General features: G+C 45.2%; 2 protein-coding genes and 1 non-coding gene across 7 annotated transcripts; 2 read left to right on the top strand and 1 right to left on the bottom strand.

Moving 5' to 3' along the window:
• The first annotated feature begins 8,491 nt into the window (after positions 1–8,491).
• Positions 8,492–30,375, top strand: Mdm2 (transformed mouse 3T3 cell double minute 2). 4 transcript variants are annotated; one of them, NM_010786.4, is made up of 12 exons: positions 8,492–8,698; positions 9,222–9,304; positions 9,466–9,550; positions 14,021–14,095; positions 16,915–17,048; positions 17,636–17,685; positions 22,811–22,869; positions 23,201–23,297; positions 24,182–24,345; positions 26,513–26,668; positions 28,028–28,105; positions 28,465–30,375. In NM_010786.4, the coding sequence occupies exons 3-12, from the start codon at positions 9,470–9,472 to the stop codon at positions 29,038–29,040; spliced, it is 1,470 nt and encodes a 489-aa protein (NP_034916.1). In that variant the 5' UTR covers positions 8,492–8,698; positions 9,222–9,304; positions 9,466–9,469; the 3' UTR covers positions 29,041–30,375. The 4 variants fall into 4 exon arrangements, with proteins under 4 accessions (NP_034916.1, NP_001275515.1, XP_030100798.1 ...); XM_030244938.1 differs by having other exon boundaries at positions 8,536–8,698; positions 9,466–9,596; positions 28,465–30,358; NM_001288586.2 differs by lacking the exon at positions 9,466–9,550.
• Positions 30,376–31,897: 1,522 nt separating this feature from the next.
• Cpm (carboxypeptidase M) lies at positions 31,898–89,750 on the bottom strand. Of its 2 annotated transcripts, NM_027468.1 has the most exons (9): positions 89,723–89,750; positions 89,367–89,529; positions 59,385–59,482; positions 51,129–51,301; positions 48,899–49,083; positions 47,484–47,654; positions 43,158–43,310; positions 39,139–39,287; positions 31,898–35,972 (listed from the first exon to the last, which is right to left on the bottom strand). In NM_027468.1, the coding sequence occupies exons 2-9, from the start codon at positions 89,524–89,526 to the stop codon at positions 35,730–35,732; spliced, it is 1,332 nt and encodes a 443-aa protein (NP_081744.1). In that variant the 5' UTR covers positions 89,527–89,529; positions 89,723–89,750; the 3' UTR covers positions 31,898–35,729. The 2 variants fall into 2 exon arrangements, with proteins under 2 accessions (NP_081744.1, XP_006514153.1); XM_006514090.3 differs by lacking the exons at positions 59,385–59,482; positions 89,367–89,529; positions 89,723–89,750 and adding an exon at positions 55,864–56,007.
• Gm25709 lies at positions 56,862–56,968 on the top strand. Its single transcript, XR_003949138.1, has one exon. It is a non-coding gene; the product is annotated as a U6 spliceosomal RNA (small nuclear RNA).
• Positions 89,751–101,355: the final 11,605 nt, after the last annotated feature.

Here is a 101,355-nt window from a genome sequence, read left to right as displayed (position 1 = left end):
CTGTCACCCACTCATTACTGTCTGTGTCCCCGTCCCACCTATGACAAAATGGTGAGAACATGTCAGAATGGTGACATCTCTTTCCTGGAGACAGGCTCCCCCTCCAACTGCACGAGAATTCAGCATGAAACTTTTGGGGAAATTCCAGTTTCAATTGCTGCTAGCCTAAGGGAGGGACACCAGAGTGTCTGGATTGTAGTCATACCCACCATGACACACACACACACACACAAACACACAAACACACACACAAACACACACAAACAAACACACACAAACACACACACAAACACACACACACAAACACGCACACACAAACACGCACATGCACACACACATGCACAAACACACACAAACACACACACACACACACGCACAAACACGCACATGCACACACACATGCACAAACACACACAAACACACACACACACACCAATAAACAACATTTGGAGGGAACCAGAATGGAACCCAGACAGCAAAAGTATTGGCCACAGCCTGGCCAGTCGCCCAGTTAGCTGGTTCCAGAGTCTCTGCAGCCTGGCCAGTCGCCCAGTTAGCTGGTTCCAGAGTCTCTGCAGCCTGGCCAGTCGCCCGGTTAGCTGGTTCCAGAGTCCCTGAGACTGGCAAGGGAAACGCCGAGATAGACATCACGGAATTCTCTTCTGGTTTGGTCCATGAGGCCCCAGGCAGGTGCCCAGAGTAAAACCATGAACTCGTGCAGATTTGGCTTAGTATTTGACACTGCTCTGTAGCTTAGTAAATTCTCTTAAACAGGAGAGGACTGAGAGAAAGAAACACATGACATGTGTAACCAGGAACGCTGCTCATAGGGAGTTAAACTCACTCTCAGATTTATCTGCGAGGTTGGCAGGTTGGCGAGGCTCTGCTGGTTTTAATCATCACAGAGAGCAGTTAGAAATCCAGGGAGGAGAAGGGACGCCGGTTTAGAAAGGAAGAAAGACTTGGCATCTGAAGGTCAGAACATTTAGATCTGGGTGACATAGCAGGTGGCAAAACGTGAATTAGCCCTTTCGGAGAGAAAACAATTCTATGTGGCTTTCTCAGCCTGTAATTGTAACTGCTTTCATTCCCTCCTCTGGCAATAATGGAAGCGGCAGTTGCTAAGTATTTGAAGGAAACATGGGACAGAACAGCTATATAGGCAAGTGAACAGGTTTGAGCAGAGCCGGGTGCAAGAGCCTCACTCTCTAATTAAATTAACCCTTGCTTCAGATATTAAAAATATCTATAATAAAAGTGTCTGTGTGCCATAATGCCCAGCTCGAGCCTGGAATTCTTTTCTGTGGTAAACCCACAAATCAGAGTTTTGTCTGAGTGGAGGTCTGGAGAGAAAAAAGGAACTCTTCACATTCCTGGGATGTGCGGGGGAGGGGGGGGAATGGACTGTGCCTGCGTCCTTCTAGGCTGACAGGGTGACTCAGCAAGTCCAGGCAGTGACCTCTGCCTCCCCGAGGGACTAACACCCTCAGGAGGAAACATGTACAAACATGTCCAAGCAGGGTTCTCTAGGGTAAAAAACAGAAGTTTTGTTATGGTCAGTGACTAGGCTGGCATGGCTGGTCTGTTGTTGTACAGCCTAACTACAGTTATGGTGCTCCATGTTAAAAGAATACACATTAAAAGAATGGGACAGGAGGTTCTCTGAAGGGCTGGAGAGACCACTCAGTGGTTAGGAGCACTGACTGCTCTTCCAGAGGTCCTGAGTTCAAGTCCCAACAACCACATGGTGGCTCACAACCATCTGTAATGGGATCGGATGCCCTCTCTGGCGTGTCTGATGAGAGCAACAGTGTGCTCATGTACATAAAATAAATAAATACATCTTCTTCTTTCTTTCTTTCTTTTTTTTTAATGGAGGTTCTCTGAGGAGGCTCCTCTGATCTTCCCCCCAGGCTTTTTCTCTCTCTCCCTTTCTCTCTCTCTCTCTCTCTCTCTCTCTCTCTCTCTCTCTCTCCCCCTCCCTCCCTCTCTCTTTCGTGTTTAGATCTCCAAAATACTGTATTGCTTCTGTCTCATGGGTTCCCTTCCTTCTGCTAGAGACGCAGTCGTGACCTTGAGGTCCTTCTGGTAAAACCTCGTTGAGAAGAAAGACGTGCCACGTGCCAGCTTCCAGGCCAGCGAACCGCTGCTTTATACCCCTTGATATTTAACACCATCAAATCCAACTTGGCACAAATTGAGTTTATTAAGTTTACTTATAGAACTTGGGTGAGGGATTACTTGTAGGAGAATGAGTGCCCCTCCCTTCTAAAACAAAAACAAAAACAAAAACACCACAGCATCCTTACTGTACAGCCCTTGTGGATGGTGCCATCCCTGGGCTGGTTGGTGTTCTGGGTTCTATAAGAAAGCAGCCTGATCAAGCCATGGGGAGCGAGCCAGTAAGCAGCGCCCCTCCATGGCCTCTGCATCAGCTCCTGCCTCCAGGTTCCTGCCCTGCTTGAGCTCCTGACTTCTAATGATGAACTCTGGCAGTGTGAGCCAAGTAAACCCTTTCCTCCCCAACTTGCTTTATGGTCATGGTGCTTCATCACGGCAATAGAATCCTTAACTAAGACATATACTGTATATTCTAGCCCCTCCCTAAATCGCGTGCTGCTGAGGAGAGAGAACGACGGGGTAATGGCTAGAACCCCACATGAGGATCTTAAGATCCTCCCATCCTCTACTAAGGAGTACATATAGATCTGCTGGCATCATTATAGACCTTGCGAACTTCTGTATTGTTCTGTTCAATTAGTTGCCATGGCTACCAGGCCACAGCAACCTATTCCAAGATGGTGACTGGGTGAACAAGTTATTCATGGAGAAGAAAAATGCCACAAGAAAACACTCTGCCTCCCGAGTGGCTTAGACTACAAGCGGATACAGCCAAGACCAGAAGAAAAATCACGATTTTCACTGGCTAACCACCTTCTTTTCCAGGGCCTGCTTGACCTGGGGGAGACTCCAGCAGCTTTTCTGCCATCAGGAAGGAGGATGCTGCCCACACTCACCGGGCTTCGGCTGCTTTCCCATGAGATGTGATTAATCTTAGATTTATGGGGCATATAAGGATTATAGACATTGTTTCTTCAAAGATGCCTTCTGTCCTTCCTGTTCCTCCCTGTGGAGGGTTGAGTGAGAATGGCCCCATAGGCTCATCTGTTGGAGTGCTTGGTCTCCAGTTACAGCAGTGGGGCTCAACCTTCCTAATGCTGTGATGCTTTAATACAGTTCCTCAAATGGTGATCCCCAACCATAAAATTACTTTTGCTGCTACTTTATGTACTTATTTGATTTATTTATTTATTTTATGTACATGAGTACACTGTAGCTGTCTTCAGACACACCAGAAGAGGGCATCAGATCTCATTACAGATGGTTGTGAGCCACCATGTGGTTGCTGGGAACTGAACTCAGGGCCTTTGGAGAGCAGTCAGTGCTCTTAACCACCCAACCGTCTCTACAGCCCTTTGCTACTACTTTGTAACTATGATTTTGCTACTGTTGTTAGGGTCCAAGAATTACTGAAGGAAGACCTCAGACTCAAATAGTATGCAAAGGCAAAGAGCATTTATTCTGCAGAAATTACCCAGCATGCAGGGGTCAACCATGCATCAAAAAGGCGACCCCAGACAAAGGCACACAGGCTTTTTAAAATAGGGAACTAGCTGGGCAGTGGTGGTGCACGCCTTTAATCCCAGCACTCGGGAGGCAGAGGCAGGTGGATTTCTGAGTTTGAGGCCAGCCTGGTCTACAAAGTGAGTTCCAGGACAGCCAGGGCTATACAGAGAAACCCTGTCTCAAAAAACAAAAACAAAACAAAAAAATAATAATAGGGGAATTTTAGCAAAGGTTAGGTAATCTAAAACTTCATTGGCGAGTGCCAGGAAGTCACATGGGTTGGTTTCTGATTGGCTGCTATGTTAGTTTCACTCTATTTGGTGGGGCCTCCAGGAAATTCCAGGACCTGACTCAGCTCTGGCCTTACCCTCACTTTGTCAAAGCCCCCAATGATTGACAGCCTGCTGTCAGTGGCTCCCTCTGAGAAGCCCTATCTTTCATCCCTGGGAAACAGAGACTTTTTTTTTTTAATTAATCTTTTTATTCATTTACATTTTAAATGATATCCCCCTTCCCAGTTACCCCTCCACAATCTCTCAATCCAATCCCCCTTCTTCCTCCTCTCCTTTGCCTCTATGGGGGTGCTCCGCCACCCACTTACCCACTCCTGCCTCACGTGGCTCTAGCATCCCCCATGCCGGGCATCAAGCCTCCCTCCCCTCCCACTGATGTCAGATAAGTGAGTTCCATCCTCTGCTTTTTATGTGTCTAGAGTTCTGGCTCCTTTCTGTATGCTCTTTGGCTGGTGGTTTAGTCTCTGGGAGTTCTGGGTGGTCCAGTTAGTTAATATTGTTCTTCTTATGGGGTTGCAATCTCCTTCAGCTCCTTCAGTCCTTCCCCTAGCTCATCCACTGGGGTCTCCGGGCTCAGTCCGATGGTTGGCTGTGAGTATCTGCATCTGTATTTGGTCAAGTGTTGGTAGAACCTCTCAGAGAACAGCCATGCCAGACTCCTGTCAGGAAGCACTTCTTGGCATTGGCAATAGTAGTTGGGGAGATTTTTTTATTTTTAAGGTTTTATTCCTCATTATGACATGTAAATATCTCTGTTTTCTGATGGTCTTAGGCAACCCCTGTGAAAGGGTCATTTGACCCCAAAGGGTCAACCCACAGGTTGAGATAAGAATGTAAGCTCTCAGCTACTACTGCAGTGCATGCCTGCTTGCCTTTTGCCCTGTCCCCCCATCCCCCATCCTGCTCATGCCCCCATCTCATGAAACTGCACACAAGCCCCAGTCAAATGCTCTCTTCCTTGGTTGCCTTGGTCATGGCGTCTCTCCTCAGCAATAGAAAGGTAACTAAGACATGGCTTTAAGAGTTTCTATGGTAATGATATCAGATGAGTTTGCATTGTTCTAGGGAGAATCTCAGGACAAGAACTGGGCCTCGGGACCCTAGGTGTGGTTCAGCGTTAACACACACACACACACACACACACACACACAAATTGTAAAGACACCCAAGTGTTTTCATCTCTTAGCAGGGATGTGGCATTAAGAACAACATTATTTGCCAGGAGTGGTGGCACTCAGAGGCAAGCATCACAGGCTGGAGAGATGGCTCAGCAATTAAGAGCACTGGCTGCTCTTCCAGAGGTCCTGAGTTCAATTCCCAGCAACCATATGGTGGCTCACAACCATCTGTAATGAGATCTGATGCCCTCTTCTGGTGTGTCTGAAGACAGCTACAGTGTACTCATATAAATAAAATAAATAAATCTTAAAAAAAAAAAAGCATTACAAAATGTAAGACTCAAAGGGCTCAGGAATTGAACTGATCTAATATCCTGAACTAGGGGGTGCAGGGGAGTTGGGTTGGGGCTTCTAGAAGCAGGTGGCTGATAGGTGTGGGTGAGGGGACAATTAAAAGGTTGTCTTGCAAAGACTCTGGAATGTTAGCGTTGCCCTCAGAAGAGCGGTGATGGCCTACGGCAGTCTCAGTCTGAGCAAGGATCTTCAGCCTCCAGAGATGTGAAATGGCCTCACGTAGACTGTCTCAGGCAGACACGAGCCAGCAAATACTGCCACTGCCTGCTGTCTGCCGCGTAGTAGTGTAGATATTAGTACATATATTACAAGGGGGATGATATTCAGGGTGACACCTGTGTCTGCCCTCCCTCTAAGACGCCATCTCCAAATATGACATGGAGTCTGTTTTGGGGAGACATCCTTTGGTGTACCTTTGTATACACGGTAAACTTCGAGTACTAAATCTTTGAGAGACTGAAGATTGAAACCAGGAACTTACAGGGTAAGCACACTAATCATAACCATAGGTGTTACCAGCAAGCCTTTGTGAGGATGAAATCCCCCATCCCCACCCCAATGTTTTGTTTTGAAGTGTATTTTGATATATAGTCCAGGCTGGTCTGTGTTTTACTTAGCCTTGGTCTCTTCTTCTCACCTCAGTCTCTCATTGCGCTGTTACAGGCATGTGACATCACACCCAGTTTGTGGCTTTCACTCATCCAGTGTTAAGTATAGAGTCCGACAATCAGAAATCTAGCTGTATTTGGTTTGATAAAGGCATGATTTAAAAGCCACACGGAAGTCGGGTGGTGGTGCCGCACGCCTTTAATCCCAGCATTTGGGAGGCAGAGGCAGGCAGATTTCTGAGTTCGACCAGCTTGGAAAAAAAAAAAAAAGCCACACGGAGTTCCTGAGGCTAATAATGTAATAATGCTGGGGAGTTATTTTCATCAGGATCTCGTTATCTTGGCTGGCCTCAATCTCACTGTAGCTAAGGATGACTTTGAACTTGTTTTTTTTTTTTTTTTTTTTTTTTTTGGTTTTTTCGAGACAGGGTTTCTCTGTATAGCCCTGGCTGTCCTGGAACTCACTCTGTAGACCAGGCTGGCCTCGAACTCAGAAATCCACCTGCCTCTGCCTCCCGAGTGCTGGGATTAAAGGCGTGCGGCATCACGCCCGGTTTTGAACTTCTGACCCTCCTGTCTTCACCTCCAAAGTGCTGGGATTACACAAGTGCAGCATCATTCCCACAGGTGCTGGGGAGGGAACCCAGGGCTTTAAGCTAAGAGTGCATGCCTGCTTGCCTTTTGCCCTGTCCTCCCATCCCCCCATCCTGCTCATGCCCCAATCCCATGAAACTGCACACAAGCCCAATTGGGCTACTTCATCTCCCAAGGCTTGGGTTCTGTGAGACAGGTTCTCTGTGTGCAGCCCTGGCTGATCTGCAGCTCACTGTGTGGACTCGTGGACACACTATCTTGAACTCACTTGTCTCTTCGTCTCTACTGCAGGGGTCAAAGGTCTATGCCACCATGCCTGGCTGAAGGTTATTAAATTTAAAATGAATATTCACTCCATTCCTAAGGGGAGAAAGGTTTCTGAAAAGTCCTTAATCACGAACTGTTGGGGAAATGAAGGCTGTCAGTAAGAAGTGGCAAGCCCCAAAGAACGAAATTACCTTTCTCCTTTAGGTAGGTTATCAATGTTACTCAAATTAGCTTTAAATTGCTCAACTCAAGCTATCCTCCTGCCTCAGCTTCCTGATTATCTTTGACTGTGCAAATGTGCCACCACCCCTGGTTTTAAGTCCTTTAAGATCTGGGGCTTTTGCTTTGGGGACCGAGGACTGAACAATGCAGGACCTTCTCGGTGCCACACACCCTCCGTTCTTAGATGTACCTTAAAAGGTGGACCCAGACGGCTGTTGCTCTGTACCTGGGATTACACGCACACCATTATATCTGGCCTTATCAATGCTTTTCTTTGACCTGCGTCCACACTGCCTAAAGCAGCGTCCAGGCCAAACTCCTATACCTTATAATGCTATCTTGGGCCCTCAAGATGACTAACAATTAGAAAGTTTGTAAACACTGGAGTGTATGTGTTGAAAAGGCCAGGCTGATTTCATGACAAGTTTCAAACTGGCAGTTAAGGGGACTAGGCCTAAATCTCTGTTTCCAAGAACTGGGCAATTCCGGGCAAGTCCGGGCCTCAGAAGCTGCCCCGCCTGAGGCAAGGACAATGGGTCAGCAGCAGTTTCCAGACTTTCTCAGCCAAAAGTTTCCAGCCCTCTCACCCCGGGAATGGAATGTCCCTAAAGATGGACCCAATAGATTAACATAGAGGTCACCTATCCCAGAATTCGCTAATATGCTTTATGTCAGGTCTGCAAACTCACTTGGGTGTCTCTATCTTAGTAATGGGGAGAGGAGACACCAGAATGCTGACTTCTGCAGATTAAAACATTCTTTGCGTTTACATACTATGAGCCCAAGGTGTCATGGACCCTAACAGTCTTTGAATTTTTTTTTTTAATTTTAACTTTAATTATGTGTATGTCTGTGCACACAGGTGCGGTTGCTCATGGAGACCAGAAGAGTGTGTTGAGTACCCTGCAATGACAGAATTTGTGTGGCGTGAGTGACTGAAAACCTAAAAAGGAGCTGTATGCACTCTTGACCATGGAGCTATTCATTTTTTATTCATTATTATTTATTCACTTTCCACCCCGCTCTCCGTTCCCTTCTGGGACACCCCCTTCTCACAATTTCCTCCCCGTCCCACTCCACCCTCTCTCACCTTGCCTATTTTTAAAGTCTTAAAAAAAAATCACTCATTTGTATACAACTTCAGCTGCTGGCGGGATGGATTTAAAAATACTACCCAGCTGTTAGTCTTGCTTTTCTTTTGGTAGCAGCAGCAGTCGGATAGGAACTTGCCTAGCGACCATTGCGGTTTCGAGCGGTAAACACAACCGCGCGGCCCCTCCCCACCTCCTGCGCGCTCCGGCACCGGGCGGCCGCTAAGCCCCGCCCCCCGCCTCCTATTGGTCCAGGAGGCGGCGTCGGGCGTGCGCGCGCGCACGCCCCGATGCCCGGATGGCCCGTGGCTTCCGGCGTTCTCTCCGCGGACGGTAGGGGGCGCTCGTCACAGAACTCTGCTTTGTTAACGGGGCCTCCGGGGCCAGCGTAGCCTAGGAGCGGCCGGTGAGGAGCCGCCGCCTTCTCGTCGCTCGAGCTCTGGAGCGACCATGGTCGCTCAGGCCCCGGCCGCGGGGCCTCCGCGCTCCCCGTGAAGGGTCGGAAGATGCGCGGGAAGTAGCAGGTACCCGCTCCGTGGGCGGCGGAGAGTCCCGATCATTCCCTCTTTTCCGCGCCCTCCGGGGCCTACTCGTAACCCGGGCCGGCTCGTGGGGTCGCGGGGCACGAGGCTGGGCGACCGTTTGCCCGCGCTGGGCCCTGATGTCATTCTGCGGCCGGGGGTGTGCGTGTGGGTGGGAGTGGGGGGTGGGGTGGGAGATGGCGCGGTTAGCACGGCGCATGCGCGGGAGGGGACGGAGGGAGGGGGAGGAGGGAAGAGCGGGGGTCTCCCAGCAGGCCCCGCGCGCGGGGGGCCCGCTCCGGGGTCGCGCTGGGCTCGTTGCTGGGGTCCAGGAGGTGACAGGTGCCTGGTCCCGGACTCGCCGGGATGCGGCTTCCGGGACGGGTGGGACTGGGCTGGGCCGAGTTGACTCAGCTCTTCCTGTGGGGCTGGTCAAGTTGGGACACGTCCGGCGTCGGCTGTCGGAGGAGCTAAGTCCTGACATGTCTCCAGCTGGGGTTATTTAAACGCTGCCCCGTTTCCGCAGCCGTCTGCTGGGCGAGCGGGAGACCGACCGGACACCCCTGGGGGACCCTCTCGGATCACCGCGCTTCTCCTGCGGGCCTCCAGGTAAGGGACAGCTCGCCGACGTCGTTTTGCATTTGAGAGCTATTGCCGAAAGACGTTTTCTGTCTCCTTCGTAAATGCATGTATCTATTTGTCCCTTTTCGTAGATGTTTTATAATTTCAAGTTTTTATCGTGTGTGTTGTTGTTTTTTTTCTACTTGTAGGCCAATGTGCAATACCAACATGTCTGTGTCTACCGAGGGTGCTGCAAGCACCTCACAGATTCCAGCTTCGGAACAAGAGACTCTGGTTGGTATTTCTGCCTCGAGTGTGTAAATATAGCTTGTTTTACCAGGTAATCGAGGAAACAAAATTGAAACCTGGATTATCGCACAGTCGTTTTAAGTATTTACCTACAAACTCTTAACTTTCTCGATTGCAATTGCATTAGAGAGTGGTCACTGCGACCTATATTTCCACAGCCCTTCCCCTGACGCAGGCTTTAGAAGTGCACAGTGTGTGGGTGCTGCTGGTTGTGACATGATGTTCTATCACTGTTCTAAATGGTAAACCGAAAGTCATAGAAGCATCCGTGCTTTTTGTGAGGATTTTAGTTATGAGAGGAATGCATAAAATATATAAAGTTCCAGTCTTTGCTCTGTATCTCTTTAAGTTTTCTACTTTATATTAGCATATAAAGGTGTTCTACAGCTTGTCAGTAAGTTACAAAATTACTTTTAATAGCTGCATAGGATTTGATAATGCGATTGAACCTCAGCCTTTAGAATGTGTGTGTATGCAAGTACTGTACTACTGAGCTGAGCGACAGTCTCAGGCTCACGACTACTGGGGGATGTAAAAGTTGCCCATGTGTTTGAGTAAAGTAAGGGTGAGGAAGATAGGGAACTAGAATCCTACGTCCTGGTAACCACATTTGATTGCAGACTGCTCACTCTGCTCAGCAGAGGTCATGGCCGTCTTCGATCCTGCCAGCACGAATATTGCCAGCCCTCGTTTTCCCTTTCTGATGTAATTTCATACATATTTGTGGAGAATACATGTATGCAAGTTAAGTCAGTTCCTACGGTTACTGCTCTGTGGAGTAAAATGTATTGTTTCAGTGGGCATGTCCCAGATCTCCAGTTAAACAGCCTGTTTGTTCTGGGTTTGCCAATGTCTCTCTCTATTTACTCTCGCTCTTCCTTTCCTCCCCCATTTTTTTTTTTTGCATATTTTAGTAGCTTGCATAATTTTCAAGTATAGTTAACCTAAGAAATTTTTTTTTACAAGGACTATAATCTGATGTCTGCCCCATTGAAGGTATCAAATTTGTTTATTTTGATAATTTTTGAATTTTCTTGTAATGCTTTGGAGGAATTCTTCCATTTCAAGATTATGCACATATTTAAAGTATTTTCATATAGCATTTTAAAAACCTTTTCCGGGTAGATCTTTATTCAGAACTCTCTTTGTTAAGTGTGAGATTACAGTGTTGTGTTTTTATAGTAGTTTTTAAAATTAACTTTATCTTGTAAGCTTTGATAAGAAACTGGCTTTCCATTGTAGAGTTTTGATTTGAGTTAATTTAATATGCAAAAATGTAGAACTTCTTGCTTTGGCAGTACGTATGTTAAAATTGATACACTAAGGAGAAGGCTAGCATGACTTCTATATGAGTTACATAAGAAAATTAAGCATTAGTAAGTCTTTTTCAGCTGGGCGTGGTGGCGCATGCCTTTAATCCCAGCACTTGGGAGGCAGAGGCAGGCAGATCTCTGAGTTCGAGGCCAGCCTGGTCTACAAAGTGAGTTCCAGGACAGCCAAGGCTACACAGAGAAACCCTGTCTAGAAAAAACAAAGAAACAAAAAGTCTTTTTCAAATCTTGTAAGAGTGAATTACTTAATCTGAAAATAAGGTCTTAATACCCTTTTTTAAAAAACTGATTTCTATAGGCTGGAGAGATGGCTCAGAGGTTAAGAGCACTGACTGCTCTTCCAGAGGTTCTGAGTTCAACTCCCAGCAACTACATGGTGGCTCACAACTGTCTGATGCCCTCCCTCTTCTGGTGTGCAGGTGTACACGCAGACAGAGCACTCATACACAGAATACATAAATAACAGAGTCTTTAAAACTTTTTTCTTTATTTTTGAAATTATACCATTTCTCCTTTCCTTTTCCTTCTTCCAAAGCCTCCAGTATACCCCTTCTCTCTTTCATGACTTTTTTCATTAATTGTTACATGCCCAGTACATGCTACGTTCCCAGATACAGCCTGCTCAGTCTGAATAATGCCATTTGTGTATGTATGTTTTCAGGGCTGACCTTTTGGTATTGGATAACCAGTTTGTGTGCTCTTCTGGAATAAATAACTGAAAAGTGCATTTTAAAATTGTGCTAAAAGTAGTCTTTAAAAAAAGAAAAAGAAAAGAGTGGTGCTGGAGAGAGGGCTCAGCAGTTAAGTGCATTTGCTGTTGTTACAGAGGACCCAGGTTGGATCCCCAGAATGGATAAGGTGGCTCAGCCCTCTTGTAACTCTAGTTGCAGAGGATCTGATGGCCTCTTTTGGCCTCCAAGGACACTGTTTGCACACGGTGCACTTAAATACATCAGGTGAAATACCAGTATACATAAAATAATAATAAAAGTCTTCAAATTACCAAAAAAATCCACAGAAGTGGTGGTCTGTGTGGTTATCTCAAACTAAAACAGCTGAGTTTGCAGATACAGAGAGCATAGTCATGTTACATGCCTTCCTTCCCAGTTTCTAAACACTCTCTCAGCTTAGTCAGCTCAGTGTACTTACTGTCCTTGAAGCACTTAATAGTATTTTAAAAATAAACTAAATGCCTTTAAAGGTAGTGGTTAGTCCTATTTGTCCTCAGTACTCTGCCATGAGGCCACATTCTAGCCATGTAGACAGAGGCCTGGCACAGTGAGATCTGCAGCCATTGCAACAATAGAGCCATACAAAATAACTGTCCTGACAGAGACAGCCGGCCAAGCAGCCAGGAGGGAGCACGACTGCTCTTCAGAGGACCTGGCTTCCACTCTCAGTACCCACATGGTGGCTCCTAGCCATCTGGAACTCCAATTCCAGGGGTCCAGCACTGTTGTGGTATCCCTGGGGACCAGGGACACAAGTGGTGCATGGAAGTACATGCAGGCAAAACATGCATATGCATGGAACAGACAGAAAGCCAGCAGGCTCTCCGTGCTGGGCATCCACTAGCTATAGAACACGAGTGAACAGGAGCCTTGATCATCAAAGCTGACGTGCAGGAGTGTCTTTAGAGTATCTGTGGCCGATGGTAACATACTTTGATATCAGACTGACGTGGCTAGAGCAAGCTCAGGGACATTTATCATGGTGTTCCTTGGTATCCGTTGTCAGGCTGCCAGGCTGGGCTCACTAGCTGCTTTGTGGGTGACACCTTGTTAGGTAGGTGACAGTTGTCCAGTTTTTATCTTTTTAAGGATTCATTTCTTATTTTATATATAGGAATGTTTTGCCTGCATGTGTATATGTGTACCATGTGGATGTCTGGTGGCTATAGAAACCAGAAGAGGGTGTCGGATCCCTTGGAACCAGAGTTAGATAGTTTTGATCTATCATATAGGTTCTGAGAACTAAATTCAGGGTCTCTATAAGAGCAACAAGTGGTCTTAACCTCTAAGCCTCAGCCCCATCAACTATTGTCTCACTACTGGGAAAGCTGGATTAGAGTCAAATTGTAGCTGGCTACTTGTTTTTATAAATAAAGCTTAATGTTATATATTTACTCTTATAGTTTATGTAGTACTTTTGCTTTTAAGTTGGCTAGACATAGAAAAAACACTTTCTGGCTCTTCTGATATTACTGGCATGCTCTTTAAAGATCATTTGTCATTAGTGAGTGTGTGTGTGTGTGTGTGTGTGTGTGTGTGTGTGTGTGTGAGAGAGAGAGAGAGAGAGAGAGAGAGAGAGAGAATATCTAGCCTTTGCATGTATTTTAAGTGATAAATAAATGATGCATAAACCACATATAAAGAAAACAATGAGTTGTAGCTGAGGGCTGTGATTGTACTCTTTGAATTGTTCATTACCTTGTGACTTTGGTTTCTTTAGCAGTCAGGAATGTGGTATATGATAGATTGGTGATAGGTTTTGCCCTAAGATATAGTCTATTCTCCTACATTCTATAAGCTCCCTTTCAGTAGACTGACGGATTTGTACAGTATAGTAAGAGACTGGATCTCAGCTAGGTTGTGTGGTGGCAAGCAGATGATGGAGCTGTAGGAAGGAGTCAGTGCTCACTCACACACTCCCCTGTGTGTGTGTGTGTGTGTGTGTGTGTATTTGTAGCTCCTGCCTGCAGAGACTACAGTGGATGTTGGATTGCCTAGGATGTTGGTAGCTGCCTTTTGGTGGCCCTAGGAATCTAGAATTGGGTCCCCTGCAAAGCAGCAAGTGCTTTTAATCTCTCAGCCATCTCTCCAGCATCTTGATACCGTTTTGATCAGAACAAATTGAGTTTGATTATTTGACATGACACCAGGATTTGATGACTTCATGATAATTTCATAGTAGCTTTTCCCAAAGCATTTTCTGTCCTAACGCTTAGTGGTGTGCACTTGTACTTAGTGTAAAACCCAACTTTCTGAAGTGCAGCTCGGTAACAAATTGTTATAAGCACGGCGTTTGCTGCCTGTATTGGGCTTCTTTCTGGCCATACATAAAGGGCTTGTGCTGTAGAGTATGTTCATGGTGTAACATCAGCTCTTTTTCTTTTCTTTTACAGGTTAGACCAAAACCATTGCTTTTGAAGTTGTTAAAGTCCGTTGGAGCGCAAAACGACACTTACACTATGAAAGAGGTGAGCAGAACTGAGGGGTGGAGAGCCGATGGCTTCATGGTTACATACAGGCATCTGTGGTGGTTTTTCAAGTTTGAGTGAGATTGGCCATACAGATTTTGTAATGAGCAAGGACATTAAGTTTTGTGATCATTTGAACTGTAATTTGAAGCTAAAAATTCTAATTTACATGAATTTCTTCCTCCTTTCCTTTCTTTGAGACAAGGTCTTTTTTTTAAAAAGATGTATTTATTTATTATATGTGAGTACACTGTACCTGTCTTCAGACACTCCAGAAGAGGGCATCAGATCTCATTACAGATGGTTGCGAGCTACCATGTGGTTGCTGGGATTTGAACCCAAGACCTTCAGAAGAGCAATCAGTACTCTTAACCAGAGCCATCACTAGCCCCTGAGACAAAGTTTTACTATGTAGTCCTGACTGTCCTGGAACTCACTATGTAGACCAGCTGGCCTCAGACTCAAGAGAGATCCACCTGCCTCTGCCTCCTGAGTTCTCTTTTCTCTTTTTCTCTTTCTGAGACAGGGTTTCTCTGTGTGGCCCTGGCTGCCCTGGAACTCACTCTGCAGACCAGGCTGGCCTTGAACTCAGAAATCTGCCTGTCTCCACCTCCCAAGTCTGAGATTGAAGGCGTGTGCCACCACTGCCCAGCGGATTCCCTCAATTTTATCCAAGGACTTCTTGGGCATCCCTGGATCCCAGCTTAGAACTTGTACAACTGCTGGGCAGTGGTGGCGCACGCCTTTGATCCCAGCACTGGGGAGGCAGAGGCAGGCCGATTTCTGAGTTCAAGGCCAGCCTGGTCTACAGAGTGAGTTCCAGAGCAGCCAGGGCTACACAGAGAAACCCTGTCTCAAAAAAAAAAAAAAAAAAAAAAAAGAAGAAAAAGAAAAAAAGAAAGAAAGGAAAAAGAAAGAAAAAGAAAAAAGAACTTATACAACTGTTGGGATGCTCAGTGGGCTGATTCATAGACACAATGTTGTATTCTCTGCCTTAACGTTTATTAGTAAAGTATTGTTTTCAGCTAGAGGTTGGTCAGTTGTAGACAGAAGTTTTGCATGGCTGAGATATAAGTGTTTCTCTGGCTCACTTAGGTTAAGGCTTGTTTACTTAAAACACTCAAGTTCTTGTGGCAGGTTAGGGGCTTCTTCTCAGCTACACATTTGGAAACGTCTCAAAGAACACTTTGTTGGAGGAACCCAAGTGTCCTTTCTGTCCCACTGACTGTCAATACTTTGTGATCTATAGACATGTAAAAATTGCCTTTCAGATTGATTGGCTCCTACTTAGCTAGTTAAAGTCTCTTTAAGTGTTAAGTGATGTTTTTAAGGTCATTAACTTTGGATTGACCTTTATAAAGGTTAGACAAATGATAAACAAGTATGGATTTAGTAGTAGGTAGATATGAGAAAATCGATGAAGGCCATCAAAAAGATTTAGTGCTTATGCTAAGCTGTGTGCAGTAGGTCAGCTGTCCTCCTGCTCTCTGCGGGGAGTTGGCTTCAGGACACTGCCTGCCAAGTCTCTTACTTAAACCGTGAAACTGTCTCTGTATGGACATCACCTCTTAGACATTAAGTTATCCCTAGAGTATCTGTAATACACAATGTGTGTAGTTGTTATACTGTATTCTTTAAGGAATAGTGACAAGGAAAAACATTTCTACATTCAGGATGGATGCCAGGAATATTATTAGACCCACAGTCAAATGGATCTGTGGGGGTGGGACTTACAGATTGTTTATAGTGTCTGATACCAGTTTTCAGTTACAAGATCTTTATTCTAGGACACTTGAGAATGTAGTGAGCTAGTGTGGTAGACAGTACGCTGGGATAGGTGTCATGTCCTGGGTTAGTTTCTCATCTCTGTTTATGTTTTTATTTTCCCCCCTGTGGTACTGGGTGTCAGATCAAGGGAGCACATTTTACCTACTGAACGACACTCGTGACCTTGTTTTCATACAGGAATAACAGTTCCCTGGGGTGTCAGGATGGTGAGACTGTACTGACAAACCTGTGCACTGTAAAATGCTGTCTAGAGTTACATTGTTGATGGGCTCGTTTTGGAATGACAAAGTATGTTGCTTAAGCTGCCATAATGGAGCACATGGAATATAATAATAGTGATGGTTCGGGCCCTGGACTGTTTGGTGAAGACTATATTAATAACTGAGAATATTCCATTGGGAGATGTTACTCATGATGTCCTGTCTTCCTCTGTGATGACCTCAGAGCTGTAGAAGTATACGTTTGTGACATGTCACTATTCTAATACATTGCTGTATTTTACCTTACTCTTTTTTTTTATTCAATTTTTTTTTAAGATTTATTTATTTATTACATGTAAGTACACTGTAGTTATCTTCAGACACCCCAGAAGAGGGCATCAGATCTCATTACAGAGCCACCATGTGGTTGCTGGGATTTGAACTCACAACCTTTGGAAGAGCAATCAGTGTTCTTAACCACTGGGCCATCTCTCCAGTGTCCCCCCCCCCCCTTTTTTTTAAACCTCTTTTTTCTTTCCTAGTATCATATGTTAGTATCTAAGTTTCTGGGAAAAATTAAAATTTATAAGAAAAAAAGAAAAACAGAAAATACATTTAAGTAATGTGGAGAAACAGTTACTTCTATTTTCATCAGTGTGGAAGTATTTAAAAGAAGCTTCTACAATACAACTGTTTGGTCTTGTACATGATTATGGGTGTGGCTGTTAGTGTAAAGTGTAACTTGTTCAGTTAAGTGTGGTATTGCTGAATGTATAATGTATATATTCTATGTGATTTCCTTAGTACTTAGAAACCATATTTGTGTTTCAGATTATATTTTATATTGGCCAGTATATTATGACTAAGAGGTTATATGACGAGAAGCAGCAGCACATTGTGTATTGTTCAAATGATCTCCTAGGAGATGTGTTTGGAGTCCCGAGTTTCTCTGTGAAGGAGCACAGGTAAGCCTTGTGCGTGGTGGGTTATAAGAACAGCGAGCGGCTGTGCATGGGGCTGGAGAGATGCTCAGTGGTTAAGAGGACCCAGGTTCAATTCCCAGCGCCCCCATGGCAGCTTACAACTGTTGGTACTGCCAGTTCTATAGGATCTGGTGCCCTCACACAGACATACATGCAGGTAAACATAAAAAACATCTTAAAGAAGTACCAGCTGGGCGGTCACTGTTTCTCACCTCTGTCAGAGAGGAACTGACCATGGATACAAAATGCTAACATTGGGTGTCATTTTTTGAGGCCCTACTGCGATTAACAGTAGTCGTAGCATATTGTGTGGGAACCTGAACTCTGGAATCTTAGTTTTGATTGTGTGTGTGTGTATGTGCATATGCCACTGTGAGTGTGTGGCAGTCAGGAGTCAGCTTGTCCTTCCACCATGTGGGTACTGGGGATTGAATGCAGGTTACCAGGCTTGACCTCTTTTGAGACAGGTCGAGTCGTTAGTCTGTGGGTGTGTAAATGGATCTGACATCTCTCAGCTGTAGGCTCTCTACTCACATGTTGTTTTTTTTTTTTTTTTCTTTTCTTACAAGGAAAATATATGCAATGATCTACAGAAATTTAGTGGCTGTAAGTCAGCAAGGTAGGTAATTTTGAATATTATAAACATAGTATAACTTAATAACAGTTCTTTTTCATGTAAGATCTTATGTATCCTAGTCTAACCTTAAACTATGTAGCTACGGACCCTTGAGCCTTAAAAAAAAAAAAAAAACCACAAACCTTTGAGTAGCTTTTTGTTGTGTATGTATCTGTATGTCTGTGTAGGGTGGGATAGATACATGGTGTATACCTGGAAGTCAAAAAACAGCTTGGCGGAATTGGTCTACTTTTTACATGGGTTCTGGTATCCAGCTCAGATCTGTAGGCGTGTGTGGCAGGCACTTTGACCTCCTGAAACATCTTACCAGTCCCCTAATCATGTTTTAAAGACTTGGATGTTGTCTTAGTCAGGGTTTCTATTCCTGCACAAACATCATGACCAAGAAGCAAATTGGGAAGGAAAGGGTTTATTCGGCTTACACTTCCATACTGCTGTTGACCACCAAAGGATGCAGGACTGGAACTCAAGCAAGTCAGAAAGCAGGAGCTGATGCAGAGGCCATGGAGGGATGTTCTTTACTGACTTGCTTCCCCTGGCTTGCTCAGCCTGCTCTCTTAAAGAACTAAGACTACCAGCCCAGGGATGGCACCACCCACAAGGGGCCTTTCCCTCTTGATCACTATATTGAGAAAATGCCTTACAGTTGTATCTCATGGAGGCATTTCCTCAACTGAAGCTCCTTTCTCTGTGATAACTCCAGCTGTGTCAAGTTGACACAAAACTAGCCAGTACAGATGTATACTTCATGTTTTAAAGACTTGGATGTATACTTCTTCATAGAGTGCAGTTCTGGCTTTAACCCTTAGCACTCTAAAAAGGCAAAATATCACTGTGTGCTGCTTTCATTTGTGTTTGCTTCTGGCTCTCTTTATTATTTTTAACTCTTTCATTGCCTACCAATTTTTTTTTAATAATTATTTTTGGGTGTATTAGTGTTTTGCCTGCATGTCTGTCTGTGTACCATCTGTGTGCAGTGCCTTTGGAGGACAGAAGAGCCCATCAGGTCTCCTAGAACTTGTTACAGACAGTTAACGACTGCTGTGTGGGCTGGGAATTGAAGCCAGAACTTCTGGTAGAGTAGCCAGGGCTCTTAACCATGAAGCTGTGTTCCCAGCCTCTACTTTTTTGTTGTTTTGAGACCAGATCCCCATAAATTATCCAGGCTCATTTGGAACCCAGGCTTCCTGCTCCCCAAGTAGCTGACGTTTGTTCATTTATTCAGCACTGCTGAGAGTTGAACTTAGGCTCACACACCCTTGCGTTTAGAAAGTACTGTACTAGTTAGCTGCCCCAGCCAGGCTTTGACTCATCTCATTCTCTCTTAAAAAATTAAAGTGACTTCTTTCATTTCACTTTATTTGTATGGGTGTTTTTTCTGTCCTGCTGTATGCATGTATACATGTGCACCACGCGTGTGCAGTGCCCAGCAAGGTCAGAGGAGGAGCATTGAATCTCCTAGGACTGGAATTAGACTATTGCCACCTCTGGAAGACCTTCAAGTGCTCTTAAGCACCAGAGTCATCTCTCCAGCCCCTCTTTGGAAAAAATAATTATACTGCCTGGTGTGGTTACACAGACATTTAATCTCAGCAAATGGGCGGATGGACTTGTCCAGCCAAGTTTACATAAAGAGACCCTGTCTCAAAAAGGCAAAAAGCAAGTTTTAATTATGTGTGCGTCCCTTTATGTGAATATGTGCACATGAGTGCAACTGATCTTAGAGGCCAGGAGTGTCAGCTTCCCTAGAGCTGGAGTTAGGGAGTTTTGAGCTGTGGTATCTAGGAACTAAGAGTAATCCAGCCCCATGATTCTCCTTAAAAGTAAAAGAAAGTACATTTATTCGTGTTTAAGAGCATCCTTATGCCATGATGTGCATTGGGAAGTCAAATTGGATGTCTTGTTAATCTCTGTCACGACCCTGGGTTATCAGGGTTTCTTCTGAAGGACAGGTAATGTTAAAAGCTGCTTAGTAGAAGCGTGATCAAACCTCAGAATGCGTTGAGATGTTTCAGGAAGTAATATAATACCTAGGTAGGACCGTGAAAGAGTGGGGTTTCATCTCTTCTCTTCTCTTGCCCCCCTTTGTATTCTTGCTCTTGTTTCTTGAGTGGACACTTAGCATTTTTAGGTAAGCATCATTTTAGCTCTCCTTGGCAGTTCTTTTTTAGTGACTTGAGCACAGGTCCTTGTGTGTGCTTCACAAGCATCAACTCTGATGTTGAGCTACTTACTGAGAGAATTGGTTATTTTTGGGATGCAACCTTTTTGAGAACCTAGTAAAGGCACTTGATTTTCATTCTATAAGTGTGTACATGTGGATAGTGTTTTATTATTATTATTATGGTTTTTTGAGACAGGGTTTCTCTGTATAGCCCTGGCTGTCCTGGAACTCACTGTTTAGACCAGGCTTGCCTCGAACTCAGAAGTCTGCCTGCCTCTGCCTCCCAAGAGCTGGGATTAAAGGCATGCGCCACCATGCCCGGCTATTTTTTTTTTTTTTTTTAAAGAAAGAGTTTCTCTTTTTAAAGACAGGCTCTCACTATTAGCTATGGTTGGGCTAGAACTCATTATGTAGATCAGGCAGACCTTTAACTCCCAGAGATCCATCCACCTGCCTCTGCCTTCTAGACTTACATACCGCCATGTCTCCTATTAGTTGTATTTGAATACTAGTAGCTGTGGGCTCTGAAACCCCGTAATCCTTACCGTTACCCTTGAACATAGCTACTGTGTTCAGAAGCTTGCTTGGTTTCTAGACTGAATCAACCATTCTCTTGCGATCCCACTATTCCCTTCTATATTCAGAAGTCACTGTGTTGTGTGTACAGTGTGTTGTAAATGGCACCAGGATCCTCCCTAAAAAAAGAACAAAGTAATTAGTTTGGTAACTGAGACCTGTGGTTTTCGGCTTCTGCCTCATGATGCTGAGGTTACTGGGACCTGCTAAGGCTCTTTATGTCATGCTATACAGTTATGGAATCTGATAGTATTTTACATTTTCTCTAGTAGTCACTCACTTAATAAACTTTGACAGATTACTGACGATTTCTCTTGATGCTGTGTTTCAGTTTAGTTAAAAGTAATTTTGAAAATCCTAGGTGAGCCTGTCACTCCCGTTACTTTATTACATCTGTTTTATAACTATACACAGCCCAAGACAGAGTTCCCAGGTAGCATAGCCTATCTATGTATTCCCTTTAAAGTTTGTATTATGCCATAATACAGGACAGTTCACTGCGGTCACCCAGTGTTTGAGGAGCTCGGCAGTGCCCAGCTGTGGTCTCACGGTTGATGGATGTGCTTTAGGCGGTAGTCTAGGGTATGGATTGTGATTTTTGAGTAATTTTGTCCATTCCAGTTCTGGAACTTGGATGTTTTGAGAGCTTGGTCTGTGAAACTAAGTACAAACTACACCTGTCTATCTACATAACTCTTTTAAATTCATTATTTTTTCCAAGCTAAATCGTTCACCTCCCTCACCTCTCTTGGTGAGTGGTACCACACATTCTTCATCTAGTTAGACTCTTGGGATCACTTCCTTTTCCTTACAGACATCTAGTCTTAACCAGTTTTTATGTCTTAATTTTTCTCAAGTTGATTGTCTTAGTTAGGGTTTGCATTGCTGTGAAGAGACAACATGACCAAGGCAACTCCTGTTATTAAGAAAAACATTTAGTTGGGGCTTGACTTAATACTTCAGAGGATTAGTCCATTATCCTCAAGGCAGTAAGCATGGCAGCATGCAGGCAGATGTGGTGCTGGAGGAGCTGAGAGTTCTATACCCTTATCCAAAGGTGGAAGGCAAGTAAGAGGCAGGTTTCTTCCACATTGGGCGGGGCCTGAGCAAGGGAGCCTTAGAGCCCACGCCCACAGAGACACACCTCTTCCAACCAGGTCACACCTCCTCTAGCCAGGCCACACCCTGGGCCAAGCATATTCAAACCACCACTTAAATACTTTAACTACATGTATATATGTATGTATGTGTATATGTGTGTGTGTCTATACACACACACATATACACATACACACAGAGTATACACACACACACATACACACACAGTTGTCTTTGTATTTCAAATACTGTTTGCTTGTTTCTGTGCTCTGTTTGCCTTCCCGTGTGGACCTCCTACATGCTAACTGAGGCCTCCTCCACTGAATCACTATGGCTTGACAGTCTCACTGAGTTGCCCAGGCTGGCCTGCTGGAGATGATTGCTGTAGTGTAAATCACCGTGCCCAGTTGGGAGTGGTGGTGGGTTTGTTGTTTTTTAAATTCTATTTTGTCAGAGTGGTTTGTTGCTTTTTTTGTTGTTGTTGTTCTTTTTTTGTTTTTTTGAGACAGGGTTTCTCTGTGTAGCCCTGGCTGTCCTGGAACTCACTTTGTAGACCATGCTGGCCTCGAACTCAGAAATTGGCCTGCCTCTGCCTTTGCCTTCCAAGTGCTGAGGTTAAAGGCGTGTGCCACCACCACCTGGAGGTTTGTTGCTTCTTATTTAGGAGTTTTATGATTGCTCTCTGGGGAGAATAGTTCTGTGAGCTAGGAAATTAGCTTTATTTCTTGAACTAAAACCCTTTAATAGTGAGAAGTTGCAAGATGGCCTCAGGCAAGATTATAGAACTGCTTGAATAACTGTTGAGAAGAATAACCTTGTATGTGACTCAGCTGAACACGCATGGCTCTGTGCACAGCGACCCTGCACTTTACTGTTTGAGTACAGAGGAGTTTATTATGTTGGTGTCAGTCACAGGAACTGTTTGCGTGTTCATGATTTCTCACATACTAATCCTTCAGTCTGGAGTGTCTGTCCTATGCTAACTTCAGCGTAGGCGATTCCAGAATCTGTCCTGATAGCTCTTCAGAGCCCCTCCCCCACGTCTACTAAACATTTTTGTTTCCCCTGCTAGTATATCTTAAAATTTGCTTATTTTGCTTCATAATTCCTGTTGAATTTATATCTCCAGCATGCAAATGACTCTTGATACAAATGGTTAATAGTTGTTAAAAGGTTAGATTTTGTATTGGGCATGTGTTAGACTGGTATATGTTGAATTCTTGATTTCTTTGTTTTGATCCACTTTTTACTTTCTCTTACAATCTTCAGACTCTGGCACATCGCTGAGTGAGAGCAGACGTCAGCCTGAAGGTGGGAGTGATCTGAAGGTAATACTTGCATAAAGTTCTTACTCTAACACACTTTTCTCTTTAAAATATCCTGTCTGTAAGTGTGGGTGTGTGTATGTCCTCCAGCCAAAAGAAAGAGGTGATGCTCACCTGGAGCTGAGTTACAGGTGGATGTGAGCTGCCCCAGACATGAGTGATGGAAACCAAACACACCCCAGCAAGAACAGCACATGGTCTTCTTCTCTGAGCCACCGCTCTAGCTTCATGACACATAGTTCTTGAAAATTGGGAGGGTTACATAAAACAGGGTGTGGAACAGCCAATGTTTAATGTTTATTTTGCAATATTTTACTTTCTTTTATGTACTTAGGATCCTTTGCAAGCGCCACCAGAAGAGAAACCTTCATCTTCTGATTTAATTTCTAGACTGTCTACCTCATCTAGAAGGAGATCCATTAGTGAGACAGGTACATAGGGACATTATGTGACATACTAAACAGTTGCTTGGTGTTTCCATTTTGGGTCAAATGACCCTTTGACAGAGGTCTGAGACCTAAGACCACTGAAAACCACATGGTTGCATTATGATTCATCACATTAGCAAAACTATGGCTATGAAGTAGCAATGAGAATAGTTTTATGCTTGGGATCACCACTATGAGGAACTGTATTAAAGAGTCACAGTGCCGGGCGATGGTGGCTCTCATCTTTAATCCAGCACTTGGGAGGCAGAGGCAGGCGGATTTCTGAGTTCGAGGCCAGCCTGGTCTACAGAGTGAGTTCCAGGACAGCCAGGGGTATACAGAGAAACCCTGTTTCGAAAAACCAAAAAAAAAGAGTCACAGTGTTAGGAAAGTTAAGAGCTGCTACCCTAGACTTCTAATAAAAGGAGATGAAGTTGTTCTTTGTTTTGGGACAGGGCTTCTATATAGATCAGGTTGACCTTTGCATAGTCTTTTTCTTTTTTCTTTTTTTTTTTAACTTTATTTATTTAATGTATGAGTGCTCTGCTGCTCTTAACCACTGAGCTGTTTCACCAGCCCAGCCTTATTCTTAAAGCTTACTGTTGATGGGGAAATCGTGTACTGTTGAATCAGTAAAAGCACTAGGAGGATTAAATGAGTAACTTGTGGAGGTAACGTCCACAAAGAAGGTTGCAAGCTTAGAAGTAGAGCTTATGTGTAGCTGAACAGATCCAATGAAACACTGCTGACTTTTGAAACATTAATGGTTCACTTCTCTGTTTAATATAATTGAAATTAAATTTTGTTGCAAATAGGTGCTGAAGATATTTCAATCTCAAATCAGTCCCAGTACAGGGAGTTTTAACCCCATGTCCTTTAATCTATAGAAGAGAACACAGATGAGCTACCTGGGGAGCGGCACCGGAAGCGCCGCAGGTCCCTGTCCTTTGATCCGAGCCTGGGTCTGTGTGAGCTGAGGGAGATGTGCAGCGGCGGCAGCAGCAGCAGTAGCAGCAGCAGCAGCGAGTCCACAGAGACGCCCTCGCATCAGGTAGTGCTTGGGTTTAAGAAATTATCTTACTTTTTAATATGGAAGTGTCTTGTCTGCCAGAATGTACACCACATGCATGCAGTGCTTTGAGGCCACAGGAGGGTGTGGAGTCCCCTGGAACTGGGGTTAGGGATGGTTGGAGCCACTGTGTGGGTGCCAGGAAAGTGGGTTGACTACCACATCTCTGCCCTAGTTTTGAGTGCTGCAGATTAAATCCAGGGCTCTGTGCGCACTGGGCAAGTGTTCTACCAGTTAATTACATCCCCAACACCCAACAGTCAGTGAGCCAACCTCTCTGCGGATCTCTGCCTATCTAGTTTCTTAGAATAGAACCTGACCTGCTGTCAAAACAGAATATATATATATATATATATATATATATATATATATATATATATATATATGCTCTTCTAAAAATCTTCCATATTAAAAATTTGTTACTTTTTAAACTTAAGTGAAAATGCTTTTAATACAACTGTGTTTTGCTTTGTTTTAACTTACTTATGAGAACATTAGTCTCAGTAGTTTTACCCTTTATTTACAGGGAACACTATGCCTGATAGTGTTTCAAATAATTTGTTAAAGGATCCTACAACTAATTATTACATTTAATAAGACAGGCTAGAACTTGAAAGCTCAGCGGTTAAGAGCCCTGACTGCTCTTCCAGAGGTCCTGAGTTCAACTCCCAGCAACCACATGGTGGCTCACAACCATCTATAATGGGATCTGGTGCCCTCTTCTGGTGTGTCTGAAGACAGCAACAGTATACTTAGATATAATAATAAATTAATCTTAAAAAAAAAAGACTACTTTTATGTCAAGCTGACTGTATTTTCTGGAAGAGAAATGATGTGTCTGCAGTTAAGCAGCATCTTGGTAGCAAATTGAGAATGCCTGTGTCCTGAATTCTAGAGCAGTGTATTTTTATCAGTTGTAAGTAAGTTGATTTGCGGATGAACTTAGTGTATGATTTGAAGTTGAATCTCTTGTTTGCATTTTTGTGAGACAGGGTCTCTTATTTAGTTCTGACTCTTGGCTGTCCTGGAACTCACTGTATAGACCAGGCTGGTTTTGAACCTACAGAGATCTTCCAGTCTCTGCCTCCTGAATGAATGCTAGGATTAAAGGCATACACCACATGCCTGGCCTGAAGTTGAATCTTTTAATCTCAGCACTCAGGAAGCAGGGACAGCAGAGCTCTCTGAGGTAATAGCCAATATAGTGTCACATGAGGTAATAGCCAATATAGTGTCACATGAGGTAATAGCCAATATAGTGTCACATGAGGTAATAGCCAATATAGTGTCACATGAGGTAATAGCCAATATAGTGTCACATGAGGTAATAGCCAATATAGTGTCACATGAGGTAATAGCCAATATAGTGTCACATGAGGTAATAGCCAATATAGTGTCACATGAGGTAATAGCCAATATAGTGTCACATGAGGTAATAGCCAATATAGTGTCACATGAGGTAATAGCCAATATAGTGTCACATGAGGTAATAGCCAATATAGTGTCACATGAGGTAATAGCCAATATAGTGTCACATGAGGTAATAGCCAATATAGTGTCACATGAGGCCCCAGGCCAACTAAGGCTGCATCGGAAAACCCAGATGCCAGCTTGGTGTTTGTGTGTCGTCACTAGCACTCCGTCACACTAGCCTGTGAGTCAGGGAGGCCTTCGTCTTCCTGTGTTTAATAGGATAAACTCACAGTGGTGCTTCAGATAATAGTAGGTGTGCATATAATCACACACGTAGGAAAGGTCATTGTGGAAGATCTTTTTATGGTATTGTGGGAACCTTAACCAAAGAAAGATGAGTGGGGCTTAGAAACTCAGATTATCTTACTGAGAAAAAGTTAGTGTGTGGATTGATTTAGGAAACAAGATGTGGCTGGAGCATGGGTATTGAATAGGGTGGAGGGTGTGTTTAGCTGGACATTTGAAAATGTTAATGCAGTCATTCTGAGTGTAACCTCGGGGCTAAGGGGCTCTGACTTTTCCTTCATGAGGTAGGACTTTTGAGTAAGGTAGTAACCTTGAACCCAGTCTATGTGGTCTGGGGCTGAGAAGGAAATAGTGGCTCGGGATGAACCCGGGAGCTCTAAATGAGGCCCAGAGGCAATGCATTTACATTCGCTGCATTCTTCCTCCATAGGATCTTGACGATGGCGTAAGTGAGCATTCTGGTGATTGCCTGGATCAGGATTCAGTTTCTGATCAGTTTAGCGTGGAATTTGAAGTTGAGTCTCTGGACTCGGAAGATTACAGCCTGAGTGACGAAGGGCACGAGCTCTCAGATGAGGATGATGAGGTGGGTTTCTGTGTCTGTCAGCCTTTTAGTAAGATGAAGAGGCCATCTATTCAGAGTCTCTGGAAAGTCTTGCTTTTTCATTTGTTCAAGATAGAATATTGCTTTGTGGATTTGAGGTGAAATTTTATAGTTTCTTTGCTTGATTTATTTATTTAGATTTATTTGTTATGTATACAGCATTCTGCCTGCATGTATGTCTGCAGGCCAGAAGAGGGCACTAGATATGGTTACTAGCCACCATGTGGTTGCTGGGAATTGAACTCAGGACCTTTGGAAGAACAGACAGTGCTCTTAACCTCTGAGTCATCTCTCCAGCCCTTTGCTTGATTTATTATAGTCTCACATTACTAAATAAAAAACTTAGAGGAGAGTTTGAACAATGTTTTTAAACTTTTTTTGAGTTGATGGGGTGTTTTTGTTTTGTTTGTTTTGCTTTTTGAGACTTGGTTTTTTTTTTTTTGTTTTTGTTTTTGTTTTTGTTTTTTTTTTTTGGTTTTTCGAGACAGGGTTTCTCTGTGTAGCCGTGGCTGTCCTGGAACTCACTTTGTAGACCAGGCTGGCCTCGAACTCAGAAATCCACCTGCCTCTGCCTCCCAAGTGCTGGGATTAAAGGCCTTCGCCACCACGCCCGGCGAGACTTGGTTTTTCTGTATGGCCCTAGCTGTCCTGGAACTTGCTTTGTAGACCAGGCTGGCCTCAGATCTGCCTGCCTTTGCTTCCCAAGTCCTGGAATTAAAGGTGTGCGCCACCACTGCTCTGCTAATGATGGATGAACATTCTCATAATGGCTGGACCACAAAGTTCTCCATTTGGTCTTCCCATTTATGTATGTATGTGTGTGTGTGTATTTGTTTTTGAGACAGGGTACCACCGTGTATCCCTGGCTGACCCTGAACTGGCTATCTAGACCAGCCTGGCCTCAAACTCATGGGAATCCTCTTGCCTCTGCCTCCTGATTGCTGGGATGAAAGGTGTGAGCCCCTACTTCTGCCCCTCCCTTCTCAGTACTGATTTGTTTTTCACCAATGTAAAGCATGCAACGAACAGTGTCCAATAGGACCCGAGTATCTCTTTCTCGGGAGCAACTCTACATTTCTAGTTGTTTTCTGTCTAATAACTCTAAATTTATAAAATGTCTTCTTGAGTGTTTTGTTTGGTTTTAAGTATCTAACAACTCTTGCCATTGCGAGTAAAGGTTTTCCTATCCTGCGTTTCCTGCTTGCCTTGAACTGCATTTAACTTTCTTTCAGAACTCTTCGTCCACAGTTAATGGCTCAAGCTGTTTGTTTTAAGACTTACTGAGAATTCTGGCTTCTTGGTTGAAGGGTTGAATTGATGCTAATGAATTTGTCTTACTAGGTCTATCGGGTCACAGTCTATCAGACAGGAGAAAGCGATACAGACTCTTTTGAAGGAGATCCTGAGATTTCCTTAGCTGTAAGTATATAGATTCTTCAAAGAAATAAAACACAATGTTGAGATCAGAATTAGGACTATAGGTAGTTGTGAGCCACCACGTGTGTGCTCAGAACCTGAGCCATCTCTAGCCTGTCACTATTTCATATAGGTCACCTTTTGTGTGTGTGTGTGTGTGTAGGGGAAAGTACCTAGAGTCTACTCTATTAGCTAATTTCTGGTATATAGTATTAGATATATTCCTCATGTTCTTTGCCTATTTATGTAAAATATGAAATGCTGAAAATTAAGCTACATGGTATACTTTTACCTTAGCCACATTGAAGTTATTAGCCTTGCTATGAACACTGACTGAAGAGTTACTGTCTTTTTTATTGAAGGACTATTGGAAGTGTACCTCATGCAATGAAATGAATCCTCCCCTTCCATCACACTGCAAAAGATGCTGGACCCTTCGTGAGAACTGGCTTCCAGACGATAAGGGGAAAGATAAAGTGGAAATCTCTGAAAAAGCCAAACTGGAAAACTCAGCTCAGGCAGAAGAAGGCTTGGATGTGCCTGATGGCAAAAAGCTGACAGAGAATGATGCTAAAGAGCCATGTGCTGAGGAGGACAGCGAGGAGAAGGCCGAACAGACGCCCCTGTCCCAGGAGAGTGACGACTATTCCCAACCATCGACTTCCAGCAGCATTGTTTATAGCAGCCAAGAAAGCGTGAAAGAGTTGAAGGAGGAAACGCAGGACAAAGACGAGAGTGTGGAATCTAGCTTCTCCCTGAATGCCATCGAACCATGTGTGATCTGCCAGGGGCGGCCTAAAAATGGCTGCATTGTTCACGGCAAGACTGGACACCTCATGTCATGTTTCACGTGTGCAAAGAAGCTAAAAAAAAGAAACAAGCCCTGCCCAGTGTGCAGACAGCCAATCCAAATGATTGTGCTAACTTACTTCAACTAGCTGACCTGCTCACAAAAATAGAATTTTATATTTCTAACTATATGACCCCCAAATTAGACAACATGGGTATTATTTTTATACATTAAAGCCAGAAAACTGTCTTAGTCCACATAAAATTCACTTATAATTTATCCTGGAGAGTAAATATGGTGAATATTTTCTTCCTTTTTAGGGAAATTTCACTTGTTTATTTTATATTTGTGTTTTAAGTAATTTGCATTGGCTGTTTATATTTTCCTTATATTTTAAATAATCTCCGCTTGGAAGGACTTTGGAAGTGTATGTGAGAAGTCCTTTCCATCTCCTGCAGATGATGGTGGACCTTCCTCATCAAGGGCTACAGAAGTACTTGATTTCTGTTTTTTTTGTTAATAATAAGAACATTTAATTTATTTAGTGTCTTTCATGTAAAGAGTTAAAGACTATGTGAAGGATTGTATATTTAAGTTATTGAAATTCTGAAACTGTAGTAATCTAAAATGTGTGAGTTGTGGGCTGCAGAGAAGACTCAGCCAGTAAAGGCACCTGCTGTGTACACCCACTGACACACATTTGATCCTTGGAACCCCCAGGAAGAGTGAACCAGTTCCACAAAGTTGTTCCCTGATCTTCAAATGGATGCACGCATGCACGCACACACACGCGCGCGTGCGCACACACACACACACACACACACACACACACACACACACACACACACACACAGTTTTAAAGGCATGAATTGCATCTGGTGGTATGTAAGTGAAAACACACGCCTTATTTTCCAGCATTTTCAGCTTTTTGTCATAGGGGTGTGGCACAAGTGTTGCAGTTTGTCCCAGGTTGAAAAGCCTGAGGCTGGTAGAAGCGCCTTTTTGCCTCAGCTCCGTGGTTCCTGGTGGTTGCCTATGTTTCAGGCCTGTACTTAGGCTAGGTTTAGAAACCAGCCCATTCAGAAAGACTGAATCAGAACATGGATAAAGTGAACTCATTCTAAGATGACTCGTCTATCCATGTAGATTAATCTCCTGGTTCATAATAGGCCTCTTCCCTTTGATTGAAGGGTCACGTCTAAGTATAGAAAACATAAAACTGTAAGGTAGAGGAAGCGAAGGATAGCTTTGTATTAATGTTGCGTTAAAGCTTCAGAGACAAGAACAAGAACACTCCTCCCACGTGACAGCATTTGAATAGGAGGCGGTGGGTGCGGCAGCCTGGGCAGCTTCAGTCCCGATTTACAATAAAGTACCTTGTGTGTTATTAGTTCTTAAATGTTTATTTAGAAATGGCATTGATGTTATTTATTTGCAAATAAATGGTTTATTGAAGAATTGTGAAAGAGATTTGTCTTACACATTTTTTTGTCAGTGATTTTGTTTTTAAAGATTTGTTCATTATATGTGAGTACACTGTAGCTGTCTTCAGACGCACCAGAAGAGGGCGTCAGATCTCATTACAGATGGTTGTGACCCACCATGTGGTGGCTGGGAGTTGAACTCAGGACCTTTGGAAGAGCAGTCAGTGCTCTTAACCACCGAGCCATCTCAGCAGCCCCCATCAGTGATCTTTTTATAATTCATTTTTATTTTATGTTCATTGGTGTTATGGCTATATGTCTGTGAGGGTGACAGAAACCCTGGAACTGGAGTTACAGACAGGTGTGAGCTGCCCTGTGGGTGCTGGGAAATTGATCCATTGCTCTCCACCTTTTTAAAATTTGTGTGTATGAATAATTCGTCCACATGTATATGTATTGTGTGCATACACTGCCTTGAACTACATGCATGCAGTGCCTGAAGAGGCCGGAAGAGGGCATCAGATCCTTAGGACCCGAGTTCCAGGCTAGGAGCCTAACCCTGTCCTCTGTAAGAGCAGATGCTGCTCTTGACCACACAGCTGTCTACATGCCGCCTTTTTTTTTTTTTTTAAGGTTTATATATTTTATGTATATGAGTACACTGTAGCTGTACAGATGGTTGTGAGCCTTCATATGGTTGTTGGGAATTGAATTTTAGGACCTCTGCTGGCTGCTTGCTCCGGCTCAAAGCTTTATTTATTATAAGTACACTGTAGCTGTCTTACTATAAGAGGGCATCAAGTCTCACTACAGGTGGTTGTGAGCCACCATGTAGTTGCTGGGATTTGAACTCAGAATTTCTGGGAGAGCAGCCAGTGTTCTTAACCACTCAGCTATCTCTCCAGCCCCTAATAGCTACAAATTTAAATACTTTAGGCAATTTTGCCTAGGGATTTCCCAATATATTATATTGCAATGGATTTTCTTTTGAGTCGGAGAAATGTTTGCGATTTAACTTAAAGTTAAGATACTTGTGTGGAGGAGATGGCTCAGTGCTTGTCTTGTGCCCTGATTCCATCCCCAGAAACCGTGGATATGGTGGCACTCATCTGTAACCACAGCATGAGAGATGACAGGCAGACCCACAGGCGAATCATCTGGAAGCTTGCTGGTCAGCTGGCTTGCAGTATGCATCATGACAGAAACAAGAGGCTACCACAAGGTGGAAGGCCGGAGACTGTTAGGTTTTGGGTGTTGCTAAATACTGGCCCTGGTTGCCTCCAGGGGCTGGGAAATTCTCACTTAAACCCAGATGATGCTCTGTAATCTTGTCCCCCAAGTTATCCCCGATTGGCGAATAAAGATGCCTGCAGCCTGTAGCTGTGTGGAAGAGAGACAGGTGGGGTTTGGGGGTCTGAGGCAGGAAGAAGAAAGAGGTGGAGAGAGGAGAGTGTAGGTGAGTCTGGAAGAAGTCAGTGCTCTTAATCCCTGAGCCATCTTTCTAGCCCCATATAGCAGTCTTTTCTAGTTTGTAGATTTTTGTTATGTTTGCAAACAAAACAGTAGTGGAAAGAGACAACATTCACTATATGAATATTCTTTATTGATAATCAGATAATGTAAATAAAATAAGCTCAGAGGTAGTCATGGTCCCTCCCAAGCAAACGTTGTAATCTTAGATAATCTGAGAATTTATTTATTTTTCTGTGTAGCCCTGGCTGTCTTGGAACTCACTGTGTAGACCAGGCAGGCTGGATTTGAACTCAGAGTCCCCTCTGCCTCTGCCTCTGGAGTACTGGGATTAAAGGCGTGGTCCAGCACTGCCACCACTCAACCTGGGCACCTTTAATAGCTTCTGCTTCTGTGCTTTTAATGGCAGGAATCACTTAGAAGCTTGTTAAACAAAAACCCGCATGAAGTCTCTCGCACAGAGCTGTGGGTTGGCTTGTGAGCTTAAGGTTTGATTAAACGGCCTGTGAGACACAGTACAGCATCTTATTAGTGATGCAAGTCTAGAACAAACTCGGTGAAGAATCTGTTGTAGGCACCAAGAACCCGATGCTCTTCACCTAATCCAGCATCATTCTCTCCCGTACCTGAGGTCACCAGGAAGGCAGAATTGAGCTCACAAACCTTCACTAGATGCCCCCTCCGAGACTGAGAATGAAACTCCTGTTGCAATAGGAAAATAAGTGTGCTATATGGCTTTGTATATTTTTCCTAGAAACAGATACGTCTCAACCCAGCTTCAGCTCATACATTGGAAAGCAGATCTGATGTTAATACCATTTTAGTACAGGCAGAGTCTGAGAAAACTGGGACTGTTTTTGCTTGTTTGAAACGGGGGTTTTTCTGCGTAGCCCTGGCGGTCCCAGAACTCTGTAGAAAAGACTGGCCTTGAACTCACAGAGATCCACCTGCCTCTGCTGCCTGGGTGCTAGGATTTTACCATCTCAATTCAAAAATGGGCACGCATGTAAACTAGGCACTTTGTGAAAGTTTCCTTGAAAAGGACGTGGTTTTTGGTAACCAGCATTTCCGTTTTCAGGTCACCTTTAGTAAGGTATATTGCTTTCAAAACAGTTACAGACCCAAGTATTCCTTCTGCTTTCTCTACCTGGCAGAGGGCAACAGAATAATTTCCTGGTTATGTTTTGTCTTGGGGGTAGTTAATGGAGATTAGACCCAAGCCTTTGCATATGCTAAGTACACTGTCACTGAGCTACACCCCTCACCCTGTTTTAGTGATTTTTACACTGGGTTTTGATATATATTTCTGATTTAAGTAATGTAACCTGAATATGGACACAGCGGACCAGGTCTGTAATAGCTACTCCAGCGTCTACGGCAGGCAGATCCAAAGCCAGTTTGGCTTACTATGAGTTCCAAGTGCAGGCTACACAGCTTAGTGAAATGCTGTGTCTGAACAAAAAGTAACAAAATAAAGACGTAGCTGTGGCTCAATGGCCCTGTGCAAAGCCCTGGCACAGTCTCTGGTAAGACACGGGCACTTGCAAGTTGTTTCAGTACCAAGTCTCCGGTTAGGCCCATGAGCAGCTCAGCGAACAGCTCATTTCCTTTCACGGAATCTTAGGAAAGGGTCAACCAGTCAGAACTCAGAACACCAGCTGATGGCGAACCAAGTTTGCTCTTACATATCTTACTGGTTTTGCTTTTCTAAGATGGCTAGTCCAGGCTAGCCTTGAGCTGTGTCGATCTTGCCTCAGCCTCCCAAGCGCTGGGATAATAGTTCACCACCACACCTGGCTTCGTCTTATATATATACTTCAAATGTAATATACCCAGATCCCTTTTTGAACTATTAATACGCGCCTTCTGGGATATAAGTTAATGCTTATTTAAATAAAATGATCAAGATACTCATGCTATTTCCAAATTTAGAAGCGGTTAAAAAGCTATGCAGACTATTGATATTAAAATATAGATTAGGTTTGGCACCAAGAAAGGGCACCAGGGTGCCCACGTATCTCTTTAGAGTCTCAAGCCTTCATCGCCTGTCAAACCCCGCATGTTCTTACTTCCTGTGGGAAATGCATGTCACTTAGAAACCTGCACCTCGGAGTTACTGTTAATGTTCCTGTTTGATATTTATCCTTTTTTTTTTCTTTTAATTTATTTACTTTTGAGACAGGGTCTGTCTGTGTAAACGAAGACATCCGCCCACCTCTGCCTTCTGAGTGTTGGGATTAAAGGTGTGCGCCAACACGCCCAGCTTTCTCTTCTTCTAATGTTAGAATAAAGTTACTTTTACAGGGGACACTTTACTTCGAACTGTAAGAATTTGTTTTCTGGTCTAGAAGGCAGATTGGCTAACAGCTAATGCCTTTCCCTCAAGCCTCACAGCTCACCCATTTGCATTTATCTTTGGATTTTGTTCTTTGACATACACGTGAAAAGTGTGTATGTGTGTGTGTGTGTACTAGTAAGCTGAATGTTGCCAAACATAAAACGCATTTACACAAAATTACTCAGATCCTTAGCGTTCTGGAAAGGTCTGTAGCGGTAGCTGAGACACTTCCCCATCCATTTATTTCCTGTTTTTTGGCTAGACTCTGAGAAATTATTTCTCAAGCAGATCCTTGTCTTAAAGAGCTCATGGCGTGCTAGAGAAGGCCAGCACAGAGCAGTTCCACACCACGATGCTGTAAAGTCACTAGTCAAAGGAACTTCTTTGAAGGATCGGCCTTGAACTTGACCACCTGGAACTCCATGGGCTTCCCCGTTGAAGACGATGCTTGGAATTCTTCCTTTTAAAAAATTTATTTATTTTACGTGTATGACTACATGGTTGCTGTCTTCAGACACACCAGAAGGCAGCCTCGGATCCCATTACAGATGGCTGTGAGCCACCATGTGGTGGCTGGGAATTGACCTCAGGACCTCTGGAAGAGCAGTCAGTGCTCTTAACCCCCCATGGAATGGAGTTTTACTGAGCAGGAAACAAGACGTGACACAATCAGAATCCAGACCTGGGACCGAGAGCACTTACTGTGTTGTGTTTAGGGAGCAGGAGAGCTTTGGGCAGCCCAGCTCCCCAGGTTCTGTGTGGAAGACGGACTTGGCGAAAATACCCATGAGCAGCAGCTGGGTCAGCGGCGGAGGGACGCTAACTGGCCTGGAGAGGCTGTATACAGCAGCTTCCAGTGACTGGATATGGGAATCGAACAGCCTTGCATGGCGTCTCAACAGTCAACCGGATGAACTGCAGTTCCTAGGCATCGTAGTCAGGTGGGTGTGTCTGGTGAGCAGCTGGAGTTGCATCTGAGGCTCAGGCAAGGGACTGGGGTTATACAGGAGGGGTCATCTTCGTAGGACTGTGGCATCAGGTGCAGGGGGCAAGGGCAAAGGCACGGGAGACAGAGGCCACTGCATCTGTACCCACATCAGACATGTTTGTCCATTTTCTCTCATTTGGCCTTAGACCATTGGCAAGAGTAAATGCTCTTAGTCCCGTTATCTAGAAATTTCTTCCTTTGGGGAGAACCACTTATAGACAATATCAGCTCTCTACAAATAACACGAAAGGTCGTAACACAGCAAGTGACCAGAAAGTGCCCGTCCTTGCGGCTCTGATCCACGTGGCTCTCCGTAGACAAATTGTTTTTCTTGTAGGGATATCTGTTTTGCTTCTGAACTTTCTTACAAGTGTTTGGGACTCCTTCGGGGTGGCGTTTGTGTGGGCAGCATGAGCTAAGCAGTGACCTCCACTTTATCCAGACTGAAGATGGATTTGGTCGTTACAGGTCGCTCTAGGCCAGGTTTGGAAACATCCGGTTTTCTTCTTAAGGAAAACAGTGGAGTCTGTCCCAATCGCAGTCCCACAGGAGGGAGGGTTGCCATAACCGGGAGTAACCAATCCCTGATTCCCGGAAGTCGAGTTTCACACCTTGCTTTATTTAAAAAATACGTACAAAAGAGTCATGAAAAACACGCCCAGACTAGGCTTTGTGGCAGCCGAGTGGCTTGGCATGAATTTGTACAGCGGAATCATCGGGCACGAAGGATTGGATACGGAGATGGAATCCGGCTGCCATCGCAGCGGGAGGTGAAAATCCTTTTTAAGAGCACTGAAGGGCTGGGATTTCCCTGGAATAGTAAGCTTCGTGAGGTAGGAGTCGTGTCCAGGGACTGTAACCTGAGAAGGAACAAGAAACAATTACTTGAGTGATTTCAGATGGGTGTGAGGTCCACGCAGAAGACAGATCTCCACCCCTTTGAGCGGTGCATGCGTGGCTTGAAAGCGGTCCACGCCTCCGGGGCTATAGCGCCCGGAAAGTTGCCAGTGTTTCTTGATGTAGGCCTTTGGTGCAAATGCTACCAAGAATTACAAAATGAAGTAAGAACAGAGAGGGGGTTCAGCATCTAGTGAAGGAAAAGACTAAATGGAGGAAGCCACGACTGATTCTGCCACGGTCATTTTCAGTGTGCCGGGGTAAAGGTGCTTTTTTTGGACCAAGCCTAGAGTATCCTTATTGGATATCAAGATTGTGAGTAGATTCTTCCTTCAACTTACTCCCATTCTCCTTGCCACTGACCTAAGGTGTATAACTCTACTTCACTCCCCACCCCTCCTTTTTAAAAAGAAAGAAAGAAACAAAACAAAACCAAACCCAAAACCTTGCACAAGAGCGGTTTTTTTGCCTGCACGTGTCTACCACTTGCATGCAGTGCTTACAGAGGCCAGAAGAGGGCAACAGATTTCCTAGAACTGGAGTCGCGGATGGTCAGTTGTGAGCCACCCGGTGGATTCCAGAACTTCAACCCAGACCTTCGGAGCCCTTCTACCACTTTCTTTTAAAACTTTTAATTGTGCCAGGCGGTGGTGGCGCATGCCTTTAAGCCCAGCACTTGGGAGGCTGAGACAGGCGGATTTCTGAGATCGAGGCCAGCCTGGCCTACAAAGTGAGTTCCAGGACAGCCAGGACTATACAGAGAAACCCTGTTTTGAAAAAACAAACAAACAAACAAAACCCCCAAAACCAAAACCAAAACCAAACAACTTTCAATTGTTTTAAAAACTAGTTTTGTTCTTGTGAATCTTCAGGTAGGTTGCGATTGCTCTTGGAGTTGCTACATAGACCAGGTTGACCTCAAACTCACTGGGTCCACCTGCCTCTGGGCAGTGCTGGCATTCAGGGCTTCCTTTTGAGCACTTTATATATTCTAGAAACTCATCTCTTAATGGAGAAGTCATTTGCAGATCTTTTTCCCCAGGTCTGAAGACACAGGGACAATCTGCTCTTGGCTCCTTTGCCATGCTTCCTGGTTCGTTTTTCTTTGTCTATCTTAATTTTGTGCCTTTGGGGCTCTATCTAAAAAAAACCCATCGCTTTACATAAATGGCTTGAAGTGTTTCCATTGTTTTCAAGCACGCACACACACACACACACACACACACACACACACACACACACACACAATTTATACCTAGGAGAAGCTCAAACATCTGCATCTGCAGCTGTGGCCAGGAGAAGTGAATGGTAGGTCTGGAGCCACCCGGTAGCTCTGTTCCTGGAGCTGGGGGACCCAGCTGGCACCACCTGTCTAAGTTCCTGATTGACAGGTAGGACTGAGGGGCTGTCTTGCTACAGTGCCAATGCTGTGGTTGGCAGGGACTCCCCTAGATCTCGTGGGGGCAGACTGAGACAGCAGCGGGGCTTGTGGCATGCCACATGGTAGCAGGGGGGGGGGGCTGTCTTTTCTTCAGTAAAATGTGCTCTGGACCAAGGCTTCAGCCAGAGTCCAAGATGGCTGACAGCTCCTATGCCAAGATGGTGTTTGGCAGTGGCTATGGAAGGGCAAGGAAAATGACAAAGAAAAGCCACTTTCAGAAGAGCTCTCTAGATTGGATTTAAAGCTTGGGATTCCTCATTCATGGTTCCCTGCCACACTGGTGCTTGCTGGCATCTCCCATCGTCCTCAGTTCACAGGCAGGCCTGGGTGCCAGGGCTGAAGCTGCTGAGTGTTTCTCTCTTTCCTCTGGGGTCATTTCCAGGCACACCTTTGTGCATCTTCCTAATTCCCCCTCTTTCGCTCCTACCATGTGGTGTCTGCTTAGCTGCCCTGACTTCTCTGGCAGGGCTACCTGTAAGGCACCTTGGCTTACACTGGCTTCCTCCTGGGCTGATTGATTAGGTTATCCGTGTGTGTGTGTGTGTGTGTGTGTGTGTGTGTGTGTGTGTGTGTACGCGTTAGAATAGCCGTCTTGAGCTGGGGATGGTTCACTGGGTGAAAGCGCTTGCCCAGCAAGCCCGACATGATTCAGTCTCTAGAATGTATGCTGGAAGGAGCAAACTGCCCTCAAAGCTGCTTACCAACTTCTCCAAGTGTGCTATAGCCCACAGATGCGTACATAATTGAGAAAACATGGTAGGTGCTTGGTTAGGAAAACATATGACTTTCCTCCCGGAGACAGTGTTTCTCTGTATAGCCCTGGCTGTCCTGGAACTAACTCTGTAGACCAGGCTGGCCTTGAACTCAGATCTGCCTGCCTCCGCCTCCCGAGTGCTGGGGTCAAAGGCACATGCCACTGAGATGCCAAAGCTTTGAAATTCAGACTCCATTTTAGAAAACCTGACCTAAGTGTGAACTCAGGTAGACCAACAGGCTGGTATCTAATAGCATTAGTTTCCAAGTTGCCCCCCAACAGAACCTGAGCCTAGCTCCCGTCTCTAGTCTAATCCCCAACAAGAGCAGAGTTTCCAGGTTACACCCTCAACAGGACCAGTGTCTCCAGGCTATTTCCCCAACAAATCTGCACCCCCAAGTTACAAGCCTACCCTCTGCCTAACGACCACCAATGCAGAGGGGAGCAGAAGTTAAGTCTATGATAGACTCCCAGCACCAGCCAATCATGTTAAAGGCCACAGGAGCTTTCCAATGAGATGCTTGCACATGTACTCCCTGCTTGCTGCTTACTATAAAGCCTTGACCCATAGACATTCTGGGCTCCCCACCACCACCACCAAAACTGTCCTGCCCTGCGTAATGGTGGTGCGTTGGGGGATGGGCGGGAGGGTTGTTCGAACAGAATAAAGACCCTGGTGAGTTGCACCAGATTGGCTCCTGTGTGTGTTTTGGGGGATCACTAACATTTCCCTGGCGCAACACCATCACTGCGAGACTATATGTGATTCCCCCTCATTGGTTTGTTTCTGCCTTCCACTCCTCTCCTATTGCAGGCCTGATGTTAACCTTGCCTTCCAAGCCTTGCTGTCCTCATGGTTAGATTTCCCACTTAGCGTTGGCCACCCCAGGTGGGCACTGTGCATTTTATAAAATACCGGGCTTTGCTCACTTACATTGATCACGTAGGACCCGGGCAGCAGAAGCAGATAGTATTCTCCAAGCTTGTTGGTTCTAAACGGGCAGATATGCTTTCTGTCTTGGACTTCCACGATTACATTCGGTAATGGAGCTCCACTCTGATCGAACACTTGACCCTTTACCCCTGCAAGGCACAAAGAAAATGAAATATACATGCCATATTTCCAGTCAGTGAGACAGTTCTGGAAGTCCGAGGATCTAGGTTCGATCCTTAGAGTCCACAGTGGAAGGAGAGAAGAGACTCCCTAAAAGGCTGTCCCCTGTCCTTCTCATGTGTCCTGGCACAATAATAATACAATTTACAAGATTTACAACTAAATAACACGTTTTACGGCACATGAAAGACATTTCCTTTATGGATTTAAGAAACACACCCCTTGTATTACCTGCCTTAACAGCGCTCACGAAAGGAGGGTCATTTTGATGCCTGTAGACCACAGTTGAGCTACAAGCCTGATTTATAGCCAAAATTGCTGGCTATAGGCTATTCAGTGTATATCAAAATGGAAGGTCAGAAATGAATAATCCCTTCCTGTTACTTCCGGGTTGTTTATTTGATCATTAAACTGTACTGAACGCATGATGATGGTGGATTCCTTAGAAACCTGAACAAAAATGATTAACTTAAAAGACAGTTGTCAATATATAAGGGTTTCAAAGGTTTGTCTTCACACTAGACAAGCTAAGTGGGGAGCAAAATTATAACAACAGTGTTACATGTCTTATTATTAGCAAAAGCAGCCAATGTTTATTGAGCAATTAATATGTTCCAGTCTGTATACTGAGGGCTTTGGGTGTATGTTCTCAATGAATCTTTACATCAACTCTACAAGATGACAATGTTATCAGAGTTTCATAGGGCGGAGGTGGCACTAAGTGGTAGAATTACTGTTTAGCACTAAGCACCATAAACACAGCCCTGGGTTCCTGGGTTCAGTCCCCAAGACTGCAAAACAAAATAAACGATTGCAAATGTGAAGGATAAGGCTTTGGGTGACTAAAATAACTTTCTTCTTCTCTTCTCTTCCTCCTCCTCCTCTTCCTCCTCCCCCTTTTTGATGGGTCAAGGTCAAATCCATGCCTTAAATAACCTTAATTTTTCAGCCAACTACATAGCCAGATTTGAGATCCATGGAGGCAGTCTCTGGAATCCACACTAAAGCATTGTATTAGACTTGCCCACTTCAAGACTTCAATGTTCACAGCGCTGGGGATTGAACCTAGGGCTTCCTACATCCCAAGAAATGCTCTCCCCTAAACTGCATCAGTCACAATTCCAATTTGTTCCCTCCAGTGACAAACTGGACTATCTGAAGGTAACTTATTTATGCCCAATGACACGAATGAAAAAAAAACCCAAACCAAACCAAAACCCAATGGTAACAATGTCCAAATAGCTACACTCAGCCATTATTCATCATGAAAGAAAAACACCAGGCACATGATAAATAGTGTCCTCTGACAAAGACTGAGAGGAAAGGTGAAGGTTTTGATATTAGTAACAAAGTAGCGTTATCTCACCTCACACAAGAGTCTCTATCTCAACTATTACACAACCCCTGACCTAGATGGCCCCCTGGTGCCTTTCGGGTTCAATTCCTGGCTCCTTTGCTCTGGAGTGGGTTATCAAAGGCGAAGTTTCCTCTCCACTTTATCTACGGAGGTCAACTCTGCAAAATTATCTCCCTGTCATTTTTTCCCCTCCTTTTATCTTTTTTGTTCAAAGTCTCATTGATATTTGTCCTTACGTGTATTCAGGGGTTGAAGTCAGACACTAAAAAGAGACCAGTTGACCCACAGGCTCAGAAAGAGCTGCTATAGCAGGAGAGAAAAAGCCAGTATTGGAAACGAACTCAGAAATCTACCTGCCTCTGTCTCCCAAGTGCTGGGATTAAAGACATGAGCCACCCCTGCCTGGCTTCCCACCCAGTTTCTTAGGCCAGTTTGCTTAGGTATCTGAGGGTGGTGAGCCCTCAGCCTCAAGGCTGAGATCCGCCTTAGAGAGCGGGGAAAGCAGGGGCGGCACTGAAACCTTTGTGCTTTGCTTCCTAGAGATGAGACAAGCTACCTGGGCCTCAGAATCTAAAGATCCTCTTTCCAACGCACACTGAGAACATCCTCTAACACAGCCCATAATACTACAGAGCCCAAGTTTAGACTGAATTCTTCTGTGAGTCCCAGTAGCCCCTCCGGAGCCATAGAGCAGGCTGGCGTGCAGCAGGGCAGAACTCTTACTCCAACTTCCGATCATACTGACGTTTAACACTTTTGTGAGCTTTCAAAACAGGACACCAGCCTAAGAGCTTGACGCCTACACCGGCTTCTGTCCTTCAGGCAAAGAAAGGCCCGCGTGCTACATCAGAGGTTTCTCTTTCCCACAGAGGGCAGGTCTGAGCCTTTCAGATGAGTCACCATCTTAGACACACAAACTTCCTAGCACTTGGTGAACTCTTTCAATGAATGAACAGCGTGGCAGAGACCAGGGAGTGTCTATATAGGAGCATTTGCCCTCATCACCTACAGACAGTTCTCTCTGACATCATCACCTACAGACAGTTCTCTCTAACATCATCACCTACAGACAGTTCTCTCTGACATCATCACCTACAGAGACAGTTCTCTCTGACATCATCACCTACAGAGACAGTTCTCTCTGACATCATCACCTACAGAGACAGTTCTCTCTGACATCATCACCTACAGACAGTTCTCTCTGACATCATCACCTACAGAGACAGTTCTCTCTGACATCATCACCTACAGAGACAGTTCTCTCTGACAGCAGGCAGGGCACTAATGTGGAGCAAGACTTTCTAATAAGTAGCAACAACCACATCAGTATTTTGAAATAGTTTCTTTTTTTTTTTTTAAAGTCAGAAAAAAATATTCCTGTCTTAAACCACAAGGGGGCAGGATTGACGTGCTAATAAACCTACTGTTATCTGAGTTCTCAGCAGATTACAGGGACAGGCGGGTGGAAAAATATTCTTGATACGGCCTAATTAAATGGACTCATAAACTCAATATACCATTGCCAACGATGCTTATGCTATTATTTATTACTTATTATTTATCGGGCTGCACAGCTTCTGCACACTAATACCGTATTAAACATGGCATGCGAAGCTGGCCCTGATTCAGCGCTCTGTGGATCATCCCATCATCCCGATGGCTAGATTAAAAGGCGACAGAGAGGGCAGCGAGGGGCAGAGACATATTCATGTCTTGTTACACCTCCTTGATGATAGTGACGAAGGGTGACTTCACAAAAGAATTCAGAGTGACTTACTAAAGAATCAGTATCGGGAGAGCCTTAATGGATGATGGTTCAGTTATTCCAGGACTCACGGGAAAAGGCCAGCGGAAACTGAAATGTCAGAATAACAACCAAGGACCCAGCACGGTGATTACGTAAGGTGGAGGGAGCCAATGATATGTTTGTAATGTTATAAAGGTGCCGGCAGCACTCGGTTTTATTTTCAAATTTTTACATTTGCTTATTTACATATTTATTGTCTTGGGGAGGCCCCCGTGCTCTATGGCATAAGAGTTTGGAGGTCAGAGGACAGTAGTCAGGTCTCTCCTTCCACCCTGTGGGCTCCCAGGATGAACGGAGGGCACCAGGCTTGGCGCAGGCGCATTTACCTGCAGAGCCACGCAGCGGGCTACAACTAGGCTTCTGATTGAAGATGTTGCAAGAGTACATCCGGTTTTCCTGATCTTTTTGCCAGATTTGCATATCATTCCATATGTAAAATTGGGGGAACTCTGGGCTTTTACGCCCTCAAAACAAGTGACTCATCCTCTCTTACGAACGAACAGCTAAGCCTAGCATCTCTCACACACTGTAGATAACACGTTGAGAATTCAAACCCTTAGTCCTGGCATAGAAAACCAGGTCCAGCCCCAAGTCCCCGGAGGAGGTTTTGTATATGCTCGACGCAAAGGTTCTACCCACGCTGTGAGTGTTAACAAGAAGATATAGGACACAAACCTAGGTGCACCTGTTTTATATATTCGATCAAAGAGGCTTTGTTATCGTTCCAAAAGAGCGGCAGCTTCTCCTCGCGAGGATATTTACAGCACGACAGCTCCAGGGTAATTTCAAAGCACTGGGCCCAGATGTAGTTGTAATCTTGCATTCCCCCTGCAAAGCAAGCACATCTCATTTTTGTTAAGGACCAGTGGTGGAAGGGAGCCAAGTATCACGTGCCCGGGAGACGAGCGAATGAGAAAAAGAGGCATTGGCTGTGAATTAACACATCCGTCACGTGGGGCTTCACAACTCATCACGTGATCAGACAGACACGGGGTCCCGTGAGGTAGCTGGGGTGCAGCTGACTGAAACTCAGTTATGCACCAAAATTAAGTCAGAGATGGGAAATGATTTCCCCCTCCCTTAAAATCCTACATTTCAAGAGCACCCCTCCCCCTTAAATTGCATTCTAACTAGAAAGGAGTAGGGGCGTGGTTAGAGGGTAGAGGCTACATTTTATGTGGGTACAGGCTGTTTTTAAGAAGAGGTTCAGAGGAGGACAGGACACGGTGTAAATGGGGCACTCATGTTCTCAAAGACATTTTAAGTTAAAAATATTGCAAAAAGGAAAATTTAGTTTATTGACTCTACTGCAAAAAGGTAGTGGGATAAACAGGCTGGGAAAGACAGCAGAATATGATTGTTTTTTAAAGTATTTCTGTAGGGCTGGAAAGACGGATACTGGTACTTTCCCAGCAAACTTGAGTTCGGTGCCCAGTACCCGCATCAGGTGGCTCCAGGCCAGGGGATTTGACCCCTTTCTTTTGGTCTCCTGCACACATGTGGCATAGACTCACACAAACATACACGCATACACAAAAAACAAAACGAAAAAAGCAGATCTTTAAAAATATTTCTGTAAACTATAAAATTAATTAAACTAAAATCAGAGACACTGGTTTTAGAGGAATAATAATAATGTTTATATTACTGAGTTTTCAGGGGTTGTTTTTTTAGATTCTTTCCTAAGATCTTTATGCCATCTCATGGAATCTGTCTGAACAGTCCTTGAGGGCAGCAGGTCCAGGGACTCCTGCCCATGGGTGGCAGAGAGCAGGGTGCAGCCTTGTGGCTTTGGTCTTCTTTATGACAAGATGTCTCTGAGACTCAGAGAAGATGCTACTGACTTTAGGAAGGCTCAGACACAGGTGCGTGTGGCTTCCAGCTGTCACTGCTCTTGTGTGCTTTATAATTCTTTGACATTAGGAGACCCTAAATTCAAAGGGTTATAGTTACTGTGTATTTTACAGGGCATGAAATTTCGTATATGACATCTCTGGATTTATGTGTCTTAAAATTTCATGTCTGAAAAATGTGTATTTAACAGAGAGGATTTTATTTCCTGGTGGTATGTTATATTTTATACGAATGACAGCTTAGATTTGATGAAATGAAGTCCCCCCCCCCCCCACTCCTCTTCTCTTTCTGTAATATATACTGAGCTCTAGCCAGAATCTCATTATACCAGTTCAGTGGTCCACCACCAAGCCACACCATCAGCCCTATAGTAACTTTGAAGGAAGTAGATTACACCTTATTACACACAGTATCTGATCTGGTTTGAATGTGAAATGCCCTTCCATAGGATCATGTGTCTGGGCACTCAGTCCTTGGCTGCTCCTGGCAGAGGCAGGGCCACAGTGATAGGGCTAGCAGGTGGCATCTGTCCCTGGTCTCCCAGTGACCTCTGTTTCCCCTGTTTCTACCAATCATGCAAGTGTAAGGTAAATGATGCTCTGTCAGGCACTTTGTCCCAGCAATCAAACCAGTAACCAGTACAGTACCCACCCCAGAGAACACATGTGCTCTAACAGGCACTGGAAAAGTTTAAGTTAAACAAAATGCTCAAGGGATAGAGAGATGGCTCAGGGCGTAAGAGCACTGTCTGCAGTTACAGAGGACCCAGGTTTGGTTCCTAGCACCCACAGCTCACAACACACTGTAACTCCAGCTCCAGGGGTGCTGACTCCCTCTTCTGGCTGCTGTGGCACATGTGGTTTGCAGACATACATGAAGGCAAAAATACTCATATATATATATATATATATATATATATATATATATATATATATATAAAACCAAAATCCACAAAGAAAATGTCAAAATGTTAAGCAATCTCTATAGACCTAGATTCTTGTGACAAAGTTGTTTTTTTTTTGTTTGTTTGTTTGTTTTTTTTTTCTGGACTAGAGAGAAAGAGTTCAGCAGTTAAGAGCACTGACTGCTCTTGCAGAGGTCCTGAGTTCAATTCCCAGCAACCACATGGTGGCTCACAGCCATCTGTAATGAGATCTGATGCCCTCTTCTGGTGTGTCTGAAGACAGCTATAGGATATTCACATACGTTAAATAAATCTTCCTTCCTTCCTTCCTTCCTTCCTTCCTTCCTTCCTTCCTTCCTCCCTCCCTCCCTCCCTCCCTCCCTCCCTCTCTCTCTCTCTCTCTCTCTCTTTCTTCCTTCCTTCCTTTCTGTGTCACCCTGGCTGTCCTGAAATCCACCTGCCTCTGCCTCTCAAGTGCTGGGATTAAAGGCATGTGTCACCACTGCCCGACATAAATAAATCTTTTTTTTAAGATTTATTTATTATTATACATAAGTACACCGTAGCTGACTTCAGACACACCAGAAGAGGCCATCAGATCTCATTACTACGGGTGGTTGTGAGCCACCATGTGGTTGCTGGGATTTGAACTCAATACCTTCAGAAGAACAGTCAGTGCTCTTACCCACTGAGCCATCTTGCCAGCCCATAAATATTTTAAAAAAGATTTTTTCTTTTCTTTCTTTTAACCCTATGAATTTGAATTTCTCTCTGAATCCATTTTTGTGCACATGCACACTTGCGAATAACTTGTAGCAATTTGGGAATTTCCACACATCTGGATTTCTGTCTTGGCAATTTATGGATGACCATGAAGGACAGTAGTGCCAGGGAACAGAAGGCCCTTTGTAGTGATGAAGATGGAGGAGCTAGAGACCTGAGGTGAGCGGGAATGGATCTGGAAGGGCAGAAGGAATTTTCTGGTGCCTCTGCGTCTAGCTGGGCTCCCTGCCTGAACACCATCAATTGTGGTCTCTGCTTATTTACCTCATCTGCAAAATTGGCAGTGGGCCACCCAGACACAAAAGTACCAGTTTGTGCTAGATTACTAGACAGCCCATGCACCCGAAGTGACAGCCGGGGAAGGCGCCTGTGGAGTGGCCTGTGTGCAGAGATGCAGGCTGCAGCTTGCTGTCAGTGGGCCAGGCCGACTCGTCTGGGAGGGAAGGCTGCTCACCTCTAGCACAAGGTCACACCTCTTGCCCTTCTCCCTAAGTTCCTCCTCAGGATTCTTAGTTTCCAGACTGCCCTGGTTCCTATATACCCCTGGGCTTCTGTTGACATTACTCATTCCATTAAGAGCGAGCTAAGCCTTATGGTGAAGATCTGTCTGTAATCCCAGCTACTTGGGAGGCTATGGCTGGAGATTTGAAAGTTCGAAGTCAACCCCGGCAATTTAGTAAGCCCCTGTTTCAAAGTAAAAGGAAAAAGAGGGCTGGGGGTAACCCAATGATAGAGCTCTTGCCTAGAATGTGCAAAGCCCTAGATTCAATCCCCAGTATGGCCACCAAGAGGAAATGATAGTATATATAGTTCCGTGCTCTACCACTGAATAGTCTTCCTTCTGAGTGAGTTTTCGCCCTACACCATCAACCCTCCTCTGCCTGGCCATCCTATTCAAGGGTGGGAAACCAGAACCCCTTCCCTTGGTTGCCTGAAGAACATTTCTTCACGATATCCAACTTCTCTTATAATCTGGAAGAAGACTGGCCACACCGTCTTCACCACTGCCTGGTCATAAATGGTGGGAGCTTCGTGGCAGCTGTCCTTGTAGGAGGGACTAAGTAGCACCTTCCTCTAAGATCTACATTGCTCGCTCCCTGCTGCTGTGGGCTGCAGACTCCCTCGCACACCTGTGGCTTTTCTAAATCTCTCTTCCTACTCTAAGGGCACTGTCACCCAGTTCCTTATATACATCCCACCGGAGGGCGAGGTCTGTGTCTTCCTTCTTTCTTGGCTTGGTTCCTGGATGCAGTACGCATATAGAATAAATGAATAAATAGGGAGAGAAGGAGGCCACGGACAGCGAGGAACATGCCTCTGCATCTTCCAAACCATCCGTCACCTCCACTGCTCCTGTGATATTATGGGATGGAGACCTGACTGAGGAATACGGCCGTTTTGATACTCTCTGGTGCTTCCAGTGTAGGAACTGGAGAACAGAATGAAGAAGAGGCGCTCACCTTGCAGTGGGTACCAGGAGTAGCCGTTGATAATCCCGTTGGGGAAGTTCCTCTTGTTTTTACACTGATCTCCTTTTGTCATGTTGGGATTCCGGGAGGCGTAGGTGTAGGCCAGGTGTTGGAAAACGTCATCGTCCGGGGTTAAGCTTCGGGACAACAGTGTCCCCGTAGCTGTGTTAGAAAGACAAAGGGATGCGTACAACACAGAGACACAATCTCGGCACACACAGACAGTACACAGTCAGGGCACACACAGACATTATTGGTTCCCACCTCCAGGAACACCTCCTCTACCTTCTTCCTACTCTTTAATGAACAAGTATTATTATTATTAGTAGTAGTACTTACAAACTAATCAGTCTAGAAATGAAGGGAACTCTTTACCATGCTTGTCAGTTTCTGGGATTCGGCCATTTTCCTTAGGTGTTGGCAGGGGTTAACAGGTACCTCGGCCACATTTTCAGTTGTTGTTTGTTTGTGGTTTTTGTTTTTGTTTTGTTTTTTTGTTTTTTGTTTTTGTTTTCTTGAGACACAGTCTCTCTAAGTAGTCCCTGCTGTCCTGAAACTCACTATGTACACAGGCTGGTCTCCACCTCCTAAGTGCTGGCTACAGAGTCTAAAGCAGCGGTTCTCAACCTTCCTAAAGCTGTGACCCTTTAACACAGTTCCTCACGTGGGTGGCGACCCCACAACCATAAAATTATTTTCATTGCTACTTCATAACTGTAATTTTGCTACTGTTATGAATCGTAAGGTAAATATCTGATATGCAGATGGTCTTAGGGGACCCCTGTGAAAAGGTCATTTCCCACCCCGCAAAGGGGTGGTGTGTGACTCACAGATTGAGAAGAGCTAGAAACAGTCAACAATGTTCACATGATTACAAAAAAAAAAAATTGTAAAAAGATACACCATTCTGGTTTTATTTTCTTCTAGCCATATAACCTAAGTCTGTGATACAAACTGCACCTGGCTGTAGGATTTCCCCGATGGTGGCCAACCACATTTCCCATCCACTGGTTAAGAATTCCAGGAAGAGCTGGCCATATAACTTAGGTTGCACAGGGCCTGCCTAGGACGCACAAAGCCCTGGGTTTGATTCTCAGTATTCATAAGCTGCCCGATGGTGCGTGCCTGTGAGGACCAGAGGTTCAGAAGTTCAAGAGCACTCTCAGCTACACTGTCTGTTTCAGGGCCCCCTGGCATGCACGAGATTCGTTATTATCCTTTTTCTCGCCCCCCCCCCCAAAAAAAAAAACCCAATCACAAGAAAGATTGTGCATGGTTGGGGAAATTAGGCTTTTTCTAGTCCAGTGAGAGAAGTTAAGAGTGTGGACCACAAAGTTCACAGGTGCAGTGCTTATAGCTCAGGCCTATGGGGGGGGGGATGGCTGTGGGGGATGGACATCACTTACCTTGTACGCCATTATCAAAGGGGTAACTGGCCACCAGGGCACCCCCATGGAGATTCGCAGAGAGGACAAATGTTTCCGTTTTCAGCCACTCCATGATTGCCAGAGTCTCAGGTTGCTTTGTTACATTGTTATTCTCAAAGGCATCAGGAAAGTTTCTGTTCAGGTCATAATTATTGTAGTTTTCCCTTTAAAAGAAAAGGATTTTGCAGAGTTTATTGTGTGGGTGTTTGGGTGTGTGGGGGCTTGGTTTTGCTGAGCACAGTAGGGTTTATTGGGGTGTGTGTGTGTGTGTGTGTGTTGGGGGGGGGGGTTGGTCTTGCTCGGCACAGACTGGAGGCTTAGGTCCCAGGTGTTTCCCAGATGTGACTTCAAGTTCAGTGGATAATTGCTTTGGAGGCCTCTCAGGAATCATAGCTAAAGTCCCGTCCCCTACTGTGTGACTTGCTTTGCTGAGACATTAGCTACTGTGACACATGCAAAGGCTGGGCAGTTGTTTGCGTTCTGGGACTTTGTGTTCTTGGAACAGCGCCTTTTAGACTCAGAGGCACCGGCTGGTAGCCACGTGTGGGCTCCATAAAACAATTAGAACCCAGGTGACAGGCCCACTGAGAGCCCAGACACACATCCCCAGGCTGACTGTCTCAGACCCGGAGATTGACACCCACCCTGCTCTGCCCTTCTCAAACTTGCCAGATTTCAGAACCAACAGTTAATGAAAAGGCTCTGGTCACCATGCCTAGCACTGTTCCTTATACAGCAGCCAAGATCTGAAACAGGCTACCTTATACAGAAGGCTGGCGTGACCGCGCCTAACCATGCTAGAAAAGTTAAGGAGGAAAGAAATCCAGTGGTGAGATTTTACTTATTTTTGGCAAAGGCCACAACTTTATAAACTGTGCAAATATGTGTGTATATTAATCACTGAGAAACTCTAAACTCCCTGAGGCAGTTCGAACAAAATGCACCAGTGGACCACACTGTAACAGCCAGACGTCTTAGGCTCTTGGATTAATCAACCGATTTTGGAGGGTCTGTATATTATGCTAGGCTGGTGGTGGTTCTCAACCTCTGCGTTGAAACCGCTTTCAGGGGGAAGGGGAAGTTGAACCACTCTCTTACAAGGGTCACATACCAGCTAGCCTGCATATCAGAGATTTACATTACAATTCATAGCAGTAGCAAAATCACAGTTATGAAGTAGCAATGAAAATAATTTATGGTTGGGCGTCAGCACACGTGAAGAACTGTGTTAAAGGGTCACCGCATCAGCAAGGTTGAGAGCCACTCTGCAGGGCAATGGGGAACTAACAGAGATTTAAAAACAAACAAACAAACAAGCAAACAAACAAACAAAAACCCTAAAATGATAAAGTACTCTAAGTAGCTTGCAGTTGGGTGGAGAGAAAGACATTAAGTAAGAAATTAGACATTAGGGGCCCGTGAGATAAAGGAACCTGATGCCTGGTGACCAAAATTTGACTCCCAAGACCCACCCCGAATCCACGTTACCCCGAAGTTATTCTCTGAGCACTACATCCCCACTGTGGCATGCCCCATACCATGTCCCACAAATAAATAAGTAAACATATATATTAAAAATTGTGTTGAAGGTAAAGTTGCAGAAGATCAGAAAGCAAGCACACCAGGGACTAAATATAGGATCTGTGGTCAGGGAAGGAGTTTTCATAAGAATGCTCTTCCGGGGCTGGGGTGGTGGCTCAGTGGTTAAGAGCATTGACTGCTCTTCCAGAGGTCCTGAGTTCAATTCCCAGCAACCACATGGTGGCTCACAACCATCTATAATGGGATCTGGTGCTCTCTTCTGGTGTGTCTGAAGACAGTGACAGTGTATCCATATATATAAAACAAATAAGTTAGTAAATAAAAAAAAAGTCCCCCCCCCAAAAAAATTCTCTTCCAGCAATATATGTGGGTAGAAACGGATATACACCGGATATACACCGGATATACACCGGATATACACCGTACCTGAGCTGAGAAAGCACCCTCGGGGGTTCCAGGAGGAAGATCAGAGAGCTGGAGCAGGCAGAGGGAGGAGTGGTCAGCAGAGGCAGAGGGACTAGGCAGGTGCCATGTTTCATCCTACAGGATGGCAGCCTGGGTGGCCCTGTGCTAGGCACAGGCTCTGGGGTGAGGCTCCTCTGTGAGGTGAGGTGAGTCCTCTTGCTGGACGGAATGGGTGCCTGCTGGGAGACCCACCCATCTTTACCTGCCATTGCTGTAGTAACAGTCGGGCTTCTGGACGGCTTCGAATCCATCGGGGTTCATGGAAGGCATGATGTGGATCCGGGTGCTGTCAATCAGATGCGTGATTTCCGGGTCTTTCCTGTAACTGCTCACCAGATAGTCGATCAGGTGGAGCAGCAGTTCTCGCCCTACAGTCTGCGTGCAAAAGAGGAATGCGGCGGTTATTATTATTAATACGTCAGGAATAAGAAAACGACTCCGCAAAGCACAGATCCCCCTGTAGGGGGTCTCGACATTTCATATCTTAGGTCAAAGTTTGTTTGGGAGACAACTGGTTTTCAAGTATACCCACAGGGGCAAGTGCCAGCTCACTGCCCGCCGCTGGGCGTTCTTTCCTGACAGTTCAGGCACTCATCTATCTGCTCTTGGTGTGTGTGTGTGTGTGTGTGTGTGTGTGTGTGTGTGTGCGCGTGTGTGTGTGTGAAGGAGTGAACCCAGAACAATGTAGACTTAAAAGAATTTGAAGTTCCTATCACGGTGGTTTTCATTTCCTTGCCTTCCAAGAGACAAGAACATGGCGCACGGGAAACCAAGCACCAGGTTAGAAACTAGATTTTTTTTTTTCTAGATAGGGTTTCTCTGTGTACTGGAACTCACTCTGTAGACCAGGCTGGCCTCCAACTCAGAAAACCACCCCCGGCTGATTTCCACATTCTTATGATCACGGATTGTAATCATTTGGATATCATCCACGTATAATCCAGTTTCTGCCACATGGATGCATTATACACACAGTGTTATTTACATTTTCTTTAAGCATGTTCATTTTTTTGTTTACTTTAAAAGTAGAACTTCGGGGATGGAGAGATGGCTCAGTGGTTACAAGCATTGGCTGCTCTTCCAGAGGACCCAGGTTTGATTCCCAGCACCCACATGGCAGCTCAAAACCATTTGTAACTCCAGTTTCAGGGAACTCAGTGTTCTCTTCTGACCTCTGCAGATACCATGCACTAATGTGGGACACAGACAGACGTGCAGGTAAAAGGCCCACACATAAATTAAAACTAATAATTAAAAAAAATGAAAGCAAAACCAAGTGATCCCAGTAGGTTGTCTTCTAACCTCTACATGTGAGCCCTCTGACACGTGTGCCCAAACACACACACACACACACACACACACACACACACACACACACAATCACACAATGTACACACCCTCTCTCAAGTACACAATAAATAATAACACATAATAAAGAAACTTAAAATATCAAATTCTCCATCTTGTTTTACTCTCTGGCTGATACATTAAATTCGACTAAATTAAATGGATTTTATATGCTGGAATACCACATATTTTATTCTAGATCCTTAAACTCTTTTTGTTTAATTTTAAATTGTTATTTTATATGTATGGCTGATTTTCTTACACGTATGCCTGAGCACTGTGCACATGTCTGGTAAAGTCAGAGGAGGGCATTGGATCCCCTGGAACAGGGCTCCAGACAGTTGTGAGCTGCTGACCTTGGTGCTGGGATTTGAACTCAGGACCTCTGGAAGAGCAGCCAGTTCTCTGCACTGCTAAGCCATCCCCCCAGGTTATTTTCCCCCTACCTCACCAGATATTTTAATTCCTCTTATTCTCTTTCCACAGGAATATTTGAGTGCTTAGAGGGATTTCCGAAAATATTAATGACAGCCGTTTTTGGTGATAGTCACTGGATGGCATCCCTCTGATTATTTTTTTAGTATTATTTTTTTAAACTGAAGAGAATCCATGTTGTCTTCATGGACTAAGGAAATAACAATTTTTTTCAGAGGAAGTAAATGTGTAACCCAAGAAGTATCCGTCTTAATATTTCAAAATAATTTCCCAAGGCTTAACTAAAGATGGTTTAAAAAAAAAATCTCATGAATATAGAGAAACAACCATGCATCATTTAGCTTTAAAAGGCCGAGGCAAACACACACATGTCTCAGAGGGAGTTAACCAAAATCCTCTTGTTGTTTTCTTCATTGGGCTACATTTGCTGTCCGTGTAATTTATGACAAATATAATTCAAATGTATTCTCTGCAGCCTGAGCGTAAACAGCTCAGCTACTCAGTCATGTTTTATGTATAAAACCCCCTCCCTCCTTTTTCTCTTAAATTTAAGGCTTGGAGCGTGAAACCTCAGATACTCAAACTTTAAGCATTTAGTGAAAAGGCTCCTTTCAGTGTAACCACACTGACTTCCTCGCCAGCTCAGACCTCTCATCAGGGTCCCCAGGAATGATGGCGGGCCCAACACTCCCCAACCCTGACTCAACTCAGAAGGCAGAAGACAAATTTCTTATCAGCTTAGTTCAACTCAGACAAGTGGAACTGGCCAGATAGGTACAAATGAGCCCAAGCCTCAGTCTACAAAGACTCTCCATTACGGGTACCAGTGACAGAACACAAACACACACACACACACACACACACACACACACACACACACACACACACACAAGCTGAACCCCTGGAAGCTGTTTTTAAATCGATCACTGGGTGTGGCAGTGCACACCTTTAACCCCTGCTGCTCCTGAGGCAGAAGCAGGCAGTTCTCTGTGAGTTCAAGGCCAACCTGATCTACATAGTCAGTTCTAGACCAGACAGGGCAACATTGTGAGACAAGGTCTCCAGAAAAGAAGAAAATAGAAACCAACCCAAAACAATGCTATGCAGCAAGGCAGCTGGGTGGCAACGAGTCTTGTCAATTTGGGTTGTTACAGGTTTAATTCATTTGTCCATTGTCTAGTCCTTACTGTTCAGTGCTGGCCCAAATATCTTACATACTTCCTCTGGCCTCCACATCTGAGTTCTGTGTGGCCCTATCACACTTGACATCCTTGTTGCTAACATGGGCTATAGTCCCCACACTAACCACCCTTCCCATTCATCCAGAGTAGGGAACCTGTTTGCCTCTTGACCCACAGACCCTCCTCTGGTCTATCTTGTCTAGCTTCTGGCACATCAGACATCCAGTAAACAATTGTTAATACATCACTGTTGATAAACCCATTACAAGATCAAAATTATTCTTTTGTTGTTGCTTGTTTGTTTTTTGAGACAGTGTATCTCTGTGTAGCCTTGACTGTCCTGGAACTCACTTTGTAGGCCAGGCTGGCCTGGAACTTGCAGACATGGATTTCTTCTGCCTCCTCATGGGCTATTATTGTTCTGCTTGATCAAGACTACTCTAAAAAACAACAGGGCCTGAGGCGCTGAGGGGAAACCTACAAGTGATAAATTTAGTCAAAAGACTTTCAGTGTTGAACAGGTTTTGCAGAGAGAGAGTGGATTGTCCTGCCTATGGCACGAACTCTGGGATAGCTGGTCACGTTAGCCCGGAGAGGCGGAGAAAAGGCTGATCAGGCGAGCAGTCTAACTGACACGTACTTAAAGTCAGATACTCCACCTGGAAGAATCATTAATTCTGTCTAAATCCCCAAAGAATCTACTCTCCAAAACCACATTGCCTACATGAGAATGCAGGACAGTAATAGGGAGAGAGAGAGAGAGAGAGAGAGAGAGAGAGAGAGAGAGAGAGAGAGAGAGAGAGAGAGAGAGAGAGAGAGAGAATCTGTGAAGCCCACACTTGAAAGGACAAATTTTAGTTTTTGGTTTTGTTTTAATAAACGTGAAACCCTGAACATTGGTCTACACATATTCCAGGCTGTCTTAGTTTATTTTCTATCGCTTGTGATAAACTCCATCACCAAAGACAATTTGGGGAAGAAAGGTTCTAACTTGTCTTTATTAGGCCCTCAGAGACCACAACCAGAGGTGAGACATAAAAGGTTTTGACCGTGTGTCAGATCCCCAACTCGGAACACAGGAGGGCTTTCTCGGTCATCCCTCCACCCTCGAGCAGTTCTCAGCATTCCTTAAAGACTCCCGATGAACCAGAGAGACTGGGTTTGATAGGACACGGTGACTCCGCAAAGACAAAGGCCAAACGTTTGTCAAGGTTCACGGAAAGGGGCTAGCATAGCTGAGCAGGTAGGGCAAAGACCCCTGCTCCTCTCTGGAAGTTTTGAATCTGACGAGCAGCAGTGACCTCTGAATCCTCCAGGAAGTCAATAAGTAACTCCTTGTCTGTTAGCATTCTAGGCTCCGCCCCACAGTTACCTGGCAACAGCCTGATAGGCCTGACCCACTATTAAAGGGGCTGCTTGGCCCCCCCCCCTCGCTCGTTCTCTTGCTCCTCTCTTGCTCTTGCTTTCACTCCCCCCCACAACCTCCACACGCTCATGGCCTCTCTCTCTCTCTCTCTCTCTCTCCCCCTCCCTTCCTGCCCTCCTTTCTCCCTCTCTCTCTCTCTCTCTCTCTCTCTCTCTCTGCCTCCACTATCCTCTTAACTCCCCTCCCCATGCCTTTAATAAACTATTCTATACTATACAGTTGTGTGGCTGGTTCCTCACGTCGGCATGGGCTCGCTGGGGCACCCCCTTCGCCCATACCTCACCACACCCCCAATGAACATATTCTACTTCTTTTTATAAACACATCACTGTCTCTTATTAAAAATGGATTCCAGGGGCCCTTGATCCATAGACTAGATACCAAAAGGAAAAGGAAGTCTGGGCTGCTGTGTGTGACACAGCTGTTCATTAAAAGCAGTTTGGAAAAGACTCCCAGCAACAAAGTCTATTAAAGAAACAGTCCACAATGATTAAAGAGGAAACAAAACAAAATTCTTTAACGCACCCCACATCAGGTTCCTTTCTTACCAGCACGTATTTGCATTTTTAACTGGGGCTGCAAGAAGCATTTTTTCAGCAGGACGGGTTGGGCGACATACTTGGCAAGGGCTGGCTGTGTGTGTCACAAAGGGTGGAGCTAGGTCCTATGGAACCAGAGCTTGAAGAGGTTAAATCAGGTCAAGCGTTGACTAGCGCATCACACCTCAGCCATGGCAAAGTGCGAATCATTTGGCAACCGGCAGGTTCTTCGTCCTGCCATATGTACCGACTGAAATTCCTAAAAGCTAAAAGCACCTTAGATAGGGTGCTTTATACATGCCCTGTCAATTTTCTTCACTCTGGGAAGCTCCTGGGAGCTACCAACCCTTCCTCAGTCGTGTGGCACCCTGGGATGTAGAAAACTGAACGTATCTAGCAAAAGCAAAGAGAGGAAGGCAGCCTCTCCAGCCCTGCTGGGCTTGCTGGTTGGTTCTGTCAACTTGACACGAGCTAAGGTCACCTGGGAAGAGGGAACCGGAGAGGAGTTAGGTGCCTCCATTAGGCTGGCCTGTAGGCAAGGCTGTAGGGCATTTTCTGGATTAATGATTGGCGTGGGAGGGCCCAGCCCATTGTGGGCGGAGCTAACCATAGAAAGGTGGTGCTGGGAAGACTGGGAGCTGTGAGCTTCAGTTCCTGCCCTGACTTTCCTTAAATGACCTGAAATAAACCTCTTTCCCCAACTAGTTGCTTTTGGTCATGGTCATTATCATTACGAGAGAAAGCAAAACTGGGACACCAGCTGGTTTTTTGTAAGATTGGTTTAAAAAAAGGTATTTTGCGTAACAAAATAAAAACAGGGTTCATCTCCTCTAATTTGGAAAAGGCTCATACTAAGGAGTCTAAGTGTCGCGATCCCATGATGGGTTGGAAAGAACTCTGTGTGCATCCACACTTGAATCCTGAAAGCACTGCTCTGACAAACAGCCACACCACGGGCTGGAGGAACAGCCAAGATATGAAATACTTCCCTAGAAAGCATGAGACCTGTGCTCGCTTCGGCAGCACATATACTAAAATTGGAACGATACAGAGAAGATTAGCATGGCCCCTGCGCAAGGATGACACGCAAATTCGTGAAGCGTTCCATATTTTTTTAAAGAAGATCTCAGAAGATGGAAAGATCTCCCATGCTCATGGATTGGCAGGATCAATATAGTAAAAATGGCTATCTTGCCAAAAGCAATCTACAGATTCAATGCAATCCCCATCAAAATTCCAACTCAATTCTTCAACGAATTAGAAAGGGCAATCGGCAGATTCATCTGGAATAACAAAAAACCTAGGATAGCAAAAACTCTTCTCAAGGATAAAAGAACCTCTGGTGGAATCACCATGCCGGACCTAAAACTGTACTACAGAGCAACTGTGATAAAAACTGCATGGTACTGGTATAGCGACAGACAAGTAGACCAATGGAACAGAATTGAAGACCCAGAGATGAACCCACACACCTATGGTAACTTGATCTTTGACAAGGGAGCTAAAACCATCCAGTGGAAAAAAGACAGCATTTTCAACAAATGGTGCTGGCACAACTGGCTGTTATCATGTAGAAGATTGCGAATTGATCCATTTAATCTCCTTGTACTAAGGTCAAATCTAAGTGGATTAAGGAACTCCACATAAAACCAGAGACACTGAAACTTATAGAGGAGAAAATGGGGAAAAGCCTTGAAGATATGGGCACAGGGGAAAAGTTCCTGAATAGAACAGCAATGGCTTGTGCTGTAAGATCGAGAATTGATAAATGGGACCTCATAAAATTGCAGAGCTTCTGCAAGGCAAAAGACACCGTCAATAAGACAAAAGACCACCAACAGATTGGGAAAGGATCTTTACCTATCCCAAATCGGATAGGGGACTAATATCCAATATATATAAAGAACTCAAGAAGGTGGACTCCATAAAATCAAATAACCCCATTAAAAAATGGGGCTCAGAACTGAACAAAGAATTCTCACCTGAGGAATACTGAATGGCAGAGAAGCACCTGAAAAAATGTTCAACATCCTTAATCATCAGGGAAATGCAAATCAAAACAACCCTGAGATTCCACCTCACACCAGTCAGAATGGCTAAGATGAAAAATTCAGGTGACAGCAGATGCTGTCGAGGATGTGGAGAAAGAGGAACACTCCTCCATTGTTGGTGGGATTGCAAGCTTGTACAACCACTCTGGAAATCAGTCTGGCGGTTCCTCAGAAAATTGGACATAGTACTACCGGAGGATCCCACAATACCTCTCCTGGGCATATATCCAGAAGATGTCCCAACTGGTAAGAAGGACACATGCTCCACTATGTTCATAGCAGCCTTATTTATAATAGCCAGAAGCTGGAAAGAATCCAGATGCCCCTCAACAGAGGAATGGATACAGAAAATGTGGTACATTTACACAATGGAGTACTACTTGCTAAACAATTGGCTAAACGCATGAAACTCAAGAAGAACAAAGACCAAAGTGTGGACACTTGGCCCCTTCTTAGAATTGGGAACAAAACACCCATGGAAGGAGTTACAGAGACAAAATTTGGAGCTGTGACAAAAGGATGGACCATCTTGTGATTGCCATATCCAGGGATCCATCCCATAATCAGCTTCCAAACGCTGACACCATTGCATACACTAGCAAGATTTTTCTGAAAGGACCCAGGTGTAGCTGTCTCTTGTGAGACTATGCCGGGGCCTAGCAAACACAGAAGTGGATGCTCACAGTCAGCTATTGGATGGATCACAGGGCCCCCAATGGAGGAGCTAGAGAAAGTACCCAAGGAGCTAAAGGGAACTGCAACCCTATAGGTGGAACAACAATATGAACTAACCAGTACCCCGGAGCTCTTGACTCTAGCTGCATATGTATCAAAAGATGGCCTAGTCGGCCATCACTGGAAAGAGAGGCCCATTGGACTTGCAAACTTTATATGCCCCAGTACAGGGGAACGCCAGGGCCAAAAAGGGGGAGTGGGTGGGTAGAGGAGTGGGGGTGGGTGGGTATGGGGGACTTTTGGGATAGCTTTGGGAAATATAAATGAGGAAAATACCTAATAAAAAAAAAGAAAAGAAAACATGAGACCTGGGCTTCCGTCCCCAGCAACATAAACATGTAAAGTTTAAATTAAGATTTAAATTGAAAATTAAAAACTAAAAAAGCCAGGTGCTGGGAGTCTGGACAGCTATTGATGTCTTCTCGTTGTTTTGAGTTCAAGTACAACAGAGCCGCTCCCCCCCCCCCCCCCCATTTCCTAAATGGCGACAGGAGACAGGAAACCAACCCAGAAAGTAGCAGAGGCAGCTCAGAGAGCCCCAACACCAAAGCAGCTCGGTTACTCTCTCAGGGGACCCAACATATAGTCACGTGATCTGATGCTGTTGGAGCTGGCTCCCCCAATTTCCTCTCTGGCCCTTGTTGCTTGACTACAAAGCATGATACTCGTCCAGGCTTTCTCGCCTGGTGTTGACTCAGACCTGACTGGCAAAGTTTCTCTCAGACATTCAGGCAGGGTACTTACCTCATCTCCGTGCATATTCGCCACGTATTTGAATTCTGGAATCCCGACTCTGTGTTCCTTTGGAGTCTGCCCCACAACGAGAACCCACAGGTTTCTACCTTCACAGGGAAGAAGGAAAGAAAAAAATAAATTATCTCATAAAATGGCAAATGAACTCTGAGAGAATAGGAAGAGAGGGAGGGGCGCTTCTCCCTCCTGGAGACTTTACAATTTCACGGTGACTTACGTGCCTGTGACTAACGTTTTCACTCGTTATTCAGAGTGAAGAGAAACTCAACCTCATAGAAACATTTCTTATTCTAGAATATAATTGAAAGGATCAGCGGGCTAGGTTACACTGATTTTCAAAGCGTTTATATACAGTGTTCTGGGATCGGAGCATGGGAACAGTCGTGCTAAAACATACAATTATATAGCGAAATCACAATTGATGGTTGCCTGGAAGGGTGTCATGTAAGTTAAAAAAAAAAAAAAAAAAACCTAAGTAAAACCAGAAAGAACAACAAAACTTGTAGTTCAGGAGGGAGATTATGTTTTAAGTAACAAATCGTAGGTCTTGTTTTCAAGTGCTGATGTGACAGACCCTGGCTGTACCTTCTGTGTTCTGTTTTTCCAGTGGTGCGGAGTTCAGCCCAAGGCTCTGCGCCCCAGCCATGGATGTGCTGTGTCGTGGGGTCCACTGAGGCCTGTCTCCTCTTACCCTTTTTTGTGGCAATTTCTTAAAGTCTTGTTAATTTTATGTGTATGAGTGTTTGTTTGCATGTATGTATGTATGTATGTATGTATGTATGTATGTATGTATACCTCTTGTCTGTCTGGTGCCGGAGGAAGTCAGAGGAAGGTTTTGGACGCCTGGAACAGGAGTTACAGATGGTTGTGAGCTGCCATGTGCATGCTGGGAATTGAACCCTGGTCCTCTGGAAGAACAATGAGTGTTCTTAACTACTGAGACATCTCTCCAGCCCCTCTCTTTGGTGTTTTGAGCCTAGCCTGGCCTCCAACTAACAAGCCTTCTACTGAGGCCTCCAAAGTCCCGGGGTGACAGGTAGACCTGCCATGCCTGGCATTGGTTGTGCCTTTGATACTATTGAGTTCTGTGCCAGAAACCACAGCCCAACCTAACAGTGCCAAGGAAAGCCTGCAAGTCCCTTTCAGCCACAGACTGCAAGTCAGGCAAGCAGGGGCAGAAACAAGATCGCCGAGACCGTGCTTGGGGCACATTACATCGGGCGCTCAGCTTTACGTAATCTTAAATATTTTCTTGTCATGAGCCACTGAGATGCACTGCCAACCAAACTTTACAATAGAGGTAATAGTATGCAGTCTTCTATGATCACGCAGCCAAGTAAGAGGCTATGATCTGATTCCCAGAGTGAAGAGTTGAATCCTGTGGCCTGTTTGACTCCAATTCTACTATTCCTCCTACCAACAAAAGACTTGTCTTGGGGGCTGGAGAAGATGGCTCAGCGGTTAAGAGCACTGACTGCTCTTCCAAAGGTCCTGAGTTCAAATCCCAGCAACCACATGGTGGCTCACAACCACCTGTAATGGGATCTGATGCCCTCTTCTGGTGTGTCTGAAGACAGCTACAATGTATTCATATAAATAAAATAAATAAATTTTAAGAAAAAAAAAAAAAGACTTGTCTTTCAAGAGGCTTAATTTCCAAGCTGGTGACAAAGTTAAGAAGTCAAGCCAGGCACAGTGGTGCATGGTTGAAATCTTAGCACTCAGGAGACTGAGGCAGAATTGCCATGAGTTCAAGGACAGTCTGAGCTACATAAGCAAGTACCAGACAAGCCAAGGTCATATAGCCAAACCCTGCCTTAATACTCTTAAGCCCAAATTAAGAAATTCCTTTTGATTTTAAAATTGTTTAGCTCTTTTAATGCAGTCTCAGAGACTGATACACACACACACACACACACACACACACACACACACACACTTCACATATGTGTGATAACTGTGCTATGTGTAGAGTTTCAGAGCCTAGGAAAGAAGTTTAATAGCAACAAATGGGCTAATGGGTGTCTGCAGATTTCCAGCCCTATGTTCAGTCAGGGACAGGTAGGGGCAGAGGGACGGGACACTCAAGGTCCTGAGGGGCCGAGGGGGAGGAACCACACACTGGACTCATCGTTTTCAGCATTTATTCATAATTAATTGGAATAACACTGTAGGGAGCTCTGTCATGACAGGGCAATGCTTTCAACTCAGTAAAACTGCAAGGATCCTTAGACAATACTTAGTAGCTAATTAATAGTTCCCGCCCTATGTACAGTTCTCTCAATCTCGTGGGTTTTGTTTTTTTTTTTTTTGAGTCTGCCCATCTCTGCCTCCCAGGTGCTGGGATTAAAGACGTGCACCACCATGCCCAGCTTTTTTCCTCTTGTTTTCAGAATTCTCCATTCATTTGCTCATTCACATTCATCCATCCATTTACTCTCAATCAAGTTGTTGAAGGCCGCTCTATCTAGTCACCTACCCTAACTCAGAGTATACAAGTAAGTCATGATCTACGTCATGGGGGGTACTGGGAATTAAGTCCAACATGCTAAGCCTGTGTTCTCCTATTGAGTTATGCCTGCAGCCCCTACATTTTTGATCTAGTGAAGAGAGTAATATGTAAATACAATCCCACCTACGTGACCTATATAACAATAGAGAGGTGTGTAGGGTCCTGTTGTTTGTGGGGAATCAAAGAAGGGTTAACTTCTCCCTGCAGGAAACTGTAACACACTCTAAGGAGGTGGGGCTCCACATCGGTGGCTTCCAAACAGGCTTCTATAGGAACAGGATTCTATAGGATGACTGGGTTTGCTGTGTGGAGAGGGACATTCTCCAGCCCATCATTTCTGCACCAGAAATCAGTTACCCCCCCCCCCAACCCTGGTCACGTGGAACTTCAGTCCTACAAAGTTAAAACATTGTTATGGGAAACAAAGTTTTTTTTAATGGGCTGCTAATCATGATTCTTTGAGTTTGTTCCGGGAAATCCTTTTTCGTAATTATTCACGTTTTCAAAGCCAGATAATTACAGATTTGTATTGCGCATATATAGCCTTGTTCCTTATGGTCAAAGAGAGAAGAATCAACATCCTGTCAACAACATATTTGTCGGCTGTTGTTCATGATTTCAAGTCTACAGCTGCCAGCGGGTCACATGCAGGATGGCAGATGACAACAGACTTCTATTGAAATGGAACCCCAATATTACTTAGTTTGGGGGTGGGGGGGGAGAGGACAAACCAGTCAAGCATAAAAGCAATAAAATACCGTGGGAAACTCAATCCCCCCCTTAGCATGGGTGACCTCAGAGTGAACTAACTGTAAGATAAGAAGCTGACCTTGAGTGACTCCAATGGCACCAAGTCGGAGACCAAAAACCATGCAGTCTCCTGAAGAATGCACAACACCTTTGGAAACGAGGGCCCTCTTAAAGGGCTTCAACCCCCCCTCTCCACCATCACCGGCTCTCTAGCTTGGACCAAGTAAGCAAAGGGAAGACAAAACATTTGCTTTTAACCGTTTAGTTGCCAAGGTAAGAACTCATTTAAGCAAGATCGTTATTTTCCCTGTAAAATTGGAAATACTTTTATTCCCTCCAAAGTTCTACCTAATAACCGGTGTGCTCAAGAGATCTGAAGCTAGGCAGGCAAGATACTAAAAGTGATTGCTCTGTGAGTCTGACCTAATCAATCCCTGGCACACATGGTGGAAGGAACAACCAAATCTTTCTCTTTACCACCAAGCAAATGAAACCTGGATTCAAGATATTTCTTGGTTTCTATTCTCTCTTTTTCCCAGGCTCTGTGGCATTTGCTTTGGTGTCCCCAGCTCCCTCTCACTTTGGGCCTGCAGGCAACCTTCCTGACTTCCATAGGGAAGTGCTCTGGTGCTGTGGAACCAGGGATGGCTCTGCTTGCAGGGTCTGGATGACCCTAGTTCCATGTGTGCTGTTCTTGGCATAGTAGAGCAACCACTAGATTGCCTCTTTTCCAACACTGATAACTCCACAAAAAGGAATTCTATGAAATTTCTTCCAAAAAATTACTTCACAGATATTGCACCTCAGAGTTTACACACACGTGCACGTACACAGTCACACACACACACACACACACACACACACACACACACACACACACACACGAACTGGACAGCAAAGATGTTGGCTAACCTACAGATATGAGACCAAGTTGCAAGCAGCTGTGAAGCTGCTGGCTGGGGGAACCAACTCACTTGTGAATCCTGATATGAACTTCGAAATAAAATCAGACACAATGTTCATCGTGCAAACAATCACCCTGCACACAGCTTCACTTTCACCTTTGCTCGCTCACAAGTGTTTGTAGCTGTCTCTCGCGAGCCTGGCATCAGGTCAGCTGAGACAGATGCGAGCCACTAACTGATCCCAGTGTTTGGAAACACACTCAAGTCTGTTTCACACACCGCTCCCATCATTGAATAAAATGATGTCGCCGTGACTTGGGGGAGTGGTCACAGAGACTGGATCATAAAAGCCACTTGCTTTATCTACCATGGATCCTATAGCGTTAGGAGAGGGCCCCATCCTTCAACAGCATACTGGACTACCAAGGTTCTGCTCCTTCCTGCCTTGAGTATCCCACTCGGTGCCACAAACCACAGTCTTTGTTACGTGTTGCACTCTGAAGAGCCAGAATGCATGGATAGCGTGACCACTGTGGCCAGCTTCCATTCAAGGCTCAAGAAAAACTCCCTTTCCACTTAACCTCCTCCTCTTTCCTGCTGTCTCCCCTCCTTTCTTTCCCATCTCCTCCCTTCCCACCATTTTAATTTTTGAAACAGGCTTTCTCCGTGGAGCCCTGGCTGGCCTAGAACTTGCTCTGCATTGATTGAATTTGGGGCAACCATTCTTCCTTAGTACAGTCCTGGCACATACACTGTAATAGAGGATCAATAAATACTTGCTGAATACAGACAAGCGACTCAATTAACAAACAAATCAGGGGAGGTCCACTAGAGCTGAGGCCACACCCTACTCAGAAATTAGGTGGTGGATTTTCTCTTTTTGGTTTTTTTTTTCCCCCAATATGATGGAAACCCCTGTGACCTGCCAACAACGTGCCCACTGGGATGGGCTCTGGAAGGAAGTCAATTTCCTAGATCAGTTCCAGAGTAGATGGACCTTCTTGGAGTACTTCCATAAAAGAAAGTGCCAAAGTCCAAAGCCCACATCTGGTTTCAGGTTAGACTCTGCCAGCTGAAGGATGGGGTTTCATCTGCTCCCACTCTCTGTCCCCATGGGTGGAATGTTTTTGTATCAGACCAGAGGAACATCAAAGCTGGGCTCCATTTTATTTCTTGATGAACAGGTGATAAGGTGGTGCCTTTCCTTTTTTTTTTTTTTTTTTTTTTTTTTTTTTTTTTGGTTTTTCGAGACAGGGTTTCTCTGTATAGCCCTGGCTGTCCTGGAACTCACTTTGTAGACCAGGCTGGCCTCAAACTCAGAAATCCACCTGCCTCTGCCTCCTGAGTGCTGGGATTAAAGGCACACGCCACCACACCCGGTGGCCTTTCTACTTTTATTTGTTTTTAAAAAAAACAAAACTAGACGTCAAATCCAGGGCTTTGTGAGTGCTGTACTGACAAGTGGTTAGTTAGTAGCAAGAATCCTACCTCTGAGCTATTCCTCCATCCTGACTGTACATTTTTAATTGAAGAAGGCAAAGAGAGGGGATGAATTGGCTTGGGTGCATCTTCTTTTTCTGATTTCAATGTGGTTAAGACTCCTAGCACACAGGAGAGTGTATCAGTGAGAGGCAACCCAAACAGGATCCCGTCTTCTTCACCTTGCGATCTTCTCCCCCTACCCGCTTTGCTCTCCTCCTACACACAGCAAACGGAAAAGTATACACGTAAAACAAGTTTTTAGGGGTTGGAGAGATGGCTCAGCGGTTAAGAGCACTGACTGCTCCTCTGGAGATCCTGAGTTCAAATCCCAGCAACCACATGGTGGCTCACAACCACCCGTAATTAGGTCTAATGCCCTCTTCTGGTGTGTCTGAAGTCAGCTACAGTGTACTTACATGTAATAAGTAACTAAATCTTTAAAACAACAACAACAAAAAAGTTTTCAAAAACTAGACACAAAATCGTCACATCAACCATCATAATTTCTCTTTTATTTTTTTCCTAGCCTTTTTTTTTTCTTCTCACAGAGACAGGAAACTTGTTTTTAAATCCCCAAAGCTAAAAAAAAATCTCTAGAGGTTTTATACTATAAAAAGCCCCAGCTTCCCGTATTGGTCCCTTGGGTGAGAGATAACATAATCTGCCTGTCTTTTTTAAAGGACAGGTCAGTCATAATGAGAAGTTGGAACAACTTCTTGAAGTGCAAACAAGTATGTAAAGAGATTTCTTAATTGTCCCTTTGAATTTTTTTGCTGCTGGGGCTGAATCCAGGACCTCACATATGCTAAGCACACGCTGGACCACACATGCCTGACACCGCCAGCCTCTTGGATTTGAAAAGATGTAGCATTTGAAAAGATGCTACAATGTATCGTCCTTTGGGAGTTCCCTTTTATACAGCAGAAGCATTCTGTTTCAATGATGTCAGGCAGGTCGGATCCAGGATGTACTAACCAACCAGCCTCCAAAGATACAACATGAAGGACAGTGGGCAGCCCGAGAAACAGCTTTAAGATAATGGTAGTGATTGACTGGTGGTCAAGATATTAAGCTAGTTAACAGTGGTCACTATGCAGCTCAGGGCTCCAAAGGACCAGGTCCTGTCCTGACCCACAGGACTAGGGTCGTTACTGTTTGATCAGGACCTCTTTTTTTTTTAATTTTTAGATTTATTTATTTATTTATTTATTTATTTATTTATTTATTTATTTATTATATGTAAGTACACTGTAGCTGTCTTCAGACACTCCAGAAGAGGGAGTCAGATCTCCTTATGGATGGTTGTGAGCCACCATGTGGTTGCTGGGATTTGAACTCAGGACCTTCGGAAGAGCAGTCGGGTGCTCTTACCCACTGAGCCATCTCACCAGCCCCCCGATCAGGACCTCTTATTTTTAAAAGAGTATATGCTTAAAAACAAACAAACTTCTTTTTAAATTAAAGCAATTACATCATTTCTTCTTCTGCTTCTTCAGAACCTCTAAGCCCTCCCCACCGTATTTTATCTCAAATTCATGGCCTCTTTTTCTTTGATCAATATTAAAATTCTACCATGCTTATATGTGTATCGTTTCACTTGATATGTATACCATATCACTTGGTATTAGATAACCGACAGGGGCTCCTCCTTAGGGAAGACTATTTTTCTCATTCTCAGCCTTCTTAGGTTGTCTGTAGTTCCTGTCCAGCAGTGTTGCTCAGTAAGGTTCCCCCCTTTCAAGTTCGAGTGTCTCTTGGTGTCATCCTTGTCTAGGTCTTATCTAGGCAACCATATTGCTGAGATTTCATGGGTACTGTTTCCCATCTCAAAGCACGTTTCTCATTCCTCCAGCTCTTACAATCTTTCTGCCCCCTCTTCTTCAATGATTCCCAAGCCTTGCATGCAGGAGTTGCCATAGAGATGTATTGGGGCCGGGCACCACAGGCTCCCTTGTTCTCTGCACTCTGGTTGGTTGTGGTTTTCTGTAACGGTCTCCATCTGTTGCAAAGTGGAGTGTCTTTGATGATGCATTGCTTCCTTGCCAGTTCTGACTACAATCTCAACTATTTGATTTGACGACTGCTTGTGTTCTGTTCTGTTGAATTCTTCTCTTGGGGGATCGCAAGAACTGAGAGACTACCGTGGAAGCTGAGACCAGAAGAAACTGGGGGATCTCCCTCCCCATGGCAGTGATGTCGTGGTCCTTCTAGTTTGACTGGTGTTCCTCTCTGTTCTCTCTCCCCCTCCCCCATCTCTCTCATTACTATAGTGAGGGACAGAGACTTGCACGCCACAGTGCATGAACATGCAGAGGATATGGGCAACCGTGTGGGGGTGGTCTCCCTCCACCTTTCATGGGACCCAGAGGTGGAGCTCTGGTTTCTAGGCTCACAGGGCAAGTCCCTTTACCTGCTGAGCCATCTCACCAGCTGCCCACTGGCGTTCTTATTTCAGACTGGTGTCTATAGGTGCAAACTGTTCTAATTTATGACTAGGTTCATTTCAAGCCACTAATCCTCCCCTGAAAAAGTGTGTATTTGGGGTCTGCCCATCCTTGTTGATATTTATTTTTATTAGAAGAACTTTAACTTGCAAGTTTCCCTGGAAGCTGCTCTGAAGAGGAACCCGACTATTCTTGCGTTCCTCCTTCCTGAGTTTGGGCCATAAAGTCTTTCACTCTAAGGTCAGGCAAGCCAGAGTCTTGAATGAAGGCTGGTGAACTTCCAGAACAAGCAGGGAGTCTAAAGTTGCCAAAATGCGATTCCTTTAAGGACCAACTTAGAACACTCGATGGATTACGAAAGATGGACTTCTTTTTTTTGTTTTGTTTTGTTTTTCTGGATTGTGTTTGCAGTGCCTAGGAAGGAACCAGAGTCACGTGCATGTGAGGTAAGCACCCCATCACTGAGCCACACCCCATCACTGAGCCACACCCCATCACTGAGCCACACCCCATCACTGAGCCACATCTCCATCACTGAGCCACACCCCATCACTGAGCCACATCTCCATCACTGAGCCACACCCCATCACTGAGCCACATCTCCATCACTGAGCCACACCCCATCACTGAGCCACATCTCCATCACTGAGCCACACCCCATCACTGAGCCACACCCCATCACTGAGGCATATCTCCATCACTGAGCCACATCTCCATCTCCATCCTTGTTTGTTTTTGAGACAACAAACTGTCATTGTGCAGCTCAGACTGGCCTGGTCCCCGGAACCCTCGTGCCTCTCCCCACAGTGCTGAGGTTATAGGCATCCACCATCGTGACTTGTGCCCTTCTTCCATCTTGATCTCTATCTAAGTAGATCACTTGTTTGGTAAGTACGTCAAACCTGTATCAGGGTGGCACGCCATCTGCCTCCAAACAGCATCTTTGATCCCTTTGATCCTGCACAGTTAGTTAGGCACGGCACATTCCTGAATGAAGCGCACTGGATCTAAACCTGCACTGCCAGCCTCAAGAACCTGCTGTCACTTGTTAGCCATGTGACGTGTGACAAGATGCTTCATCTCCTTGATCACTTTCCTTATCGATGTTGGGGGATTAAGAGAATTAGTACTTCATGGAGTTGTGCTACTTCACCTAATCCTCCTGATCCTTGAAACACTGCGAGTAAGCTGTCCTTAGCGTGCTCAAGGCTGTGAGTTCGAGTTCCAGCACCACACAAGGGAGAGCAACTATAACAAACGCAGCAAAACCACAGTAAGCACGAGCTTGTTAAAAGACAAAGTTCAGGGCTGGAGAGATGGCTCAGCGGTTAAGAGCACTGACTGCTCTTCCAGGGGTCCTGAGTTCAAATCCCAGCAACCACATGGTAGCTTGAAATCATCTATAAAAGGTGATTCAATGCCCTTTTCTGGTACATCTGGAGACAGTGTACTCATATCATAAAATAAATAAGTAGACTCTCCTGTATAGTGCCTCCGAGCAATTAAGGTAAGGTATCCAGTATAAACAGCGTCTGAATCATATGATGGAGACCTTGGCCAGCAGTCAGCGGAACCACGCATGCCAAAGGAAATCTGCCCTTCAGTTTGAATAGACCAACACTCACGGAAGTGCACAAGAAGGAAAATAGAGGGGGCTGTTCTTTAAGAAACGTGTTTTTCCAAAGGCCTTAACAAAACAAATATTGCAAGATATTTCACACCTCTTGGTCAACTGAATTTACACTTTAAACTCATCCAGAATTTCCAGGGCGTGATGCCCAACCTAGAAGAGGTGAGCACACATCACTGGGAGGGCGGGGCCGGAAGATAAGTCACCCTACTGGCTGTGTTGGGCCACTAGTCACAAACATCTTACAACACTTTCTCACCTGGCCTGCTTCTGAAGCGATGGAGGTGACCTTGCAGATTTAATGATCTCAATGCTAATGAGGCGGGAAGCCCAAGCCGAGAGCTTGTAGATAGGAGGTGGCTCATTAGGAACTATTAGGAAAGTTGGGTCAATATGAACTGGTCAACGTGGACACAAAGCAAAGGGATTGTCCTAGATTATGAGGCTGGAGAGATGGCTCATGGGGTAAGAGCACTGCCTGCTTTTCCAGAGGACGTCCATTCCCAAGACCCACATGGCTACTCAAGACTGTCTGAACTCCGATTCCAGAGCATCCAACACCCTCTTCTGGCCTTCACAGGGCACGCACATAGGAGTACACAGACATACATATAGGCAAATACCCATAAAATTAAAAAAAATAATCCTGACAGAAAAAGTTTCAAAAGCACTGTTAGAACCACACAAAACCTTAATAATGCAGGATGCTGTTTGTTATTATTGAACTGTTATATTGTGTTTCTTAGTTTAAAGATGATACATTGTGACTAGGTGGAAGCTACGTTTAGAAGGAGACATGTGCTAAAATATTTAAGGGGATGCACACACTATTTACTGCTTCTAATAATTCAGCAAAATCAATAAAGCTCAGCCAAGCGGTGGTGGCTCCCACCTTTAATAGCAGCATGGCAGAGGCAGAGGCAGAGGCAGAGGCAGAGGCAGAGGCAGAGGCAGAGGCAGAGGCAGAGGCAGAGGCAGAGGCAGAGGCAGAGGCAGAGGCAGAGGCAGATCTCTGAGTCTGAGGCCTCCTGCTTTACAAAGTGAGTTTCCAGACAACCAGGGCTACACAGAGAAGATCTGTCTCAAAAAAACAAAACAAAAACAAACAAACAAAAAAAACCCAAAAAAACAAAAACAAAAAGAAAAGAAAAGAAAAAAAATCAATAGAACTCATAAGAGACAAAGTAGATTTGACAAAAAAATATTAACATGGGGTGGGTCTGTGTGACATTTGGTACTTTTGCCTTTTTTCCTATAGGGCTAAAAATAAACAAAAGGTTTGAGGAATCATGAAAGAGAAAAGATGGGAGAATATACGTGCCTAGGCCACGTCTGATAATCCAGGACACAGAAAGAACTCTGGAGACTTGACATGAAGAAGTCCAATCACTCGGCAGGTGTGGTGACACATTCCTATAAATCCCAGACTTTGGGGTCAGAGACAAGAGGATCAGGAGCTTGAGACAGCTCCTCAGCCACACAGGAAACTTGAAATCCTGGACTGCATGAGACCATGTGCGATGGTTTGAATATGTTTGAATATGCTTGGCCCAGGGAGTGGCCCTGTTGGAGTAGGTGTGTCACTGTGGGTGTGGGCTTTAATACCCCTGTCCTAGCTGCCTGGAAGCCAGTATCCTGCTAGCAGCCTTCAGATGAAGATGTAGAACTCTCAGTTCCTGCACCATGCCTGCCTGGATGCTGCCATGCTTCCCACCTTGATAATAATGGACTGAACCTCTGAACCTATAAGCCAGCCCCAGTTAAGTGCTGTCCTTAAGAGTTGCCTTGGTCATGGTGTCTGTTTACATTAGTAAAACCCTAACTAAGACACTATGTCTCAAAATAAAGCACATGGCTAAAAAGTGAGTCAAAGATTTTGTAGATACCTCACCAAGAAAATTACGCAAAGGCCAGGTGATTAACATAAGAATTAAGAGAACCCCGTGTCACTAATGGGGCAATCCCAGCCTCTTGGAGACTAAAGTGGGAGGATCTGTTGATCCCAGGAGCTTGAGACTGGTCTGGGCAACATAACACAATCCCTATTTCAAAAAACAAGGCACAACAAAATACAAATAATAACAACAGGAACAGTAAAAAGGAGTTGGCTAAGTATAGGTGCTGGCCAGCTCTGTCATGACCTCCCACATCTCCCTCCAAATGTAGCTTCTGATGAGGGGAAAATGTAAGTGCTGCCTACTCTCTGGTTGATACTTTCACTCTCGTGTGTGACAGGGCTTCGTGTTACCACCCGAGATAGTCACCTTTCTCAGGACAAAGAACTCGAGTCTTTGGAAACAAAGTATGAACTTCATCACTTTCCCTGTCCCACAGAAGCAAAGACTGCTGCGCCGGTGACACCAGGCTCAACACAAAGCCACTGCTTTCTAGAGAGTCTGAGTCTAGTTTCTTTTGTGTCTGTAAGAGCTTGGAAATCTTGCTTACATCTGTAATAAAGTTCCCTAAGCATCCTGGACAAAACTCAAACTTACTTTGGTAGTGACCGATCAGACTGTAACTTCAGTGACACCAGCGTCAACCTGCAATTGCGGCTTTTGCTCTGTATGTTTAACGGAGCAAGGCCGCATGCTAAGGCCAAGTTGAACCATCGGCAGGAAGACCCAAGGTGGCATGGGCCACCCCCACAGAGGTTTTAAGGTCAGAAAATCTGCCACGCCCATCTCGGTAGCTTCATCGTGTGATTAGTTGTATCTCAGATCGGCTTCTGCCTTACAATGTGTTGAGAAACGCCATCTCAGGAGGGAGATGCAGGCAGGCGGTGGCTGTCAGCCAGCTGAACGCTCCCGCCCACTCAAGCATATCTTATTTCCATCTGAGCTTGTACTCATTTAATTAACAATTCACACCCGAAGGACAGAAGGCGGCTTGGTCCTGCGGCACACTGCTCACTGGCAGGCTATGCTCAAGAAAGAATGGGCCACGAGCCAGACGTATGGCCCACTATTGACTAAGTCAATGGTCTAAGTCAGGCCTCTGGGATGATAAAGAAACTGTGGTAGTGAGTCCCCCAAATCATAAGGAGCCATTTCAGACACACTCTTCACTTGATCTTAGCCAAAAGGCTGAGAAGCGATTCCAGACACACTCTTAACCATGTTAGATTCTTTAATCATGGGCTAAGGGAGTCCTGGTTTATGTCAAACTCATTGGCATAATCAGAACTTTTATTATTGTGGTACAAAGTCTCACTATGCAGCCACAGACTCATGGTGTAGACCAGGCTGGTCTTGAACTCATGATTTTTCTGACTCTGCCTCCTGCAATCACAGGTCTGTGCCACCATGCCTGGTTCAGTCACAACTTTGTACTGTCCCTTGCAGTCCTTGGTGACCAGCCTTTATCCCTTCACAGTGACTCTTGGCCTCAGTGAAGTAGAAGAGATCTGTGGACCTGGGTCACAATCAGGCTGTCTTCGTCGCCTTACCAAACCATTCAACCAAATGGTGGCCTGCAAGGATGGGGCAGATTCTTGGGCAGGGGCAGGCAGGAGGATGGGTTAAGGTTTTCTCGTGGCTCTCCAGGCTAGCAGTGGTCCCCAACTGCATTCCTAATAGAGCAATGCCTGGTGTGATGGTTTGTATATGCTCGGCCCAGGGAATAGCACTATTAGGAGGTGTGGCCTTGTTGGAGTAGGTGTGTCACTGTGGGTGTGGGCTTTAAGACCCTCATTCTAGCTGCCTGGAAGTCAGTATTCTCCTAGCAGCCTTCAGGTGAAGATGTAGAACTCTCAGCTCCTCTTGCACTATGCCTGCCTGGATGCTGCCATGTTCTCGCCTTGATGATACTGGACTGAACCTCTGAACCTGTAAGCCAGCCCCAAGTAAATGTTGTCCTTATAAGATTTGCCTTGGTCATGGTGTCTGTTCACAGCAGTCAAACCCTAACTGAGATACATGGAGACACACCCAAGCATCATGCAGAAAGAGACCAGCTCTAAAAAAACAGAGATAAGGTATTATTCAAGCCACCATCCATCCAACATGCATCTAAGTGGGCATGAAGAGCCACGAAGAGGCCCAGAGGGAAGACTGGGAAGCAGCCCAACCAAAGCTTTTGCACTTACGTGGAATGTGAGGGAGGCAAGTGGATGAAGACTAATGTGATAGCTGTACACGCGTGCTTCCCTCTAACAGAGACACAATCCGAGAGAATTGTCAGACCTGGCTTGTGTTTGAAAGATGGGGAGGTCTTAAAACATCTCTCATGGGTTGGCATGAAGAGGAGTCCAAGAAATCTGCTTGCAGGCATTTTTATGTAGGGCTTCTGCACTGTTGTGCAATTACCTTTCAAATCATGAGTGAAATGATACATGAACAGATATTCTGTAACGTGGGTTCAGTCTTTCTTAGAGGGTTCTCTGCTTACAAGGCCCTGTGTCTAGTCGGGGCAAGCAGCTGGGTGGTAGTTTCAGTCAGCAGCAGCTGTGTGGGTTAATTGATTTTATTAAGTCGGTGGGGGAGGAGGGTATGCTGGAGGTACTTGAGGCGAATGGGAATGATCGTATTTCATGTTTGAAATTCTCTAGGAATAAATTTTAAAAACTGAAAATTCAAATTATATCCCGGAGAAACGAAATTTCTAATCTACCTTTGAGAGGCAGATTTTTTTTGGGGGGAGGGGGTTTGAGACAGGGTTTCTTTGTATAGCCCTGGCTGTCCTGGAACTCACTCTGTAGACCAGGCTGGCCTCGAACTCAGAAATCCGCCTGCCTCTGCCTCCCAAGTGCTGGGATTAAAGGCGTGCGCCACCACGTCTGGCTTGAGAGGCAGAATTAGTGTAGCACGCCAAGATCCGAAAATTTACATTTTTTTGCCTACTTAATGTATACAAGCGTCCATTTTAAGAAAATAAATTTAACTTGCATGTTAAGAAAAAGAGGTTGACAGAGCTAACGTTCCAAAGGCTCTTAGCGCAGGGCCTGGTACACGCAGCGCTGAGCAAATGTGTTGGTTGTATAGCTTGGCCGGGGCCTCCAAACTCAGTGTCACAGACACTGAGGGTCACAGCGTCCAATGTCAGAGGAAGAAAGGAAGGGTGGCTTGGGCAAATGAGAGTCGGACTCAGCCACCTTTAGAGCATCACCCACCCAGCTCCTGTCTGCTTGTTACTCATGCTTCTGCTACAGGACACGATCTTTCTAGAATCTAAAGAAAATATCAGCTAACACGTTTAAAGACTCTCACAGGTCTTGCCTTTTCCAGGCAGAACGAATGGAAGCAGACAGAGTTAACCCAGGCTGGGATATTTTTTCGAATAGGGTATTAACTCAAGTTCACCTTTGTCCAGGTGATGGACTGAAAGCCTGGAGCCATTACAACCTCAATCTACTGCTTAGACCACAGCCTCATACCCCACCCTTCCCCCTCTTCTCCTCCCAGACAGCATGCCTTATCCTTTCTCTCTCCTAAACACCATTCCTTGCATTTCTTTTCAAACTCCTCATGGTTCTTTCTGCGTATGAAAGTCACAGATACTTGAGAGTGTGAGCATTCATATAAGCATATGCTATGGGATGTGAAATCTGCTGACACGCCACGCTAAGAGATTCCTGATGGACTTAGGCAGTAAAACGAAGCTATAAAAAACACCGGACTATGTTTATGACCTGGGGGTGAAGGTGACTTTTTAAAAACCGATACACGGAATGTAATAGCTTACAGAAAAAGCCTGCTGAACGGGAACTTCGGCAAATCAGAAAGCCTACACAGGGCAAAAAATAGTACAAAACAAAATCCACTAGACAAGCCACAGAATAGATGAAAATATCTGCTGCATTTGTTACAGAGGGCGGAAGAAAGCCTACAGGTTAGTACACAAATGAGGGAAATCACAAGAAAATGGACACAGGCAACAGACTGAAGGTTGGGGCCTCAAGGGTAGTAACTGCGCATGTCCTGTTGCTGGATAATGAGAAAACTCACCCACTCTCAATTTCAGTCATAAAAACGGCATTTAGAAGTGGAGGGATTTTTATTCCTAAAATGGGGAAAGGTTCAAGTGTTAGTTAGGATGTGGGACAAATGTACATCTCACGTGGTGCTCAGAGCACAAGCGCATGTCTTTACATCAAGAATCTACCATGTGAGTGTACAATGCATGCGCGGGGTTCTGATTTAGAGATGCCCACCTGGGACATTAAAGAGCACCCGTGCTTGTCCAAAGGTCCCCATCACAGCATCCATCTGAAATATCTAAGAGCTGTAAACAACCTGAATGCTCAGCACTGTGGCATAGTTAAATAGATCATGATAGAAATCACAGAGCTGAGTAATTACAGAGCAGTTTAGAATAATGAGATTGGTTATCTGCCGACCAACATCAGGGGAAGGGGCGGGCTTCACAGTGGTTATTGTTAGGAGCCCCACAAGAACACCAAGCTGTACTACCATAACACGTAACAGAGGACCAAGGTCAGACACATGCAGGATACCTGATCTCTGTGAGCAACGTTGTTAGTTGATTCTGTGGGCCAAGTCCTTGTGGTGTCCTTGACCCCTCTAAGCCTCAGTCTTTGGTCAGCAAGAGGTTATCTTACATTTTTCTCTTAACCTGCTCTTGTCCCCACCTTCAGTACACAGGGCAAAGCTTTCTCCCTCCAGCTAACGCCACCCCCCACAGTGATGAGAACGTAGCTACTTGTGTGAACGGAAACCCCCTTTCCAGGATGCAGAGGGGCTCCTACACGCCAGCACTGCACTAGTATCGACTCCCAAATTGGGAAGGTGTTGTAGCCTCTGTCCTGTCTATCAGATGGCTTTTGACTTGAGCACCAGCCTTGCCCCAGGGGACCAGAATTCCTAGTATCTGGATGCCACTGGTTCCTGGTGGCTCTCACTCCCTTCCCTATTCCACCTTGTCCCTCCCCGTGACTTGTCTACACCAGAAGCTCAGTTGAGAGAAGAGGCCCCTGAGCGCAGGCAGCTAGAGAGAGGGGGTTAAGTGGGTGAGCACAGGATCTTTGGCCTAACGATCCCAGGTGATCTCTCAAGTCATGTTATTTGGCTAGGTATAAGGCTACATTCAGTATTTTCAACCCTCTTGTTTTGACCAAGTCTGGGGGCTCCGGACCTTGTTAAGTGTCACAGGTACACCGGGCATGGTGGCGAACGCCTTTAATCCCAACACTCGGGAGGCAGAGGCAGGCGGATTTCTGAGTTCGAGGCCAGCCTGGTCTACAAAGTGAGTTCCAGGACAGTGACAGCCAAGAGCTACACAGAGAAACCCTGTCTCGAAAAATAAAAAAAAAAAAAAAGAAAAAAAAAAGTGTCACAGGTACTTGTCTCAGCTAGAATGCTACGTCTCGAAGCACAGGGACTCATATCACTTGGGCACCCTCCAGAGTGTTCCCACTCAGTAACTTGTTGATAGGATAGTACAGGACCAGTTTGCTCCTGATGGCAAAGATGCCAAGTCAATGTAGTATTTTTTCAAGATACTCAGCGCAGGAGTGGAGCCAATATCTCAGTAAGGTCTCAGGTGGAAACCCAAGGTAGACAGATTAAGATGAGCTAATCTGGCTCTGGGAGAGGGTCCCTACGGGCTCCTGTCTCCTCACCTAGGAAGGGAGCCCAGCTCACCTCAATGGAAGCCTCCAGGTCCTAAAGACCTATTTGAAAACTGGATCTGGGGCTCTAAATCCCGACATGACTCCTATCTTTACCCTAACTCACTTTCCCTTAGCCTCAGTTTCTCGTCTGGAAAATGGGCATGGCAGTATCTCATTCGCAAGAGTGAGGATTTAAGTTCTCGTACACACTCAGCATTTAGCAAAGCAGGCCAGTCTCATTACTAACCATCACATATCCATTTTATTCCTACGGACGTCATTTCCCAAGGGCAAAGAATGGAATGTCCGACGGAAGCAGTTCCCTGGGGACCACGAATTCCTCCAATTTTAGCGAGGAGTCAAGTCTTTTCCGTACCTAACCGCCGTTCTTTGGACATTTTGTTTTTCAAAAAATAAAGGGCACAATGACAAAAACATCCCTAACTGTATTTTCTAGTCAAAGCGGATTAAGATTCTGTGGACGCTAAGATGCCCTGGGCTAAATCCTCCTCCTGGACAGTTCACAGAAGGGCAGCCTCGTCTCTGGCACTCAAGGTGGGAACTGCCTCTTGTATTGCTGGTCAGACCTCAGTCTCGGCACTGGCACCAACCAGCTATGTAAGCAAGCGAGGTTTCCAGTCTCCGTCACGTGGGATTCCTCCTGCGTCACGTGGGATTCCTCTACCCCTGCAGGTCTGCCTAGGGGCTGGGGTTCTGCTATCCTCTCCCCCGGCAGGTCTGCCCAGGGGCTGGGGCTCTGGGAATCCGCTTGCCTGAGAAGCTTTTCTGACCTTTACCGAGCACCCCAGGGGCCAGAGCTGGGATCACAGTCCAGCAACAAGGCTTTCCTACCACTGCAGCAGGAATTCAGCGCCCTCGGCTGTAGTTCTGAAAGGAAGCTCGGGTTTTGTTCTTTATATCCGCCTGGAAAGGTTCTGCAAGATAGCAGGGGCCCAATGAACAACTATGGATTAAACGGGTTCATAAGTGAATTGCCAAAATGCATTTTGGCTAATGAACCAAACCTGTTGGTAACTAAGATCTAATCTGGTAGAAAATGAATACACACACACACACACACACACACACACACACACACACACACCACACACACATAGACACACACACATTCTTTTTTGGTGGGGAGGGGTTGAGACAGGGTTTGTCTGTGTGGCCCTGGCTGTCCTGGAACTCACTCTGTAGACCAGGCTGTCCTCGAACTCAGAAATCTGTTTGCCTCTGCCCCTGAAGTGCTGGGACTAAAGGCGTGCGCCACCACTGTCCAGCATATATATTATTCTTATAAAGGGTCAACAAACAAATTGAGTTTGATCCACACGGTGGAAAGAAGCAATCCTGAAAAGCTGACCCCGACCTCCACACTAAGACTAGCACACATAGAGTGGGGAGATAAAATTAATTCTAGAAAATAACCTTTTACATTATAAAATTGCTAAAAATTTGTTTTTCCGATCGAAGAAATGCACCGGTCACCTTCCCCTCAGGCATAAAGCCCAGATGGTCGTGTCTCCTTTGGATGAACCAAGGATGGCTGACACAGCACGGTTAAGACCCTCAGTCCACACGCCTTCCGGTCTCCCCTTGGCCACAGCGAGCTTCTTTTGTTCCTCCAGGTTGATGGCTCCTTCAGCCCCAGGCCCACGGTCTGCCCTGCCTTTCCTGTTGCTCCTGGCTGACCATCCTTTTCTTTCCCGTTACCCTCTGCTGCCCCCACAGAACTAATCATATCTGTTTACTAGTTGTCTTGCTTTTCTCCTGTTCTTCCAATCCTTTCAGGGCAGGGGTTGTGTCTAATGTCTTTACCTCTATATTTCTAGGCTCTGAATTTTAGGTACTGAACTGCTAAAAGCAACCCAGTCTGTAAACAGAAAAATGGAATTTTAGTAACTACAGTTTGGGTTATATGACTTAAGTTTATGGCTCTCAGTTTTGACTCCCAGCAACATTTAATATTAACCATGACCTTGAGAGGAAATGGTTGTCACCGTCAAGTCTGCCTTTCTTGGTTCTTGCTTATCTTTGGGAACACCTGCAGTCCTGTCAATGACCCTGAACCAAAAGGAACACTGCAGTCCTGAACTGTGTGCTAGTTTCATTCTTTCTGTGTCCTGAACCCACCCCAAGGCAGTGGGTCAGGATAAGAGCGTGGTTTACAATGATGGAGTGCATAGCTGGTACTACACTCCTGCGGACAGTCAAACTGAACTGTGAACTCCGCGGCTTCTTCGTTGGGCTTCCCTGAATGGAGGGATTGTTCACGTGTCTCTGTGGTTTACAGCTGGTTGGGAACAAGTCCCTGAGGGGGGCAGAACCTGTGCTCACTCTCTTGCCACCATAGCCTGAGCCTGCTGCTTCTGCGCCGGGCCCTTGCTGCACGCTCAGCCTCGGGGAGGAGCTTAGTTTGACTTAACACAGTCCTTCCAGAAAATCCCCGGTGGAAGTCCCGTGACCCTGGGTACCTCCTGCGTCCTGTTTAAAAATCCCTGGTGGTGGCAGTCACGTGACCTTGGGTGCCTCCACCGTCCTGTGGCACGACTCTTAGGGTCCGTTCCCTTCCCCCCTCCCCGCCCCCCACGGTCTCCATCCTGATTTCATTTCCCCTCCTTTGCTGGCTCCTGGCTCTACCAGACTATAAGCGTTGGGCTAGCCTTCAGCTCTGTTCTAGCCTTTTCTCGGTCCTCAGTCTCTTGTAGGGTAGTTTCGCTCTTCTCAGGGCTGCTGATATCGGCAGTAGATGATCACCGAGTTCATTTTCACAGCCAAACTTCTCCTGAGTGCCATTTACATAAACCCCCTCCGAAGCCCAGCTGAAGATCTGCTGAGGACTTGAAGATTAAGTAAGCTGTTTAAATCAGAGGCTTGTTTTGTTTGGGCTTGAGGTAGGGACTCACCATGTAGCCCAGGCTGGCCTGGAACTCACTATGTGGATGGAGCCTGCTTTGAATTCACAGAGATGCTCCTGGCTCTGCCTCCCAAGTGCTGCTGGGAGTAAAGGCGTGTGTCACCATGCCCGGCCTTTGTGTCTGAGCTCCTGAAATCACCCCAGAACTGGTCTCTACTAGTTTTCTCTGTCTTAATAGATAACATGAATGCTCTGAGCTGCCAAAGCACGTAGCCTCAGGGTTAAAGCATTTGCTCCAGGGTCATCTTTCATTTTTCTCTCTTCCTCACATTTCCAGTCCTTCTGGTAGCACATGCCACTGGTTCTGTTTCAAGAACAAATCTCCAAAGCCCGGCGTGGTGGCGCACACCTTTAATCCCAGCACTCGGGAGGCAGAGGCAGGCGAATTTCTGAGTTCAAGGCCAGCCTGGTCTACAGAGTGAGTTCCAGGACAGCCAGGGCTATACAGAAAAACCCTGTTGTGGAAAAAAAAAATCTCACTATGGGTGTGCTGAGATCACAGGAGCACTCCTGGCTTTGGTGCGTTCTACGAAGTCCTCCGACTTTCACAGCAATCACTTTACAAACAGAGAGCTTCCTAGCCCTGACGAGCAACCTTTATGAGCAACCCTTATGTTCCTTTTTGTTGGCTTCCCCCTGTTAGCAAGTGTGAGATAGCCAGGCAGACTCTATCCAACCATTCTTAATTTATTATGGGCCTGCACAGAGAGGACTGGCCCTTGCTTTCCATCAAGAATCAATTGGCCAGGGGTTGGAGGGATGGCTCAGCAATTAAGAGCACCGACTGCTCTTCCAGAGGTTCTGAGTTCAATTCCCAGCAACCACATGGTGGCTCACAACCATCTGTAATGGGGTCAGGTGTCCTCTTCTGGTGTGTCTGAAGAGAGCAATGGTGCTGTACTCATATGCATAAAATAAATAAATTCAAAAAAAAAAAAGAATCAATTGGCCACGGGGCTTTCTACATAAGAGACCTGGAAGTCTCTGCAAATGCTGTGTTGTGCTAGGACATCTCACCACTGCCTGAAAACCTTTACAAGTAAGATTTGCTATGCGACTGGAGTGAATGAGGCATTTCCTAATTTCCTTTCTGTTTCTCACAAGTTGGAGGCAACTGTGCAGACCTGTAAATTATCATTATTACACTTGACTCCAAAGGAGCGAGAGGAAAAAGAAAGGAATTGCCCTCAACTGAACAAGCCCTTTGTGAAATCTGACTCTGTCTTCAGTGTTATCAGCAAGGTGGAAATGAATCTTCCTTTGGAATACAGGAAAGCTCTGCGACACAGCCACACAACACACATGTATCTGTACATCCCACGCGACAATGCCCACATTCTCACAAAAGTCAGTGTCTCCCACTGAAAAGGACTTTTAAAATAGTCATCCTCTCCTAACGCCCTTCTGGTCAGTGTGTGTGGGAGAATTAGGGGCAAAAGAGGGAACAAAACCACCCTAGTATTGTTCTGAATACCAACTGGTGAATAATTCAATTACATTGTTTACAGTCCAAAAGATGCTAAGAGTCCTTTGGCTTCCTTCAGGGCCTTCTGAGCTAAGATGTGACTATGGTACTCAGTTCCCCACAAATTATATTACTGAAACTGTCCTGCAGGAGCAATGGTGTTCTAAGACACCTGGGCCCCTCCCTTTGGCTATCAGACTGTTGAAACAAAGAACCCCAAGGAATTGGAATTTCTGTAAAGAACCTAATGATGGTTAAGGGGGTTGGGGGAGAGGTAAGGCTGACGCTGGTGCCAGCTAGAGGAAACGAAGCTTGTCTCCAGGAAAGAGAGCTCGCAGCCCTCTGCATCCCAGAGTTCTTCCCTTGGCTCTGTCCTCCCCCCACCCCCACCTTTGCTGAGTTCTGTAATTTGAACGTCTTCTTTTCTATGCTGGTGTATAACACATATGTTTTCATAACACATTTTTGTGCATAGTTTCAAGAGAACCAATCTAACATTCAAACTGCACTAAAAGGAGAAATAAAGACTATATAAAATATGATGCCAAATTATAAAAAGCTCTCGAGATGACTCTGCCAAAGGCGAAGAGAAAGTCAGTCACGGACTGGGAGGATGTGAAAATCTCTCTCGATTAAGCCAAGAGCAAAAAACAATGTAAGTTGCTGTCAGTTTATCTACAGCCGAGTTCCTGAAAAGTTCAGTATGGGTTAAAACTGTGAGGGGAGGTTTTGTACATCAAACCTTGTTTCGGGTTTAGACACTTGATAGGCCTCTCATCTATGGAAGTAGTTAACAACTGAATGGATCAATCTTTCCCCATGTGTGACTGTTCCATGCTTCACCCGCCTCCCACAGTCCTGAGCTGAGATCCAAATCTTCCCTTCATTTTCCCCAAACATCCTCCAGGGGGTGGTGCTGTCCTCAGTGAGAATCCTCTTTAGCTCAAGGTCTCACGCTCAAGATGGCAGTCCCCAGACTGTGTGCTGGTCACAGTCACCCTCTTCCCTTTGCTTCATAATCCAAGAACGTGAGCATCTGAGCAAGGAGAGTGAGCAAGGAGAGTGAGCAAGGAGAGTGAGCAAGGAGAGTGAGCAAGGAGAGTGAGCAAGGAGAGTGAGCAAGGAGAGTGAACAAGGAGAGTGAGCAAGGAGAGTGAGCAAAGAGAGTGAGCAAGGAGAGTGAACAAGGAGAGTGAGCAAGGAGAGTGAGCAAGGAGAGTGAGCAAGGAGAGTGAGCAAGGAGAGTGAACAAGGAGAGTGAGCAAGGAGAGTGAACAAGGAGAGTGAGCAAGGAGAGTGAGCAAGGAGAGTGAACAAGGAGAGTGAGCAAGGAGAGTGAGCAAGGAGAGTGAGCAAGGAGAGTGAGCAAGGAGAGTGAGCAAGGAGAGTGAACAAGGAGAGTGAGCAAGGAGAGTGAGCAAGGAGAGTGAGCAAGGAGAGTGAGCAAGGAGAGTTAACAAGGAGAGTGAGCAAGGAGAGTGAGCAAGGAGAGTGAGCAAGGAGAGTGAGCAAGGAGAGTGAACAAGGAGAGTGAGCAAGGAGAGTGAGCAAGGAGAGTGAGCAAGGAGAGTGAGCAAGGAGAGTGAGCAAGGAGAGTGAGCAAGGAGAGTGAGCAAGGAGAGTGAGCAAGGAGAGTGAGCCAGCTGTACCAAAAGAGGGGATTCAAGGTACGTGGATGAAGCCATGGACACCAGAAAGGGACCAAAGAATTCTACTGGGGCTCATGCCACACATGAAGGATGTTTTATACCCTTGTCAACCCTTCAAACCACAGGATTCAGGGGTAAAGGGGACAAGTGGAAGAGCAGGGTAGGGCCAAGACCAGAAGAGGAGAGCTGGGAAAACCTTACTAGCAAAAAGGCTGCCGCATCAGACCTTGGCCCAAGGTAGGGTTTGATTGTTTGTAGTCAAGCCTCTGTTACAAAAATGGAAAACTTATTTAATCCCAATTCTTATTTGAAAAGGATTTAGAGAGAGAGAGAGAGAGAGAGAGAGAGAGAGAGAGAGTGTGTGTTGTGTTGTGTAGGTACCCTCAGAAGCCAGAAGAGGGCATCATACCCTCTAGAGTTGGAGTTACAGGCCATTGTGAACCACCTTATAGGTACTGGGAACTGGGGTCTGATCCTCTGGAAGGGCAACAAAGCCATTTTCCCAGCTCCATTTCTTTATACATAAATCAACGTGGAGATTGCATGCCAAGTGTTGTATGCTGTTGTTAGAATGATTAGGCCTTTTCCTGTCTCCTTCTGTCTCTGTCTGTCTGTCTGTCTGTCTGTCTCACACACACACACACACACACACACACACACACACACACACACACACACTCTGGCAGGTAGACATGAAAGTTATTTAATGTTGGCTCTCATAATTACTTTTTAAAGTCTCAGAAGTATTTCTGTCTAGAGTATTTGCGCCTTTAATCCCAGCACTCGGGAGGCAGAGGCAGGCGGATTTCTGAGTTCGAGGCCAGTCAGTTCACTCGCCTCCCACAGTCCTGAGCTGAGATCCAAATCTTCCCTTCATTTTCCCCAAACAACCTCCAAGGGGTGATGCTGTCCTCAGTGAGAATCCTCTTTAGCTCAAGGTCTCACACTCAAAGATGGCAGTCCCCAGACTGTGTGCTGGTCAGTCACCTGGTCTACAGAGTGAGTTCCAGGACAGCCAGGGCTACACAGAGAAACCCTGTCTCAAAAAACCAAAAAGATCCTGGCTATAAATGAAGCAAGATAAGATGCTACTTTACTCTTTGGGTAGCCTCTGTCCCAATTCCCACTTAAAATATTATACTAAAAAGCCAAAGGATGTATAACACATTTTCTTACATTTGAAAAATGCATATTTTCAAGGTCCACAAATAGTTTCAGAACAAGGTTTTGTTAGATTTCTTAAAGGGAAATGCCTACTCAGTTTAGCTGATTTTAAATCACACACATGGACAGTGAGAGTCCAAATTCCAAGGTTTCAGGGTTTGTTCTGAGATTCGGTCCTGGATCTGTCGATATTTCCATCACTTTGTACAGGAGCTCAAGCAAATTGGTTTTTGGAAGCATGTTTGGAAAATGAGCAGAATGTGAAGAAAAACATCAGTTGCGCTCAAATCTTTCATACATGGCTCACACCTCCCTCCCAACACTCCAGGAGAAACCACTAGCTTAAACCTGTACAGTCAAGGGCAGGAGAGTGTGAGAGAGTGTTGTGAGCTCACTCTCTGCCCTGTGGGAGCAAGAATCTAAGCCAATTCTGGGGAGATTTCTGGACACCTGAGAAGGCACGCAGGCTCCAGCCGACCTGTGGAAGTTAAGTTCCTGGAGAAACAAACAAGAGAAATAAATTCTTCCTTATGCTTCAACCACAACGAAACACTGTCTCAAAACAAAACAACGAAAAGCTACTGTGATGATATCATAAGCAGTATTTTAGAGTTTCTCCCCTTAATATACATTTTTTGAGAAATTATAAGCCAATAATAGATCAAATTTTTTTATTACTTTTAAAACTTGTGTACAATCCACGCATGCCACAGTACATAAGTGGAAATCAAAAGACAACTTATAGAGGTGGTTTCTTTCCTTCCACCACATGAGTCCCAGGAATCAAACTGTCGGGTCAGGCTTGGCAGTAAGCACAGTTACTGGTCAAGCCATCTCACGGGCCCAATTTTAAATTATCTTTAAAAGGCTGTGTGCGGTGCCTTGCAAATGTAACCCCGTCTGTGTAGGCAGAGACAGGAGGGTCCCTGGGCTCATTGCCAGGTAGTCTTGCCAAATAATGGCGAGCTCCAACTTCAGTGAAAGACTCTGTCTCAAACATAAGGTGGAAAGCAATAGAGGAAGACACTCTGTTCACCTCTGGCCTCTGTATGCACTCACACATGCGCGTGTGTACACATGATTCAAACTCAAGTTTGCTACTCTTCCAAACACATCCCTCCCTTCTCTTTAGAGAAGCATTTTGCCACAGCTGGCAATGGTCAGAGGGTATTGAGTTTATTTGTAAATCTTTTCTGTTATGTGCAGTGCTGTGGTGAACATCCTCACAGCTAAGACAGCAATGTCTGAGCACAGGCTTCGGAACCACGGTGCCCAAGTTTGACTTCTAGATCCTCAGCTTTGTAACTACACTCACAACTCCATCACTGTGACAGCTGAGGTAGGACCACGAGATTAGGCAAGCCTGTATACTCTATAGTAAGTTCAAGGCCAACCTGAGTTACTTTTAAAACCCTGTTTTACTGGGTGGTAGTGGTGGTACACATCTTTAATCCTAGCTAGCACACAAGAGGCAGAGGCAGGCAGATCGCTGTGAGTTTAAAGTCAGTCTGGTCTACAGAGTGAGTTCTAGCCCACCCAAGGCTACAGAGAAACACTGTCTCAAAACAAAACAAACAATCAAAAACCCTGTTTTAAAATGGGTGTGGTGGTGGTGGCACATGCTTTTAATTCCAGAACTTGGGAGGCAGAGGCAGGAGAATCTCTGTGAGTTCAAGGCCAGCCTGACACAGTGAGTTCTGTTCCAGGACAGCAAGGGCTACCCAGGACAGACAGTGAGACCCTGTCTCAAAATAACAAACAAAACAAGCAAGGGGCTGTAAAGATGGCTCAGCGGTTAAGAGTGCCAACTGCTCTTCCGAAGGGCGAAGGATGTGAATTCAAATCCCAGCAACCACATGATGGCTCACAACCACCTGTAATGAGATCTGATGCCCTCTTCTGGGGTGTCTGAAGACAGCTACAGTGAGCAAGCAGGGCCGGAGCAAGAAAAACTGTCTGAAGACAGTTACAGTATACTTATGTATAATAAAGAAATAACTCATTAAAAAAAAAACGAATGGAAAATAAACAAAACAAAACAACAAACTCCAGAGCCAAAACCCTATTTCAGGAAACCAAAACCAAACCAAAACAAAACACCCTCCTACAAAAAGAAAAAAAAAAAACAACCCACCAAGCAATAGTCCTAAACTGGTTTAGTGAGATGCAGATGGCCAAGCCTGAGAAATTAGTAATAAATACATTTGTATCTGAAGGAGGATACCTGATAGCAAGGGACAGATGAGATATGTCTGTTTGCTCAACAAATTATGCAATTCATGAACACACACACACACATACACACACATACACACACATATACACATACACACACACATACACACACACACATATACACGCATACACGTACACACACATACACACACATACACACACATACACACACACATACATACACACACACATACACACACATACATACACACACACACACACACACACACACACACACACACACACACACACATACACACACACCACTGACAGTGAATATTGTGCCCTGGTCCACTTGGTACTGCTTTTCTCGTTTTTCACCTAAGATTTTTCTACACCATGTCAACAAGTTTTAAGGATGCCTTCAAAACCTAGAGTCAAATATGGCTCATCTACTATGTCTAAATCTAGGTTAAAAGTAAATTTGTGCTCAAATGTGTAGGTTTCAATTTTTTTTTTAAGTAAAAGTTCAGGGCTGGAAAGACAGCTCACTGGTTAAGAGCACTGGCTGCTTCTCTAGAGGACCCACATCAAGTTCCCAGCACCCACGCGGAAGCTGCTATTGTTGGAACCTCAGTTCCAGGGAGATATGATGCCCTCTTTGGATTCTGTAGACAAAGCATGCATGTACACTAATGCATGTATGTAAGATATGTATCGATGGATTTATATCATCATTTATAACAGAATCAGAAAGTATTCCAACGTCCCAACATGGGGAATGACTAACAAAACACACATAATCAGAGTCTAAAACCAAGAGAATTCATCAGCTGTCTGAAATCATATTTCCTAAAAATAAATATTAAAGTAGTGTGCAGTGGGGAAGGAAGTAAAATTCATAACTGCAGTAATGGAAACATGACAGAGACTCACAAAACCCAAGGTGCACTGGTGCGCTTGCCCAATTAGCCATTATTTCCTCGTCCGGGTGAGGCTGCCCATATTAATAGCGGTAAAAAGTAAATAAAGACAACCAGGGTAAACCCCATGTGCTAAGTACACATACCTCACACCGGAGGGCAAATGTCCGGGAAAGAGCGCCATCAAGAATCACCACACCTCAGTGATCACACTAAAATTCAGGGACACCTTGGCAACCGGGTGTCAATCATAGGTGTACAGTTTGACCTACCCTGGAACCTAACGGTAGATTTGGGATTTTTTTCCCCCCTAATCCAAGTAATTACTTAGAGATGCATACACAGCACAAGTATCTGGCTGCTGGTGCCAGCTTTATTTCTTACACCACAGTCCCTTCATCCTTTAACCACTGAAGCGCATACAAGGTTAAAGATAAAGATCAAGTAAGTCTACTGGCTTCCATTCACTCTTCCCGAGGTTTGAGTTCAGGTGAGCAGGCGGCTCGCAGGCGGACAGTCTCATACATCTGTCCTAAGAACCTTGTGTTTGAAAACACAAAAGCACACGAGTCCTGTGGTACTTGGACTAACAGCATCCCATCACCTTGGTAGTTACAAAATGATTGAACAATAACAGCAAGTTAGTTGCGATGTACATTTCTTTTATATTAATTAGTATTCTTAGACCTTCTTTTTCTGTTTGTTTCTTTCGAGACAGGGTTTCTCTGTATAGCCCTGGCTGTCCTGGAACTCACTCTGTAGATCAGGCTGGCCTCGAACTCAGAAATCCCAAGTGTTGGGATTAAAGGCAGGCACCACCACTGCCTGGCTTCTTAGATCCTTTAAATTTGCTCTACTCTAGCCCTTGGATAAATTATTTTAAGAGACTCAATCTAGATGCTGATTCAAGATATAACTTTCCATATAACTAACCTCCATACTTGGGGTTTGTGGTGATCAGAGGATTTCAGATTATTTCCTTTTTTTTTTAAGATTTATTCATTAAATGTATATGAGTACACCATTGCTCTCTTCAGACACACCAGAAGAGGGCGTTGGATCCCATTACAGATGGTTATGAGCCACCATGTGGTTGCTGGGATTTGAACTCAGGACCTTCAGAAGAGCAATCAGTGCTCTTAACCGCTGAGCCATCTCTCCAGCCCTTAGATGATTTCTGACACCAACTCTGGCAATGCTGCTTCAAAATAAAGCTTCTATTACACAGTCAAAGCTGTTTTTATTGCATTTTTAATATTTCTCTGTAATACAAGAACTGAACCATGACATTAACAGTTATGAGAAGTGACTGGTTGCTTAGTAATGTGGTTATGAGACTTCCAGTCGAGTCAAGAGATCAGTGCTAAACTGCAGGTCAGAACTTTTGAACACAACTTCCACAGCTGAGCCAAACTGCATGAACTTCAGGGCTCTTTCATTCCAGGCATTAAGTTTTCTGGTAACCACTTTTGTGAGAATCAGCGTAGTAACAAAAGATTAGGAGATGATGCTAGCTGCTAAATTTATTTGCCCCACCCAAAATGATCAGGTGCAGGTCCTGGCTAAAACTTCACCCTCTATGGCTAGCAGGTTAGGTTAACGATACAATGCGGAACACAAATGAGGTCTTGAGTTTTATCTCCAGGAGCTAGCTAGCTAGATGGATGGATGGATAGAATCGCCATCTAGGTAACTCGACCAAAATTCTTAACTTCTTGGATCCCCATCTACTCTCTCCACTAAGAATATATAGTTTCAAAAGTAAAGCAGACTAAGTGATACATTTGCAAATGCTAAGGAGATCATTCGTTGTGACTTACTACCAAGCAGGTGTATCCTTCAAAAACAGCCTTTAGACATAGACCTACATTTTCTCATAACTTTAAGCTATCGGGTTAATCACATATGTGTAGAACTCGACAAAAGTATGGCACTGTCTAGTTTTAAAATGACCTGAGGAATCCGTAGTTAACAGTCACAATCAGTATGCAAGGAAGCCAACAAAAAGGGAAACTGAGGAAGATGTTTACCCTGAAAAGGAACGAAGATACACCTCTCAGATAATTACTTCCCGATCCCCAACGGCAATAAAACAGAGGACTAAGCGACAATGACTCTCTGTAGAGAAACGACAATATATATATACAGTTCCTCTTACCGCTCTCCTGATGTAACAAAATTGAAAAAACAAAACAAAAATAAAAACAAAAAATCAACCAACAAACAACAACAAACAAAAGCAGGAAACCCCTGACTGGGCAAGGTGTGCTTTACCTGCGTGGAGCGCGTTTGGAGAGCCTCACCAACAGGGGACCAGACGCTGTCGTTCAACTTACTTTTGAACGCGGGTTGAGGGTTAGGGATGTGCGCAGGAAGCCACCTACCTCTCACAGATTTCCCGATGCTGTGCAAGTGCGTGATCGAACTGTAGTTCTGAGCCACGCTCTTTAGGAACGCCTCCATCCCTTCCTGGTGGTGATATCGGAAATCCAGGGCGGCCACCACGGGCAGCAGAAGCCCCAGCCACAGGCGCGCGCGGTCCATGTCCTAGAGATGGAGGAGAAGTGAGCAGCTGGGTCCGCCACGGAGAAGCGCGGGCATCGCCAGCCCCGAGTCCTCTCCGCCCTCGGGGGCACCTGAGCTCTACGCTCCCTCCTCCGAGGAGCCAGGTGAAGGTGTTCCCACCGGAGCCCCGCAGCCCGCCCGAGTCCCCGCAGCAGCACCCTTCCGCAAACCTCACCAGTACCAGGCGCGCGTCTCCGCCCGCCGGCGAGCGCTGGGCGCTCGGGGGAGTTATAGTCCGGACAGAGGGGCGGGCCCCGGGCGACACGCCCACCAACACGCCCGCTCCGCGCCGCTCCCGCCCCGTGGGGCGGGATCTCCGCCCTAGCTCCCAGGACAACGTGCCCTGCAGGGTATTGAGGACAGCGAGCGAGCCTGGTGGGCGGTGGGGCATGACCTGTCGGAGCCCGTGTTGGACGTGGGGCCTGCCCTCCGCCACCGCGGTCCCGGGAACGCTGCGCAGATGGTGCCCACGGTGGGCGGTGGGCGGGCCACCTGGAGTCCAAGCTGGGCCAGGCTTTCAGCCCTGTGCTGCAACTGAGAAAGCCAGGGAGCTTTCAAGAGAGAACATGTGTGTGAGCCTTACGTGTGCCGAGTGTGCGGTACAGGACCATGTCCAACAAAAGTGTCTAGTAGATAGCATTTGACTGAATCAGAGTTGAGTTTGTGACCAACTCGCAGGACAAAAGCAGAGCTGCTGTCGTCGCTGCTCCGTGGTCCTCAGGCCAGTTCCGGTGCTTCTGCCTAAAATTCTGCTTTCTGGGTGGAGGGGGTGACCTGTGTTTGCATTAAAGAGAACACAGATCGTGACTGGTGAGAAGTGGGTTCGTGACAAGGGGCCATCATGTTCTAAAGGGCACCACACGCACAGTCTCTCTGTCCCATGGATTTACATACACTGTTAAAGAAACACCGGCTCCTGCAAGGGTCTGGGGCAAACAAACTCGGAAAACTACCGATTTGTTATAACACATCTTGAACAGATTCTTTTTAAATAGTGACGGCAGGGACCATCCCAAATTGAGGGGATGGAATTTTCTTCCCAGTGTACAGAAGGAGAGGGTTTTTCTTAAAAGGGTCCTTGAGGGTAGGAGAGATCACTGAGAGGATTAAGATTCTTGGGCTGCGAATCTGGCTCCCGGAATTGCAGTCTCAGAAGCCATCTAAAGGTAGAAGGAGAGACCGACTCCACTGAGTTGTTCTCTGACGGCAACAGGCACAACGTGATCCTTGCTGCACCGCGCCCCCCCCCCCGCCCGCCCCTTACATACGACTAATAAAAGAATTAATGTTTTAAAGCAGAGGTTCTCAGCCTGTGGGTGGAGACCCCCTGAGGACATAGGGACTTTCACAGGGATTTCCTGAATAACAGATATTTACTTTGCGTTTCATAAGAGTAACAAAATTACAATGAAGTCACAACGAAATGGTTTTATGGTTAGGCGGGGGGTCAGCACAAAATAGGGAAATGTATTAAAGGGTTGCAGCATTAGGAAGGTTGAGAGCCACTGTTTTAGAGGTTTAAGTGGGGAGGGACACAGTGGAGAACCTGGGGTGAAGGACTGCCTGCCCTCTCTTACAAATACAGATGGTGTAAGGTTATGAGGTCTGAGGGATCTTCAAGGTCTCCTGTGATTTCAGGCAGTAAGTCCTTCCTCTGACCCCAGGACTATGTGAATTCACTGTGCTAGGCGTACTAAGAACTATGTAAAATGGCAGTCAATCTAACGCCTTGAATAAGGTTGGTAGGCACATCGTTAGAGCCATGACGTGTTTATTAAATACACCCAGCTTAATGAATACGTCTTTAAGGAGAATTTTCTGACGATTGGGAAACCTTAACACAGCGCTTACATTTTCGGACATAGCTGTTGCTGTGCTAAATGTACTGCCACCATGGGCTTGGGAGAGCTTCTCCTTTCACTGATCATGGGTTGAAAGAGCTGAAAGGAAAGGAGAGGGGTGTGGCTTGGGGGGCAGCCACGGAGTTTATGCAGTTATTATGTGGGACAGGAAGGAGATGAGCGAAATGAAGAATTGTCTCACTAGAGATCACAGACTGCTGCAGAAGTAAACGGAAGGGGTGTCACTTCCTGGAGCACAGCAGCACATCTTAACCTGTTGGCCATGAACAACCCTTTCGCAGGGGTCTCCTATCAGATTACATTTCACAATGGTAGCAAAATTACAGTTAGGAGGTAGCAACGAAATAGTTTTATGGGTGGGAGTCACCACAATGTGAGGAACTGTATCAAGGGGTCACAGCATTGAGAAGGTTGAGGGCCACTAGTGTAGTGAGTGGCTCTGTGGCTGGAGACTGGGAGATGGTGGCTTTGTCAGTGCTGAGATGGATTGCCCACTGTATTCGGTATTCCGAGAAAACGAAGGGGTGAGAAAAAGTTGCACTTGCTGCCCTGGAGGTTGACATGTGGCAAGAAGGACTGAGTAGGGAATCAGAGGGCTGGGGTCCTGAAGGTTTAGCACTAGTGACCTTAAGTGTGATCTAAGGACAGTGATGTCACCTGGAGCATGCAAAAATTCTGGTTCTCTCATCCCATTGCAAGCCTTAATAGAGTTCCAGAGATCCGTCCTACATTCGGGTGTGAGATGCACTGCTGGGGAGGAAAAGAGGAAAAGAGGAAGAGAGGAGGAGAGGAAGAGAGGAAGAGAGGAAGAGAGGAATAGAGGAAGAGAGGAAGAAAGAGGAAGAGAGAGGAAGAGAGAGGGAGAGAGGAAGAGAGAAGAAGAGAGAGGAAGAGAGAAGAGAGGAAGAGAGGAAGAGAGAGAAGGATGCAGAATAATAAACAAGCTGGATAGAGGGGAAAACTCAGATTTATGGTTTCAGAGGCAACTTTTCTCCCCCCCCCATCTATCTATCTATCTATCTATCTATCTATCTATCTATCTATCTATCTATCTATCTATCTATCTATTCACTTTACATCCCAATTGTAGCCCCCTCCCTCCTCTCTTCACAGTCCCACCCTTACAAATCCCTTAACCTATTCTCTTCCCTTCCCTTCCCTTCCCCTCCCCTCCCCTCCCCTCCCCTTCCTTCCCTTCCCCTTCCCTTCCCTTCCCCTCCCCTCCCCTCCCCTTCCCTTCCCTTCCCTTCCCTTCCCTCCCCTTCTCTTCTCTTCTTTTCTGAGGAGGGGAAGCCCCCCTCCCCCACACCTTCAGTACCACCCTTCTCTGAGACATCCAGTAGTAGCAGGACTTAGCACATCCTTTCCCACTGAGGCCTAACCAGGTAGTCCAGTTAGGGGAAGGGGATCCAGTAGCAGGCAACAGAGCGATAGACAGCTCCCCCACCCCTGCTCCAATTGTTAGGGGACCCACATGAAGACCAATCAAGGCAACTTTTCTTATGATGAAACGATTAAAGTACCGGAAGTCTAATGGTTGACAACTTGGCATATGGATTCTGTATGAGTAAATCTGGTATAAAGTTTACAAGAAAAAAAAAAGACAAGTAAGGCGATACGGTTTGCTTATGAATGTCCGCAGAGGCTCCTGTGTTGAAGGCTTCTGTGTGTAGCAGTATTTAGAGATGGGGCTTTGGAACGCTGCTGGGATCATGATGACTGACCTCAGTAATGGACCGACCCATTGTTTGTGAATAATTTGTGGCACTATTTGGAAATGATGATAACCTGGTAGAGGAGGAGGAAGTAGGTCACTGGGCAAATGACTTTCGAGGATGTATCTTGTTTCTAGCCTTTCTGCTCACTCTCCACCTCCTGCCTCTAAAGAGGTGAGTGGCTTTGTTCTGTTCTGTTCCCATGGTGATCGGCCTCACCACAGAGTCTATGAACTGAAACCTTTGAACCTTTGAACCCAAATAAATCTTTCTACCTATAAGTTGTTTTTCTCAGATGTTTTCTCATAGCAACAAAGGCTCGTTGACATACCAGAAGACAGAACTAACAGCTCTTACAAAATCAAGAGTGGGCAACTAGACTTTAATAGGCAAGTCCTAAAGCAGCAATGCAAACAGCCAGTAAACAGAGTGAATGTTACCAATGAGGCTAGCAAAGAGTTACATATTTAAAGGGAAAGGTAATGCTTTGTTCTGCCAATCAGTGGGCAGGATTTTAAAAAGATTGGCAATTGCCAGCAAATGGATAGGACCTGGAGACAGGGTGTGTATGTTCTTTCAGTAAACAGTTATACTTGTGTGGGGGGGGGGGGGAGGGGGCGGGGGAGACTTGGGGGGGGGAGGGGGTGGGTAGGTGTGGGGGAGGGGGCTGCCAGAGAAAAGACAACAAAGTCTCCAGTGAGCCACTTCTACTCTAAAGGGAATTTTAAAATGTGTCGGATTTACTGTGAACCTTAGAGTTTCCAAATCAGTGTTGTTTTCGAGTCAGGAAACAGTGAATAATACCTAACCGTTTAACACAAGCAGCATCAGCGACTCTCAGGGGCATTATTTCCTTCACAGTACCTGGAGCCATTTTTGATGCTTATGATTTGGGGTAAGTGTTCCTGGCATCTAACCCTGAGGCCGTGGGCATGGAGGGGTTGCTGCTAAAGACTCTCTAGCAGTGCTTCAACCTTCCTGATGTTTTGACCCTTTAATGCAGTTCCTCGTGTTGGGGTGACCCCAACCATAAAATTATTTTGTTGCTACTTCATAACTGTCATTTTGTTGCTGTCATTAATTGCAATGTAAATACCTGTGTATCCCAACGGTCAGTCTTAGATGAGCCCTGTGTAAGGATTGCTCGACACCCCCAAAGGGGTTGTGGCCCAAAGGTTGAGAAGAGCTGCTCTATGGTAAACAGCATTGCCAGCCTCAGCAAAGAACCATCCAGCTGGAAATGCCAATCGTACTAGGGTTGAAGCATCCTAAGTCAGGTGAAGAATATCACCACTCTGCAAGTTATTTTTTGGGCATAATAATGAGGATATAGTTTTGACTTACTAACTTGGGAAGGCAGAGCATTCAGTGGGAAAAGGCAAATGATAAAAGTAGAACAAGGTAGGAACTTAGGAGGTACAACAGATAATAAACCAGTCCTAGCAAATGCTGAATGGTTTTCAAGCAAGCCGAATTGTAGCCCTTGGGTTGCTGTGTCTGTCTTTGTTGTGCTTTGCTGCAAGCCCCTCTATCTACTGAGCCACCTCATTGGCCATTTAAAAAAAAAAAGAAAGATATATTTTCTGAACAACTATTTTTCTCAACAAAATGTTACTTTTTTTAATGAAAAGAAGGGATTTTTTTTCTCCATGGAATCAAAGCAGAAAGTACAGAAGCTCTGGAGATGAACAGATCTGAATGAAGATGACATCTAAATGTCACTGGCGTGAGTCACAGGACTGGAGAGGAAGTAAAAGGTCACTGGAAAAGTGGGAGAGTAAGGAACTGAAAAACTAAGGTGTTGGAGAGTTCATGTTGAGGACATTGAGGCCCCGGAAATAGCAGCAGGAATTGGAGCAGAGAAAAAAGCCACAGCCAGGGGCTAAACAGCCCAGCGGATGCTGACAAGAATGAGAAGAACAATGTGGATAGACTTTGTGACTTCCTTCCCTCCCTCCCTCCCTCCCTCCCTCCCTCCCTCCCTCCCTCCCTCCCTCCCTCCCTCCCTCTCTCCCTCCCTCCCTCTGTCCCTCCCTCCCTCCCTCCCTCCTGCCCTCCCTCTCTCCCTCCCTTTCTTCCTTCACTTTATATTTAATTATTTTGTGGTGTGTGTAGTGTGTGTGTGTGTGTGTGTGTGTGTGTGTGTAGTGTGTGTATGTATAGTGCGTGTATGTGTGTAGGTGTGTATGTGTATGTAAGTGTATGTGTGTGTGGTGTATGTGTAGGTGTAGATGTGTGTATAGGTATGTAGGTTTGTATATGTGTGTGTATGTGTAGGTGTGTGTGTGTGTGTGTGTGTGTGTGTGTGTGTGTGTAAAGATTTACATATGCAGCCAGGCAGTGGTGGCACACACCTTTAATCCCAGCACTTGGGAGGCAGAGGCAGCAGGACTTCTGAGTTTGAGGCCAGCCTGGTCTACAGAGTGAGTTCCAGGTTTACACATGCAGAGTTCAGAGGACAATTGCAGGAGTCAGTTTCAGTTATTCCATTAATCAAGTAGTTTCTGGGGACTGAACTCAGGTCATTGGGTTTGGTGACAAGCTCCTTTGCCTCACTGGTGATCTTTTACAGTTTTCTCAAAAGTGTCACAAGAAAATATAGCTAAAAACAAATAGGGATGCTTCTGAAGTGTTCCCTTGCTCTGAGGCAACCATTGTGAATACATGTAGATAGTAATCAGGGATCAAGGAGGACACTTCAGCTAGAATTTCATTACCACACACAGAATAGCACTTGGTGTTCTTGGAGCACATCATTAATTTCCTTAATATGGAATTTTTAGATAAAGGAGTACATACATTTTAAAGATGTAAAATATTTGAGACAAATTTTATTCCTTTAAAATAGCAACTCATTTTCAAACAGTGAAAGGCCGGGGCTAGAGAGAGAGAGGGCTCACTACTCTATCAGAGCCTGGGTCCCAGCACCCACACTGGGTGGCTTACAAATGCCTGTCTCCAGCTCTGCTACATCCACTCCAGTAGTGACCAGCCTGACGGGCTGAAAAGCCTGGGCGCTGTCCCGAGGCGAAAAGTTCACGGAAACTTAGTCTCCTGGAATCGTGACATCCTGTATAACGAATGCTTCAATGTCCTTGCTTTAGTTGGTAAACGGATCTGTGTGCTTTCCCTTAATATTGCTTTATTACAAGTGCTCCTAAGGATTGATATTTTGACATATAGCTAAGTTAGATTCTAGGCAGTCCTTGATCCGACCTTGGGCATGGATAGCTAAATCATTGCCCTACACAGAAATTTACCATTATCTAGGAAGAAGGAAGTTTGTGACCTAAGGGGGAACCAGAGTAGACACTTAGAACAATAGATAGCTGAGTTACATCCATATACAAGTATTTACAATGGTCTAGGGAGAAGGTGGACTATACAATAGACTAGAGTAGGAACTATGGCAAGGGCACGAAGCACTTGCCCCTGGCTTCTAAGATTAAGTGGACCTTAGGTGGAGCTGTTTTGATCCCAGTTGTTATCATTGAATTTTAAATCCAGTTGGTTCCTGCAAGTCCTTCCATGTTTGCGTTCCTCTGTTTTGTGTAAGTCCAGTAACCTCTTTGTACCTTGCCGGTGTGTCACCCAACTTCCCTATTTCCTTCTGTATAAAAAGTTTGATGTTCGATTTGACAAATTACATTCAGATCCACACTCCCTTGCATTAAGTCTGTCTGTCAATTCCCGCCGACTCCTTGTCCACCTGCAACCAGAGACCCGTTCCACGCAGATAGGAGACCTAAAAAGGGGATAGTCTGCGGCAGAGCTCCAAGGGATTTGATGCCCACTTCTGGCCTCTGTATACACCTGCACAGACAGAGACACAGAGCAAACGCATGCCTAAAAGAAAGCTTTAAAAAATAGAACTGTTAATACTTCTCATACAAGCACAGAGGAAGCACAGGGCTAAACTTTTATTTTGATTGGTTACCGAAGACACTTCCAAGGCATAGATATAAGGTGTGAGGATATAAGAGAGTGTGGGATAGCAAGGTGTGGATAAAAGGTATAAGGATTAGACAGGGTGTGGATATAAGGCGTAAGGATATGAGGGCATAACGGACCAGGGAAATGGCTCACCAGGTAAAAGCTCTCATTGCATAAGCCTGATGACCCATGTTGCATCTCTGGAACTCAAGTCAAAAGCCAGATGCAGTGTGGACATCTGTAAGCTCTGCTCCTCCAGACAGACTAGGCAAAGAGAACTCCTGGGAAGCCTGTGTGGCCAGCCTGGCCTGGAGTACAAGCAGCTGCAGGCACAAAAGAAAGCTCCCCTCAAACAAGATGACAGAGGAGACATGATACCTGGAAAGGGGTCTGTCTCGGACCTCCTCATGTGCACCGTGACATTTGTGTGCTCCCACTGAGTGCACACAACACACAGCATTACTTCTAATATAAAAGGGAATTATAATAAAAAGATGATATTAAAACTATTCTTAACAATTGATATACAATTTAATTTAATTAGTTGATAAACTGATTAATGTCCTTAGGAAAAATCACCACAACCCCTGGTGCTGTATCTTTTACAGAACAGAAACCATCTTCATTGATGGGGTGCAGCTTAGTTATATCTCTACTGGACAAATAAATTAACATTTTTACACTTATAAAATGTACAAATCAGCCAGGCAGTGGTGGTGCACACCTTTAATCTTAACACTTGGGAGGCAGAGGCAGTTGGATTTCTGCATTTGAGCCCAGCCTGGTCTACAGAGTGAGTTCCAGGACAGACAGGGCTACACAGAGAAACCCTGTCTCAAAAAACAAAACAAAACAGTGTACAAATCAGTATTGACTAATGTAGTTGTTTGGGCCCCATAGGTTCGTTTTGACCCACAAGGGGCAACCTTATGAGGAGGTGTGTCCCTGTTGAAATAGGTGTGGCCTTGTTGGAGGAAGTATGCCACTGTGGGGGTGGGCTTTGAGCCCCTCTTTCTAGCTGCCTGGAAGACAGTCTTTCCTAGTCGTCTTCTGATCCAGACATAGAACTCTCAGCTCCTTCTCCAGCACTGTGTCTGCCTGCAGGCTGCCATGCTTTCTACTATGATGCTGATAGCCTGACCCTCTGAAAGTATAAGCCAGCCCCAATTAAGTGCTTGCCTTTATAAGCATTGTCTTGGTCATGGTGTCTCTTCACCGCAATGGAAACCCTAAGGAGACAACTAACAAATCAAAGCTGAGTTTTCTTGGCTCAGCTGCTCCCGAGTGAGTTTCTTAGGCTATGCCTTAGCGGGAAAGTACAAGGTAAGCCATCACATCAATTATTAATCAGAAAGGTGCTCTACAAACTTTCCTAGAGGCCGATCCTATGAAAATACTTTCTCAAATAAGAGGCCCCTTCCCCAAATGACCCTGGTTTATGTCAAGTTGACATAAAACTAGCTACCATGTCCCATATTTAACAAAATGGTAGCAAACCTTAGGTCTGTTTCCCATTTGCTGATCTGGGTAGCAGAGGTGGGAATTTTATGTGACCATTACTAACCTATGTCAGGGACACACTGACCTAGACTATAGGAGGAGGCAACGTTTACCTAGGCTGTCCAGTGGCCAAACTAGATCTTCAGGGACACATTGAAGAAAAAAGCACCCTCCACATACACACACACACACACACACACACACACACACACACACACACACAGACACACACATATACTTGTAACCTTTTTGCTAACATTCAACATCAAATACTTAAAGTCTAAACTCTTTGTAGAGATAAACTTTAAATCCTGATTTCTTTTTTCTTTTTTCCTTTTTTGGTTTTTAGAGACAGGGTTTCTCTATATAGCCACGGCTGTCCTGGAACTCACTTTGTAGACCAGGCTGGCCTCAAACTCAGAAATCTGCCTGCCTCTGCCTCCCAAGTGCTGGGATTAAAGGCGAGTACCACCGACTGGCTAAATCCTGATTTAATTATTGTTTAATTTTGGGGACTATAATCTCCTTTGAATGTCTTAGTTTTTTAATCTGTGACATAGGGAAAACTGCTGTTTTGGTTTGGATTTTTTTTTTTTTTTTTTTCAGGATTGAACCCAGGACACTCACTGAGCTGCATGGCCAACTCTGCACAGGGCTACTAAATAAAAGAACACACACAAAGGTATTTGAGCAGTGACTTACAGAGTAAAATCTTGGTAATTATCTGCTTCTCGGAGTGTGCTAATATCTCTCCCCTACAGCAATTCACCAACATTAAAAAGTGCCTGATCTGTTGCGCTCTGGCTAGCAGCAACACATGGCCTTCCTCTTCTTACTCACTTTCATGCCTGGTACTGCTAGCTTGTTTGAAGTGTTCTCCTTTGCAGGATTTTAGTCTGTGCTTCTCCAGTTAATCCTCACAGCTATATGAGTCATGTGAGCTTATTCTCCCTGCTTCATGGATGAAAAATGTTACTACAGGCAGTCCCCCATAAGCCTTTAGTGCGCCTGCACGTCCTGGCTGAGCGTGCCAAGAATTTAACCCTGAAAGCCGTTCCTTGCTGTCTTTGTCACCTGCGTCTTTGATATGAGGTAACACCGTCTTCTAAGACACAGAAGTATTAGTCTCTGCTTCTTATAAAGCAGAGAAAACTAATGTGGGGGCTGGCTCGACGGCTCCGCAGGTAAAGGTGCTTGCCTCCCAAGCCTGACGACTTGAGTTTGATCCCTAGAACCCGTGTGACGGAAAGAGATGCTTCACTCCACTGGCTGTCCTTCCGCAGGTGTTGCGCGGTGTCTTCAAGGCTAACAAGCAAACACCGAGTTGCCAAGGCCAGTCTGGTACCAACCGCCTGGGTCCTCGCCCTGCAGGACTCCATAGGCAAAGCAAATGCTCAGATGCTTGCAGGGAATGAGTAACAACATTCTCGTCCCTCGCCCCTTCTGTTACTCCGGTGAAGGGTAAGGGGTTGACTAACTTAGTAACTTCCAACAAAGTGTCACACCCAGACGAGGAAGTGGCCTGGTCACAGCCCAGTGTTTCCCGGAGATTCGAGCCCAGCGGGATAGGAACTCTCCTATGGTCATTGTTACCTGTAGAGAACCCAGCCGAGTGCGGTGTGGATGAGTGACTCACATGATTGATAATATAATTTACCGAACTCATAGAGATCCATCTGCTCTGCCTCTGCCTACCCAGTGCTGGGATTAAAGGTGTGCACCACCACTGCCAGGCTATGATTTACACGTGCAAATATGTAAATTAAATACGTATGTATGATATGTATAATACATATGTATATATACATGTGTATAATATAATAATATGTATAATACACGTTTCACAAGACCCTTTTAAAGAGCTTAGAAGGTGGAGGGCATTATTTCCATTTTTCAAATGAGAACGTGAAGCTCTAAGCACTTAAATAATGTACCTGTGGTCACTTGGCCAGCAAATGGTGTAGTCAAAACTGAATCTTCCATTAACAAAAATCCAAAATCTGTTGTTCATGAATCACTCAGTATGACAAGAAAAATTTAATTTATGTATATTTAATATATAGTTAAAATTATATATAACTTAAATTTATAAAATGTTTTATGTAAAATACAATATGACACTATACATATAGTGTGTGTATATATATAATTTTACAGAGCCTTGGAATACTATTGCTCCATGTCATTTTAAAAAATCTAACATTTTTATTTATGTATACATTTATGTCTTAGTCAGGGTTTCTATTCCTGCACAAAAATCATACCAAAAGTAAGTTGGGGAGGAAAGGGTTTATTCAGTTTACACTTCCATGCTGCTGTTCATCACCAAAGGAAGTCAGGACTGGAACTCAAGCAGGTCAGGAAGCAGGAGTTGATGCAGAGGCCATGGAGGGATGTTACTTACTGGCTTGCTCAGCTTGCTTTCTTATAGAACTCAGGATTACCAGCCCAGGGATGGCACCACTCACAATGGGTCCTACCCCCTTGAACACTAGTTGAGAAAATGCCCCACAGCTGGATCTCATGGAGGCATTTCCCCAACTGAAGTTCTCTGTGGTAACTCCAGCCTGTGTCAAGTTGACACACAAAACCAGCCAGTAGAGTGTACATGTCTGTGTGGGTATCACATGGTGTTGGTATTAGATTCCTCTGGAGCTGAAGCAGGTTGCGAGTTGCATAGTGTGGGAATTGAACCTTGATCCTCTAGAAGAGCAGGCCTCGATCTCTGAGCCCCTCACTCATCTCTGGCTCCTTCTTAATCTAGTGCTTGCTACTTCCTAGGTCTTTTGGGGCTCTGG

This window comes from Mus musculus, chromosome 10 (genome assembly GCF_000001635.26).
Source record: "Mus musculus strain C57BL/6J chromosome 10, GRCm38.p6 C57BL/6J".
NCBI lineage: Eukaryota > Metazoa > Chordata > Mammalia > Rodentia > Muridae > Mus > Mus musculus.
The sequence above is the reverse complement of the archived record's forward strand: the minus strand, read 5'-3'. Positions and strand labels throughout refer to the sequence as shown.

Bases quoted from the DNA above. Each gene is read 5' to 3' on its own strand.
- Mdm2 (NM_010786.4), top strand. From the start codon at position 9,470: ATGTGCAATACCAACATGTCTGTGTCTACCGAGGGTGCTGCAAGCACC. The intron at 23,298-24,181 runs GTACATAGGGAC...TTTAATCTATAG, and splicing joins GAGATCCATTAGTGAGACAG to AAGAGAACACAGATGAGCTA. The intron at 26,669-28,027 runs GTGGGTTTCTGT...TTGTCTTACTAG, and splicing joins TCTCAGATGAGGATGATGAG to GTCTATCGGGTCACAGTCTA.
- Cpm (NM_027468.1), bottom strand. From the start codon at position 89,526: ATGGACCGCGCGCGCCTGTGGCTGGGGCTTCTGCTGCCCGTGGTGGCC. The intron at 59,483-89,366 runs GTAGGTGGCTTC...TTCCCTGTGAAG, and splicing joins CATCGGGAAATCTGTGAGAG to GTAGAAACCTGTGGGTTCTC. The intron at 51,302-59,384 runs GTAAGTACCCTG...TTTTGCACGCAG, and splicing joins CGAATATGCACGGAGATGAG to ACTGTAGGGCGAGAACTGCT.